General features: G+C 41.5%; 13 protein-coding genes across 18 annotated transcripts in view; 7 read left to right on the top strand and 6 right to left on the bottom strand.

Annotated features, from left to right (window-relative positions):
• alkbh5 (alkB homolog 5, RNA demethylase) overlaps window positions 1-1,374 on the top strand; it is a 3,043-nt gene extending 1,669 nt beyond the window's left edge. Inside the window, exons 2-4 of the mRNA XM_087802509.1 lie at window positions 431-511; window positions 622-741; window positions 829-1,374. Coding sequence (XP_087658635.1) covers window positions 431-511; window positions 622-741; window positions 829-982 — 355 coding nt within the window. The 3' untranslated portion in view covers window positions 983-1,374. The remainder of the gene's footprint in view (window positions 1-430; window positions 512-621; window positions 742-828) is intronic.
• Window positions 1,375-1,708: 334 nt separating this feature from the next.
• Window positions 1,709-4,315, top strand: mief2 (mitochondrial elongation factor 2). 2 transcript variants are annotated; one of them, XM_087783085.1, is made up of 8 exons: window positions 1,709-1,830; window positions 2,236-2,395; window positions 2,451-2,595; window positions 2,661-2,728; window positions 2,797-2,973; window positions 3,034-3,197; window positions 3,302-3,454; window positions 3,517-4,315. In XM_087783085.1, the coding sequence occupies exons 2-8, from the start codon at window positions 2,258-2,260 to the stop codon at window positions 4,010-4,012; spliced, it is 1,341 nt and encodes a 446-aa protein (XP_087639211.1). In that variant the 5' UTR covers window positions 1,709-1,830; window positions 2,236-2,257; the 3' UTR covers window positions 4,013-4,315. The 2 variants fall into 2 exon arrangements, with proteins under 2 accessions (XP_087639211.1, XP_087639220.1); XM_087783094.1 differs by having other exon boundaries at window positions 1,789-1,914.
• A 244-nt stretch (window positions 4,316-4,559) lies between these two features.
• On the top strand, window positions 4,560-9,543 carry smcr8b (Smith-Magenis syndrome chromosome region, candidate 8b). Its single transcript, XM_087802496.1, has 6 exons — window positions 4,560-5,081; window positions 6,094-6,506; window positions 6,594-7,243; window positions 7,405-8,046; window positions 8,111-8,516; window positions 8,638-9,543. The coding sequence occupies exons 1-6, from the start codon at window positions 4,899-4,901 to the stop codon at window positions 9,044-9,046; spliced, it is 2,703 nt and encodes a 900-aa protein (XP_087658622.1). The 5' UTR covers window positions 4,560-4,898; the 3' UTR covers window positions 9,047-9,543.
• A 15-nt stretch (window positions 9,544-9,558) lies between these two features.
• Window positions 9,559-14,582, bottom strand: LOC148089047 (uncharacterized). Of its 2 annotated transcripts, none has more exons than XM_087802485.1 (19): window positions 14,522-14,582; window positions 13,694-13,811; window positions 13,528-13,636; window positions 13,370-13,463; window positions 13,127-13,277; window positions 12,952-13,057; window positions 11,915-12,040; window positions 11,776-11,838; window positions 11,595-11,717; window positions 11,381-11,536; window positions 11,256-11,309; window positions 10,954-11,177; window positions 10,814-10,893; window positions 10,610-10,699; window positions 10,461-10,538; window positions 10,294-10,398; window positions 10,137-10,242; window positions 9,996-10,068; window positions 9,559-9,879 (listed from the first exon to the last, which is right to left on the bottom strand). In XM_087802485.1, the coding sequence occupies exons 2-19, from the start codon at window positions 13,800-13,802 to the stop codon at window positions 9,876-9,878; spliced, it is 1,851 nt and encodes a 616-aa protein (XP_087658611.1). In that variant the 5' UTR covers window positions 13,803-13,811; window positions 14,522-14,582; the 3' UTR covers window positions 9,559-9,875. The 2 variants fall into 2 exon arrangements, with proteins under 2 accessions (XP_087658611.1, XP_087658602.1); XM_087802476.1 differs by lacking the exon at window positions 14,522-14,582 and adding an exon at window positions 14,107-14,200.
• Window positions 14,583-15,136: 554 nt separating this feature from the next.
• ptcd1 (pentatricopeptide repeat domain 1) lies at window positions 15,137-19,943 on the bottom strand. The gene is made up of 8 exons (XM_087802464.1): window positions 19,510-19,943; window positions 18,238-18,378; window positions 17,957-18,175; window positions 16,622-16,723; window positions 15,971-16,549; window positions 15,793-15,909; window positions 15,548-15,730; window positions 15,137-15,474 (listed from the first exon to the last, which is right to left on the bottom strand). Exons 1-8 carry the CDS (start codon window positions 19,867-19,869, stop codon window positions 15,286-15,288), a joined length of 1,890 nt encoding a protein of 629 aa, XP_087658590.1. The 5' UTR covers window positions 19,870-19,943; the 3' UTR covers window positions 15,137-15,285.
• A 717-nt stretch (window positions 19,944-20,660) lies between these two features.
• fbxl18 (F-box and leucine-rich repeat protein 18) lies at window positions 20,661-25,960 on the bottom strand. Of its 2 annotated transcripts, none has more exons than XM_087802444.1 (7): window positions 25,826-25,960; window positions 25,222-25,422; window positions 24,134-24,483; window positions 23,924-24,059; window positions 21,982-23,030; window positions 20,977-21,195; window positions 20,661-20,911 (listed from the first exon to the last, which is right to left on the bottom strand). In XM_087802444.1, exons 1-7 carry the CDS (start codon window positions 25,901-25,903, stop codon window positions 20,755-20,757), a joined length of 2,190 nt encoding a protein of 729 aa, XP_087658570.1. In that variant the 5' UTR covers window positions 25,904-25,960; the 3' UTR covers window positions 20,661-20,754. The 2 variants fall into 2 exon arrangements, with proteins under 2 accessions (XP_087658570.1, XP_087658579.1); XM_087802453.1 differs by having other exon boundaries at window positions 25,222-25,543; window positions 25,826-25,901.
• A 3,346-nt stretch (window positions 25,961-29,306) lies between these two features.
• Window positions 29,307-31,619, top strand: LOC148089044 (uncharacterized). Its single transcript, XM_087783850.1, has 7 exons — window positions 29,307-29,562; window positions 29,794-29,979; window positions 30,095-30,448; window positions 30,509-30,721; window positions 30,794-31,066; window positions 31,181-31,438; window positions 31,537-31,619. Exons 1-7 carry the CDS (start codon window positions 29,307-29,309, stop codon window positions 31,617-31,619), a joined length of 1,623 nt encoding a protein of 540 aa, XP_087639976.1.
• Window positions 31,620-37,865: 6,246 nt separating this feature from the next.
• On the top strand, window positions 37,866-42,297 carry LOC148089043 (uncharacterized). The gene is made up of 9 exons (XM_087783073.1): window positions 37,866-37,979; window positions 39,746-40,078; window positions 40,311-40,508; window positions 40,624-40,977; window positions 41,038-41,250; window positions 41,322-41,360; window positions 41,425-41,503; window positions 41,583-41,643; window positions 41,898-42,297. The coding sequence occupies exons 1-9, from the start codon at window positions 37,934-37,936 to the stop codon at window positions 41,958-41,960; spliced, it is 1,386 nt and encodes a 461-aa protein (XP_087639199.1). The 5' UTR covers window positions 37,866-37,933; the 3' UTR covers window positions 41,961-42,297.
• Window positions 42,298-43,008: 711 nt separating this feature from the next.
• Window positions 43,009-53,630, bottom strand: LOC148089042 (metal transporter CNNM1-like). 2 transcript variants are annotated; one of them, XM_087802420.1, is made up of 10 exons: window positions 52,147-53,630; window positions 49,983-50,126; window positions 49,768-49,908; window positions 47,939-48,108; window positions 47,788-47,878; window positions 47,562-47,707; window positions 46,994-47,276; window positions 46,774-46,878; window positions 46,482-46,586; window positions 43,009-45,247 (listed from the first exon to the last, which is right to left on the bottom strand). In XM_087802420.1, the coding sequence occupies exons 1-10, from the start codon at window positions 53,555-53,557 to the stop codon at window positions 45,168-45,170; spliced, it is 2,676 nt and encodes an 891-aa protein (XP_087658546.1). In that variant the 5' UTR covers window positions 53,558-53,630; the 3' UTR covers window positions 43,009-45,167. The 2 variants fall into 2 exon arrangements, with proteins under 2 accessions (XP_087658546.1, XP_087658539.1); XM_087802413.1 differs by lacking the exon at window positions 43,009-45,247 and having other exon boundaries at window positions 46,112-46,586.
• Window positions 53,631-54,463: 833 nt separating this feature from the next.
• hoga1 (4-hydroxy-2-oxoglutarate aldolase 1) lies at window positions 54,464-59,121 on the top strand. The gene is made up of 7 exons (XM_087802432.1): window positions 54,464-54,751; window positions 55,867-55,995; window positions 56,069-56,196; window positions 56,257-56,391; window positions 56,851-56,947; window positions 57,647-57,780; window positions 57,920-59,121. The coding sequence occupies exons 1-7, from the start codon at window positions 54,553-54,555 to the stop codon at window positions 58,067-58,069; spliced, it is 972 nt and encodes a 323-aa protein (XP_087658558.1). The 5' UTR covers window positions 54,464-54,552; the 3' UTR covers window positions 58,070-59,121.
• Window positions 59,122-61,229: 2,108 nt separating this feature from the next.
• On the bottom strand, window positions 61,230-74,653 carry LOC148089040 (uncharacterized). Of its 2 annotated transcripts, none has more exons than XM_087802400.1 (5): window positions 74,613-74,653; window positions 72,239-72,310; window positions 66,776-66,890; window positions 65,972-66,081; window positions 61,230-64,676 (listed from the first exon to the last, which is right to left on the bottom strand). In XM_087802400.1, the coding sequence occupies exons 2-5, from the start codon at window positions 72,303-72,305 to the stop codon at window positions 64,540-64,542; spliced, it is 429 nt and encodes a 142-aa protein (XP_087658526.1). In that variant the 5' UTR covers window positions 72,306-72,310; window positions 74,613-74,653; the 3' UTR covers window positions 61,230-64,539. The 2 variants fall into 2 exon arrangements, with proteins under 2 accessions (XP_087658526.1, XP_087658516.1); XM_087802390.1 differs by having other exon boundaries at window positions 72,239-72,313; window positions 74,613-74,652.
• A 2,705-nt stretch (window positions 74,654-77,358) lies between these two features.
• On the top strand, window positions 77,359-118,786 carry lcor (ligand dependent nuclear receptor corepressor). The gene is made up of 7 exons (XM_087802376.1): window positions 77,359-77,578; window positions 105,312-105,377; window positions 107,911-107,990; window positions 109,283-109,412; window positions 110,389-110,805; window positions 113,345-113,423; window positions 116,891-118,786. The coding sequence occupies exons 1-7, from the start codon at window positions 77,482-77,484 to the stop codon at window positions 118,008-118,010; spliced, it is 1,989 nt and encodes a 662-aa protein (XP_087658502.1). The 5' UTR covers window positions 77,359-77,481; the 3' UTR covers window positions 118,011-118,786.
• A 19,478-nt stretch (window positions 118,787-138,264) lies between these two features.
• The window catches only part of LOC148089038 (slit homolog 1 protein-like), a 48,562-nt gene continuing 48,110 nt past the window's right edge, over window positions 138,265-138,716 (bottom strand). Inside the window, exon 38 of the mRNA XM_087783719.1 lies at window positions 138,265-138,716. This exon is cut by the window's right edge and continues 1,455 nt beyond it. The gene's annotated coding sequence lies outside the window, so the exon portion shown is untranslated.

Raw genomic sequence — 138,716 nt, 5'->3', positions numbered from 1 at the left:
CCCAAAGTAACACTATCATTGTACTACTACTATTGACTGACTCTAACAATACTTCTACTACGACCTACACCCACACTACTACTACTTCTACTGACTATTATATAATTTCCACAGTAATACTACTATTAGTGCTACAGACTCTAATAATACTAAAACTATCTGCACTTACAGTACTATAACTGTCCCTACTAGTACTACTCTAATACTACTTTTACTTCTACTATTAAGGGAACTAAAAATATGGAATAATACTAGTAGTACAACTACTGTCAATTATCAGATCGGTACTAATATTGCCACTTCTGACACGTCTGCCGGTGTTGCCATTTCTTATTTTGCTTCCTAAAATACACCTTTGATAGCAAAAACTGCAGTTGTACTACAGCTTTTTGTTTGCTGTCGGTGTTAACCGGATCTTTTCTCCTCTCAGTGGCTACGCTGCCGACGACATCACACACTGCATCCGCCCGCAGGACATCAAAGAGCGCCGGGCGGTCATCATCCTGAGGAAGTGAGTCACAGTGCAGTGATGGGTCAGAGGCCTGGTGTGGTCCAGATCTGATGGCTCTTCAGTTCAGTCGCTGGTGCAACTTGTTGACTGTGTCACTCTCCCCATGACAGAACCAGACCCGATGCACCTCGACTGGACTCGGACAGCCCCGTGAGCTCCCCGACAGAGAGACCCGCTCCCCTTAAAGCCAAACGCTCCCGTCGTAAGGCCGACCCAGATGCTGCACACAGGTACATGTACACACACTCACGCACACATGACCCGTTTGTAGGCCTGTTCCATGACATCGTGTCTTGTGTGCGTCGTTGCTCCTGCAGGCCGAGAGTTCTGGAGATGGACAAGGAGGAGAACCAGCGTCCCTCCTTCTCTCAGCAGCGTCGTGGCGAGAACTACTGGAGGAGAGAAAGAGGACAAGAGTACGACAAGCCCAGCGAGAGCTCAGGACGCAAAGTCAAAATGAGGCGCCACTGAGACGCACAAGACTGAGTTGTTCTGGACCCACAAGTGTGTCGATCTTCCCTCCACACTAGACTTTGCTCACACGCAGTTTAACCTTTGACCTATAAAGGAACTTTCTATCTTTAGAGCGAACAGCATGAAACTTTTGTAGCAGAGCTAACTTGTTATATTGTAAAAAGGTTTGTTAAACTTGAACACAAATTTTCTGCTGCCAGAACATTTTCATCTTTTGAGTTTGTCTTTCTGGAGCAGAGGAGCGACTGTTTTGTGTGGAGAAGTTAAGGGACAGTAGGCCATGTTGTCATTCAGCTATTTTGATTTCAGCTGAAGTTTGTTTTTTGAAAAAGAGTTTTGAGTTTGTATGTTTCTGGCTGAATGAAAGGCTCATTAAAAGATCCCTCTGCCGGCTTGAGTGTTTGATTACACCTGGCGTGACTCGGGAACATAGCAGACTGTAATATTTTGCAGGAAAATACACAATCCTACTTCTGACGCCTTGCCTGACATTGGATTTAGAGATGAAGTGTGGTGTTTAAAATCTACCTTTTTGATAGAATTGCAAGCTCTTGTCCCACTAGGAAAAACCTGGTCCACATCAGTCCACAAAGCTTCTCTTTGTCTCGGATGATCTTGTTATTACTTCACCAGCTTCACCAGCTCCGTTGTAAATGTCTTGAAGTACCAGCCGCCACCGCTTGGCATCTCTACTGAGCGGCGCTGCTGTATTTTTCCTTCTGACCGCACCTGGCGACGACGAAGAAGAATAAACAGCAGCTGTCACGAAGAAAGTTCCAGTGACGTCATGTATACAAACTTCGATTTTTGTCTCTCTACTCCGTCTTGCTGACTCGGATCTTCATGTGAGTCGCGTACTGAGTGTTGAGCACCAACTTTGACCGACACGTCATGGCTCAAAAGATCGTCTACAGAGAGGAAGTTAGCTGGTTAGTTAGCCCGAGGCTAAACATGCTAATAACAAAGTGTCAGTGCCTTGGATTTTTCTCTTCCGTGGTCAGTCACCTCAGAGAAGGCGACGTTTATTCACACGTCTTACTGTCAGCTATTCTTTCTGAGCGTTCTTTTATGACCTCTTCCTCCTAATAGATAGTTTAATGCTTCAGTGTAACACTTTTAATATCCATGTACCGTTTATTCCTGGTCATATTATCCAGCTTTGTTGAGAGTTGTATTAGCTTCTCTTGAGTCCTGAAGAAGAGTCTCGTTATAGATAAGTGACAAGTAACACAAAAGTTTCCCTCCAACAGGGGGCGCCAGTGAGCTGCAAAGATGAACTTCCACAGCAGTCGGCGGAGGGGAGAGGATGGCGTCGCCATGGTGATTGACATCCTGCTGTCCAATGCTCGGCTGGTCCTGGGCGTTGGGGGCGCCGCCCTGCTCGGCATCGCAACACTGGCAGTGAAACGGGTGAGGTCGCGAAAGTTCCTGCGTGATTCATTTATTAAAACGCGTGTGTTTGTAGCTGATTGAGCGAGCTGGCCGGGCTGCAGAAGAGGAGAAGGTGGACCAGAAGATGAGTTTGGTGTCTGCGTCTCCAACTCTGATCAGAAAAGGTCTGGAGGATGTGGTCTTGAAGCACGTCGCCACAGCAACCAAACAACACAAAGGTACTGTCCATGAGTTCAAACTAAAAACTCACGTTTGGTCCGTGACATGTCTGGTCTTCCACCAGCTGATCTTTGTCAACAGACTGAAGTTCAACATCGGCAAGAACCAAAGCTCAGTGTGCTCACCCTGCAGGTATGCTGACCTTTGACCTCTCACACTCCAGGGCAAGATATACAGTTTTGTCACCTCTTTGTTCGCAGACTCGTCTCCTGCACTTCTACCAAACGCGAGCCGCTCTGCCACTCTCCGAGGTCGGGCGGGCCCAGACTCTGGCTCTGGACATCTGCTCTGAGATCCAGGGGTTCCTGCGAAGCCGTCACCCTGATATGCCGCTGGCAGAGATGAGCCTAGGGGGGTCACTGCTGGATGACATGCAGGTCAGACGCTCTGCTCCACGCCGGAACACGAACACTCAGGTGTTTGATTTGTGTCCTCAGGTGGTGAGTGCTGACCACACGTGTCTTCTGGTTCCTCTCCGACTGGAGGAGTCGCTGTGGCGTCTGATCCCGGGGGAGGAGACTCTGGTGACTCACCCGCTGCACTGGATGGTCCGAAGACTCAACCTGGAATACTTCCCCCGAGGATGCAGCTACTGGGACAGGTGACACAAACATACACAAACAGCATCTCTGCTGGTCAGAGAGAAGAACAACCGCTTGTGTGTTGGCAAGCGTGATGATGATGAGGGTCTCCCTCCCCCTGCAGGTGCCTGGTCGGCGGGTACCTGTCGGCAGACTCGGTTGTCAGCATGTTCAGTAAGGTCGTCATAGAAACCATAAATTGGACATCTATCAGCAGCACTCTTGACTGTCGGGTCCGACCGGTGTTGGGGGGTCCTGACCTGCGTCTGGAGATCCGGTCAGTTCTGATGTTCAGAAGTGATTTTGTACCTGGACTAAAGTCCTCTCTTGCTCCTCCAGGCCAAATGGATTTACCGAAGTGCCGCCTCTGTTTGTCACCATTCTGCCTGTGCTCCAAGAGGCTGACGTGGTTCTGACCGCCCAGACAGAGCTGACCTCCCCATGGGTCAATGCCTGGCACCTGTCCCTGTACCCGTGGGAGACCCGGCATCTGGCCCAACTGGACTCATCTGATGGCGGCTGCCGCAGGCTCCTGCTCAAGATCCTGAAAGCTGTCTGCAGACTGACCCCGGCCCTCCGGCCACTGACCGCTGCCCCGCTTGCCAACCTGGTTCTGCACCTGAGCTCCCGGGAGACCGATTGGTCTCAGGACCATCTGGACCTTCGCTTCCAGCAAAGTCTGGCGGAGATGATCGGGTTCCTGGAGCAGCAGCAGCTGCAGAGCTTCTTCAGACCCGCCGTTAACCTTCTGGTCCACCTGCCCGAGGACCAGGTGGACCAGGCGGGCTTCATGCTCTACTGTGCCGTGAGCGAGCCCGAGATCCTGCTCATGTGACACACACACGCACTCAAAACTGTTTTAATGTAAAGCTGGATCAAAGAAAATAAACGACTGACGCAGAACCTCCTCGACAGTTGTGTTCGCTGAGATGTGATTGACAGCAGTTAAGGTTCAAAGGTGTCGTCATGTTTCTAAGGTTGTGTTATTGTGCCTGGTGGCGACAGGAGTCATTCTCGGAATCCTCTGTTCCTGCTTCATTAGCTTAGAGAATTTCCAAATATATTTAAAATGTATAACTGTGTTGTAAAAAAAATGTTCATGCTACAGAATATTTTAAAATAAATACAATTATAAATATTTACTCAATAAATGTACTTGCTATCTTAGCTAGTGGGTATGAAAGTGTCCAACCTTCACTTAGTAAAAAAAAAAAAAAAATGTTTATGTAAACTAGAGAGATTAATACAGTTTATCTATACCTATTAATAGACGATATTTCCAGTTCGAGTGAAGAAAGCTAGCGTTACGCAGAACATCCGGTTAATGTCAGAGGCTTTTAGTTTGAAGGCTCAGCGGAAGCGGCACTAATGTTTGCCCTTAGTTCATGCGAATATCTCTGGTTCCGTTAAATGGCCGTTTGGTTTTGACTTTCAGTGACGTTCCTGTGACGGACGACCGCTTCAGATTCTCCCGAGAGGACGTGTTGTTGACAAGGAGGAGGAACTGGAGTCGGGAGCGGCGGGTCGTGTGACCGCAGCCTTGAGCCAAAGTTTCACTTCTCGTTGAGCGGAACTTTGGAGAAGTTGATCCGGACTCTTCTCAAGAGACTTCGGGCCGTCCAAAGAGCCGTACTGGGCTCCCCTAGGACACACTTGGATATGCGGCTGTCTCATGTCCATGGGGTCAGGTCTTCAACAGGTCCCGCACTCACGGTCCCAACATGATCGGGTCCCCGGATGTGCTGGCCTTCACCGGGACCAAGGGGTTCGCGGGAGACGACGACGACGACTATGACCGGCTGCCTGAAGAACAGTCGGTCCCGCTCCTGAACCGGCATCACCCCTGGTTCTCCACAGCCCAGTTCCGGCGGGACTTCATCCTGGTGGCCGAGTTCTCCGAGCAGGTCTGAACCGTCTCGTGACTTTTATAGACTCGAAACATTTCATGAAGGATTTCTGTCCGAATGTCGTGGTTAGTTTGTGGACCGACTGTCACACCGGTAACTAGTACTACTGTACAAACAGTGCAGAAAACTGACCAGAAACGGTTTCCTTCAACTGAGAAAAATCTCTAAACTTAGGAAAATGTTGTCGGAACATGATCTGGAGCTTGTAATCCATGCGTTTGTTTCTTCTCGTCTGGACTAGTGTAACAGTTTGTTTTCATGTCTAAACAAGAAGGAGCTGTCTCGTCTGCAGTTGATTCAGAACTCTGCAGCGAGAAGTCTGACCTGCTCTAGTAGAAGAACTCACATTTCTCCGATCCTTAAAACTCTTCACTGGCTTCCAGTTTCTTTCAGGATCAACTTTAAAATTCTGGTTCTTACTTTCAGATCTATTCATGGTCAGGCTCCTCCTTACATCACTGATCTGATCCAGCCTTACACCCCAGCTCGGGCTCTGAGGTCTGTGGATCAGAATCTACTGATGGTTCCTCGCACACGGTTCAGGACCAGAGGAGAGAAATCCTTCCAGGCTGTTGCTCCTAAGCTTTGGAACGATCTTCCTCTCTCTTTGCGCTTGATGGATCTACTGACTCCTTTAAGAAACATCTTAAGACGTTTCTATTTGTTCAGGCTTTTTCTTGATTTTCTGGAACTCCTGTTGTGTTCTCAGTTTTATCTTGACCTTTAAAGTATATACTTTATTGAATATTGTTTTGATTGTTTAAGCGCTTTGTGACCGTGGTCTGGAAAAGCGCTATACAAATAAAAATGACTTACTTACAAACGTCTTGCTCCTCAGACTATTTGTATCATGGTGGTTTAAACTCTTCACCTTCACCTCTGATCCTGTTCCAGGTCCACCCGTTGACGAGTAGATGTTTGTGTTTCTTGTTGTTAATGTTTGCAACTAAAGCACAAAACAAACAAAGCTGCAGTTAAGTTGTACATCCGTTTGTGTCCATGTTTTCAGGTGGGTCCCACACCTGTGCTGACCATACCGGATGATCCCAAACTCATCGGGGCTTTCGATCTGAACCACTTCTCCGTGCGCATCATGTCCGTGGACTACCAGGCGTCTGGTCCCGGTCATAACACCTCAATGGCGCCTGGACCGCGCCTCAACTTCAGCGAGGACTCGGAGGTGATCCTGGGCGACTCGGGCCAGGACGCCTTCGCCTACGTGCACCATCTCACCCTTCACGACCTGGAGGCCCGCGGCATGGTGCGGCCCTTCTGCATGGCCTACGTGAGCTCGGATCAGAACAAGCTGATGGAGAACTTCTGCGAACTGTCGGCCGGACTCTCACGGGCCGCCGAGATCCTGAAGACCGGAAACAGACAGATGTTCTCAGTGGAACTACAGCGAAAGCTCCAGCAGCTCCAGTGAGTGATCTGAACACATACCACTCTAACAATTGACACACTTGCTAACGTAAGCATAGCATGCTAATGTTTTATCATGTAATCCAGGTTAGCGCAGATGTCGCTCCAGCAGGGGGCGAGCCCTCTGACCGAAGAAGACTCGAGTCAGCTGGAGGCGGTAGAGCGTTCCACCTCCACGCACCGTGAACTTCTGCGGCAGGTCACTTCCTACCCAAACAGGAAGCTCAAACAGCCAGACTTCCTGCCGTATGACCCAGCAGACTCTATGACGGACACCTTCTGGTTCCCGCCCCTGGAGGAGACCCCGCCACGTACGTCACGGTCCGAGCATCATCTGAAGTCGCTGGATGAACTCTGCAACAGCTACTTCCTGTCCCTGATGCGCAGTCAGCTTGTGGACATGGAGCTGTGTCTGCGCGGGGACCGGGTCGCCCTTCATTCAGCCAGAGTCACGAGTGGGCTGTCCAGGAAGCTGCCACTCACCAACTTCCTGTTCGAGCTGTGGACTCCAGAGGACCGCGAGGAAGAGGAGGAGATGGAGGAGCCCAGCGGCGTGGCAGTGATGGACGAAGACGCCCACTGCTCCTGCGTGCAGGAACTGGCCATCAAGTTGGAGCCTGCTGCGACTTCTGAACTTTGCCCTCAGATGACAGGAAGTCTGAGCAGCAGTGATAGCATTGAGGTTCTGGGCACCGAGCGGTCGTACCAAACCCAACAGGTGGACTCCAGCAGCAGAGGTATTTTCCCACACCTGAGGTTAGAAATTTGATCCCTGCCATTAAGTTTTTGTTAAACCAGTAATGGATCTTAAAGATAAATAAATAACTAGAATAGAACATTTAAAGCCATCAGAACTGGGCACCTCTTTAATCGATGAATGGTCTTTGTCTCGCATCAGAAACCCCCACACCAGTCACGTCTGCTCGCAGACGTCCAGCAGCGACGGAGAAAGTATTTTCCTGCACTAAACGACTCAACAGCGAGGACAGTATCGAGGTTTTGAGCACCACTGGATCCATATGTCCCGATGACATGACCGCCATCACTGAGGAGGACACGGAGAAGACCACTGTCGGAGCTCTAGAGGAGACCCGGGAGAAGACCAGGATCATCCAGGGGATCACTGAGGAGGACACGGAGAAGACCACTGTCGGAGCTCTAGAGGAGGATAGTGATGCAGAGGAGACCCGGGAGAAGACCAGGATCATCCAGGGGAACTGTAACAGGATTCAAATAGTTCAACCCAAAGACCAACAGAAGACTAAGGTTGTGCAGGAGGACATGGAAGAGACGGAGGATGTCCAGGAAGGGACCAAGATAGACCAAGAGGTCCTGACGGAGGTAGTGCATGAGCCAGAGAAGACCAAGTTAGACCAGGTGGATCTGGAAGTGGCCTCTTTGGCAAACAATCCTGAGTCTGAAGAGGATGTAGACCCAAACCGCACTGAGAACATTGAGGAGGAGAAAACATCCTTCAAGCGTAGCCACGCTTGGTCCGTTCGTGGTCGAGCTCTGGTCCCGCAGCCGTCATCCTTCCAGGGTACATCTGCTCTTAAAAAACATTGAAATGTTGGTCCACATCTAAAGTCCACGTCTCTCTACAGATGCAGTCCAGGAGACCAGCAATCCTAAATCACAGCATCCGTGGTCGCTCCCCCATCCCCCCGCCCGGCTGCTGAGCCTGGACGAGGCCTCCGACTGCACCGGTTCTGACCCGTCCACATCCAGCGGCAGTGGCCCCTCAGACAGGAGGAGACGGCGAAAGTCTGGACTCCGGGCACTGCGCTTCCTAAAGCAGCACACATTCGCCCAGCATGCCCTCTACTGTCTACTGAGCGGCCGCGCACTGGTGGTCCTGGGTGCTGACCAGGGTCGGGTCCGGAAGCTGCTGGACGGTCTGAGTCTCTTCCTGCCATCACCCGGCCCCGGCAGAGCTGCCATCATGGCCGACCTGAGCTCACCGCTGCAGCTGAGCGACTTGCTGACCTGCAGGCTGTTCGGGGTCCACAGGTGTGTCCAAGTACTGGTCACATGACTGTTTGGTCACGTGATCGTTCAGAACAGGAATCATTTTTTTTGGTCACAGAAGTTTTTTGATCTTAGAAATGTCTTTATTACCGTCTGTCTGCAGGTCGGCCTCCAACTGCTCGCCCGCGCTGCTCGCCTCCCTGACCCAGTTCAGTCGGTATCTGGCCCTGCTAGATCTGGACCAGAAGACACTGCACTGCCCGTCCTATAGTGGCTCTCTGGTCAACAGGCTGGCGAACCCCTGGATCAATGTCAGCCGCGGCGCCACCTACCTGCTGCACCTGGAGAGTGGCCTGACGGCGCTGTCCAACCTGGCGCTGCTCTACACCTCCGTCTGTCGCCACGGAGACCGGGAAGACTTTCTGCGCAGAAGAGGCTTGAGCGGTTCCGACGCAAACATTATGCGTTTCCTGTCCGAACTGATCACGCTGCGTCACACCAGGCGTGGCCCGCCTGTGCTGCGGTTGTCTTACACGCCAGTGCAGCTGCACAAGAACACTCACCCAACATGACGAGTGCAAGGTTCGCTTCCCACAAAGCAAATGGTAAAAAAGTCGTTCACGGAATCTAGAACTGAAGCCGTCCAGTCACATTGAACGTAGCTTCTCGGCTGTAACATTATGACCGCCTGTGCTGTTGCATGCAACATGTTCCCTGTCAAATTACTGTTGTGCTCACCCAAAACTCTGACCTGCTGAATGTGAGGTCGCACATTTTTGTTCCTGTCATTCAAGACGTTTGATGATGCGTGTGTATAAAATAAAGTTTAGCGCGATGATGAAAATACTGAACCAGCCGAGAACGTATATTTGAACCAATCAGGTGCCATTTATGTTGACACCTGATTAACTCACATGTGCTTGACTGTTTTTGTTACGAGTTTGACTAGCTAAACGAGCAAGTGTGGCATTCAGTTTATAACGTCCTGTTTAAATTAAAAATGTAACAGGGAGGTAACTTAAGTTAACCATCTAAATAAAAGAAAATAAAGGTCTGACTGGGAAAAAAATGATTCATGTCGATGTATCGTATCAAAATATTTATTAATATTTATCATATGTCGGAGGCAACATTTAACAGTTTAAAACAAGATAATTGAGAGTTTTAAAACAATTGTAACTGCAGTTTAATAGGAAGACTCAGTTGCATGATGACGAAAGTTAACGTAACAATGTTAACAGCTTTATTTTCACTCTGTCAAACTGAAATGGAGCGCAATCACGATCTCGCTCGGCTTTAAAGTGTCGGATGAACGTAAGGCAAAGGAAGTGTGTGACACCTGTGTCCGTCCTGACCCCGTCTCGTGCTGGACACCTCCACGGATGAGACGCAGCAGCATCTTCACCTGTGAAAGAGAAGATTGACGGATGTTTAATTTTTCAACTCGTGCGGCTGAGCTGGCTTCGGCAGCCACCGGCCTTCAGGGCGAGACAAAAGTTCATCGACAAAGACTGACGTCACCTTGACGGACAGACTTGTGAGCAGGTGGACGTGAGCGTAGACAATAGGGAGCTCAGGAAGAGGCAGGAAGCGTCTGCGGGTGACAACATTCACTTTGTGACGTCAACAATAGATGAAAGCCGAGGTAACGACAGAACCCACCTGTGCTGAGGTCCAGCTCTGCTCGGACCTCCTGCATGAAAGAAACCAGTCTCTCTGGCCTGGAGCTCAAACGATGCAGCAACCAAACGAAGGCCCACTCTGTCTCCTGCACAAACACACTTCAATACTCCTACTGGGTCCAGCAGCGGGACGCTACCTTGTAATTGGCCAGGACTGGCAGCAGTGGGGTCAGCGGTCGTTGCACGATCCTGATGACCAACACCCCGGTGACCAGGAGCAGCACGGTCTGGTCTGGAAACATCTGCAGACACACACAGTGTCAGCGTCTGGTTATTCCGAAAACACGTCTGCGGCCTAAAGTACCTCATGGAGGTGTTGTGGGACCGACAGGTGGAGGTCCGGGTTCTCCAGCAGGAGCTTGTTGATGGTGATGTTGGCTGCCTGCGACCGCAACATGACACGACTGTTACTGGATTGTACTTGCTGGTGGTCCATACTTGTCAAAAACACACCTGGAGGAAGTCCAGAGGGGGCGCCGGCAGCATTTTCACGGAAGCAGACGTCTTGTTAACATACATCAGCAGTGAAGTCCAGCACTGGGACTGTAAGACAGATGTGTCAGATGTCACCCATATGCACACACACTCCTACACACACACACACACACACACACACATTTACGCACAGACCGACACACACGCACCAATCCGACTTACACAAGCCATGACAGCAGGGCAGCATCCAAACACTCTGAGGGCAAACCTGAGCAGTGGAAGTCTCTGCAGTGGCACGGCACCTGCACAGAGATCCAGTCAGAATATTGACGGCTAGAATGCCACAGACTAACTCCTCTGACCGGTGACCGATTCCCACGGGTCCTGAGCGAAGCTGATATGCGTTGGTTGGATCAGCAGCTTCGGAGCGAGCCCCGTCTCGAAGATTCGGAAGTAAATGAGGAAGACGCTTGGGCTGAGCCGGGTCATCGGACCGTTTCCCGCCAGGAAGAGAGACTTCAGGGCGTTCCAGAAGTCTCCTTCCAAGCACATGAAGTACGGGATCAGATCCTGGAGCTGCTGGAGGCTGCCATACAAATCTGTGTCAGAGGAACTTTGACCTCAGTGCCCTCTGAAGAGAAGCATGCTTGGGTTGTTCACTCACAGCGTCTGGTTGTTGGCCTTCACCGTTCGCAGGTATCTCTGCAGCTCCCGGTACCTGAGAACCAAATCCACAGCAGCAAGTCAGTGGCAATAAGAGTTTGATGCCAACAAACCATCCGAGCTCACCGGCGCTCTCGGAGCAGGAACTCCAGCCGGAGCTGAACCACAGAGATGTCTTCTGCCAGGAAGTCCCTCCTCCCCTTGTTTTTACGGGTGCCTGACACATTCTGTCCCTTCAGCACGCTGACCAGCAGGATATCGTCCCACAGGCGCATGGACAGTCTATAGCAGATTAAGATGCGTTACCACTGGCAGAGGAATCTCTCGGGCCTCTACACACCTGTTCTTTAGCACCTTCGCCTCTTGGCTGAACGTCAGTTTGTTGTAGAAGTCCTGCAGTTTGAGGGAAAACTCTGAGGTCAGGTCTCCCATCATGATCTGTCTCTGCACAGCCACGACGACCCTGGACATGAGACGACATGAAGGTCCAGAGAGATGCTAGACCAGAATCCCACCTTTACCTCGTCAATAAAAGAAATTTGCCGTGAGAGACGTTCGCCACTGAACCTGGAGAAACAAACGAGCTGAGGGGAGAAAAGGATTCAATCTTATGTCTTTGTGTGTGTGTGTGTGTGTGTGTGTGTGTGCATGAGTCAGTACTTCTGATGCAGGGCATGTCTTAGGAAGTCTTGTGCAGCTCCTAGTCTCATGACAGCAGCAGCTCTGCTCTCCTGCAGGTCTGCCAGGTTCAGGAACCAGGACACACACTGGTACACTTGAGTGTAGCTGGAGACAAAACTGTGTGAACCGCGTGTTCCAACTAGGGGTGAGAGGAAATATCGATACACTTAAATATCGCCATTTATTTATTTCCTTAACAGTATTGTTATTCAATAGCCCTGTGTATTTTTTATTATTTCAAAACCTTTTCCAGATTCTAGTTCTATTCATTTTTATGTGATTTTGTTTTCTGAGCGATAGATATTATTGTATGTTTTATATTTTTACAGAACTATTATGGACCATAATGTTGTTGAGATATCATCGTTGCTGTAAATTCTGCTTTGAAAAGCTTCAAAGTAGAAATATTAAGGTAGTACATTCTTAGGAAAAAACTATTTGGCATCAATAATGTGAGAATATAAACTATGTCTTAACAAAAAAAAAGTTTAGTTAAAACAATATCTTTTATCGATACAGCAGTCAATGAATTAAAAGAGGGGGAAAAATTATTCCCCCCCCGTGTAATGTCTTGTACACCGTAGACTTAAAAAGCAAAGCATAGATTTTAATTTACTATGATTTGAAAAAATACTGTATTCTTACCCAAGTTATTTTATTTATCATAGTTCCTTACGTGTGTATAGAAAAATGTTTCAGTTTTTATTTACAATTATTTGCATTTGATCATGCTTTTGTTGCAATTCAACTTCCGGCCGCTAGATGGCAGCAGTCATTACGGTCTACGCAGCTAAAAGAATAAGGAAATCCTTTGGGATCCCTGCAACGACTTACTTACTTAGTACGAGAGGATACAGTGGATTCAAGCAGCTGTTAAAGCTGATGATCGGATATATTTTTAAATGAGAGCAGTTGTCATTTTGTCAAGAGTCATGTTCCTGCATTATCTTGTCAATACACAACCCTAGTTCTGAAACGACACAAAATTCAAGGTAGGACGAAGAATGTTGACTCACTCGTGTGCGACCACCTGCTGTTTCTGTGCGTCAATAATGGTGCTGCCGTTCAGGAAGGAGGAATATTCTGCGGCCAGTTTCACTCGGAAATTCTGCAGGTTAAACCCTGGCGGAGGAGAAGAAGAAGCTGGTTGTGAGGAGCCGCTGCAGCGGAGATGATGGAGTGTATCGCTACCTGCGTTCCTCAGGTGCTGGTCCACGTCCAAGAGTGTGAGGTTGAAGTCCTGCAGTCGTCCTAGTAGCAGAGAATTGCGGATGTTTTTCCAGAAGTCGCTCTTCTTGTGGCTGTTGCAGTGACACGCTCCACTGCTGGTCCACGCCTGGCACTGGACACACACACACACACACACACACACACACACACACAGGCCCTCTGTGACATCACAATCTCAAAAGGCGACTCACCGCCATCACATACCACAGAAGCTAGTTTGTCGCAGATGTAGCAGAAGCACTGATCACAGATCAGCTGGTTACTAGCAGCAGGAGCCGCGAGGTCCCGATCCGTCGCCCTGGAGGTCGCAGAAGAGTCGTTAGATCAAGGGTCGAGTCGAAGGTGTGACCTAAGCTACCCACGTGAAAGCGTGAATGGGACAATCGTAGCGGGCGTGAGGCAGAACTTCGGCGGCGCGGGAGAAGGTGACCACCAGGTCATCGTCCAGGCATATGATGGGACACGGCTTGTCTGAAACACCACGCAGTGACTGCTTAAAAACATCGTACCCAACTTAACCGTCTCTACCGTTCTTCTTCTCTTCATTCTCCACGATGACAACACTGCGTGAAAGGCTGCAATCTTCCTCATCCTCATCCTCAGTGATGACGATGATTTCTTCCGAGGTGGTTCCCATCTCTGTCCTCTGGAAGAAGAACAAGCATTATTCCCATCATATAGTAGTTCTATGACGTCATAGACGGTACACAACTTTAAATAGCAAGGGTCCGTGTTCTCGTCGAGCCACGTTGTCGACATGGAGACATTTTAAAAGGTCATTGAAACTCTATTCTGTCTGCGACTCCATTTCCGATTATAAAACTGAAACCTGCTTCAATTCTCGCCAACAAGACAAGTCCGCTTAACTGTTAAGATTTACCCCAGGAAAGGTGAAGACAGTCCTCGTGAATAACCATTAAAAAAATCATTTAAGTTCCCACCTTAGTAAAGTGCTTCTTCCCGCCAGCTGCTTTAAACGTCATCAGCTGAGAAGAACATCTGTCTTCTTCGTGGGATTTATTACGTGTTACTCTCAACAAAGGGTGTCGCCACCTGCTGGAGTGGAGTAAACGTGTGGACCAATGGACGTGGACTCTTGGCTTGACTCGGTTTCTGATTGTCCTTTAAAGGTTTCTGAATAACCACCACAGTATAAAGACAATACTATTATACACCGGATTGTATTTGGTCAGTCTATTTGTCACTGGTGAAGGTATGATAATAATTTGAATAATAATAATACTATTAAACACCTGAAGGTAAAAATAAACTCCTTGCACTTCATGAACAACCTTAAGAGAAAAACAAATGTAAACAATAATACATTGAGTTGTATCTTCTACATCTTCTACTCACATGATCATGGACGAAGCAGAATTTCAAATACAGTGAAGTCTCAGATGCTAAGGGTGCAATTGTAAAGGGCCCATCACCCAGGACACATTTGCGCCCTGCAGCTTATCACATGAATTACACAGCTCTTGTCCTTGAGCTGAGACTTGCAAACTCTCAACAGTCACACGCACTGATTGTAGAAATATCAACACCTTCTCCCACTGCCAGTGCACACACACACACACAGCACACGTAAAATCATTTACGTTTCTGCAAAAAGAAACATTTGTTTGATGCTATTTTGCTTGAGCATATCTTTGTGTATACATATATACAGTATACATCTTGTGTATATACATAACATTGTATATGTATAATTCTACATCATTACTAAGTTTACAAGATAATAAAAACTACGAGTATAAGTGATAGTTCAATCATATTAAATAAAGGTGTACATATTTACAATTGTAAGGATTGTAATACCAATCAATGGATGTTAGCATGCAGGAAATCAAGTAGTTTTCAATACAAATAAAGAAAGGGTCTAAGTTTAACAAAGGAGGGCCACAGCACTGTGCTACAGGCTTGTGATGTAAAGTTTAATGTCACTTGTGTGAATGACCCACTGATATCCTTTTTTACATTTTTTTTATTTAATAGGAAACATCAAAGCTTAAATACAGAAATAGACGGCAACTTGACAATCGATGACCTTTGACACAGGACTTGGGGTCATCAGCATGAAGATCTCTGCTGCCGCTTGGTGTCGCTGAAGTTGAACTTCAGTGGCGGTTTTCGCGCCTCCTGCTCTGTGATATAGACCCGTCACTGATCAAGCCTGCAGCTTTGGTCCTGGACTCCAGCGCCTTCTGCTGATCATCGCCGTCCACTGCTGGCATTTCTCGTAACCAATGGTGGTAGTAACCACGGAAACCCTCGATCTGGACTAGATAGTTGTTCCTGGTCATGAACTTAAAACACGAGTCAGTTAGTCATCTCAACAGCAGGTGGCGCCAAGTCGTCTCTCCACAAAGTGTGTCTTACCTGGTCGTAGTCAGGAGGATACTGGACGGCAAACTCCAGCTGACGGATGACCAACTCGTTGGGCCAAACTTGCAGGTCTCTCATGGTCTTCAGGATGAGTCTCAGGTAGACGTAGTCCAGGCGCCGAACTGCTTGTCCAATCATTGCAGAGAATATGTAGTTGTTGGGGAGGATTCCTGCCTCCTGCGCACACACAACATTGGAGTAATCCTGGTCTAGTCTGGATTCTTCTTGGCATCTCTGACCTTCATGTCCTGCAACAGTTGCGTGGCTTGGTCCTTCTGTTCGCAGCCCAGAGCCAGACACCCGAAGGTGCGAATATCCACACGGAGGTGAAGTTGCGTCATCAGCTGCAAAATCTCCTGCAAAACCGGAACATGTAAAAAAAAAAGGAACACCAGACACCTTGATCCGGGTCAGTACCTCAGTCGATTTCAGGCTGCCAGCCTTAGCTGCAGTGCGGATCGCAGAGTTGAAAAAGGTGGAGTCCAATTTGACGCCATGAGCTTTCGCCGCTGTCATCAGAGTCTGCATGGTCTCCGGGCCCGGTTCCATCATGTCGGCCAGCAGGCTCAGTGTTTTGACGTCCGGACTTAGACCTTTTGCAGTCATCTTGTCCAAAACCGATTTTGCCCCTCCAATCAGAGCCAGTCGATCCACTGCACTCTCCGCAGAACCTAGAGAGACCACGTGACACGGCTTTCCCTCAAAGAGGTCCAACAGATTCGGGGGAAGGTCCTGGTTCTGTCCCGCTGGGATCAGAGCGCTCAAGTCCTGCTGAACGTCCCGGCTCTGAATCGGTTCTGGTTGCTGAAAAAGCTGCTCCTCCAGAACCTTCATTTGATCCACACTTCTTTTTTTCGGAAGGTTCTGGCCCGGACTCAGCAGAACCTGAGCGGCCAGTGCAGGGTCTCCGAACCCACAGTCCCTCGCCGTCCGCAGCAGGAGTATGTAGTTCTGCTTGTCCGGCTCAAGCCCGTAGCACAACATATGTCGCCAAATCTGAGGCACAATTAAACATTAGAGAGTGTTGGGACCAAATCAGAGTGAGAGAGAGGGAGGGAGGATAAACACCGTCAGGGCCATCCTGAATCCAACTTCCTGCTCCTTCTGGCAGGCCATCAGCAGGTAGTGGAACGTCCCCGGGGTCATGAAGAGGCCTTTCTCCAGCATCTCCTGCGACCCGACAGACGAATAATCAGGTCAGACGAAACAAGAGCTCTGAACGAAGACATTTTGTCTCTTTTGCTCCTGAAATTCTTTAAACGTTACTGATTATAACGAGCATTTTAATGTAATGATTATTCAAACATGCATTTCTATGTATTGTATGTTGCATGTGGTGACGGCATTAGATGAATGGAGTTACTGAAGTCAAGATTCATTCTCATCCATGCGTCGATACAAATACGCAGCTGCAGCCATAGAATCGAGATGCATCGGTTTCATTTGCGGGTGAATTCAAGATGCGTCGGCTAAAGCCTTTTTTTGCATCGGCAAATGCGGTCGTAACGTTTAGTTAAGCATCCGTTTCCCTATTCCAACAAAAAAAAGATAAGAAAATGGTTGAATTGTAAACTTTGTCGCTTCTTTATAACCTGAAAAAAAAAAACCGTAGACGATTGGAAAGTCAAAACTTGTGAAATAAAATACCAACAGAGTAACAATGTGGAAACAACTTTGCAAGTGTCAAGCTCTTAGTTGAACACAAACGATCCACAACTAAATAATCATTTCCTAATAACCCTTAGTAGAATAAACAAGACATATAAAAGCACTTCTGGAGTCTCTTAGATCCGCTGCTGCCACGTCAGCGCAAATAAAGTTCTTAAACTGCTTGGATCGGAGCTTTTTCCACCGATAGCCGATCAGACTTCGAGAGGCCAGATCGGTGCATCTCTACTAAGTCACATTAAATATACCCTGCCATGAAGTATGTTTTGAAAGAAATGAGTATTGTTTAATTGCCAGTATTTTTAAGTTATTTGGTTTGTATTGTTAAAAGTGTTACAAGTTAAAAAAAAATTATATGCAAGTGTTGGATTCCCAATATTCTTATTTATCTAATATAATTCAATTGTTACCGCTGTAAACACATTTCCGTGCCGAGTAATTACTTGTTTTGCTCTTTGGAAAACAACTATTGAGGGAACAGTGGATACATTCCTCAAATCGACAGTAAAACAGAACTAACTTTTGAAGGCATGAAAGCTGACCATTACATGATCAAACCCCAACTAAATGTATCGAACACGTACATCTGTAGAAGCGACACTAGACGGCTGTTCAACAAACTTCCCGTGGCTGCTTTAAACTCAATGGAGAAAACACTAAAAAAAAATATGTTATTTAACATAAACTAAAAGTTAGTTAAAAGTCACGGCAAAACCAGGCAGTCGGGTCTCAGACCTGGATGGTAAAGATGCAGGACTTGAGGTGGTTGTTGAGGGCGTGGACCTTCAACAGGGCGTGGTACGTGGTTCTGTTGAGCTGGTAGTTCTTGCGTTTCAGTTCCTGCTCCAGCTTCAGGGCCTGCTCAAGTCCAGCCCTCTTGTCCGGGGTCTCCGCGCAGGCGTTGAAGAGGGCCGTGTAGGTCGCGTCCAACGGCTCCACGGCTCGTTTCTTCATCTGAGGAAACACGAGGACGTGAAAGAGAGAGACCGGGACTTGACCGGACTAGAGGCACCTACGTCGTTGTAGAGTTTGAAGGCTTTCTTTAGCTGCCCCGCTCGCGCGCAACCTCCGATCAATACGCTGTAGTTGAACTCCTCCGGCATCAGCTGCTCGCCCTCCAACATGTCGCGCTTGAACATGTCCAGAGCCTCCTGGAGCTGCAGAAGACCAGAAGATCGAGGGTGAGGAAAGTTGAAAACACACGTCGAGTTCACATGTAAAATTCTTTCACAGAAATCACTGCAAGTGACTGGTTTACATGTAAAGTCAATGTTGAGGCGCCGCGGAAAGATATGTTATCGAAATACTGTAGGATTGAAAATATATCCGTAGTACTGTCGAGTACTTGACTCTGCCGTTGCAGAATTCACAGACCTCATGACTCTTGACCAGGTCGCAACTGCCTTTACTTAAAATGAACCAAAATATGTCCAAATATCCGCTGCTTGAGTCGACTGTATCCTCTCGTCCTCAGTCTTCGCCGTGATCCGACAGGGTTTTATGTTCCTTTGGCTGCGTAGGACGTAATGATGCTGCCATCTACGGCCGCACGTTTAATTGAAACACAAACATGAAACCCGAATGCGAATATTTGCATTTTCATTTTAAACCAAAAAATATTATTAAATTATTTTATAAACACTTTGGATTTGAAATCATATTTTATTCATATTATTTTAGGGTTCATAGTTGTTCTTAGTTCAAATTAAATTAAAATCAATCCCATTCTGTTGAATATTGATACAGTATCATGAAAGTAATTAAATTATATAAATCGAAGGAACAAAACCGTGAGTCAATTTTACGTTTTTTATTTTAATTTTATAAATCAGTTCCATCTCAAACTAAAGTGTCGATTTAGGTGTCTCTTAAGATCTTTGAATCTATTGTGCTCCGCCCACTGAAAACACTTTGTCACCACAAGTCTCCACCTCCAAGGGACTCACAGTATAAACAAAGTGGGCGTGATCACAGCTGGCTGGAGGAGGCGTGACGCCATTATTACGTCATAATGGTATAGTTGCCCTTGAACTCTATACTGTTAAGTTTGTTACTACCATGTTACGTTTCCATAGTAGAATAGTTCATTATTATTGATATAATTTGCTTTTCTATATTATTACTTCGTTAATGTCTGCACTGTAGGTTGAATCATGAATGAAGGAACATCTTGTCAAAGCTATAACCTGACAACAAGTGATGTGTAACAAATAAATCTCCCTAAATCACGGATTTAGATTCTGCTTTGAATGGATACTTGTTATCGTTTCTTCTGGTTCTGGTCTCACCTTGTTTCGTTTGATCAGCTTCTTGCACTGGAGGAAGTACCAGTACTGCGTGTTTCTCCTCCCGGTCCAGACACCGGGCTTCTCCTGGTCCTCCTCGCGGTACTTTAGGTTCTGGAGGTACGGGTTGCTCTTCCGGTGGAACCTGCGGGAGGAAAGGTCCTGCGACAGCGAGCCGAACCTCTCCGGGTCACCGGGCGACGACGCCGGGGGAGGCGCGCCGGGGTCGGACGCGCATCTGAAGGGCAGGCCGGTGTGGAGCCGACGAGGCCCGCGAGCGAGCGGCGAGGCGGTGACGACCGGAAGTCGCTTGACGCAGAGAAGGGTGACTTTTCTCCCGGTTCGAGCCGCCGCGGAGAACATGTTCCTGGAGGTTACTCACTGCGCTCACCTGTCCAGCACGTTTGTGTTCGCCGCCATTTTGCAGTCCAGAGCAATCACACACAGAGCAGCCGATATCATCAGTCACGGCTCGTCTCCACGCAGTGGGATTAGAAATGATTTGCGATTAAAAATCTATGATATTATGACCACCTTTTGAGTTACAAATTATAGCCATATATGTGCTTTAGTTCAATCGACACAATCGGCGATCGATTAAAATGCTTTGGTTGACGATTATCTCCGATACCAAATTCGCCTCCAAATTGTTCTGTCAGTCATTTCCAAAACGGTGTACTTCTATGTAACCGTTATCTTTTAATCATCCTTTGTTTTATTGTAAATATAACTATTTTATTCATTTCTAAAAGTAAGTAAGTAAGTCATTTTTATTTGTATAGCGCTTTTCCAGACCAGGGTCACAAAGCGCTTAAACAATCAAAACAATATTCAATAAAGTATATATTTTAAAGATCAAGATAAAACTGATAACACAACAGGAGTTCCAGAAAATCAAGGAAAAGCCTGAACAAATAAAAACGTCGTAAAAGAACACAGGTCATCTCTCCATTAAATGATCAGGAAAAACTTTTTACTAACTTAATGTATGTTACTGAAAACACTTCAATAATAATAAAATAATAATAATAAAGATTTGATGAGGTCTTATATAATGTAAATATATATATATATATGTTTTTAATATCCAGAATTGAATCTTTAGGTTTCACATTGAATGGTCAGGTTATGAGTTATTCGTGGTGTACTTTGGCTCAATTTGCATTATTAAAGTATGCTTTAAAGAAGCCTCTCTTCTGGCAGTACGGCAACAGTTGATCGAATCCGTCGACTTATTTATTAACAACATCAACAAGGTGATAAACGCGGCGGCTGAGCCACGTGACTTTGGAATAACGTGATCCGGTCCAGTAAAGTGAGCGGGATCTCTCTGATGACTGAAGGCAGCTCCTCGTGGTTCAGCGGGTAGACGACCACGCTCAACGCCGGGCGCTCGGCGGAGAACCTGAGGGCAGAAGAGAGAGAGTTTGCCTCTGTGTCAACGTTGACGTGTTGGAACGTCGCCATCACCTGTCCCGGAGACGCTTCTGCAGACTCCGACACGCCACCAGGGTCCCGCCCATGAACATGTGACACATGATCATCAGGCCACAGCACTCCATGAAGGTCTCCACCGCGCCGGGGTCAAAGGTCCCGCTGCGGGACACGATGCAGAGGCGCTGCAGACGCGAGCAGCAGGCGAGCGCCTCGAAGAAGGACGCGTCGGCGTCCAGGTGCGGCTGCTCCAGTCTGCAGATGATCCGTCAACAAGCTGCGTTACGAACTGCTGAGAGCTGCTTTGAACCACTGCTGCCGATTTATGTGGTTCACTTAACAAAAGCTATGATAAAATGTCTTCTCGTCAACCATAAAGAGACTAGTAAGGGGTTTAAGAAAATACTTTTGTTTCATATAGATTTGTCTTTTTTTTTTTAAATGATCTTTTGCTTTGATATCATATTCAATGTCTACGATAAGTCCTTCTATAGCTAAAATCTCAATAGTTTATGACAGTTAACATTCAAATATTCACAGTATTTTTTTTTATGTTGGTGTCGCTATTTAAGACATTTTAAAGCCAATTAAGGCCTTAATTTTAAGATTCATGAAAGTATTTTTTAAGGCTATTTAAAGTATGACTAACGTGAAACTCCAACTCTCCTGACTCGCATGTTTCAAACTTTGAAGTCTTCCTCTCCAAGATGCAGTAAGTCCCTCATCATGACCATGTTTTAAAGATATTCCTTTATAAAGTTGCTCTGAAATCTGGGCGGACGAGAGGTTACGAGAGCCGTTGAGTCGTAATATTGGCTTCACTCCTCCTCCAGCCTGCTGTAATCATGCCCCGCTTTGTTTATACAACGAGTCCCTTGGAGGTGGAGACTTCCAGGATTGATGACGCGCGGTGACAAACCTTGATGTTTGACCACAGCAGAGTGGGTGTGATTATATTATTATTATTATTATTATTATTGTTATCATGCAGCTGTAACATCCAAAGTTTCAGAATAAAATGAAAGAATATCGTCCTCTCACCTGAGTTCCTGCAGCTGTCTGCACTGTCTCAGAGTGTCCAGCAGGGCGGCACTGTAGTTCATTATTTTCAGCGGGCCGATGTTGGCGAGCGACAACGTCTGCAGGTCCCGACACTTCCTGGACAGCCGGACCAGGCCCGTCCCCCTGAGCACGCCGGGGAGTCCCGCCAGCGTGAGGCGCCTCAGACCGGAGGAAGCGTCCAGAGCTGCGAGGTGGGCGTCGCTCACCCCTCGGGCCCACTCGCACAGTCTCCGCGGCTCGGCGCGAGCGCGCCCGCACGGCTCCAGCCGAGGCAGCGCCGACACGAAACCAGCTCCGATGACCTCGACCGTGTCCAGCGAGCGACAGCTGGCCAGCAGGTGAGCGCTCCCTGACGCGACGCTGCCGGACTCGGAGGACTCGGGGCTGTAGACCTGCATTCCTACACGAGGGGGCTTCTTCAGAAACATGGAGGAGGGAGTCTTCAGCGCAGAGGTGGGTTGCGAGTCCGGCCCGTCGGACAGGGCACAGGCCGGCAGCGTTAGAGACCGCAGTCCTCTGAGTTGGGCTAAGCTGGCGCACAAGTGCACGCCGTCTCCGGCGGTGTTGTCGTGGTGGAAGTGCGTGTGCATCAGGTTCAGGTGCTTGAGGTTCCTGCAGGTGACCACCAGGCGGCTCATCGTGGACCAGCTGAGCTGCTCGTCCGTGCTCCGGCACTCGGGGTGGTTGATCCCGCTGAGGTTGAGGCTGGTCAGCCGCCCCGGGTCCTTGACGCCGCCCTCCAGCAGCGTCCGGAAAACCTGAGGCAACAAGGCCGGGCAGCGACTGAAGCTGAGGTGTCGCGGGCTGCTGCCCTCTAGTGCCTGCTTCAGGGACGACGCGTCCGGCCAGCTTCTGGGCAGCTGCAGAGCCTCCAGGTCTCCGCACTGGCCAAGGCTCCTCGTCAGAGCGGGCGTGGCAGGCCAGGGCACCGGGTACGGACCCGGGATGGACACCAGGAAGACTCGGAGGTGCTTGGGAACGTGGACGCTGAAGACAGCGAGGTAGAGCAGCAGCAGCGTCTGGTTCACCTGGAAGACAAATCAGCCTTCAGACCCCAGTGAGCGGATGATGTCGCACATGTTTCTTTGAAGTGAGGATCCACGAGATCAGAATATCAAATGTTGGAACCCTTGCTGTGTCTCAAATCGCATACTTCTCTTAGTCTACTAGAAGTTAGTATGCATCAGGATAGTGTACATACTAACTAGTACGCAAATTCTCCACAGATAGTATGTCTCAAATCTCTTCTTCTTCTACTTCTATTTAACGATGTTGCAACCAGCTGTTTGAACGCTATCGCCACCTGCTGGCAGCACGTTTTGAAAGTTTGGAAAAAGAAATAAAGAAAAAATATGAGAATCTAAATATTTGCGAGATATTTAAGCTGGTATCAGCAGTGAAGACGTGTCATCCTCCTACTGCTGCACCTGTAAGTATATGAATATATATGCATTTATATATGACGTAACTTCCGTTTACAACGTCATTAAGATGGCGGGCGTTTAGGGTGGTTAGTGTCCATCGAACCATACTTTTTGGGGCATTTTAGTACGCCAATTTAGTGTGCATGGCGCACTAAATTTCGCATACTAAGAATTGAGACACACTTGCGCACTAACTTTGAGTACGCTAGTATGCGATTTGAGACAGAGCACCTTAGTTTTTGTTATTGAAATACTCTTTTTTTGGTATAATTGAATTAAAAAATGTCTGCATTAAAAGATTAAATTGGTTTTTATTTAATAAATTAAATTAAATAGTTTCTATATTAAAAGGTTACATTTCTTTTCATTGAATAATTGAATTCAATAGTTAATTGACCACATATAACATCATTGTTATTGTACTTTTGCTGCCGCCTGTGAGGGAAAGGAACGACAGACGTCTAAACTGATGGTCATTTCAAAAGGATCTTCTTCACCTCTCCTGGTGCCAGTCTGGCGGTGAACTCCTGCAGCTGCTGGTAATGCGGCACGCTGCTCTGACCCACCATCAGCTGACAGTTGACTCCCACGCCCTCCCGGGTCACGTCGCAGATGTCGAACTGCAGCATCAACCTGCAGACACCAGCGGACTGAAGTCACGTGACGGACGCCTCTCCGGCAGCGCCGCGGCGGCGAGGACCACGCACCTGCGCAGCTGCGCGCAGCACGGCACGACCCCGTAGCTGGGCGTCAGCAGCGTCTGCCGCAGCTCGCTCAGCCGACTCAGGCCGTCCACGGCGTCGGAGCTGAGCTGCGCGGCGTTGAAGCCCGGCGCCACGTCGAAGGCCAGCGAGCGCAGCAGCGCGAGGGAGGAGAGCAGGCGGGACAGGCGGACCGACGTGAGGCGGCAGCCGCTGACGTCCAGACGCGTCACCAACCTGCAGCGGGACAGGCGCTCCATGGTGGCGCCGGAGAGCCAGTAGGCGCCGTTGAGGCTCAGGGACGTCACGTGACCCGACAACTGCTTGAGAAGACACTGGACCGCCACGTCGTCCGCCTTGGAGGGGAAACAAAGTGAGTTCCTGTTTTACACAAAGGTCGGACCACAGGAACATCAGAACCATCAGGATATTATTATTATATTATTATCAGACTTTTACATTTTATTTTTTATTCCGCCCATTTGGAATCAGCCATGATGGATTGACACACCAACCCTTCTGTGTCGTCACGTGCGTGTGTGTCACATGATCAGCTGAATAGTTTATATATTGAATTCAAAACATTTATTTTTGAAAAATTGATCGCAACAAACTCAACCTTTCAATATATAGATAATGAATTGTTTAAAAAAAATAACCACCTAAAAAGAGGGACACTTCATTTGGAAAAAAATAAATACACAGATATATATGTATATTTATTATTTATTTATTATTTTCATGGGTGGGCTTTCTAAGCTGTTTTTTATTAAAAGTTATTTAAGGGTTTTTATTTCAATCAAGAGTGTGTAAAATAAACAAAAATTCAAATATTTCAAAGCAAATGAACGATGATATCCGGCGAGATCCTGGCGATGACTGAGGATGAGAGGATACATCCCACTGCCGGTGCTTTTAAAGAGGATGTTTGGACAAATGTTGTCCTTCAGCTCTAAGAAATCATGCCGGTGTATCCAAAATAAATCGCAAGAGATTATCGAGTGTCTACAGCACTGAAACTCTTCGCCGGGAACATGAAGACGGGAAAGACACCCAAGGACAAATGGAAGACAGAACGGAGTAGACTCCCTCACCGTGTACTCCTCTGCCAGGCTGACGTGGGACAGAAGGCTCTTGTCGCGACAGAGTGACTGGAACTTTCGACACACCTGGGCCACGTTTGTCAGCAGGTCCAGGACCGGGACGTGGCGCAGGATGCAGAGGAGGATCTCGTCCGAGAGATCCGACATCCCCGAGCAGGACTGGGGCTGCACAGAGTCCTCACCATGGTGGATCTGGGGAGCGTCAGGAAGTCAGTCCAGGGTTTCTCTTTGGGTCAGTAACACAAAACTCCCCTGAGTCATGACACTTGGACTTCGAATCAGAACCTTCAAGAGAATCACGTCGAGGCAGAAACTAAGAAGACATTTGTAAACATGATCATAGGAAACAGTGAAACTACAACCATACATGGATCACAGTTAAGAATGTAAAGATGATCGGTTTGTCCAAACTCTTACTGGCTACACGAATAAATAAATAAAATAAATCAATCTTTTTTATCTTTATCAGGCTATCAAGCCTAAACCATACAGTCTCACAGTTTCAAAGATCCTGTTGATGTTTCAAGTCAGTGTGCAACAACGGTTCTTCTTTAACCCAAAAAGGAAATGATGAAAAACGTCCATAATATTTTACCATGACTCGAGTTCCCAGCTGCTCCGGGCTCACCTGTCCTCTGACCCGAGAACCTCGCGCGTCACATGAACTCTCCATTACTTCGATTTAAAAATAAATAAATAAATACTTCTGATTCTCAACCGCAGAAACGACCTGCCGCGGGTGCAGCCCGGACAGGTTTTGCTGTGACACACAGGCGGAACACATTTGGCAGAGCACCGCTCCAACTAGTTTGTCGCTGAAGTATTTCTGGAAGAAACTCTTTTGCTCTCGAGTTTACTCAAAATGAATGCTTTTAGTAGGTGTTCGTCCTGAATCAGAAAACACAATAATAATGACTCTTGTATGCATTTTCTTCACTTTGGTACGGATTGTTTTGAGAAGCTGTAATTCACTCTAATAATTTATATTGTGGACACTTTTACTCATTTTCATATTGTGTCTAACATATTTATTTTATTTCCAGTGCGTTTCTCCATATAGTTATAAATTCTACCAGATTCCATGTTTCAGTAACTAAAATAAATGTTGACATAATATTGCAGACGTGGTGATGGTGCGTAACAATTGAAGATGAAACGAGAGCAAATGAAAATCTCCACGGCTTCTATGCATGTATTTAACTTTAACTTAAACCTGATACAACAATGACAGTTGTACACGTGCAGCTGTTTGTAATGCAAAGACAGGAAACCTGTGCTGTTTAAAAAAAAAAGTATCTACTTGTTTCACGCTCTCAAAGACTTCATAACGAAATGTAATAGTATATCAAAGTATGGAGCGATAAAAAGTATAACTTTTCTCCAGAGCACCACTGATGTCCCTCCATCTCATCTTGTCATTCGTTTCCTAGCGCTAGATCCTTGTCTATAATCCTTCACCATGTTATTTTGGGCTCTGTTTCTTCCTTTTGCATTCTTAGGATCTTCTTTAACTTCTCAAAATCTTCTTTAACTTCTCAACATCATTTCAACTTCTCAGGATCTTCTTCATCTTCTCAAGATCTTCTTTAACTTCTAAAGATCTTCTTTAACTTCTCAAGATCTTCTTTAACTTCTCCAGTTCTTTTTTAACTTCTCAAGATCTTTGTTAACTTCTCAAGATCTTTGTTAACTTCTTAAGATATTTTTGACTTCTCAATATCTTCTTTAACTTCTCAAGATCTTCTTTAACCTCTCAACAACATTTCAACTTCTCAGGATCTGCTTCAACTTCTCAAGATCTTCTTTAACTTCTAAAGATCTTCTTTAACTTCTAAAGATCTTCTTTAACTTCTCAAGATCTTTTTTAACTTCTCCAGATCTTTTTTAACTTCTCAAGATCTTCTTTAACTTCTCAAGATCTTCTTTAACTTGTCAAGATCTTTTTGGACTTTTCAAGATCTGTTTAACTTGTCAAGATCAGTGAAGTGAGGGAGGTGTTTGTGGGGTTTTTTCTGCAGCTAAGTTGATCCTCATCAAGTCTGGAGTCACAGTCTGTTGTACATGCTAGCAGTCGCACGCCATGACTTCTAAGACAGTACTTTGGCTCATCCTTCTCTTCCTTCAAGGTAACACTAGGCTGTGTGTTTGTAGAAGAGTGACACTGACGCGTCTTATTTTAGTGTCTGTAATGGCTTCACATTTCTGTGTCTACTTCAAATATTGTAGCAACACTTTCAACTCACCTCCTTATTTCCACGTTCATCACAACATTGTAGTATTGTTCATTATTAATTTCATTTTGTTGATTATTCATTTTCATTTTTTCATGTTCTTATTTAATGTTTTGCATCGTGGGTCGGAGAGGACTAAAATTTCATCAATGCTGTATGTCTTGTAAACATGTATATTTGACAATGAAATAACTCGAACAACACCGTCCTAAGAAGAGAATCAACTCACTCGTACTTACTGGGAATTTGATTCTTGTTTCTTCATGTTTCCAATACTTCTAGTACTTCTAAAGATCAGCAGCATGATTTGACACTTCTTTACTTCTGCTTTGTGTTGCTTTGTCATTGTCAATAACTACGGTTTGATTCTTGTTCGATCTGATAGAAACAAGTGAAGTGAAATTATGTTCAGACTTTTACACTGCTACGTATTATTGTCTGTTTTTCAAGCAAAAAGTAGAAATTAAGCAACAAATGGAATATTAAATGTAAATGTTCAGCTGAAGATAATAAATCTCAGATAATTTGATTGATATTTAAACGTTGACTACAAACCTATTGTGCAGTTTGTTTGTCCACTCCTTATATCAGAATGATAATATCTTTTAATTATTTATTTTGCAGTAATTGATAATATCTTTTAATTATTTATTTTGCAGTATTACATTTAGATTCCAGTCGACATGAACTTCAATTTGTGACAGACATTTATTATTTCTATCTGATACTTGGCAGAGAGAGGAAGAGTTTATTCATCTGAACGAACTCTGTCCAGTAGGGAGCGCTGTCCTATGGAAGCCTTGTCTTTCTGGTCGTGGGGGAGGTCTTGCTACTGTTTATAGAGATAGTTGTTCATGAAAAGTGATTCAGACTCAGGAATTCACTTCCTTTGAGTCTCAGATGATCTTGGTGGTTCTTCAAGACCTTTCTATTGTGTGTCAGTCTAGCGTCCGTCTGGTCCTGCTGCTGTGTTTTTGAACACGAGAATTCTGACCCGAATCCTTAAAACTCTTCACTCGCTGCCAGTTTCTTTCAGGATTTCATTTCTGGTTTCCTGCCACAGTCCAAACACATACAGAGGTTGATTGAGAACTTTGGGAAATAGGTATTAGTGTGTGTGTGAATGGTGGTCTGTCTTTGTGTGCCCTGCGACAGACTCGGTCTCTGTCCAGTGTGTCCCCTGCCTCTCACTGCCACAAGGGATAAAGTGGTAGAAAATGAATCAATGAACTTCAATTCAAACTTTGAATTCTGTTTTTTTTTTTCTGATACTCTTCGACGTCTTAAGACTAACTATTATGTTGCCAGTCCAGGTCACGTGACAAGCTTCTTGTGATGCACTCAGACCTAAAACAGGATGTCAAAAAGGAAGTTGTGGTTCATTCATTCATTCTGGTCACCATCTTGTTCAAGTCTGGTTCACATCCAAACCGAATTCTGAGTCTAAACCCACAATTTCTTACCTTTCTGGAGCAGTTTAGTTGAATGTCAGAGTTCAAGAGAATCTTCTACATTTGTAAAGACACTGAATGTGGAGGTGACTCAGCTTCTGAAAGAACAGGAAGGATTTAGGGTCAGCTGCTTTCAATCATATGAAACTTTGTTTTCTATTTAATCGAATGTTACTTTGACAACACAGGGAAAAAAATGAATATACTGTATATATATATATATATATATATATATATATATATTTATGAGACAAACTAGCTGAGATTGAACTCGTCTCTCCAAGGTCATCCACAGTCTGACTTTGTCTCTTCTGCAGATGTTCAAGGTCAGTATGACTGGAAAGGAAACTACAGTTCTGATACCAGCTGTGCTGTCAGAGGATCAACAGTGAAAATGAACTGCAGGTTCACGTACCCTCAGAATCACACTCTTCAGAGGACCTTGTGGATTATTCAAGGTCAGAGTTCCGAGGTTGGTCTAGAGTCTCTGCCACAGTTCAGAGGTCGAGTGCAGCATCAGTGCAGTGACAACGACTGTACGATGATCATCTCTGATGTGAGGAAAGAAGACACCGGAGTATACATGTTCAGGGTCATCACCTCTAAGAACAAGAACACTTTTCTACGTGGAGTCAGTCTGAAGGTCACAGGTCAGTCACACGCGCAGCTGATGTCTTCCTCACAAACCAGTCAGATGTTGTGAAACAAACCAGAGTTTTTGTTGATGTTGACAAACAGAATTCTTGAAAACAAGATCCTTGACGTTGCTTAGTGAGGATCAAGTATTCTTTAAATGTTGCTTTTATTGTCTATAATATTTTCTTCAGTTTGTCAAAATCTTGTAAATGTGCTGACTTGGGTTTTCTCTCATCCTCCAACAGAACTGGTGATTGAAAGAACTTACTACCTACAGTGTAAGAGTGATTGTTACACGTATCCATACGTTTGGTATGAAAATGGAGTAGAACTTAAAGAAACAAGTTCTTACTATGATGGTTCCTTGACCATCAAGAACAGTTATTCCTGTGCAGTGAAAGGACACGAAGATCTTCCGTCTGCACCTGTGTGTAAGTCAACAGTCGTCGTTCTTCTCTCATCCTGTTTGTCTCCAACTGAAGGGACGTCTATGTTTTATTGAAACCTCAACAAGCGTCCATCACTCTTCATCTCTTCATCTCACAGGTCCAGGTGACAACAGGTGCAACAAGCTGAGCTACACTGGCAGAAGAAGCGTCTGTGCTCCTGCAGGTTCCTCAGTGAGGTTCTCCTGCTCTTACAGTTACACTGGAAGTCTGTCATCACAGTTCTGGTTCAGTCCTCAACAAAGACAACACTGGACCGAACCATCGACACCTGAGGACGTTGGTAAAGACCCGCGCTACTCTAGCTCTGATGTCGCAAACATGGGAGAGTCTGTCTCCACTCTGACCATCTCTGACCTGAGAGGAGGAGATTCAGCTCAGTTTCTCTTCAAGTTCAAGACTTCAGACGTCGAATGGAGGAGCATGTTAGCTGGAGTGTCTCTGACTGTGACAGGTACTGATGAACACTCGCATGAATCTCCTGCTCACTGATGAAGTCAATGATGTTCCTCAGACCTGCAGGTCCAGGCGAGCAGATGGCTCAGCAGTACCAGAGTGGAGCTGAGGTGTCTCAGCAGCTGCAAATCATCTGACCATCATTCGTTCTTCTGGTCCAAGAACGGACATCAAGTCGATGTTAACAGAGATTCTTATGAAGTGGATTTACGATCTGGTGATTCTTTCATCTGTGGCCTTGAAGGTCATGAGGTCACGTCTGCTCCTCTGTGTGAGTTCTTGTTGTCAGCAACGGGAAATGATCTGAGGATCTTCACTGACGTGTTCAAACCTTCACTTGCAGACAATCCATTAGATCCGTCAGTGGTCCAGAGTCCTCCTGGTGAGGTCGTTGAAGGTCGTTCAGTCAATCTGACGTGCAGCTCCGATGCTAACCTTCATCCCGGAGGGAAGTTGAAGTTCACCTGGAAGAAGACGTCAAATGTCTCTCAGCAGTTTGTGGGCAAAGACCTGCTCTTCAGTCCTGTCCGGTCCTCAGACTCCGGAGAGTTTTCCTGCTCCGTTGAGAGTGAGTTTAGGAAGTGGACGTCACAGTCGCTCATCATGGATGTTCAATGTGAGTCCGTGACCTCTTCTCCACCTGTTGAAGTTTCTTTGAACAGGACGGTCATCAACTGGACTCTCAGCAGGTGTTCTGATCCACAGTCATGTCAAACTTCTTCCTCACCAGATGCTCCAAGGCCTCCATCTGTGTCTGTGTCCGCTGATGAAGTGAAGGCGGGAGCTTCAGTCAACCTGACCTGCAGCTCCGATGCTAACCCTCAAGCTAACTACACCTGGTACCTGGAAGGAGACCCGACTGCTGTAGCATCTGGACAGATGTTCACCATCACTGAAGTCAGACGTGAGCAGGCTGGGAGTTACGTGTGTCGAGCCCAGAACCTCCGAGGACAACATGAGGCTGCCGTGCTCCTCACTGTTGAGTCAGGTGTGTTCGAAAGTCCCTCATTCCATCTTCACCTCACATGTCAAGGTCACAGCTTTATTTGACCTTCCACGACAAATGAAAGTTGGTGTTGATTGCAGGTTCAATGAAAATTCCTTTTGTGTCCGTCACTCTTCTTCTTCTCCTGCTGATACTTCTCGCTGGCTGCTACATCTTCAGGTAGAACTTCACATTTCCACTTTGTTCTGGCTGGTGTTTGAGAAGCTGAATGTATCCATGATTTCATTTGATGATCCAGAAGAATCAAGTTCTCCAGCCCGGCTCCAGAAGCTGCAGGGAGAGCTGAGTACCACGTGCAGGTGAAGCACCATCGTGTTCTCTTTACTCCTCACCTTCAGAACCTTCTGAAGCAGCCGGTCCACACGTGTGCTGGAACCTCAGATGCTAAATGAACACAACATACCACACATCACAGGAACCAACACGTTTTTAAGAGTCGACTCGTGAGTCCAGTGAAAGTCTGCAGGTCTTAAGTGGAGCACAAGTTCTCAGACTCTGGTCGCAGTCGTCCACTCATCCTCACAGTTCAGACCTGATACTTGTTTCTTTCCAGTCCTGTGGAGGTGAAGAGGCAGCAGCTGAGGAGGAAGATCAAGACTACGCTTCCATCCATTCATCTCAGGATCCCATCAACTCTGGTTGTGTGACCTTGACTCTCGAGAGAGGAACCCACTAGTCTTGTGGTTCCCAAACGTGTTTGTCGTTCGCCTCTTGGCACATGTGTTTCAACAAGAATGCTTAAGATTTTCATTGAAAAATAGTTTTTAGTTTGTGGCTTGTTTTCAGGTAATTGTAGTCATTGTACTTTAGTAAGACTCACTGGCTACTTTGGGAACCACTGAACTAGTCATAGATGAGCTGAGCTCTGATACGATCTGGTGACATGTTTGACTGGAATTACAAGGATAGTGAAGCTTCATGAAACCTCATTTCTCAGCTGAATACTTGCACAAAATACTGCAAAACTGTCGAATAAATATGATCCACAGTTTCTTTTAATGGGCTCTGGAACTGTGGACAGTTATTCTTTAGAACCTTCTGAAGTAGCTGGTCTTTGAGAAGATGTGCGACCAAAGGACGTTAAAGTTGATCTAATGTGTTGATTTAAGTGTGTCTTAAATAGATCTTTGACTTCTATTTTATCATCAGTGTCTGTTTGTACAAAACTCTTTTTATTTAAATATTGACATTAGAAAATGATCTTAAGCCCCGGCCACCAAAAAACCCTATTTTATGGAGCTTAAATCTAGTTAACCATAACAACACCCACTCTGCTTTGATTGGTCAAGCATCAAGGTTTGTCACAGAGCATCATGAATCCAGGAAGTCTCCACCTTCAAGGGATGTGTTGTATAAACAAAGCAGGGTGTGATTACAGCTGGCTGGAGGAGGAGTGAAGCCATTATTAGGTCATAATAGACTCCGCTCTCGTAACCTCTCGTTCGCTCAGATTTCAAAGCAACTTTATAAAGTAATAAGTTCACAGCCTCCTCATGATGAGGGATCCTTAAACATCCCTGAACCTGAATCATGTCTCCTCAAATTTACTCTCTCTCTCTTTATCCTGCTGAGATGAATGTACCTAAACTTAGAGGTGCTGATGCTCATCCCAGAAACACCACAGACACGTCATCAAATACTGTTATTTTAGTCTTATACTTGTTACTTCAAAGTAGAAAAGTAGATTTACAGGAAATTAGTCTTATTTACATGTGTACATGATGGTATTTACAGTCCACGTCGTGTGTCTCCACAGACTTAACCTCAGACAGCAGGTGGAGACTCACTGCTTTAAAAAGTATTGAAAAAAAATAAGGTTTTGTAAATTGGCCAATTCTTGGGGTTTACAAAAATGACCTCCACTGGAACATGCTGTTTCAGGATCACGTGTGAAGATGTAAAAAGTTAAACACATTATTTTGCGGACTATAAAAGATGAGTGGTGTGTAGTAAAATAGACTAGACGGCTGATGGTGTCCTGCAACCGGTCGAGTGGCTGGATTACAATCCTTGTTCTGGTATGTATTTACATCATCATTTGACAATTGCGACCTCGAGCCAACAAGACTGTTAGAATTGACCAACGTTGAGAGTCAAATGTGTCTCCTGTGCCGAAATACTGACGGTGATTATCGAAGGCATCAGCTGCTCTGGTTTTATTAGTTGTCACCTTCACCATGATTGTACACACTTTCATGTTTACTTATTTCAGTCGGGTATTTGTTTTTAAAAATATTTTGTGATTCATATCAATAAACTGAAAATCAAACACCCTCTGTCTAGTTTTGGAAATCTACTGTCTTGACACGTTCGTCAGACAGATCCTTATACCTCCTTATTGCTCGTCTGTAATGTCCCTCTTGTTATGACACCTTGACGAGAGAAATTGTTTGGGAAAAAATAAATACTTTCTTTGTATCTTAAATGCCAAATAACGTGAAAACCCAACTCACATGTTTTAAATGTTGAAGTCTTCCTCTCCAAGATGCAGTAAGTTCCTAATCATGACTATGTTTTGAACTTATTCCTTTATAAAGTTGCTCTGAAATCTGGGCGAACGAGAGGTTATGAGAGCAGAGTCCATTATGACGTAATAATGGCTTCACTCCTACAGCCAGCTGAAATCACACCCGGCTTCATTGATACAATGTGTCCCTTGGATTGATGACGCACTGTGACATACCTTGACATTCGATTAGTCATAGCAGAGTAGGTGTGGTTATGGTAAACATGACTTCATCCCCAGAAAAACATGTTTTCAGTGGGCGGGGTTAAGATAATTTTCATTTAAATATATTTTTCAATAGAGTCTAAGATAAATTTAAGACACACTTAAATCTACACAATTATTTCAACTTTAAGCTTGTCTGTAGCAGGAGCTATAAGGGTAACATGCTACAAAGAGAGGAAGTACCCGGAGTAAACATGTGGACAGTGTCTACTGTCTAAACTGGGAGCTCGTGCAATATTTACCCAGAGTCCTTTCTGTCTGTTTAAACATTTTTGTTTCATTAAATAGTCCAAACTATCTCTCATGTCGAGGCTTCAACACAAGAGTTACAGACGAGCAGTATGGAGGTGTTTGGATGTTTTTAAGTGTCTTTTTGGACGAAGATGAAGAAAAAGACGAAGACAACTGAGCTCCAGTCGCTACATTAAAAAAAAATTAAAAAAATGAAAATAATCCCAACTCTTGGTCGACATGAGGGTGAGTAGAAAGTCTTAAGTTTTTAATTTAATTAAGTCTTTTTTATTCATTATTTATATTTATTTATTATGTATCATTTATTTATTTAAGTCTTAAGTTTTAAAACAAAGTCAGACGTACAAATTCTGGTTTTACGTTGACAATCTTCACGTATACATCCGATTGTTCCGTAGCCAGGCTCCAGGGGGCAGCACTAAGTCTCCCATCAGTAGATCTGAGCACAGAGACATGGTGAATGTGTGAAGGTTCAAGTACACACCAGCTGTGATCTACACCAGTTCCAGAAATTAAAAATGGAGTTCCATAGAAAGTCAAAGGAGGATGCCATGGGGCAGATCCAGGAGCAGTTAGAAGGTGGAGACCAGGTAAGCAACAGGTTGAGGACGAGGACTTTTGTAGAAGTTAGAGTTGAAGGTCTGGATTACAGACCAGGACCAGGAACCTGTCGCCCAGATCAGTGAAGCTCTGTGTCAGGTCCTCTATGAAAGGTCTTGTGTCATCTTGTTCTTCCTCTTATGTTCTTTTCTTATTTAATTTTTTCTGTATTATTTTTTATTGTTTATGAAAAATTGCTGGCTACTGGAAAAAAACAATTTCCCAAAGGAGACCTCCTGAGGGATCAATAAAGTTTTCCTTACCTTACCTTACCTTAAAGTACTGAGTCTCTGCTGGTCACCCTGGTCTTGACAAGTGGCTGCTCTGAAGTGTCCTCTGGTGTTTTGTCTCCTTCTCTGGACTTCTGCCTCTTCTTGTGACCTGCAAACCAAAAAACAACTCAAAGTATTGATTAATAAATAACATGATTTGAAAAAAATGCACGAAAAAACCATTTTAATCAAAACACAAACAGGTTTTGCCTAACAATACGAGGAGCCATTGAAGACTTTCAACAAAATTCTAAAACACATTTTTTAAAACTACAGAGCCCCTAACATGGAAGAAAGAAAAAATAGAGATCTTCAGAAGTTAAACAAAGTTTTAAGATCTGTAAGCAAGTTTTTTTTGCATTTAAGGTTCATTGGGACCATGGCCAAAAAAAGGAAATACAATTGATTCTTGAGAAAAGATATAAGACATGTTGTACTCAAAGGATCTTTTTAACTTCTCAAGATCTTTACTTCTTAAGATATTTTTTACCTTCTCAAGATCTTTTTAACTTCTCAAAACCTCTATTTTTTATTTATTTATTTCTCCTCAAGATAATTTCAACTTCTTCTTTAACTTATTAAGATTTTTTTTTTAACTTCTTAGGATCTTCTTTAACTTCTTAAAATATTTTTAACTTCTCAAGATCTTTTTTAACTTTCAAGGTCTTTGTTAACTTCTCAAGATCTTTTTAACTTCTTAGGATCTTGATTAACTCCTTAAGAATTTTTAACTTCTCAAGATCTTTTTAACTTCTCAAGATCTTTTTAGCTTCTTAGAATCGTTTTTAACTTGTCAAAATCTTTTTAACTTCAGGATCTTTTTAACTTCTCAAGAACTTATTTAACTTCATCTTCTTTAACTTCTTGAGATTTTTGTTAAATTCTCAAGATATTTTTAACTTCTCTAGATCTACCTTCATCAAATTTACTGAACATAAATAAGTTCATACATTACTTGAATGGACTGATAATCAGTCATGATGGAAGGATGTGTGGATTTAATTATTTTTATAGAAAAATGACTTGTATAAATAAGTAGAGTTGGATAGCAGCCAAAAAAAGTGTCATGTTTACTCATATTTGCACACTTTTCCTCCGTAAGTAACTTCCAAAGATGTCCATTCGACCTGGTCTCATCCTCGGTGTCAGCCACATCCTCCACTGCAGACCAGTTCAGGGGCCTCATGTACTAAGAATTTCATTAATTTTCTACTAAAAACTTTTTAGTTTTTTCAGGGGGGCAAACTTTTCAACCTAAAAACATATTGGCTTCAGGTTGAACAATGGCTCTGGGACGACTCGCACAGTATAGAGAAATAATTCTCGAATTACTAAAAAGTTACAGTTGATCCCAAAATCTAAAAAAAACTAACAACAAACAACAAAGTTTAGTGCTGTCTCCATTTATTAAACTAAAGCACCACAGCTTCACTTCTACTAAAAACATAAGCACTGAAGTGACAATCAAACAAGTTGTCATTTCATTGAACAAAATCATTTTAAGTGTGATATATTTTTTTAAAGGGCACCAAAAGACCATCATGACAATATAGGTTATTTAGTAATTCTACAGGAGCCTTGTTTTTAAAAGGTACAATAAAAACAATACTGAACTTTCACGATGCCCAAGTCCAAGGCAGGAGTCTTGGTGAGTTCAAGTAAAGGCTTTAGCTGCAGCGACTCTCTCAGTTTGAATGTTCACTCCAGGGTTCAGGTTGACTTCAGTGCTTGTGTTTTCAGTAGACATGGATGGCGCTGCTTCCTGCTCGCTCTCCCTGTTACTTTTTCTTGTCAGGGTATACAAGACAACAATGACTCTATAAGCAACTGTAACCATTAATGTCAAATGATAACAATAACTGTAGTGGAACCTAATGACCACTTGGGTGTGCTGTTCTCTTGACATTGATGGATGTGCGTTGAGAGATCGAACAAGATAATAAGATAATAATACAATATTTGTCCCCCCACTTCCTACGTGATGACATCACACGATGCATACGCGAACGTCTCTTTAAAATATTTTTATGGGTTAAAGAAACGTCAACAGAACGTTTACATGATACTTTTTACCACACATAAAACATTTATATTGACAAAAAGACATGTGACGAAGCCGCCGATTGGCTGAAGGTGTTTCACTAATAATAACGCACAACTGTACAATGCAATACAAACATTTGAGTTCCGAAATAATTCGCTTTTCAAATAGCAAAAATGTTAGAATATTCGCCTTTCTATAACTCATTCTACCCGTCTGTAGTTCGCATCATAAACACCTCAGTAATTATTTATTTTTATTTTTTCCCCCGTTTTAAATCAATTATTAAATGTACATAAGCGAATTATTTCTGAAGTCGACTGTTTGTATTGCATTGTACAGTTGTGCAACTACCTTCCTGCCAGGGCGGGCACGGCTGACTATTATCTGATTATCAGGATACAATGTATGCTAAACAAAACCTGTAAATAAAATTGTTTGATGAACAGATTCAGTTTCAGAAAAAAATGAAGTGAATTTAATGAAGTTCCAGTGAAGTGAGGGAGGTTTTTTCTGCAGCTAAGTTGATCCTCATCAAGTCTGGAGTCACAGTCTGTTGTACATGCTAGCAGTCGCACGCCATGACTTCTAAGACAGTACTTTGGCTCATCCTTCTCTTCCTTCAAGGTAACACTAGACTGTGTGTTTGTAGAAGAGTGACACTGATGCGTCTTATTTTAGTGTCTGTAATGGCTTCACATTTCTGTGTCTACTTCAAATATTGTAGCAACACTTTCAACTCACCTCTTCATGTTTCCGATACTTCTAGTACTTCTAAAGATCAGCAGCATGATTTGACACTTCTTTACTTCTGCTTCGTGTTGCTTTGTGATTGTCAATAACTTCGGTTTGATTCTTGTTCGATCTGATAGAAACACGTGAAGTGAAATTATGTTCAGACTTTTACACTGCTACGTATTATTGTCTGTTTTTCAAACAAAAAGTAGAAATTGAGCAACAAATATAATTTTAAATGTCAGTTTTCATCTGTTCAGCTGAAGATAATAAATCTCAGATAATTTGATTGATGTTTAAACTTTGACTACAAACCTATTGTGCAGTTTGTTTGTCCCGCTCCTTATATCAGAATTGATAAGATCTTTTAATTATTTATTTTGCGGTATTTGATAAGATCTTTTAATTATTTATTTTGCAGTATTACATTTAGATTCCAGTCGACATGAATTTTAATTCGTGACAGACATTTATTATGTCTATCTGATACTTCTTCATGTTGCTGACGTCACATCTTGCTCTGCTAAATAACTATTAACTTTGACTGATGCCTTTATTTTTAATTTAATTAATTAGTTTTTGAACCAACTCACCAAAATAGACACATTTTAGACTTCGTTTTTAGTCTTGGCCTGGACATTTCTAATGTATCTGTACATGATGTCCATCTGAGTGATGATTCTCTTGTCTTGTTTAACCTGGACTTCTTCCCTAAACCAAGCCCTTGAAAGTTAGGTCTCAGAGGCGTGTTATCTCAGCCGATATTGCAGACAGTTTTCCTGCTATGTTTGACCCTCTTTCCATAAAAAACTCTGCAGCGAGAATTCTGACCCGCTCTAGTAGAAGAACTCACATTTCCCCCGATCCTTAAAACTCTTCACTCGCTGCCAGTTTCTTTCAGGATTTCATTTCTGGTTTCCTCCCACAGTCCAAACACATACAGAGGTTGATTGAGAAGTTTGGATATAGGTATTAGTGTGTGTTTGAATGGTGGTCTGTCTTTGTGTGCCCTGCGACAGACTCGGTCTCTGTCCAGGGTGTCCCCTGCCTCTCACTGCCACAAGGGATAAAGCGGTAGAAAATAAATCAATGAACTTCAATTCAAACTTTGAATTCTGTTTTATTTTTTCTGATACTCTTCGACGTCTTAAGACTAACTATTATGTTGCCAGTCCAGGTCACGTGACAAGCTTCTTGTGATGCACTCAGACCTAAAACAGGATGTCAAAAAGGAAGTTGATAGAAGTGTCTTCAAAAAGTTAATGAACAATTCAACGTGTTCATGATGACAACATTCATTCTGGTCACCATCTCGTTCAAGTCTGGTTCACATCCAAACCGAATACTGGGTCTAAACCCACAATTTCTTACCTTTCTGGAGAAGTTTTGTTGAGTGTCAGAGTTCAAGAGAATCTTCTACATTTGTAAAGACACTGAATGTGGAGGTGACTCAGCTTCTGAAAGAACAGGAAGGATTTAGAGTCAGCTGCTTTCAATCATATGAAACTTTGTTTTCTATTTAATCGAATGTTACTTTGACAACACAGGTAATATATATATATATATATATATATATATATATATATATATATATATTTATGAGACAAGCTAGCTGAGACTCCAAGGTCGTCCACATTCTGACTTTGTCTCTTCTGCAGATGTTCAAGGTCAGAATGACTGGAGAGGAACCTACAGTTCTGATACCAGCTGTGCTGTCAGAGGATCAACAGTGAAAATGAACTGCAGGTTCACGTTCCCTCAGAATCACACTCTTCAGAGGACCTTGTGGTTTATTCAAGGTCAGAGTTCCAAGGTTGGTCTGGAGTCTCTGCCACAGTTCAGAGGTCGAGTGCAGCATCAGTGCAGTGACAACAACTGTACGATGATCATCTCTGATGTGAGGAAAGAAGACACCAGAGTATACATGTTCAGGGTCATCACCTCTAAGAACAAGAACACTTTTCGAAATGGAGTCAGTCTGGAGGTCACAGGTCAGTCACACGTGCAGCTGATGTCTTCCTCACAAACCAGTCAGATGTTGTGAAACAAACCAGAGTTTTTGTTGATGTTGACAAACAAGAATTCTTGAAAACAAGATCCTTGACGTTGCTTAGTGAGGATCAAGTATTCTTTAAATGTTGCTTTTATTGTCTATAATATTTTCTTCAGTTTGTCAAAATCTTGTAAATGTGCTGACTTGGGTTTTCTCTCTTCCTCCAACAGAACTGGTGATTGAAAGAACTTACTTATACCCACAATACCTACAGTGTAAGAGTGATTGTTACATGAATCCATACGTTTGGTATGAAAATGGAGTAGAACTTAAAGAAACAAGTTCTTACTATCATGGTTCCTTGACCATCAAGAACAGTTATTCCTGTGCAGTGAAAGGACACGAAGATCTTCCGTCTGCACCTGTGTGTAAGTCAACAGTCGTCGTTCTTCTCTCATCCTGTTTGTCTCCAACTGAAGGGACGTCTGTGTTTTATTGAAACCTCAACAAGCGTCCATCACTCTTCATCTCTTCATCTCACAGGTACACATGACAACAGGTGCAACAAGCTGAGCTACACTGGCAGAAGAAGCGTCTGTGCTCCTGCAGGTTCCTCAGTGAGGTTCTCCTGCTCCTACAGTTACACTGAAACTCTGTCATCACAGTTCTGGTTCAGTCCTCAACAAAGACAACACTGGACCGAACCATCGACACCTGAGGACGTTGGTAAAGACCCGCGCTACTCTAGCTCTGATGTCACAAACATGGGAGAGTCTGTCTCCACTCTGACCATCTCTGACCTGAGAGGAGGAGATTCAGCTCAGTTTCTCTTCAAGTTCACGACTTCAGACGTCGAATGGAGGAGCATGTTAGCTGGAGTGTCTCTGACTGTGACAGGTACTGATGAACACTTGCATGAATCTCCTGCTCACTGATGAAGTCAATGATGTTCCTCAGACCTGCAGGTCCAGGTGAGCAGATGGCTCAGCAGAACCACAGTGGAGCTGAGGTGTCTCAGCACCTGCAAATCATCTGACCATCATTCGTTCTTCTGGTCCAAGAACGGACATCAAGTCGATGTTAACAGAGAGTTTTATGAAGTGGATCCACGACCTGGTGATTCTTTCATCTGTGGCCTTGAAGGTCATGAGGTCACGTCTGCTCCTCTGTGTGAGTTCTTGTTGTCAGCAACGGGAAATGATCTGAGGATCTTCACTGACATGTCCACAATTCACCTGCAGACAATCTATCACATCCGTCAGTGGTCCAGAGTCTTCCTGGTGAGGTCGTTGAAGGTCGTTCAGTCAATCTGACAGTGCAGCTGAAAGTTGGTGTTGATTGCAGGTTCAATGAAAATTCCTTTTGTGTCCGTCACTCTTCTTCTTCTCCTGCTGATACTTCTCGCTGGCTGCTACATCTTCAGGTAGAACTTCACATTTCCACTTTGTTCTGGCTGGTGTTTGAGAAGCTGAATGTATCCATGATTTCATTTGATGATCCAGAAGAATCAAGTTCTCCAGCCCGTCTCCAGAAGCTGCAGGGAGAGCTGAGTACCACGTGCAGGTGAAGCACCATCGTGTTATCTTTACTCCTCACCTTCAGAACCTTCTGAAGCAGCCGGTCCACACGTGTGCTGGAACCTCAGATGCTAAATGAACACAACATACCACACATCACAGGAACCAACACGTTTTTAAGAGTCGACTCGTGAGTCCAGTAAAAGTCTGCAGGTCTTAAGTGGAGCACAAGTTCTCAGACTCTGGTCGCAGTCGTCAACTCATCCTCACAGTTCAGACCTGATACTTGTTTCTTTCCAGTCCTGTGGAGGTGAAGAGGCAGCAGCTGAGGAGGAAGATCAAGACTACGCTTCCATCCATTAATCTCAGGATCCCATCAACTCTGGTTGTGTGACCTTGACTCTCGAGAGAGGAACCCACTAGTCTTGTGGTTCCCAGACGTGTTTGTCGTTCGCCTCTTGGCACATGTGTTTCAACAAGAATGCTTAAGATTTTCATTGAAAAATAGTTTTTAGTTTGTGGCTTGTTTTCAGGTAATTGTAGTCATTGTACTTTAGTAAGACTCACTGGCTACTTTGGGAACCACTGAACTAGTCATAGATGAGCTGAGCTCTGATACGATCTGGTGACATGTTTGACTGGAATTACAAGGATAGTGAAGCTTCATGGAACCTCATTTCTCAGCTGAATACTTGCACAAAATACTGCAAAACTGTCGAATAAAGATGATCCACAGTTTCTCTTAATGGGCTCTGGAACTGTGGACAGTTATTCTTTAGAACCTTCTCAAGTAGCTGGTCTTTGACAAGATGTGCGACCAAAGGACGTTAAAGTTGATCTAATGTGTTGATTTAAGTGTGTCTTAAATAGATCTTTGACCTCTATTTTATCATCAGTGTCTGTTTGTACAAAACTCTTTTTATTTAAATATTGACATTAGAAAATGATCTTAAGCCCCGCCCACCAAAAAAAACTATTTTATGGAGCTTAAATCTAGTTAACCATAACCACACCCACTCTGCTGTGATTGGTCAAGCATCAAGGTTTGTCACAGAGCATCATGAATCCATGAAGTCTCCACCTTCAAGGGATGTGTGGTATGAACAAAGCAGGGTGTGATTTCAGCTGGCTGGAGGAGTGAAGCCATTATTAGGTCATAATAGACTCCGCTCTCGTAACCTCTCGTTCGCTCAGATTTCAAAGCAACTTTATAAAGTAATAAGTTCACAGCCTCCTCATGATGAGGGATCCTTAAACATCCCTGAACCTGAATCATGTCTCCTCAAATTTACTCTCTCTCTCTTTATCCTGCTGAGATGAATGTACCTAAACTTAGAGGTGCTGATGCTCATCCCAGAAACACCAAAGACACGTCATCAAATACTGTTATTTTAATCTTATACTTGTTACTTCAAAGTAGAAAAGTAGATTTACAGGAAATTAGTCTTATTTACATTTGTACATGATGGTATTTACAGTCCACGTCGTGTGTCTCCACAGACTTAACCTCAGACAGCAGGTGGAGACTCACTGCTTTAAAAAGTATTTGAAAAAATAAGGTTTTGTAAATTGGCCAATTCATGGGGTTTACAAAAATGACCTCCACTGGAACATGCTGTTTCAGGATCACGTGTGAAGATGTAAAAAGTTAAACACATTATTTTGTGGACTATAAAAGATGAGTGGTGTGTAGTAAAATAGACCAGACGGCTGATGGTGTCCTGCAACCGGTCGAGTGGCTGGATTACAATCCTTGTTCTGGTATGTATTTACATCATCATTTGACAATTGCGACCTCGAGCCAACAAGACTGTTAGAATTGACCAACGTTGAGAGTCAAATGTGTCTCCTGTGCCAAAATACTGACGTGATTATCGAAGGCATCAGCTGGTCTGGTTTTATTAGTTGTCACCTTCACCATGATTGTACACACTTTCATACGGTGTGTGCGCTCGATTGTCGCCTTTTACTTATTTCAGTCGGGTATTATATTTTGTGATTCATATCAACGAACTGAAAATCAAACACCTTGTGTCTAGTTTTGGAAATCTACTGTCTTGACACGTTCGTCAGACGGATCCTTATACCTCCTTATTGCTCGTCTGTAATGTCCCTCTTGTTATGACACCTTGACGAGAGAAATTGTTTGGGAAAAAATAAATACTTTTTTTTGTATCTTAAATGCCAAATAACGTGAAAACCCAACTCACATGTTTTAAATGTTGAAGTCTTCCTCTCCAAGATGCAGTAAGTTCCTAATCATGACCATGTTTTGAACTTATTACTTTATAAAGTTGCTCTGAAATCTGGGCGAACGAGAGGTTACGAGAGCGGAGTCCATTATGACGTAATAATGGCTTCACTCCTACAGCCAGCTGAAATCACACCCGGCTTTGTTTGTACAATGTGTCCCTTAGAGGTGGAGACTTCTGGGATTGATGACGCGCTGTGACATACCTTGACATTCAATTAGTCATAGCAGAGTGGGTGTGGTTATGGTAAACAAGATTTCATCCCCAGAAAAACAAAGTGTTTTCAGTGGGCGGGGCTTAAGATAATTTTCATTTAAATATATTTTTTAATCCTAAATGCCGAATGAAATATTTCAATGAAAAGAGAGTTTGAGACCCTGACAGACACTGATGATACAATAGAGTCCAAGATAAATTTAAGACACACTGAATACTACACAATTATTTCAACTTTAAGCTTGTCTGTAGCAGGAGCTATAAGGGTAACATGCTACAAAGAGAGGAAGTACCCGGAGTAAACATGTTGACAGTGTCTACTGTCTACACTGGGAGCTTGTGCAATATTTACCCAGAGTCCTTTCTGTCTGTTTAAACATTTTTGTTTCATTACATAGTCCAAACTATCTCTCATGTCGAGGCTTCAACACAAGAGTTACAGACGAGCAGTATGGAGGTGTTTGGATGTTTTTAAGTGTCTTTTTGGACGAAGATGAAGATAAAGACGAAGGCAACTGAGCTCCAGTCGCTACATTAAAAAAATTTAAAAAAAAATGAAAATAATCCCAACTCTTGGTCGAAATGAGGGTGAGTAGAAAGTCTTAAGTTTTAAATTTAATTAAGTCTTATTTATTTATTATTTATATTTATTTATTATGTATAATTTATTTATTTAAGTCTTAAGTTTTAAAACAAAGTCAGACGTACAAATTCTGGTTTTACGTTGACAATCTTCACGTATACATCCGATTGTTCCGTAGCCAGGCTCCAGGGGGCAGCACTAAGTCTCCCATCAGTAGATCTGAGCACAGAGACATGGTGAATGTGTGAAGGTTCAAGTACACACCAGCTGTGATCTACACCAGTTCCAGAAATTAAAAATGGAGTTCCATAGAAAGTCAAAGGAGGATGCCATGGGGCAGATCCAGGAGCAGTTAGAAGGTGGAGACCAGGTAAGCAACAGGTTGAGGACGAGGACTTTTGTAGAAGTTAGAGTTGAAGGTCTGGATTACAGACCAGGACCAGGAACCTGTCGCCCAGATCAGTGAAGCTCTTGTCAGGTCCTCTATGAAAGCACTGAGTCTCTGCTGGTCACCCTGGGTCAGGTCTTGACAAGTGGCTGCTCTGAAGTGTCCTCTGGTGTTTTGTCTCCTTCTCTGGACTTCTGCCTCTTCTTGTGACCTGCAAACCAAAAAACAACTCAAAGTATTGATTAATAAATAACATGATTTGAAAAAAATGCACGAAAAAAACATTTTAATCAAAACACAAACACAGGTTTTGCCTAACAATATGAGGAGCCATTGAAGACTTTCAACAAAATTCTAAAACACATTTTTTAAAACTACAGAGCCCCTAACATGGAAGAAAGAAAAAATAGAGATCTTCAGAAGTTAAACAAAGTTTTAAGATCTGTAAGCAAGTTTTTTTTTTGCATTTAAGGTTCATTGGGACCATGGCCAAAAAAAAGGAAATACAATTGATTCTTGAGAAAATATATAAGACATGTTGTACTCAAAGGATCTTTTTAACTTCTCAAGATCTTTTTAACTTCTCAAAACCTCTATTTTTTATTTATTTTTTCTCCTCAAGATAATTTCAACTTCTTAGGATCTTCTTTAAGTTCTTAAGATCTTTTTTTTACTTCTCAAGATCTTTTTAACTTCTTAAAATCTTCTTAACTTCTCAAGATCATTTTAACTTTCAAGGTCTTTGTTAACTTCTCAAGATCTTTGTTAACTTCTCGAGATCTTTTTAACTTCTCAAGATCTTTTTAACTTCTCAAGATCTTTTTAACTTCCCAATATCTTTTTTACTTCCCAAGATAATTTTAACTTCTTACGATATGCCTTAACTTCTAAAGATCTTTGTTAACTTCTTGAGAACTTTTTCAACTTCTCAAGATATTTTTTAACTTCTTAAGATCTTTTTAACTTCTCTAGTTCTTTTAACTTCTCAAGATTTTTTTTTAACTTCTCAAGATTTTTCTTTTAACTTCTCAAGATCTTTTAAACTTCTCAAGATCTTTTTAACTTCTCAAAATCCATTTCCCTTTAGGAGCTATGTAAAATAAACTACTATGAGCACATAGAGAACAAAAAACAAAAGAAGCAGACACAAAACCCACCAGAAAAAAAACAACATAAGATTAATGATTTTTGAAAGATAGAAGTTGAAGTTTGGAACCACCAGCTACTGGCAGAGTGAATTTAAATTAAGTGTGTGTGTGTGTGTGTGTGTGTGTGTGTGTGTGTGTGTGTGTGTGTGTGTGTGTGTGTGTGTGTGTGTGTGTGTGTGTGTGTGTGTGTGTGTGTATGTGTGTGTGTGTGTGTGTGTGTGTGTGTGTGTGTGTGTGTGTGTGTGTGTGTGTGTGTGTGTGCCTGTGTGTGTGCCTGTGTGTGTGTGAGAGACTGACTGATCTTCAGCAGGAGTTTCTTTCCCAGCGTGTCCTCCGAGCTGCTCAGCGACAGACTGGCGATGAAAGGGGACGTGTTGGTTTCCATGGTGACGGGGCCCGTTTCTGAAAGCGATGCACAACAAACACACAACTGTGAGTGTGAAGCTACACCCACTCCTCCGTTTAACTGGGACAAACTGCAGCAAAGTTCCTCTTATGTTCACATGCACTTCCCATTCAAGAGATGTTCACACACCAGCATGGTGTCATGTGACCAACAGGTCATGTGATATAGAGAGTAAACAGGTACCCGTGTGTGAGTCCGGCTCGACCCGTTCTTCTCTGATGTACGGAATCTCATCCATCCGGAGGAAGACAGAATCACTTGGACTTTTTTGACCGTCCGACTTGCTTCCTGAGTTGACAGACACACAGTTGACCAACCTTTGGGTCAATGGACACATGTAGCTGCTAGCGCTGTTAGCTTTGTGCTTATTTGTCTTCCTCCGAGTAAACATAAAATCACTTACGAACTATCCGGTTCTTCTCGTTCAACAGCGAGGTGCTGTGCGACACGCTGGACTGTTGCCCTCGCGATCGGGCTGATCCGGGCCTACAGGGTTCTCTGGGCGGAGGCATTAGCGTGGCTCCACTGTTGGGCTCGCGGGGCGCAAGTGTGGCCCCGTGCTCAGGGCACGAGGACCCCGGCGTGGGACTGGTACCCTCGGTGGGGCGTGGGTCGGGGTCGGGCGTCTGAGGGGAGCTGTCCATCCTCGTGGCAGTCATGGCGTTCTGGTAGTGGCTGCGAGTGATCTGACGAAGACGAGGATTGTGGGAATTACATGACTGACCATAACAAACAACAACCGAAAGAAAAACACTATTTAATTTCAGCGAAACAAGATATATTTTTACGAAAGAAGGAAGTGTCTGATTGTAGTACGGCCAAAAGCTAGGAGGGAAATATGAATAAAACATTTCCTTCTTAGATAAAAGTCAAAATTTGAAGAAGGAAATAAACTGCTGCAGTGCATTATGGTCCAAATTAGGTTTTGACCAGGTCCAGGGGGTGTCGTTGTGAAGGCCTTCTCGGGTTACCTTGAGGATCTGCACGTGAGTGAGCTGTCTGACCGAGTAGTCCGGCAGGTAGACGTTCCCTCCGCCGTTCAACTGACCACTGCTTCCCCCGTACAGCATGGACTCGGAGCGCTCCAGTCCACTGCTGCGAGAGGGCGACCTGTGGACTGAGACCCACGGAATGTTAGCACCCACTCAAGGAACTGGACTAAGCCACATGAGAAGAAGATTAATAACAAAGACGCACCTGTCTGCATGATGGACGGAACCCCGAAATAAGAGAAGGCTCCGTTTTCGAACTTGAGCGCTTCTTTTCCAAACTCCACCTCGACCCGACCCTGGTGAGACAGAACCCATCAGAACCTGAGGCACTGGTGGATGAGCCTTCACGTCCTCACCTGCAGCACCAGAACGAAGAAGTCTGCAGGTTTGTTGCGCTGGAACAAGAAGTGCTGCGCTGTCCTCTTGTTCTTCTCGTCAAACTTGAGGTCCTGGATCACACTGGGGTGTTTGATGAGACGCAGCAGGATCTTCTCTGAGATATGGGATGGCTTGAAGGGTTCTACTTCTGTGGGGAACAGAAGACCACTGGCTAGACAATGTGGAGATCTTGTCCAGTCACAGGTCAAGGGTTGCCCTAAAAAGTAGCTGATAGTTGCCTTTGTAGCCCATTTATCAGTGGAACTCCCTGGTGTTGGATGAACAGGAAGTAGCCGAGTGTGGCAGGAACATGAAGTAGCTAATTGTCGCTTGAACAAGAATAAATTAGCTTTTCCTGGAAACAGGAAGTAGCTAAGTGTTAACTCAACAGGAAGTAGCCAAGTAAGTGTTGCCGGAACATAAAGTAGCTAATTGTCGCTTGAACAAGAATAGCTTAGTTTTTCCTGTAAACAGGAAGTAGCTAAGTGTTGCCTGAACAGGAAGTAGCCAAGTGTTGCCGGAACATGAAGTAGCTAATTGTTGCTTGAACAAGAATACATTTGTTTTTCCTGGAAACAGGAAGTAGCTAAGTGTTGCCTCAACAGGAAGTAGCCAAGTGTTGCCTCAACAGGAAGTAGCCAAGTAAGTGTTGCCTGAACATAAAGTAGCTAATTGTCGCTTGAACAAGAATAGCTTAGTTTTTCCTGGAAACCGGAAGTAGCGAAGTGTTGCCTGAACAGGAAGTAGCCAAGTGTTGCCTCAACAGGAAGTAGACAAGTGTTGCCTGAACGGGAAGTAGCCGAGTGGTCCCGGAACATAAAGTAGCTAATTGCCACTTGAATAAGAATAGCTGAGTTTTTCCTGGAAACAGGAAGTAGCTAAGTGTTGCCTGAACAGGAGGTAGCCAAGTGTTGGCGTAACATGAAGAAACTAATTGCCGCTTGAATGAGAATAGCAGCTTGTGTCCTGACTAAGTCTAAGAGGTGAGAACACATTTCCCCTGTGCTGTCTTCTTTACATTGGCTTCCTGTAGAATTTAGAATACAATTTTAAATCCTTCTCTTAACCTATACAGCCTTACATGGCCTAGCACAACATACATTAAAGATCTAATCCAAATGTATGAACCCTCTAGGACCTTACGATCCTTAAACTCAGATCTATTAGTCATACCTCAAATCTCTAAATGTAGATTTGGAGTCAGGGCCTTCAGTTTTCAAGCCCCTCTGCTGTGGAACCAACTACCGGCTTCAGTCCGGAGGGAAGACACCCTCTCTATGTTTAAAAACAATCTAAAAAACCTTACTTTTCCATAAAGCCTATAATTAGCCTTTCTGTTTTTCTTAAGCCCTGTACATCCTTCTTTTCTGCATTACATTCATCACCTGTGCAGTTTAAACCCACACTTTTTATTTCTCTCCCGGAGCCCAAGAGCTCCACCTCCAGAGCTGCTGCTGATCCAGGATCTCCACCACGTTATCGGATCCTAGAGTTCTCCCCAGCACCTCCCTGGACTCTCTCTCTGTATCCTCCCTCAATCTTCTCTCCATCCATCTGTCTACACCCCCCGCCCCCATCCTTACCCCCAGCCGGTCACAGCAGGAGGACGTCAACAATGAGTCTGGTTCTGCTCGAGGTTTCTGCCTTCTAAAAGATAGTTCTGCTCATTGTTGAGTGGCTGGATCTGTTTTTGCTTTCTCCACTTTAGTCTTACTTCAACTGTAAAGTGTCTTGAGATACCTTTCTTACGATAAGACACTTTCAATAGAATTGAATTGATGGTGACATTGGAACATGGCCGACGTACCTGTGGACAGGAAGCGATGTGTGGCCAGCAGCAGCTGTGGAGAAATCTTCACCTTCGTCTCGCTCTCGGACAACTTGAAGATGGAAAAGTCCTGCTGCTTTCTCTCGTGGTGAGAGACTCGACGTTTGCTGCGGTTGTCGGCTGCAGACAGAACACGTGAGCATGTGTGTGTGTGTGTGTGTGTGTGTGTGTGTGTGTGTGTGCGCTTGTCGTACTGTAGAGGTCCGTCTCGTCCAGGATCTCCGACTTGATGATCTCCTCGATGACGTCCTCCAGCGTGACGATGCCCATCACCTCGTAGAACGGGTCGCCCTCGCCCTCGTTGTTGACGCGCTGCACGATGGCCAGGTGAGACTTCCCTGCAACGCAAGAGTCCAGATTGTGTTTTTGGTCGACACACAACGAGCGAACAAACACAAAAGAAAGAAATAATAAAAATTCAAAGAAATAAACACGTACATTATAAGCGCACATTTTTACAAATAGCACTGTCTTTCCTGCTTCTATTCATTTGTTTTCTCTCTCCAGTCACTGTCAGAGAAACCCTCGTCCTTTCATTCAAGCACGAGCAGACGGAGAGATTCAATTTTTCATGTTCGGGGACTCATAACAGCAGCTCATGAAAAATGTAATAAACAAACCGATCATGAGTCAGCAATTTCCACTTCAGCAACCCTGGTCATGTGACCTGGTTCTTGATTTGTTATGTTTTCATGGTAATCATTGATCAAATCCAACTGGCGTGTTATGTTCGCACTTACATGTCCAGTTGTTGGTTAGAATGTGTGTTTCATGGATAAGTTTCTTAATATTTGTAATATTCATTTCATAATATTTGTATGTTCAGGCTTTTCCTTGATTTTCTAGAACTCCTGTTGTGTTATCAGTTTTATCTTGATCTTTAAAATATATACTTTATTGAATATTCTTTTGATTGTTTAAGCGCTTTGTGACCCTGGTCTAGAAAAGCGCTATACAAATAAAAAATACTTACTTACTTACTTAATAGTTTTTTTTGTTTTTTTTTTAACTTATTTAGCAATTATACCACAATAGTCTTTTATCTAATTACATCCTTAGCTCTGTTGTTATTTTTCTTTCATGACGCTTGCGTTAGATTTGTTGGTGCTCTGTTAGCTCTTTTAATATTGGCCCCTTTTTTTAGTGTTTAAATTTCTAATCTAATGTGTTGATTTAAGTTTGTCTTAAATAGATGTTGGACCAATATTGTACTCATCAGTGTCTGTTTGTACAAAACTACCAGAACCACGCCCACTCTGCTGTGACTGTTCAAACAAGGAGGTTTGTCACCACGCATCATCAATAACAGAAATCTCCACCTCCGAGGGACTCGTTGTATAAACAAAGCGCTGGGGGCGTGATTACAGCTGGCTGGAGGAGGAGTGAAGACATTATGACGTTTTAATGGACTCCGCTCTCGTAACCTCTCGTTCGCCCAGATTTCAGACGAACTTTATAAATGAATCATTTCAAAACATGGTCATGATGACGGAGTTTTGAAATGTTAGCACTTCTGTTACGGTACCATTTATGTCCGTATATGTGTTTTTGTTACATTGGCACTTTTTATATGTGGTTTTGTTTCTTTTCTTTTTTATTCGTTACAATATGTGTTTTTTCTCATTTTGCAATTATGCAAACTAATTTTTATTAGTAATAGCTATTTCATTACATCCTTGGCTTATTGTTAGCTGTGAGGCCTTGTGTACGTTGACACGTCTCTTACCTCTTTGACTTTAGCATGTGTTCTGTTTACATTCTGAGCGATGCGTCGGCAGAGGAGGCGGGGCTTACCCTCCATCGCCAGTGAACACAATGATGTTTGTTTTCAATTCGCTTGTCTCTCATGCCAGAGCCCGCTCGCTGCAGACTCCGATCCTTCCATCACAAATCTGCTGACTCTGCAGATCTCAGGTCCCGCAGGGAGGTGGGGCCCTGCAGCGAGGCCTCTGATTGGCCGACCAGAACAGGCCCTCTTATCTGACTGCGGCTGCTGCAGCATCTCTGTGAACGAGCTGATGCCGCAGGTCCAGTTTCACAGCACCAGAACCAGCAGACTCTGGACACCATTCAGTAAAGCCCGGGATGTATTAGTAAAATATAGATTCGCCTCGTCTTTGACTTTATGTTATTTTCCTTAAAGTTTTAAAAATAAAAAGCGATTTTAAAATTAGATTTCAAATCAAAGTATATTTGTATTATCATTATTTAATTTTATTATAATTATGATGCTAAGATTATTCCTTCATCGTTGACATTAAATATATCACTGTTATTTTATCTAAATTCTTCCATTATTTCCATATTGTTGTGTTTAATTTAAGTTTCATACAAAGTAACATCCGATTTCTTTCTCACCTTTCTTGAACTCCTCCAACATGGCGTCCAGCTTGGTGTCGTTGAAGACGCAGTGCAGCGGGTGTTTGTAGAACTGAGTGATGGTTTTCAGCGGGGTGCAGTCATCCGGGTCCACGAAGGCCAGGTCCTTCACGAACAGGATGTCCACGATGTTGGAGCGCTCGTTCTCGTAGACCGGGATCCGTGTGTAGCCGCTCTGCATCACCTCCGTCATGGTGTTGAAGTCCAGGACGGCGTCCGAGGAAAGCATGAAGCAGTCGGTCAGCGGGGTCAGGACGTCCTCCACCGTCTTGCTTCGCAGCTCCAGCGCCCCCTGGATGATGTTGAGTTCCTCCTTCACTAGGTCGTGGTAGGGGTCGGTGACCCGGAGCATCTCCAGCAGCTTCTCTCGTGTGTAGAAGTTGGAGATCTCCTGGTTCAGGATCAGGTCCAGGAGTTTGCTGATGGGGTAGGAGATCGGGAAGGACAGGACCATCAGCAGCCGGGTCACCCAGATGGTCTTGGAAGCAATGGCCAAACCGTGCCGGGACGCCACCGAGTGAGGGAGGATCTCTCCGATGAAGAAGATCCCAAAAGCGCAGATGACGGTGGAGATCCAGGTCATTCCCAGGATCTGGCACATCCAGACCGCCAGAGCAGCATTGATGATGGCGTTGCCCAGAAGTAAAGTGCACAGGACATAGTTGCCATGACGACGGACCGACTCGATCTTCCGGGCGTAGTTCTGCTCTTTGTCGGTTCCACTGTTTTGCAGGACCTGCAGCTCCACAGGGTCCAGAGCCAAGAGACTCAAGTTGAGACCACTGAACAGAGCAGAGAGTCCGAGCAGAAGGACGGAGACTAGAACCTGCAGCCAAAGTTCTGGCTCTGCAGACCGCTCTGAGACTGCCACCCAGAAGTCCCGAGTCCGGTAGTGTTCCCACTTGGACCCATCAAAGGCACACATGGAGTAGTACTTGATCTTCTCACCCCGCCGCAGGTCTTTGGCCAGCAGCTCCACCAGGACCGAGTTCTGACTGAAAGCGGACTTGAAGGAGCCCAGAACTTCTATGTCGGAAGTTCTGGAGGTTTTGTCCACACACATGTTCCGCTTCGGGTGGACTTGTCCTTCTCGCCCTGGACTCGGTTCCTCAATGAAGGCGATCCACGGAGCTGCGTTGTTGGTTCGAGTCCCCGCAGTTCTGTTGAGCCTCTGAGAGGAAGTGGAGTAGTAGACTCGCAGCATGAAGCGAGTTCCCTCGGTGGCTTTCAGCACCCCGTCCTCCACGGACAGCTCCGACCCGGTCTCCTCTGGGCGGAACCCGAGCAGACCCGCGGCGGGACCGGGCAGCAGCAGCAGGAGAGAGAGCATCCGCAGTCGGGACCGGAGGGCGCTGCCTCGGTACCAAGCTGCCGCGTCCTCCGCAGCCATAATGCGGTTCGTCTGTCCAGGGATCCGGGTCACGTGTCGCTGCGTGGTTCCGGTCCATGAAGGAGGGAAGAGTGGAAACTGCGAGGTTCTGATGGAGAAACGGCTTCTACTGGGACGTGACGTCACCGGCTAAATATAGACGAGCTCTCAGCCAATCACAAGTCCGCTCAGCTCCGTCTCAACTTTTGTTAAGTTCAACTTGTTATTATTATTTTTCACCGATGTCTGCTTGTGCAGTGTATTCGACATATAGCAACATCTTTATGATAATACATTTATAGAGATGCTCATCTTTAAAACGAGTCGAACCTTCATTTATCGACACCCATAAATAAAATACGATATGCATCATTGTATTCGAATAAAATAAATGTTGAATTAAACTGAATGACTGACCAAATAAAAATAGTTATAACGCGATTACAAAATATTCCGAGGATTTAGTTTTATGTTCATTCATTTAAACCAAAATATTCGTGTAAATTTATTGTAAAAGTCTAGGTGTATTTATTCAATAAATGTGTGGTATAAGCTCATTTTGACAGAATAATACAAGGTGTTTTTTGATCGTAGTCGTTTTTTAAATAATAAAGTATAAAACACGAGTATTTTTTTCCGTTATCTAACAATGCAATAATAAAATAGAAATAATAAAAAATACTTAAAATTGTCTTAATTTAATAAGGAAAAATGACACGGATTAACTTTCACTGTTTCGCTAAATTTATCTCTTAAAATAAATTTTATTTTATTTCAGAAGGCGTTAAAATGCTTCAGTTTTTATCTTAATTAATGTCTGAAAATGTTAAAAGATCACGACTCTCCGTTTCCGGTCAGACCGGGTGTTTCTGGACGGACCCAGTTGGACTGGGGGCGGGGCTTGTGCGCTGCAGGAAGAGTCACATGTTTTGAAAAGTTGCACAATTGACAGCTGCTGCACCGAAGTCTCACTGAAGAAACACAACCTTCGTCAAGTTTCCGTCGCTCCTCTCGCCATGTTCTGTCTGCGGGCCTGGAGAACCGTGACTCCCCGGAGCCGGGTTTGGACCAGAACCCAGAGCCACCGGGCTGCAGCCGGTCTGGATCTGAGCGGGATCTTCCCACCGATCGCGACCCCCTTCACCCCGCAGGAGGACCTGGACTACCAGATGTTGGAGCAAAACGTGCAGAAATACTCGCAGATTCCGTTTAAAGGTGAGAAATCGAGACGGTGCCGAATCTTTTTGAGACCAACAAAAACTATATATATTTTGTCCTTGACTCTCGTGAGCTTTGTTTGAATTAAATGGTTGTGATTGTACATTTTAAATCGGCTTACGTTGGTAAAATAATGCAGGAAAACAGAGTCACCAGGTAGTGGCGCTGTTGGCCTGTCTTCAAGTGGGACCTGCTGTTTACGACCTGTCAATCATTGATCTAGCTCCAAGTTTTTGTATAAACAGATTAAACTTCCATTTCTATATATTTGAGTTTGTATTATATTTACAATTCATGATTAAATATATTCGCATTACGTTGTAGATCTGAAGCTCGGTTCTAAAACTGTCTCAACCTTCACACATGAATTTTTATTTCATTCATTAAATCTATCTAATCCAGGGTCTCCAACTTTTTCACCATCTCTATCCAGGACCATTAGTTCGTCACACACTTCTGAAATAACTTTAACAACAATGTTAATGATTATAAATGATATTCCTTCAATAATCTCATTATGGATTCTTTGATAATAACGAACACAGGGACGTGTTGTGGCGGAATTATAGAGTATAACAATTAAATAATATTAGTCAAATAAAAAGAGATGAATAAAATAAAAAAATACAATAAAATGAAATAAGAGACATTACTATAAAATGACACATAATTAAAATAAAATTTAATTTATTAATTATTAATTTATTATTTAATTTAATTGCATTTAATCAAACAATATTCATGATACGGTCGTGTAGATAAGAGTTCTCGGTCTGCTTCTATGACCTTTGATCTCTTTGGCTCCCCCTAGTGCTTATATTCTAAAACTACAATTTCAATGTTCGATTATTTCGACTTTTTAGTTCGGTTTGTGCCTCCCTCATGTGTTCAAATAGGTGAAATACAACCTTCAACCTTCGATCCAAAACCTTGCTCTGTGTGTGGATCTGGTTTCAGATATTCTGGATCTCACAAATAACTTATTTGACGATCTATAGATCCATCTAGTGTCCGGATCCTCGAACTGCATCTTTTTTCTTTTTTTTAAATGCTTGTGAAATTGAGAATTCATATGTGTGAGTACGTCAACTATGCACGACTGCACTTTACAGGTCTGGTGGTCCAGGGGTCCAACGGGGAATACCCGCTGCTGAGCGAGGAGGAGCGAGTGGAGGTGGTCCGGAGGGTCCGAGTGTCGCTGCCCAGGGACAAACTGGTCATGGCAGGCTCTGGCTGCGAGTGTGAGTGGACACCATCACTCTGGTTTAACTGGACTGCCTTGAGTTCTGCCATCACTTGCACTTCCACGTTCAGCCACCAGGGCGACGCTGCAGCTCACGCAGAAGATGGCGGAGGTCGGCGCCGACGTGGTTCTGGTCGTTACTCCGTGTTTCTTCAAGGGGAAGATGAACACCCCGGCGCTGGTCCAGCACTACACCAGGGTACGACACTTGAAACACACAAGCCTTCTTCAGGTTTATGTCATGTGTCGCCCCCTGCAGGTGGCTGACGGGAGTCCGGTTCCGGTGGTCCTGTACAGCGTCCCAGCTAACACGGGTCTGGAGCTGCCACTGGACGCCATCGTGCATCTGTCGCAACACCCCAACATCATCGGCTTTAAGGACAGTGGAGGAGACGTGAGTGGACGGGCCGTAACATTATGACTAGTCTTAAATATCGGTTCGCAGCTCAACCTGTTAAAAGAGTAATCGTCAACTTCGACTGTCAATCAATCCCCTGATCGATCAGTTCCGGTCCTCCAGTGTTCGTAAGCAGCGACTGGGAAAAGGGATTGACACTCGCAGGTTTAAAAATAGTGGTAAGGCCGTCGCATCCCTGTGGACTTCCTGCTGCTTTTTAGTGTCTTCACTTGAGAGGATTAGAGAAGCACCAAAGCAGCTCGTTATTATTCAAACCCACCTTTGAAGACGAGTCCACGTCGTCGCGTCACCTGGGATTTGTCACTTCTTCCAAAAACTCAGCGTTCATCCCAGAGATTTGTTTTCGCTGTGAGCTTTGTGACGGCGCCCCCTGGGATTAGAGTCCTCCTGACAGATAGAATTCTTCAGGATGTTCAGCGTATCTTCTCCCCTCAGATCACTCGCATCGGACAGATCGCTCACAAAACACACTCGCAGGGTTTCCAAGTACTGGCAGGATCAGCCGGTTTCCTCATGGCAGCTCACTGTGTTGGTGCGTTTTCTTCTCTCTTCTTGTTCCCTCTCCTTTCTCTTCATGTTCCCTCTTTCTCTTCATGTTCCCTCTCCTTTCTCTTCATGTTCCCTCACTTCTCTCTTAATGTTCCCTCACTTCCCTCTTCATGTTCACTCATTTCTCTCTTCGTGTTTCCTCATTCTCTCTTTATGTTCCCTCACCTTTCTCTTAATGTTCCCTCACCTTTCTTTTAATGTTCCCTAACCTTTCTCTTAATGTTCCCTAACTTTTATCTTCATAATACCTAACATCTCTCTTCATGTTCCATATCTTCCCTCTTCATGTTCCCTCACTTCTCTCTTCATGTTCCCTCACTTCTCTCTTAATGTTCCCTCACTTCCCTCTTTTGTTCCCTCATTTCTCTCTTGATGTTCCCTCACTTCTCTCTTCATGTTTCCTCATTCTCTCTTCATGTTCCCTCACCTTTCTCTTAATGTTCCCTCAGTTTTCTCTTAATGTTCCCTAATTATTATCTTCATTTTACCTTACATCTCTCTTCATGTTCCCTGTCTTCCCTCTCCATGTTCCCTCACTTCTCTCCTAATGTTCCCTCACTTCTCTCTTTGAACTTTCCCCCACTTATGTCCTTCATGTTCCATCATTTTCTCCTAATTTTCCCTCTCTTCACTCCTTCATGTTCCCTCACTTCTTACGTCAAGTTCCCCGACATGTATTCAGGTGCAGTGGGAGGTGTGTGTGCTCTGGCCAACGTTCTGGGTCAGCAGGTGTGTGAGCTTCAGCGTCTGTGTGTGTCGGGTCGCTGGGAGGAAGCCAGAGTTCTGCAGCACCGACTGATCCAGCCCAACACTGCCGTGAGTATGTCGCTCAAGTCCCAGTGTCGGAGTTTGGGTCCGAGTCAAAATGTTCCTGGTTTCGGGTTCAGAAGTCCTGCTTTTGATCCGCGCGTGATACACGTTTGGCGCGTCTGTGATTGGTTCTCCGTGCGATCAGGTGACCAGGAAGTTGGGAGTTCCTGCACTCAAGCAGGCGATGGACTGGTTTGGTTACCATGGCGGCGCCTGTCGATCCCCATTGATGCCTCTGACGGATGCTGAGGTCCAAGAACTGAGGAGGGACTTCAGTGCTGGAGGCTGGCTGTGACTGAGGGAGGGGGGGTATGAAGATGAATCTACAATTAATTATCAGAGCTTGACCTTTTCGGCGAACTTCTGATCACATGATGATGATGATGATGATGATGATGATGATGAAGGCAGGTCTGACCCTCCACCTCAGTTCTCAAATAAAGACTGACACTTTCTTAAAAGGTGTAATTACAGAAGTAATGAGCTGGTTGTCACAGCGACGGCTTCGCTCAAGGCCGAGCTCTTGTTTTAGCCTCGCTAGCGGCTTCTCCCGCCGCACAACAAAGACCTCCACTGTGGTGACCCTGAGGAGAAGAGTCCGAGAACATGGTGGAAGTTCATGAGGGTCGAAGCCTCCGCACCGATCATGTGACATTAGACGCAAATGTCAAAACTCCCGGGTTCAGCGTTGGATTTATTTCCAGTAGGGGGCGCTGACGTGGCTCCACGTTTCGTGATCGGGATGAAAGTAGAGGAGAGCGGTCATCATGTTTTGTATCACGGTTGGAAGTGGTCGTTCTTGGGTTCCGCCGGAAGGGGGCGCCGTGCACCACCGCTACAGTGCATAGGGGTGACGTCATCAAGAGGTCATCAAACTGCACCTTAAGGTTTGGCATGTGACGTCCACCCTTCCACTTATTCTGTCAGTCTTCCCTCCTCTCTTTAGACTGGCTCACACTCTTCTCTTCCATCTAAACTAAATATTCCACACAGAGGGAAACGCTTTCAAAATTTCACAATAAAAACTACAAAATAATGAGAGTTGCACAAGATAAAAGCAGCCACTACTATATCAGCAGAACAACCAAAACGGATCCGAACAAACTATTTTTCTCACATAGTTGGCTGTGAAAATAATGGATAATCGACGCAATACAGATTGAAAGTGGAAAAAAAAACATAGCCACCACTCATGTGGCAGGTGGTCATAATCTAACGGCTTCTAAACATGAAAACTACTCCAGCGTCGCAGAACGTTGGAAAGAAATCAAGGTCATGGAAGAAAAAAAAAATCTCAGCAAGTGAATAAATCAAAGTCTGTAAATAAAGATAGTTTAAAAAAAAAAAGAGACGGATGTTCGCCTATTCAATTTTGAATTCCTCAGGAGCCAAGAATTTCTTTTGAGTCCCACAATTGTAGGACTCATTAGAAGTAGTCGCAGCAGACGTTTAAACCGCTTTCACGAACGTGGGACTTACCAGGTTTTTTTTAACGTTTGGTTTTATGACCCAATATTCAGCACCCGCTTCTGATCTGCTACGAGTCTCAAATTTTGAGTCGGAAGAAGCCCCCCCACCCCCTCACCCTCTTATCAGCGCCCTCGCCAAACAAGCTTTTGGGAGCCGATTAGATAAGCGGCCTCTGAGGGAGGCGTGAAATGGAAAACGACCCCCTCACCCCCTCCTCTCCCTCGTGAGACCGGGGCGGAATCGGGGAAAATGAAATTTCAAGTGTGTCAGGTTCGGGCCCGGGGGTGAGGCAGGGGGGAGAGACGCCACTTGTGCGACGATCCTGCCCGCATATCTAAACGCCTCGCCATGGCAACAGGCGCCATGATGAGGTAGAAGATACAAATTAAGGGAACTCTGGTCGGTTGCCAGGGAAACCAAATAGAGGCATAGAGGGTTAAAGTCCAACCTAAACACACCTTACAGCTATTTTAGTGACAGCAGAGAGGAGGGGGGGGGGGGGGGGGGGTCCTCTGAAAGCAGAGAATTCACAAAGAATCCTCCGGACCTGACAAGTGTGTGTGTGTGCGCATTGTCATTGTTGCACACAGATATTATATATATACATATATATATATATATATATATATATATATATATATATATATATATATATTTAATGTACAAAACGGGAGTTTTTGGGGTTAGTTTGAAATTAACGTGAGTCCTTGAATGCAACTCGTGTTTTTGTGACCTATAGTAAGTAAGTAAGTAAGTCATTTGTATTTATATAGCACTTTTCCAGACCAGGGTCCAAAAGCGCTTAAACAATCAAAACAATACTCGGTAAAATATATACTTTAAAAGTGAATATAATACTGAGAACAACACAGGAGTTCCAGAAAATCAAGGAAAAGCCTGAACAAATAAAAATGTCTTAAGATGTTTCTTGAAGTAGTCCGTAGATCCATCAAACACAGAGGGAGAGGGAGATCGTTCCAAAAAGGATTTCTCTCCTCTGGTCCTGAACCGTGTTCAGGAACCATCAGTAGATTCTGATCCACAGACCTCAGAGCCCGAGGTGGGATGTACGGCTGGATTAGATCACTGATGGAAGGTCTGACCATGAATAGATTTGAAAGTAAGTAAACCAGAATTTTAAAATTGATCCTGAAAGAAACTGGAAGCCAGTGAAGAGTTTTAAGGATCGGAGAAATGTGAGTTCTTCTACTAGAGCAGCTCAGAATTCTCGCTGCAGAGTTTTGTATCAACTGCAGGCGAGACACTCCTTCTTGTTAAGACATGAAAACAAACTGTTACAATAGTCCAGACGAGAAGAAACAAAAGCATGGATTACAAGCTCCAGATCATGTTGTGACATCATTTTCCTAAATTTAGAGATTTTTCTCAGTTGAAGCAGTTTCTGGTCAGTTTTCTGCAGTGTTGAACTAGAGACACATCTTTGTCAAATACAACACCCAGGTTTCTCTGGCTCAGTTTGACAGACTGGCAGTAACATGAGTACTGACTCAACCCTGGAACCTTATCATCAGGAGCAATAACCAGAGTTTCAGTTTTGTCAACATTTATCTGCAAAGTGTTTTCACTCATTGTTTGATTTCTAGCAAACAATTGACTAAGCTGCTCAGCCTCTGGGGCTCAGTTGGATCAAAAGAGCAGTAGAGCTGGATGTCATCAGCAAAAATGTGATAAGAAACATCAGGAAATCTCTGAATGATTTTAACCAGGGGAATCAAGTACAGCAAAAAAAATCAATCAGAGCAGAGTGGGCGTGGTTGCTTGGATGAGATTTCTTCTCAGGCAAAACAGCACATTTTAAGTGGGCGGGGCTTAAGCGTATTTTCTAATGTAAATATCTTTATTAAATGAGAGTCTTGTGCAAAAAGAAACATAATGACGAGTGTAATAGAGGTCCTAGAACAATTTAAGAGACACTTGAATCAACACATTAGGTGCCCTTGAATGTAAAAATAACTTTTTCACTTTCATTTTGTGTGTTGACAGGTGACAAAAAAAAACAACCACAATAAAAGTTGGGACTTTCTTCTTGCACTTTATTGTTAAAAGGCCACTTCTCTCTCATCTTTAGAACAATTCTTTTTCGTTGTTGAAGCCAAGAGAAATACAGCAGGACTGCGTCAACATGGCTGTGATTCCACACCAAACTCTATCTGCACGTTTGTGATTTCTTTGACGTTTTCTGGGTTGATCTGGGTTTTGAATGTCGGAGCTTCTGGTCTTCGGGACGGAACTACGACGGCCCCGATGACAGTTCCCATGTTACCTGAATTCCTCAGTTAATGTTAAATAATACAAGTAAAAAAAAAAAAATCACATTTTCAGCTCCATGGAATTCTATAATCGTAACATTATGACCACAGGGCCAATATTTACAAGAATTCTTTCTTAAAGATTCATGAATTAACAATCTTTGTACAATCTTTTAGCTCCACTACAATATATTTTACCCACGACCTCAAGATACAAGGTTTCGTAACACATTTGCGTTGAACACTGTTTAACCCGTGAGTCACGAATGCGCTGACTCACATTCACAGACTACTTCAGATGGTTGAACGAGTTCGACTCCCTCACGAGACTCGACGTTGTAACTAAAGAAGTGAAAGAAGAGAGAAAGGCAGCGTGTGTCGTTTTAAGTCTCCGTGTGTTCGACGATCTTTTGTAAACGAGACAGAAGTTTAAAAAAAACACGGTGGATAAAAAACCAACAGGCAGTAGAGTCTTGAAAGCACAGTAGAAGAGGATTCTCGATCAGGCACACGTACTTCCTCCGATGTTCTGGTTGAGTCACAGCAGCCTCGAGTCGTCACAGTGAAACGATCACGTCGTCGACACATAGCTGCGCGAAGTTCTGCCAGAAATAATATCAAACGGCAACGTTTCAAGTTTAAGGTGCAACTTTAAAGGGACCAGTGAAGAGTTGAAACATGGAATCGACGTCCGGGTGAGCTGATGGTGAGAGTGAAGGTGGAGGCCGTGACGTGCAGCTACCATCATCGTGGTCCGGGTTACCATCGATCCGGGACTCGCACTAGACACCCACTATGTTGGCGTCAGTTGTTCTCAGATCTGACGTTTCCATAGCAACTCTCGCCAACATTTTGTTTCCAAAACCAAACTTATTTTTCTAGTCTCAGGACCAGCGGGGAACGCTGTGGTCTGCTGCTTAAAGTGATAGTACACCCAAAATCGACCAAGGGTTGAGATTGTTTTCAGAGTAATTTGTTCCTTTTTAGAGTTATAGACAAAAATCTTTGTTCATTTTAATGTAGCAGCTGTAGCTCGGTTTTCTTCATCTTTGTCTTCAATCCAAGAGGAACGTTTAAGACGAGCAGTGTGGAGGTATTTGGATGTTTTTAAGTATCTTTTTGGACAAAGATGAAGACGTAGACAACTCAGCTTCAGTCCCTACATTAAAATGAACAAACATTTTTGTCTATAACTCTAAAAATGAACGGATTACTAATTTCAATAATCATAACTCTTAGTTGACATGAGGACGAGTAGAAAATATTTAAAGTTTGAATTAAGTCACTTTAAGGGGTTCTAAAGAGGTGATGGGAAGGGTTTGTTTCTTTGTCTTCACACCAAACAAAATTTGTGTTACTTCAAAGTGACTTATTTACGTGCGAAGTCAACGATGGTCCACGGCCATCCAGCCAGTAAGATAAGATAATGCACTAGGCCCTCTCAGAGCAAAGTTAAGTTGTAAACACGGATTAAACAACACATTTACAGTCAAATATCTACACAAATGCCAGAGCCACTGCAATATGCCTTTTTGTGTCCAATATTCTATACCATCAAGAAGTATGTAGTATGTACATGAGTGCTAAATTACTTGTAATGTTGTGGGGTTTTTTTTCTGTTTGCCTAACATTCGACAGAAAATAGTAGTAGAGAGGTTAACACAGGGGTTGTAGCCGCCAGTAGTAAAGGAGTGGAGAACACAGGGCTGGACTTCAACAACTTGTTACGAAAGGTGAAGTAACTATCAATCATCTTAGCACACAAGCTTCTGATAATCTGTCGAGGTGGTCCCAAGTTAATGGTTGTAGCTGAGTGTTAGCAGGACCCATGCTTAGCTCCACAAACCCCGTTCTTTTCTGTCTTCACCTTTTGGTTTTGGAAACACTTTTTGGTCGAATACCGACGAGCACTTTAGCGGCGGCTGAGTGTGCGAGCGACGAGAAGGTAACAACTCGGCGCCTCATGGACGGAGTCAATTTTGAGACAGAAAACACGCTCGAGGGTTCAAGTGCTGCGTTCACAGTGACTCTTAACTCGGTTGGTGAAACAAGCTACAGCAACTTCGTGTTCCCACAAATGCAGTGACAGTGTCTGATTCCAGCTAAACACACAAACACAGACACACAACATCTAGTTATTCTAGTGAGATTACTAATTCTCGATATTAACAGTCAACTTGCCAGGATCCCCACAACCCAAACCCTGGCCCTCGGCGCTCCTTTAACGCATGTTATTTTGACCGAAGGACTTTCTTCTTGTGCCCAGAAAAAAATTGGACTCTTTTATCAAATTTCACCGCCGATACAAAATTGCACTCATCCCCGCTGTGCCGGCACTCGCCTCCATAATGACCCCGTCAGGCATCGGTCAGGAGCCACTCATTCTGGTTCAGCTCTTGGAGAGAATCACTGAGTGAATCACAGCTTTACTTTTATTCTTGTCTGACCTTTCGGTCAACATTAAAACAACTAACTGCTTTTGACTAAGAAGCCGATGAATGTCAAGTCTGGCACCTTAAAGTACAATGTAATTATTAGAGCAGTGTCATCTTTTAAAGACCCTAAATTCAACAAGTCATTAACACGTCTCACTTTAATACTTCGCTCGGATCGACTTGTTTTTCTAACACTTAACATACGTTTATTTCAGTTTTTATTTTAGCCCTGATGATTCAGAACGTGTTAAAATATGTGTGCGAGATGTAATTTGGTATGTGTTTCATAAAAGAATGATATTACAGCTCATCTCATTTTCAGATCTGCAGCCACGCACAGAATTTAATGAGACCGCCAGACGAAGTGTTGGTTCCACCTCGCCAAGCGAAGCACGCCCCAATTAACTCAGATTTCTTATGAAACCGTGACGTTGAGCCGAACCAGAGTCAGTGACTCTAGAACTTAAACCGGAAACGGAAAAGACGTTCCCGAAGAAGAAGGCGATGATGAAAGAAAGTCTGCTGGTGAGGAATAAAGGGCTCAAAAGTGGACACTGATTTTGGTAAGAGTACTGTGGCACTGGAGGTGATCACATGGCGATGGCGCGAGCCTTGGCCGCCGCCGCCTGAGCTCTCTGAACGGCTCCCGCGCCGCTCTCCCGCCTCAGCAGCTCATTGCTCTCGAACAGACCTTCATGGCTGGTACCGTCCGCGAACAACAGCACTCCTGCATTAGAAAACAACAGGAATAATGTGAGTTTTATATTTTCATTTTGAATACAGGAGCGTGCAGTGATTATCCAGGGGTTCAAACATGCAACCACGGGTCAACTGTCCCCTTCCTCCCATTATCCGTACCCGCTTTTCTAAGGCTAAGTCCACCAATACCATGTGGCTTTGTACCAAACACATGAATATGATACATAATGGGACACCATTGTGACCCCTTTGGCGCCCAAAACTGCCAAAATAAAAGTTGTTTTGGTCCCGGGAGGGCATTGGTATCTGCAACTGAGGTAGGGATTTCATGGGAGGTGGGCCAACGAAAGATGGGGCTTTGACTTGCCTAGCTGCTTTTTTGTTAAAAATCATGGAATCATGGCCCTTATTGGATCTGTTTGGCATATGAGCTGTCCTTGGTGTTCTCATCGCGGTTTCAAGAACCCCTTTTCAGAGTTCTCTTAAGTCTCTTCAAGCAGTCAATAGCAGGTTCAAGGTAGGACCTTTGACCCAGCACTGGTAAGGACTCCGCGCAGCTTGTCGTGTTTACCTCCAAACCTACAACCACTATTCACGCTCTCATAAAGGTTTACAAATCTTTTACTCTGGTCTCTGTCTTTGGGGCCCGGATGTTTTCTCAGACCTTAACTGCGAAATCTGCTGCTTTTTGGGCTCCTGCTTCATCCTATAGCCAGTTAACCTTTGACTGGAGTTAACGTTTAACCGCATTAAAGCCTTCAGGAATTAAGTCCTTCCTTAAAAAAAAAAAAAAAACTGGTTGAGGCAGCTGAGACCTGCAGATTGTCTGAGTGTATTCTCTATTTTTAAAAGCAGAAATGAGAGATGTGATTGCCACCGTTACATATCGAAGCCCAGCAGCCATCAGAAAGAAAAGTGTTGATTATCTGCAGGCGGCTGAAGACCTTACAATTAACACATCTCACTCTATATCGTATTTAAGAACTCGCTACTGAAGCACACACAGGGGTTTTTTGAACAATGAAGCTGGTAAAAGACAGACTATGATCACAAAAGAAACTAGAGCGAGGAGCTCAAACAACACGGATTAGACTGTTTTACATTCAGAGAGAGACCATTGTTCAGGGAACATACAGTAGTAGTTGAAGGTCCATAGATGAGAGGTCATAGTTTACAGTCGAGAGTAGTAGGTTGATTGTTGGAGTAACAACGTTGCAGGATTATGCCGTAGATTATGGACCAGAAGTTAAGAGACCATGTCTCACATCATTTCCAAGTCTACATTTCGGGTCACGTGTAGGTTCCGTCTGGATGCAATCTTACCGTATCCATCCACGCAGCCGCTCCTGAAGTCGCCTTCGTATCTCATCCCATCGTATCGCGTGAACACACCGGCACCTTGAAACTTCCCCTGAACAAAATCTCCCTCATACCTGCCGACGTATAGACACAAGTCGAAAAATAAAAACCTGTAAATTGGTTATGAATAGTGGGAGACAAGTTTCCAGGTAAAAGAGATTGCACCAGATGTGACACCAGATCAGAAGGTCAGGGCCCGGAAACAATAGTAAAGAAAAAAAACTGTAGTTCTTTTCAAATCCTAATCATTTGGTGAATAACTGAAGTTAATTCAGCGACAGCAGAGATATGAACAGATGTGTGGGGGGAACATCCTTTGAATATGAATAGTTTTGACACTCAAAAGAGGCGACTTTAGCAGAGCCAAAAACTTTGACGTTTTTCTTTTTAAACCACTCAGCCACCGAGGAGGATTCAATTAATTATACTTTTGTAAGTACATAAAGAGGCTCATTTGTACACATGCCTGGAGTGATAGACATTCCTGGTATTAGAAAATGATATGAATATAAAATAAACTGATTGTCTGTCAAGGTCTGGAAAAACTTAATCTCTCCAAACATATTCAGTCGCCAACTTTTGTCAGTGCGAGGATTGTGTGAAGCAATGGTACGAGATATGGAACGATGCTTCATTGGCCTTATATAGAAAATATACATATACTTTCCTTCAGCATACCAACTTAAATAGTGTGTCTGTTGTTGCATTGCAGTGTTGGTTGGGTTGTGTTCCTGGATTAGGTCGCGGTTTATGTTGAGAGTCACAGACCTGGAACCGTCGGCAAAGACGAGCGTCCCGCAGCCGTTGAAGAGGCCATTCTCAAACTGGCCGGTGTAGCACGTCCCGTCCCCGAAGGTCAGTTGACCAAGGCCGTGACGCAGACCTGTGGGACACACACACACACACACACACACACACACACACACACACACACACACACACACACACACACACACACACACACACACACACACACACACACACACACACACACACACACACAAAGAAGAATCTTTGAAAGTGAACACTGGATTGATGCGACTCCCATGAGAAGCATGAAACAGATGAGCATAAAACCACAGACATTCAAGATGTTAAAAAACTTTGATCAAAGTAAACGCGTTTCCTGTTCCTGGAGCGACAGACGGTGTGTTTATAAACTTCATCCCAAACATCCCGTCTTCATCTAAACACCGTAAACATGTTGTTTTTTAAGAATTAAAAGCTAAATTAACAAACAAATGTATCCCATACTCTGGAGGATTATTGTAGAAAAATAAATGTTTTTAAAACCTTGCTGCCACCCTGCAAACAACTGTCAGTCAAATGTGTTCTTTTACAAACAAACATTGTGTTTTCTTAAATCATCTCTTTAAATTGCACTTTAAAGTTCTGCTTCCAACAACAGAACACATCAATTGAAGATGAGAACTACAACTCTAACGTTGTTCTCATGCTTTTATTTTGGAAAATCATTATTCTGTTCTTCGTTTAATGTGGTGGATTTTAATAAAAGTAAATGATTAACAATGTTTCACTTTCTATACTTCAATCTGCTTAAAGGTTTGTCATGAGTCTGTTTCAGATTTCTGTCAATCTAGGATCAAGTTTTCCCATCAGAACTAACAATACCAGCGCCATAAATATGTGTGAAATGTAAAACACAGGAAGTAAATCCTGGGGGTACAGAAGCAGATGGAATCGTAAATGTGACAATCGACCTATCGGACTATTTGTTGTATCTGCGCTGCTGTTTGATGCTTTTAAAACGCGAGAAAAGATTCTTGCAGGCAGCAGTGAAGGTTGTCTCGTTCAGAGGTGTATCTTCAGGGACTTCCACTTCACATAAAAAAAAAAAATCAGGTGCCACATTACATTTACGGTTTTGAGACTCATTACTGCTGCGAACAGAGAAAAGTGTTCCCGGGAGAGAACTCTAATTTCCTCCTAATTTAGCGACTCCTTCAGAAACACTTTCAAGTGTTGGCGAAAAATCTATCAAGTACAGCCATTTAAAAGTATTTCCTCAAGACTAGGCTTAAGGTAGACGCTTCAAAAATAACTATATTAAAAGAAATTGATTATTTCTGAGTTAGTCTGTGAAACACCATCAATCGGATCATGACCAGATAAATCTTGAGTGAATGTTGGAGATATTTTTTCTGTTTAACGCTCAAAATCAAAACTACTGTTGGAAAATAAAAACATTTGTTGTTAAAAACAGAAGAGATGACATTATGGTGTGATTATTCAATTAATTGTAAAAGTTGATGTGGTGTTTTTTTTCTTTTAATTAAAGAATACAAATCTACCTACACAAAAAATGTCCAAACGATTAAAGAAATGTTATACCTTGAACAAAAACACAACCAGCACAAAGAAGAAATAAAAGAAACTGACTCGAAATATGACGTGGAAAAAAATGGAATTATGTCCAAAGATTCACTCGAATAAACTTCGATTGTCAAGTTTATTTCAGATGAAAAAATTAACCAGAAAACTTTCCACTGTATGTAAAACGTTACTTGACACGTTCATGTGAATGAAATAAAAAAGATATATACAAGCATCGAATTCAAAATCAAGAGAGAAACTGAACACACGTAGTGTAGCTGTGAGAAGAGTCAGATTAACACTGAGGACCCTGAGCGTCGTCACCGGACGAGGATTTACACGAGGTGAGACCGACCTCCTGACAGGACCTTGGTCTGGACTAGTGAAGCGTCCTCCCTCAGATAATGGCAAAGCAAATTAGGCTCCATCTGTCAGGGCTGCTTAAAGTGCTGCGCTGGCTCTAATCTCAGATTGGGAGCAGAGACTTAGCCTAAACTATATCTGCCTGCTTGAATATCTTCTTTTTTTTAAACGAAGCAACAAGTGAAGGTGTTATAATCGCAAGACTCTCTAAATCTTATTCTTCGACACAATTCCCCACTGGGTAACAAAACTAAAATCAGACCCGAGAAGATGGATTTAAACTGAATAACAAACTTTCACTCTTAGACATACATTTTTTGGTTGCTAGTTTTTTCTGCGCTGAAATGTAAATTGTTTCTTTCTAATTGCACCACACAAATGAATAAACGCTGTGAATATTTGAGTGTAAATTGCCAATTAAAACATAAAATGATTTTTTTTTTTACACACACTATTGAAATATAAACCAAAAAAATCACTTTTGAATTAGAATAAAATGTTCAATTTCAAAGGTTAAAAAAACCACTTTTTATTTTTAAATATCGATACAGTGCCATTGAATATCAACTCAGTCTTTATTTCTTTACACCCCTACTAGACAGTGTCCAACTAGTCTTTGTGATGTCATAGTAAAGCTCAGCTTCTATGGAGGATGATAAATGACATTATTGTAAATAAATGTATTATAAACACATAATTAAATGTATAAATAAATGTAAAATCATGCTATTTCTATGTTTTAAATATTAAGATTTATTTATATATTTACTAACTTCCTCTTTTATTTATTTTAACATTTCATTGGCAGTATGCAAATGAAGTAGGCGGGCCAAACATTCATCTGAAGCAGTGATTGGTTAGACGAGCGAAACAAACCAAAGCAATCAAAACTCGATATAACGATACATCACTATATTTTTATAACCGATACTGTATTGATATTTACAAAAAATTATATAATATGACTGTATTAATAGCATTTTATTTGATTTCCATAACCATATTTATTGTAGGGTTTATATTTCAATAGTTGTGTTTAAAAGACAATCATTTGATGTTTTATGTTCCAATTAACACTCAAATATACACAGCGTTTATTCATCTGTGTGGTGAAATTAAACCTCCGGCCACTAGTTGGCAACATTCTTCATTTCCTCTGTGCCAAAGTAACGACAAAATATATCAAAAGTATTTCCTCGTTTATTTGTTTGTAAGAGCCAGAAAAAGGTGTTGTTGAAACAATATATTGTTGTTCCTACAGTATCGTGATATAGTGTATCTCACACATGTATCGTGATACGTACCCTAATCTAAAGCATGAACATATGATGCTTGTCAAGGCAGAAGTAGTTTATATATACAGTATATATATATATATATATATATATATATAATGAAAAGATGTAACATACAAATACAGTACTGAATGAAATTGTTTTTATATAAATGCGTAGATATATTCAATATTCTGAAGCAACAAAACAAAGTCAAAATGATTAATAAATCATTGTATATATATATATATATATATATATATGTGTGTGTGTGTGTATATATACAGTAAAGCACCATTTTATGACATCAATAAAATCCTAAATCATTTATTTATTTTGATATAATAACACATTTATTTGTAATTAGTTCATTTATCGTCATAACATTTTTCCTTTCAGCCCATTTTTTTTTTGCTTTTTAGATTTTGTTACTTAAAACCGATGTGTATTTTCACCCAGGATCAACAGAAAACCACTTTTTTTCCTGCTCAATAAAATCCCAGGACATTTTAGTAAGACCAGGAAATGAAGATTTATATGTAAAGACGGTGATTCAGTTTTTATGTTGTATTTGTAAACAGGTCTAATAAATAAATACAAATGATCCAAAAGTAAAAAAGTGAGTTTAGATTTTGGTGATGTTTTAGGAAGTCTGCTGACACGTTGTGTGTGTGTGTGTTTCAGGTCAGTGGACAGGGGGCGCTATCGTGCAGTTAGGCCAGCTTGTGGCTAATGGAGGTTCACACCTTCATTGTCCTAACCTCCCACTAATGTGTCAGGCTGCCGGGGCGTCCAGCAGAGAGGGATCGTGGCTCCTCGCCTCAGACTTCATCCCTCCAGACTGTAATCTGGACTTCAGCTCCTTTGCCGCGCTGCCAATCTGAAGTCGGGTCACAGTCTCCGGCTAATTAGGGTTTAGCAGAATTTGTCCGGCTTTTATGTCAATCAATAGCGGTAATGCATAGATGTTAAACGACCGCATGCAGAAGTACAGTGGTAAATGGCGTCTGGCTGTTCCTGTTCTACCAAACCTACTTCCTGTAACCCGATAGCCTCCGGGCTCGTCTTCCACCAGCTCGCCGCTCAATTATTCATGCGACACCAAAGACCTCTGTCCGACACACACACCTGCGTGTTTGTGTGCAAACAGTGAGTGTGCCCGAGTGAGACATGAGTTCAGCTCTAACGTAACTGTTTGAGACAAGTTTTAATATACGATTATCGATCTGAAATCAAACATCAACAAATATTGATCCGTAAAAAGGAATAAGTGAACAAATAATGGAGGTTACTGGTCCAGGGAGAATTTCAGTAAAAGTTCTAAAGGCTCAGATGAACACGTTTGTTTTGTGTACGTATGTTAAACTACATATAATCCTGCTTACTTTATTAAGAGACTGCCTGTTTACGTGCTTGTCTGAAGCTCATTTAGGTTTCGTCTCAACCGTTGAGCGGTGAGATATAGTATAGATACGTATTGTATCGCCAGATTCTTGCCGAAGGATATATTCGTAGTATCATCCGAGTACTTGACTAAGACAAAGTCGTAACTGCTTTCATTTGTTTTTGGAACCAAAATATATCCAAACATCAGCTTTGAAAAGCGGCTGGAGTCGACTGTATCCTCTCATCCTCAGTCATCACCAAGATCGCGATCGAGGAAGTAACAACTGCTGCCGCCGCCTAGCAACCGGGATTTTAAGATGGACATAAAAATGAACTAAAGTTGTGAATATTTGCATGTTAGTGGTACATTTAAAAAATACATAATATTATTTAAAACACGCTTTATTGAACTGTAAATGTATGATAACAAGTAAAATATGATTTGTAAGCCAAAAAGAAAGAAATAAAAAAGGGATATAGTGCTGTCGTATATCACTAGAGTATATGCGTATAGAGTATATTTTTGGTAAAAAAAAAAAAAACCTTCTGTACTTTGTTAAATATCTGTTCAAGCCGTGATATCAGGATGGTTTCCTTAATTACCAATCAGAGTTTTTTATTTGGACATTTGGATCTTCTCACTCTCCGGGAGCCGATTAATGAGGTGATTAAATCAGGGTGTATTGAAACACAAAGAAAAACAGGACAAAGGTGTGAAAATAAATTCCGCCTCAGACTCCGACGAACCATCTGGAGCTCGGTTCCAGGTCTCGGGTTTTAAAGTTTAGCACTGAGGCGGGTGTGAGGCAGCAGGAGACACGTGTCGTTTTCCCACAGAATTGTTTTGAGAGGAATGATGGCGGAGGAAGCTTACCTTCCTTCCACTCTCCGTGGTACTCCTCCCCGCTGGAGTAGGTGAAGGAGCCTCGTGTCAGGGTCATCGGTCCTGCTGACAAAGACACCCCATTGTCACAAAGGCTTCTTTATGTGTAAATTAACATATATAAGTAGTAATATAAATAATTAGAATTGACACGTGATACGAAAATCCCACCTCAGATTAGCACATTTTAGTCATTTTTGCACAGATCTAGCCAATCACTGAAGCCGCCACGCAATATCAACCAATGAGAAGCGAGATAAGGCGGGTCCATCTAACAGTTCAGCATCTACTCGCACAGATAGTTAGTGGTCGAGTCGTCGTGACTAACAACAACATGCTGTCAAGCTACCAGTTGTCTGGTTATAAGCCGCACTTTAATTTGAAAGTTATCACTAAACGTAAATTCACCAAATGCTGTTAGGTAGGAGGAAATAAACTTCCCGGTTTCAAATTAAGAGCATCAGCTCAACTGTCTTCATTATCACTGTGAGTCTCTGAAGTGGAGGTAAATGAGTTCATTTCTTTTTTTTTGCCATAGCTAAAAATTGTTTAGAACTAATTAAGATTATCATCCAATTAATTAATGAGAATAAGGTAAGGTAAGGTAAGGTAAAACTTTATTGATCCCTCAGGAGGTCTCCTTCGGGAAATTGTTTTTTCCAAATAGCCACAGAAAATACAGCAATTTTTCATAAAAAATAAATACAAATAAAATAAGAACAAGAACATAAAGAGAAATAACTCTCTAAAGAGAAAGAATGCATTTTTTTTACTTTTAATATTTAAATAATGTCATTATAACCAAGTAATACAATTTCATATCATTTGAATGTTTGACATTTTGGAGAAATCGATCATTCAAACATAATATTTCACTCATACATTGTCAAAGATGACTGGGTTATGACGCCACAAATCAATAATTATTCACATTCCCTCCCCCACACACACACACACTAACCCCCTCAAATCTCACTTTAGTCATTCGCTGAAACTTGGCAGCCCCGCAAACATTTCAACAGTTTATCTGCGATGTGTTGTCGGGGGACATTTAAAAATCTAAATACCAAAAAGACAAATGAATAATATCAAATTGTTAAGCCTGTCTGTGGCCTCGGCTCCTACAAGGGTTTGATGGAGGTCAACTGCTGCCTGTCATGTCACTCAAATAACAAGTGTCTTTGTAATTGCCGGAACATGTTCGTGCTAAGAGGTGGTACATGAACCATTGTTTCTCATTGTAAATGAAGTATTTTTTAAGAAAACACAACATGTACACATGTAATTATTACCAGAATAACTGATTATTACTACAGTGTTCTTGATACTAAACCATATGTTTTTCAAAGTAAAAGTATGATTTATTAGATAAAAAATCCCCATTTATATCCATCTCACAGTTTCACACACCATTCTCAAAGTTTCATGTTCTGTTACCAACACACTTTTTATCTGAGTAACATCACAGGCATCGGATGACATCACTGAAACATTTGCTGGAGCCGAGGTCTAAAGCAGGATTTGATATTTAGGTAGGCTTGATAGCTTAAATCCTACCCTGATGGCAGGAAGTGCTCCAATAAAGAATGGTTTTCTCCCATAATGTAAAGTAAGAGGACATTTTAAACGTAATGTAACACAACCTCACAACTACACAAACCCTCAAATCTCACTCTAGTCCTTCGCTGAAACTTGGCAGCACCGCAAACATTGCAACAGTTTACATCTGCGATGTGTTGTCGGGGGACATTAAAAAATCTGAAAACGCCAACTTTTATAATGAAATGATGTAAATTTAAGATAAGTTTTAGATGGAAGTGATCATTCTTTGTTGGAATTTCTAGAGAAATCGTCCCTGTAAAGATGTTTGAATTGACAATGACATTTAAGTAAGTAAGTAATTAGTATTTATAGAGACAATGACATTTAGGCATAATGTCATTCACAGCACTTGTGTGAGCAAGTTTCAACCTTTTAAATGCTACTGGACACATTTTACAACTACTGTCTAATAATTAAAAATGAACATATACATAACACTGCATGTTGTTGCTGCCTGGAGGCCATTTTAACATCCTCTTCTTGTTGATATTGTTTTTTTAAAGACGGTTTAAACACATCACACACTCATGCACTAAAAACGACTGTCAGACATTTCTTTAGCTGGTGTGTTTGTTTCTGAAAAGGTTCATGTTCTACGGCTTGAACTTGAGGAGGAGTGTTTGCCTCCATCTAATGTTGCCACAGTAACGGCGCCCAAATCTCTTTCATCCTCTCGGCTTGACGCTGACAGCCTCCCGGACACATAACACCGCGGCTCACACACACCGAGAGTCGCTGAGCGGACGAGGAACGAACCGTTTACCTGTTCGGCCAAAAGCTCCTTTTGTTCGGCTTCTTCTACATCGCTGGTTCTGCTCCTCTCCTTCTCCAGTTTGGTCGTTTCCGTAGCTGCCAGCATCCCGAAGCGACGACCTCAGTGACATCTCAATGAGCTGCTCATTGATTGGCCGAGAAGGCAATGACTGCAATCAAGCCGGTCTCTTATTGGTTAACTCCTCGCTCCGCTAGGAGCTCCGCAGGAGACATCTTTGTTTAGGGCAGCAGGTTCAACGTCTTCATTAGCTGAAGTGCTCCCGTGTTAAAAGGCTCGCCCTTGTCTTTTTATGTCTCCGCGACGTCTTTGCAGGATTATAAACCTTCGCCGAGGTTGCCTTTTAATGATCTCTGTCATTTTAACCTTCAATTTGGTGATTAGAGCCGCGTTTTGGCGAGTTTTATAGAAGTTGATTTACCGTTTTTCACATCTGCAGACGCGTTGAAACGAGGTGATATAGATTCTGCACCAATATGACTTTAATTTACTAAAAAGATGAGAAGCGAGACTAAAAGCACTCAAGGTGACCCACATCATAGAATTCCTCCACTTCACAAGATGAATTAAACATTTGTTTTAACCTTTTTATGTCTTCATTCCTCGTCATTATGATCGTGCACCTCAATGTTTGTATGAGTCGCTCCTGGAATGACAGACCACAGAACTATGTTATGAACAAGCCTGGAATCATGTCAAATCCTCAGCTTCCTGGCATGTCGTCACAATAAAGACACGAAGCGTCAAACGTTGAAATGAAACGGACCATTATTAGAAAGTTCTCAAAGGCAATTGGAATTTGTTTTCTGACTTCAGTATCTACAACCTGGGCGGACAAATCCTGTAGCATAACAAGCTTAGATCAGAATCAGAAACCTTTATTGCCAGTGTTGTAAACACAACACATGGGTGTTTAATGGTAGCATTACAGAATAAAAATTAAATGAAATAGGATGACACACAAAATAATCAATAGGAAATTAAGACAATGCACCAAGGCGGCCATTCTGCCGTGCCTAATTCCCCTGTTTTTCAATATTATCATCAATTATCTTTTGCAAACTGATGATTATAATGTCAACTTTGTTGTGTTTTTTTTTTATTTTTTTTATTTGGTATAATTTCCATGAACCTTATCCAAAACGTAGAATAATCCTCTGGGGAGGTTTAAAGTTAGTAGAACATCAAAATAGCAGTTTGGAGAGACAGAATTGGAATTTATATAATGTGGAATTATGAAAAACCGTCTCTGTAACTGAATTTTGTCAATGCATACTATAAAATCTGGTTGGTTAATGTGACAAAAAGGAGTCTATAGATTTCTCATCCGAGCTACAGATGCTGCTGGCCCCAATGTTCCTTTGTATAATAGAACCTATACATTGCTAATATGAATAGAAAATGAGGCATCAGTGGTAGAACTTTCATCAAAACTATTTTTGGCAAGGAACTAGTTAGACTCTCTGAAGAGAAACATTCAAATCCAGACTTTGTCACAGCCAGAGGTCACATGTTACTAAATGGGCTTCTGTTAAGTTCCTTCAATACTCCACAAGTCTTGAGCAAATCCAGTTTAATTGCCTCTGACCGTATCAAGCGGTAAGATGTGTCAACATGATGGCAAACAGTAAAGGTGTTAATAATTAATCACATTATAAGACGAGTGTTGAACGGTAAATTATGAATATTTGTTTCCACAGCAATGTGACCTGGTTACACAGGGTTAACACATCCTTCTAGAATATTGTTGTTTTCCAATCAGCTCTCAAATGTATATATATACTGTATCTATATATGTTCCCAAAGAAACGACTGTGTTAACAGATGTGCTGTAAGAATGAAATGATCTTTTTTCTCATTGTAAATGAAGTATTTTTCAAGAAAACACAATTTAGAGTCCTCCGTGTAATTATTACCAGAATAACTGATTATTACAACAGTGTTCTTGAAACTAAACCATATATTTTTCCAAGTAAAAGTATGATTTATTAGATAGAAATCCCCATTTATATCCATCTCACAGTTTCACACACCATTCTAAAATTCTAAAAGTTTCATGTTCTGTTACCAACACACTTTTTATCCGAGTAACGTCACAGGCATCGGATGACATCACTGAAACCTTTGCTGGAGCCGAGGTCTAAAGCAGGATTTGATATTTAGGTAGGCTTGATAGCTTAAATCCTACCCTGATGACAGGAAGTGCTCCAATAAAGAATGGCTTTCTCCCTCTGGCTCTCTCTCTAATGTAAAGTAAGAGGACATTTTAAACGTAATGTAACCTCACAACTACACATCAGGCTGAAGTCATATTTTTTTGTCTTTCAATCTGGAAAATAAATGAATAAATACACCAATATTTTCTCCTCCGTTGAAACGGATACATTGCACAGGACATGTCAGTCATTGGGCGGGGCATCTCAGTGGAATGTACAGTTTTCCCGGAGCTTAAATGGAAAGATCATAATTTAGAATCATATAGAAACGCAATTATTCCGCCACAATGTGTCTTTGTACGTCTCCCTTGCGCCGCTGAATGTAAACAATGCGGAGTCTTTATTTTTAAATCCCACCCGCAACCTTTGACACACTTCTGCTCCATAAGCCGGAGCAAATTTGGAGCATTTGGCGCAACTAAAAACACCCACATGTCCCTTCACGGGCATCAGAGATGCTGCCTGGAGGGGGGAGGGAGGGAGGGTCCAGTGGGTGGGACGAAGCTGAGCGATAGAAAAAGGGGGATGCTGCAGCCGTCCCCTCATATCTCACTCCACCCAGCCCGAGAATAAAAGCACCGGTGACGTGCGCGCAGGGAAGCACCCAGCAGTATGTGCGCGCCCACGGGAGGGGCCGATAGAAAATGGCGAGCCTGTGCAAGAGGCAGCAATGCACGGTAGAGAGGCGCGGCTTTCGGCAGGAACTTGACTCTTGGAGGCACAAACTTATTCACTGTGTAGGTAAGCTCGCTTTGCCTTCAGCGCGGGAGTGTGCGTGTGCGCGTGTGTGTGTCCGGCGTGGTTTTGTCACTCCGAACCTGAGTGAGGCAAAAAAAAAAAAACACAAAAAAAAACTCGTCTTGAGACGCAACTTGTATTGAGAGTGATACACCTGCCGGGGATTGGGGGTTCGGTTCGGTTCTGCCGCGGTGCCGGTGTTTGGACACTTGCGTTGATTCTATACATTATTCTATAGCTGTTTATTTATTGTAGGAGGCAGGTCACGTGTGGAGATGGAGCCGCGCCTCGGCCAATCAGAGGCAGCGCTATAGGCGCGGGGGGGGGGAGGGGGCAGCGCGCTCCCAATCTCCAAACACGAGCCCCCCTCCCTCCCTCCCTCCCTCCCTCCTCCCCACACCCTGCCCTCGAAATCGGCTTTTGGGAGCGCGCATTGCTGCATTGGGGTAAATGTCAGGGATCATTGGGTGGTGTTTTTAGGGGTAAAGGGGGGGGTTGGGGGGCGAGGTCGACCCGGAAACTTGTTGAAAGTGGACTCAAGTCTGATGACAGTGTTTGTTGTGTGTCCAAGGCCCGGCAGTGACAGCTCTTTAAAAGGTTCATTAGTTCATGCTTCACCCCCCCACACACCCGCATCCCACATCCACCCTCCACCTTCCACTCCACCCTCCATTTCTGGAGTATTTCATTAGCTCGCTTTAATCCGGTTACACCGAGTGATCCCGATGTTATGTCAAGATTATCGTCCACTCTTCGCCTCTGATCTCTGAGCCCGCCCGGGCTCCCGAGTCCCTCCGCCGGGTTGATAATCTGGCTTTTATCGGCGGCGAAGCGCCGCAGCAGCGGCAGGAGCGGCAGCAGGAGCGTGTTTTGCGGCTGCACTTGTTTTTTGGATGACCGTTGCGCGCGTCCAGATGTTGCGCGTTGACCTGTCACCTACTTACGCAGCCGAGCCTCCATAATAACCCGCATGGCCTGGTTCTGAGCCAGGGGGGCTTTTTTTATTTTATTTAAGCGAGAGCATCTCTTAACGAGGCCGAATTAAAGACCTCCAGGAAACAAAAGCGGCTCGTTTGCTTTTTAGGTTTTTTTTTTAATTGAATTTCGAACTTCGCACTCGAGGATTAACATGTATTTAAAACGCAACACATGCATGTTGTGTTCAGTCTCACGCTTCCAGAAAGTCTCTAAATTGAATTCCTCGACATCAGGAGGACATCTGGCCTTTAAACAGCCACGACCCCTTCATCCCCCCTTTTTTTTCAAAGGATTGTCACCAATGAGTTCCATCATAAACAACTTATATTATCAGAATTATGGGAATATTTTTTGAGTTTTTATAGACGCATTTAATGATTCAGTTGAACTGTATCAGTGAAAGGCAACAACATGCATTCTTTAAATTTGATTTGCGGTCGGCTGTTCTTTATCAGTCCTTCCTTTATATCAGTGAGGGTTGATGATTAATACCTTGTTTTCGTTTATTTATTAACTTGAATTGTTTCTTTTCGAGACATTATAGGAAAGAGAGACGGGCAAAGAATGTGTCGAATTATAGCTAAAAGAGCTCAATTCACACTCTGAAAAAACATTTTAGCCAAACAGGATTTTTTTAATTTTAATTTTTTTGATGTAGAAATATAGAAATGAAAGGAATGATATAATAATAAAGGATGTTCTGGTCGGGCTTGATCGTTGTCTCCTGCCTGAGGGGAACAGTTCAAACATGGGGGGTCCCAGGGGGAGAGGGTTCTGCCTCCATGTCCTGGAGACGTTCGGATCTTTGGGTTGATGGGAGAGGGCAGCCGATCAAACCTTTTCAGCAGAACACATAATCCCCCCGCGGTCTGTTCCCGGGCCCGTAGCTGTTGCAGCGGAGAACCACGCGGGGATGGCCCTGTATAGAATTCAAGTCATTCTAAGAAAAAGACAAATTCTCCAGAAAAGTCTCACTTGGAGTTATTACATTGGAAATTCTCTTTTTAAAATCCATGATCATCATTTCATTCTTTAAACAATGCTCTTGTTTTTAAAAATATACATATATATATCAATCATCATTAACTTCCCTGCTGTCTGGTAACATATGTTACTGTTACAAAGACACTGTTTCTTGTAACTCAAACTCTTGCAGATTCATAGAACTTATTCATGTCTCTCAACCGTACCGCTCCGTGATGGACAGAAACTGCTACAATGTTGCAAAAGAGTCTATAAGTGGAATTCCTTCAACAGGAAACAGGAGTCTAAACGTCTGGGGGCTAATTTCATCATGAAACTCATCTGTGGTTGGATTCAAAGGACATCAATTATTAAATTATAATGCTTAGCGACGGACTCCTGTCTCGTGTAGCGAATTCCTCAAAGGGGGTCAATTTGGTGATGTATATAAAACTTTTGGATATATTTTTCTGCAATTAAACTTCTTTTATCTTTTCACCTGAGAGGACATGTTGGACGGGTCAGATTTTTGGACTCCCATCAACTTCAATTTGATAGAATTATGCAGCTTTATTTTCGCAGTTGATGAAAACTCACTGTGTTTCTATGACTTTGCTTGTGTTTTTTTTGTTGTGCGACTGTCGCAGGACCGTCACTTTTGTTGACACTTGCGTTCTGGTGGTAATGGGCGTTAGACTGAGGTGGATTCTATTGTGACTCTTTCTTTCTCCTCTCGACTCCACGCGTGGATTCATTATCAGGAGTGACTTTTGTCGCCCCCTTTTTATCGCGCAGTGCTGCTTTGAAAATCTACTGGTGATGCCCGGCTAAGATGACGACAACAGAACCACCAAAACCAAATTAATCTGAACAATTTCTCATGTCGAGGCGTCAATCCAAGATGTTACAGACGAGCGTCTCTTTCAAGTGTCTTTTAGGACGAAGAGAGCTGAGCTCCAGTCGCTACATTAAAATGAACAAAAAAAATTGTCTATAACTCTAAGAAAGAACAGATTCATCTGAAAATAATCCCAACATTAGTGGACATGAGGGCGAGTAGAAAATGAGGGTTTGGGTGAACTGTCACTTTTAACTTGTCCAAGTTTGTTCTTATGTCCCCGTGAAGAGGGACAGTATAAACGACACGACACTATCTTTTGTACGTTTGTGTCTCTGCTGGTTTTATTGTGTATTTATCGGCAGTCAAACCGACCTGAGCCTTACGTGACAGCAGCTTCATCATCTGGTTCGCCTGAATTAAGTGTCGAAAACGTTTGTTGTGAACACGGATCATGCAGCACCGTGTGTGTGTGGACCTGAGCTCATGCTGGTCAGCTTGTTATTAAACTGAATTAACGAGAAGGAAAATATTATTGTGTGTCAGATATTTCCATGTATAAAGCAAAAATTTGTCGACGGATAGTATAACAACATAACATCGTTACAGTATTAAAAACAACAATAATCATAATTATAATGAAAAGAAAGAAAGAAAACAGACTCAAAAATAAATTCAATATGAAATCGAGAAGAGTTGATCAATCCTTAATAAATATTCACCACAAGACTTATTGAAAATACATTAAAAAATGTTTCAATTAAATAAAAATGAGAAGAAAAAAAACGTTATTTAAACAATATTATTTAATTAATTATAAAATAATTGTTAAAATTCCAACCCTTAAAAACGGCAAGAATAAAATAAAAGTGTGGGGACAAAAATGTACTAAAAGAAATGTCACCATATAAGACAAAAGTTACCATATGAATTTGGTTGGTCTGGTAAAGCTCCGCTGGAGGAGGTTCTACGGCGGCATCGTAAACAAAAATGACAACAACAGCTTGAGACTTTCAGAATAAAAGCGCCCTGCTGTCCCTCCTCTGCCGGCGCTAACCAAGTGGCGTCAGAGTCATACGAAGGTTAACAATATTAGCGAGCAGCAATTAAAGCCCGACTGCTGGTTCTGTCGGCACCGGTTCGGAGGACAGGGCTTCAGATCGTAGCACTGTCTGGCACGCTCAGAAAATCACTGCCAACTTAAGTCTTTTATTTGAAACTCAGGCGACCATTTTTTATCACATTCCCAAAGAACAAAAGAAAAATAAAACTGTCAGAAAATTAAAACAAAGAAAAAACATGGATATATATATTCTTTGCATATTTTTCTTTTGAAAAAAGAATGTCTAAATATATAAACAAAAATGTATTCGAAATAAAACAAAACAATCTAAAAAAAATAGATCAAATGTGAAAGAAAATCTCTCCGAAATATAAACCGAAGATACTGAGTTTTGGTTTAAAGACAACACTTCCTCCCTCAGCTACCCAGGGACGCCCCCCCCCCCCCCCCCCCCCCATTAGCCTTTATTTCTCTAATGGACAGATGGACGCCTCCAGAGATCGCTGCTACTTTCTCATCCTTTCATGAGCTTTAGGAGGCCGAAAACAAAACCTGACACATATATATGTCCGCGTGTGTGTTTGTGTAGTGTATGTGTGAGTGTGTAAGTGTAAAGGGGGGGGGGGAGGAAGGGTGGGTAAAGTGGCACCCGTCTACTCTGACCAGACCGAGTGCCAACGCAGTAAATCTGCGTTCTCTTCATCACTTATGCAACCACACACACACCTACACACACACACCTCTCGATGGAAGTGTGTGTTTTATCTACGGAGCGATCTGTGCCAACTGGCGGCCCATTGGGGGGGGGGGGGGCTGCTCATTTTGAATTGTCGACGAGGTGTGCAACAATCTGAGGCAACACAAAACCACACACATCAACAAAACCGACGCCGTCAAGAGCTGTCTGTGTGCGTGCCGTGTGTACGTGCACGTGTGTGCGTCCCGGTGTTCCCAAGGAACGCCGTCAAACGTTTTGTGCGCGAGAAATCTGTTCGAGAGATTGTGTGTTTCCTCAGATTTCTTGGGCTTGTGTCGTTACCTAGTGTTTGTCGACAGGAGGGTTTTTATCAGATTTGGTTTTAAGATAAACTTTTGCTTCCTGCTGAAGTCGAGCAAAGTCCTTAAACGTTGTACATGCAAACCTGAGTCAACCCCGGGAGTGTGTGTGTGCTTCTGTGTGTGTGTGTGTGTGTGTGTGTGCGCGGCACCACCCACAGACATGGTGTTAGTATACAAAGAACTGAAATGAAGGGGTCATGGAGCGCATTTGACAAAGGACACACACACTCACACACACATACAGGTGTCAGGGTTGTTGACTTACTCTACTTTGACCCTCCTTTAGTAAATTCTTTCAGTTGTTTATGCTTTTGTGTGCAAGGTCAGTTTGAACATTTGTGATGTGTGTGTGTGTGTGTATCTATGTGTGCGCAAACATATTCTTGCCATGTAGATGATTTCATTCTGACTGGTGATGGGCATTTTGAAGTCTCTCTGGGTTGAAACCTGCTCAGGAGTCGCTCTTCGTGTCTCTGTGAGGTTTTCCGTCTGGTGGTAAGATGGAGGTGAGCGTCGGAGCAGAGCGGCAGACTGAGTGGGCGACTGCTCTCCTCACTTTGGACTCTGCGTTGCCTAAAGCGAGAGAGTGTTGGGAGTCCAGAGGAAGTCGAGACATTTGTTGGCAGAGTTAACCTTCATCATCGTGCAGGGATGAAACTTCAGGCAGTAACTTTGAGAAGATTTATAATCCTTCTTAAACATCCATGTTCCTGTGGTGCGTTCATGTTCTCGTGGTGCGTTCATGTTCTCGTGGTGCGTTCATGTTCTTGTGGTGCGTTCATGTTCTTGTGGTGCGTTCATGTTCTCGTGGTGCGTTCATGTTCTCGTGGTGCGTTCATGTTCTCGTGGTGCGTTCATGTTCTCGTGGTGCGTTCATGTTCTCGTGGTGCGTTCATGTTCTTGTGGTGCGTTCATGTTCTTGTGGTGCGTTCATGTTCTCGTGGTGCGTTCATGTTCTTGTGGTGCGTTCATGTTCCTGTGGTGCGTTCATGTTCTCGTGGTGCGTTCATGTTCTCGTGGTGCGTTCATGTTCTTGTGGTGCGTTCATGTTTTCGTGGTGCGTTCATGTTTTCGTGGTGCGTTCATGTTCTTGTGGTGCGTTCATGTTTTCGTGGTGCGTTCATGTTCTTGTGGTGCGTTCATGTTCCTGTGGTGCGTTCATGTTCTCGTGGTGCATTTATGTTCTTGTGGTGCGTTCATGTTCTTGTGGTGCGTTCATGTTTTCGTGGTGCATTCATGTTCTTGTGGTGCGTTCATGTTCTTGTGGTGCATTCATGTTCTTGTGGTGTGTTCATGTTCTTGTGGTGCGTTCATGTTTTCGTGGTGCATTCATGTTCTTGTGGTGCGTTCATGATTTCGTGGTGCATTCATGTTCTTGTGGTGCGTTCATGTTCTTGTTGTGCGTTCATGTTTTTGTGGTGCGTTCATGTTTTCGTGGTGCATTCATGTTCTTGTGGTGCGTTCATCTACTTGTTGTGTATTCATGTTCATGTTCTCGTGGTACATTTATGTTCTTGTGGTGCGTTCATGTTCTTGTGGTGCTTCAGGTTCTTGTGGTGCATTCATGTTCTTGTGGTGCGTTCATTTACTTGTTGTGTATTCATGTTCATGTTCTCGTGGTGCATTCATGTTCTTGTGGTGCTTTCATGTACGTGTTGTGTATTCATGTTCATGTTCTCGTGGTGCATTTATGTTCTTGTGGTGCGTTCATGTTCTTGTGGTGCGTTCAGGTTCTCGTGGTGCATTCATATTCTTGTGGTGCATTCAATTACTTGTTGTGTATTCATGTTTATGTTCTCGTGGTGCATTCATGTTCTCATTGTTCATTTATGTTCTTATAGTACGTTCATGGTCTCATGGTGCATTCATGTTCTTATAGTACGTTCATGTTCTCATGGTGCATTCATGTTCTCGTGGTGCATTCATGTTCTTATAGTACGTTCATGGTCTCATGGTGCATTCATGTTCTTATAGTATGTTCATGTTCTCATGGTGCATTCATGTTCTCGTGCTGCATTCATGTTCTTATAGTACGTTCATGTTCTCATGGTGCATTCAAGTTCTCGTGGTATGTTCATGTTATTATAGTACGTTCATGTTCTCATGGTGCATTCAAGTTCTCGTGGTATGTTCATGTTATTATAGTACGTTCATGTTCTCATGGTGCATTCAAGTTCTCGTGGTATGTTCATGTTATTATAGTACGTTCATGTTCTCATGGTGCATTCAAGTTCTCGTGGTATGTTCATGTTATTATAGTACGTTCATGTTCTCATGGTGCATTCAAGTTCTCGTGGTATGTTCATGTTATTATAGTACGTTCATGTTCTCATGGTGCATTTATGTTCTTATAGTACGTTCATGTTCTTGTGGTGCGTTCATGGTCTTGTGGTACGTTCTCAGGGTGCATTCATGATCTTGTGGTGCGTTCATGGTCTTGTGGTACGTTCTCAGGGTGCATTCATGATCTTGTGGTGCGTTCATGGTCTTGTGGTACGTTCTCAGGGTGCATTCATGATCTTGTGGTGCGTTCATGGCCGTCATATACAGTTTGTGGCTTGAGCTGTCGACAACATTTGAATATAACATAATCTAAAAAGTAAAGTGAAAAACGATATGTTCAGGCGCTCGCCGACTCAGCGTAGATTTGTGTGTTTACGTGTATTTAGGTGTTTACGGTTTCCTCAGATTCTTGGAGTCTTTCTTATTTCGTGTGTTTTTGGAATATATGTTATGTTATGTTATATGTGTGTGTGTGTGTGAATGAGCAAATTTTCTTCAATTTTCTTCTTCAAAGTGTATGTGCTTTTGTGTGTCTGTTGCGTATTTCTCTAAGTTTGTTTCTTTGAGTGTATGTTTGTTCGTGTTTCTTTGAGTGTGTGTGTGATTGTGTCTTTTTGAGTGTGTATGTGTGATTGTGTTTCTCTGAGTATATGTTTGTGTGTGTTTCTCTAAGTTTGTGTATGCGTATTTATTCGAGTGTGTGTCTTTATTTGTGTGTGTGTTTCTCTGAGTATGTCTGTGTGTGTTTCTCTGGGTGTGTGTATACATATTTATAGTGTGTCTTCGTGTTGGTTTCTCTGAGTATATGTGTGTTTGTATGACTTTATCTCTGACTGTGTGTGTGTCAGTGTGACTGTTTGTGTGTCAGTGTGACTGTTTCTCTGACTGTGTGTGTGTTTGTGTGACTGTTTCTCTGACTGTGTGTGTGTGTGTCTGTGTGACTGTTTCTCTGACTGTGTGTGTGTGTGTTTGTGTGACTGTTTCTCTGACTGTGTGTGTGTTTGTGTGACCGTTTCTCTGACAGTGTGTGTGTGTGTGTGTTTGTGTGACTGTTTATCTAACTGTGTGTGTGTTTCTGTGACTGTTTCTCTGACAGTGTGTGTGTTTGTGTGACTGTTTCTTTGACTGTGTGTGTGTTTGTGTGACCGTTTCTCTGACAGTGTGTGTGTGTGTGTGTGTGTGTGTGTGTGTGTGTGTGTGTGTTTGTGTGACTGTTTCTCTGACATTGTGTGTGTGTGTGTGTGTGTTTCTGTGACTGTTTCTCTGACAGTGTGTGTGTGTGTGTGTGTTTCTGTGACTGTTTATCTGACTGTGTGTGTGTTTCTGTGACTGTTTCTCTGACAGTGTGTGTGTTTGTGTGACTGTTTCTCTGGCTGTTTGTGTGTTTGTGTGACTAATTATCTGACTGTATGTGTGTTTGCGTGACTGTTTACCTTGAATACATCTGAATGTCTAATTTGCTAGCTAGCAAAGTAGTGAGTGTGTCAATGCATGTGTCAGTGTGTAGAGGTGTGAGTGTGTGTGAGTGTGTGTTTGAGCATCTCTTCGTCAATTTCAAACGTCAGAAAACTGTAATAACACATGTTATAAATGTGAACTACACAACTCTGGGAATATTCACGTCCATTTCTTAAACACACAAGACCTAACAAGTGTTGACGTGATCTCACACAGCGAACTGAGCGCCCCCTTCCCCTGCGGACCCTCGCACAGCTTGTCCTGTCAGTGTGTGTTATTGTGTTTGTTGGGGAAACATTGTCGTTGTTGAAAAAGCTCAGCAGCCATTTCCCTTAAATTGGTGGATTAGAAAAGTATCTGGAGTGACGCTTGGATTCCTAACGATATGCAATTAACAAGAAAAACAAACTCCTTTTGTTTGTCATCATTAGCGAGGAAGCGCTGCAGGTTCAACTCCCGCCCTCGCCGTGTCCTTGCTCAACTCTAATGGAAGCGTAGGACGTCTGCGCGGCGGAATTTTCATACGTTAAATGTTCTTTAGTTTTCCCTTTTTTGTTGTCGAGCAAAAGTGATGATGGCTCTTCAGGAGGAAACCTAATGTGTTTGAGAGCTTCAGCACTCCGGAGGAGGATCAGCTCCTCTAAATCTACTTCTCAGTCGGGAATGAGGTTCTTGCTCATGAGTGAGGGGAGAATGTTAGATAGGGCTCTATGTGGATCCAAGAGAGACTTATTGTGGATGAGTTTGTGTTTGTGTGTGTGTGTGTGTGTGTGTGTTTCTCTTAGTGTGTGTCTTTGTTTCTGTGTCTGTTTCTCTGAGTGTTTGTGTGTGTGTGTGTGTGTGTGTGTGTCTGTTTCTCTGAGTGTGTGTCTTTGTTTCTGTGTCTGTTTCTCTGAGTGTGTGTCTTTGTTTTTGTGTCTGTTTCTCTGAGTGTGTGTCTTTGTTTGTATGTGTGTTTCTCTGAGTGTGTGTCTTTGTTCGTTTGTCTGATTCTCTGTGTGTGTTTATTTGTTTGTTTATTTCTCTTAAGTGAGTGTGTTTGTGTTTCTCTGATTTTGTGTTGTCTGTGTGTTTCTCTGAGTGTGTGTCTTTGTTTATGTGTGTGTTTCTCTGAGTCTGTGTATTTGTTTATGTGTGTGTTTCTCTGAGTGTGTTTTTGTTTTTGTATTTATCTGAGTGTGTGTTTCTCTGAGTGTGTAGGGTTTCTCTAAGTATATGTGTGTTTGTGTTTCTCCCAGTGTGTGTGTGTTTATCAGAGCATGTCTGTGTTTTTCTGGGCGTGTGTGTTTCTGTTTCTTTGAGTGTCTTTTTATGTGCTGGTTTTTCTGATTGAGTGTGTATGTGTTTATATGGATCTATATCTGAGTGTGTGTTTCTCTGAGTGTGTAAATTGTATCTGTGGTGAAAGTTGTGTAACATCAACACGACAATGTTAACACAAATGCTAAGAGCTACTTGCTAACATGTGACTCAACACAGTGATGACTTGACACTGAAGACAGTTTTAATCCACACACTGTGTGAAATGGATTTTTTTTTCCCAGAATTCCTTTAACAAACCAAAACATTTTCAATCTCAAATCAACGAATGTTCAAAAACGTTGCGGTTTAAGTGTGAGAATCAGATTTGTAGAAAAATCTGCCTTGAAAAGTGGATTTGGTGCAGATTAACTTCGCTCATGCATTTTGGGCAGTTTTTTTAATGGTCGTGATGAATTTGGAAAGAGTTTTCATCGGGCGGGCGGAGGGAGACGCTTTAAATCCCACGGCTGCGAAGAAGCTGAAGGAATTTTAGGAGAGACGTTGATGTTGTCGGAGCTGAAGCACGAATCCCGGGAAGACAGCGAGTGGTGAGAATTCACGAAATGTTTTCCTCTTGCTAGTGCTAGCATGCTAACAACTAAGCTTCTACTTCTACTACTTTTTAACGCTGAACAACTGGCCGTTGGAACCATATCGCAAGTTATTAAGTTGTGTCTCTTCTTATTATTTTTATTGTTCAGGGTTTTTTTTTGTGGTGAAATGAGTTTCTTTTGCTGGTTAGAGACGTAGCTCTAGATGTAGTGTCAGCTAGGTCAAAGAGATGGCAGCCATCGCTCCTCACTTCATTTTCTGTTTGAGTGCAGGAATTTTCGCAAGTCCCAAAAATCACTGTAAAAAAACAAAAAAACAACTAAACTGACAATTAATTCTATCGTATTACTATCTTCAATGTGCTAGTGCTAACATGCTAACTGAAAAACACCAACAAGAACTGGATACAAGCTAACAAAGGTTGGTTAAACGTTAATTTCAAAAGTAAAAACAAAATATATATTCTAGATTTTAATTTAAATTTCCCCCAAAAGGTTCTCTAAAACATTAAACATGGAAGTGCAAGTTGAGCGGACAAAAGACACAAAAACTTGCTGGTACTACACTGTATATATCCATGGTGAAAGAAAACTTAACAAGAAACGTCCAAACATCCTCTTTTTAACATGTTTAATTTTTGTAAAAAAGGAAAATATCTGTAGTAGACCGAAGACTTTTGTCAGTGCACTCTTTGTAGATACAAAAAAATCTGAAAAAGTAATTTGTCAAATTCTCATAAACATCGATAACAGTTCGTAATTGTAAATATTTCGAAACAAACGTTATTCAAGTTCAACGACATGATTAGTTGCGAGTTCTACAAATTGGGATTCGTCCGAGTGTGACGGAACCGCAACGTTCTTTGTCATGGATGCGATTTTCTCCGCTATCTTTCGCGCCGGCTCTTTTTAGCGATTTTGGTAAAAATTTAACATGGCCGCCGTCGCTGTCGTTCCGAACAATGGCCGCTCTGTTAGCGTAAAAGATCGGAACCACAAGGTCGACCGCATGATGGGGGGGAAATGCAGATGGACGACTTCACGGGAGATTCAGACGAAGATCGAGAGATTAATGATGTTTTGACATTTGTGCAAACATTTCATTTACTTTGGTTTGTGATGTTGTTGATCAAATTAGTGAATTAATGTTAGTGTTTAATGGCAGATATTAAGATATAATCGATATTTACACCTAAAACATTTTCATAAGAATTAAAATAAATCTTTATTTGTTTAATTCTCATTATATATTGACATCATTTGTTATATTTTCTGAATTATGTCATAATACTGGTCAATATTTGACCAAACAACTATTGTTTTTAATATTTCTATATTGTATTTCTGGTGGTTTAAAAAAATATATAGTTTGTCTTTTTTAAGAAAAACATTATTTGGGTTGTTTAGTTTATATTTATTTTCAATTATCTGAATTATCTCTGCATCGTCTTTTTTATCGAGAACAAGTTTTCTCAAATGTAAAAGTCGGTGATAAAGTATTTTCTCTTATCATGGTTGAAATATTTTCACCATTAACTTCCAAAAAAACAAAAGTTGACGCCAAATTGTCGCAGGTTGTTTTGTGACGTTGGGTTAATGAGTGAGTGGATTTAGTGTCCCAGAAGATCTTTGGACTTCTTGACCTTTGAACCCTCGAGAGGATTTAAGGAGCAGTTCAAGGATGCTGTGTGTGACACACACACACACACGCGCACGCACAGAGAAAGACACACACACAAACACACACTTTATAGTATTTCGAATAAATCTATTTAATTATGTAAGAAAATAATCAAGACATTTGTATTATTTTATCTTATATTATTTGCGATGGTATTTATTTATTTTATATCCATTAAAAAATATGAATCTGACAATTATTGGCCCATATTTCTGAATTGTGTCTTTTTAATAATTAATTGATGCGTTATTTTATTTTTGCGGTCATGTTTTCTTTTGCCTGAGAAATACTTGATTCTCATCAAAATATTTAGGGGGGAAAAAATTAACATTTTATTATTTTTTTAATAATTCAAGTTAAAGATTTATGATTGTTTTTAAGGGAGAATGATTCTATTGTTCCATCTCTGAACAGCAGCATGACTTCATGTGAAAATCATATGATAACACACACGTGCGCACACACATACACTTTAAACATAAACACACACATGGTCCCAAATAAGTCTTTGTGTAGCAGCGCGGGGCCCCTGACCTCGTTAGCTCACCCACATTTGAACCAATCGCCACCGCTGGCTGATGTTGTTGCAAAGATGATCCGGAATGATGTGTGAGATTGTGTGTTTCTCTCGGTGATGTATGCGTCTGTGAGAGTTGTCTCCTTATCGCTATCTGGTTTTTTTCCATTGAAAGAAAAATGTCACTAGTGTGTGTTAGTATGTTTCTATGAGGATGTGTGTTTGTGTGTCTCTTTCTTTGAGTGTGTGTGTGTTTCTCTGATTGTTTGTGCGTTTGGGTTTTTCAGTGTGTGTGTGTGTGTGTGTCTCAGAATCAGAAATTTTTATTGCCAGTGTTGTGCACTGTAATGACACAAGTTAACACAAAAAATAAGTTATGGAAAATAGAAAAAACACAATCTAATTTGTGTTTGTTTTTGAGTGCGTTTTGTGTTTTTGAGCTTTATCTGGAGGTTTTTTCGGCTTCGTAATGGCTTCTGTGGGTTTGGCTTTTATCTTTAGTGAGGCCCGTGGAAACACACACGAGATTGTGCCGTTGGTCAATCAGTCGACCAGCATGTGGCCGCGGTAAAAGCCTCCGGCGTGTGTTCGGGGTGGACGGGGTCACCGTGACATCATACAATCAAACTCCGACGGACGCCGCCGACCTGTCGCTGGTTAGCAACGTTAGCTTTTTGAGGCATTTTCTTGCTGATCCACATCTGTTTTTTTTTTCATTTCCTTTTCATTATTGCGCTGTGTTTTGATTTGTAACTCTTTGTTAATTGCTAAAAATTATTTAATTACTAATTGACGATACGAAAAATAAAAGGTATTTTATCAAAGCTGTTCTAGATAATAAAATAAAAAAAACTTTAACAACTAAATAATTGACGATTGGTGTTGTTGCGTTGTTTTCGGTAGACCCAATAATTTAATATTTTTGTTTTGCGTTTAACAATATGCGTTAAAATAATATTCGTGAAACAAATCTTGATTTCTATATCTGTTAGCATTTAGCATCAAGTGGCTAAATCCAAATTCGACAGATATTATCACTATGAAGCTTTTCTTTAAACTGAAAAGGTAAAATTGAAATAACTGCATACATTTTTAATTCTTTATTTTATATCTAAATCCTTGCCAAAATATTTTAACGTCTACAAATATTTAAACATCCTAGAATTAGAAATGATCTATGAAGTCCAAAAAATATATAAACCTCGATTCATATTTGTTTAGTGATCTGAAAAATATGTAATTTATAGTATCTGAATAGTAGTATAGAATTTTTTACTGAATTTAATTTATCTGAAAAAATGTGCAAACAAAGAACCGACGGCGCCCCCGGAGCGTTCGCCGGCTCTTTGTTTGGACTCCACATGGTGTATTGGGGGCGGGGCCACGGGAAATATGTATCTTGGGTCGGGGGAGGTTGAACTAGTGAAAAAAGAATAATTTGACCATAAAAAGTAAAATGATTTAAGAGCACAAAAAGGAATAAAGCAAATTTACAAAAGCACAAAAAGTCAATGGAAGTTGAAATTGGGACTAATTTCTCATTCTCACCCTCATGTTTAAATCTGGTGAAGAATGTGCTGGAAGCCCGCGGGAGTCTCGCTGAACAGATTTATCAGGAGAAACGTTTAGGATCACGGCTCAGTGTCGCAGCGACACTCTCATGTGTGACTGGCGTTTGAAAGCCGGGTTGTCATGGCTACGGTCTCATCCCTCTAGCTCAGCTCTGTCTGGAAACCTTCTTCAGACTTCTGGAATTCCATGACATTTAGAGGAAATTTAAGGGATTTTTGGATGAAGCTGTGAAGTGATCTTTTCCGTGAGCACAGGTTTATGACATATGTCGTCATGTGATGTCATTGAGCCTCACAATTAAATATATTCAGTTCTTTTTATCTCATCATCAAATGTTTTTTTTTTTATTGTTTTTTTTTTTTTCCCTCGCAACCCATGATAGAAAATAAGGTTTGTTTAAAAAATGTTTGTATGTATTTTTGGTTATTTTTGTTTCGTATTTATTTTAAAGGGTTTAGTTAAAGCCATTTTTAAATTAAAAAGTTGTTGTTGTATATAGTATTCAACTTTTTATTGTTAGAATTGGTGGATTTATTCTAAAAATCTATGTCAACTTAATGAGTTTGTTTAAAGTTTGTATTTCTTTCTTTATTTCCCTTAATCTTTGCACTGAGACATTTTGTATTTTTCCAGTAATAGTTTCTTATTTATTGTTGGCGACTTTCACTCTACTGAGTGAGGTGAGTGATGTAGAGTGAGAGGTGAGTGATGTAGAGTGAGAGGTGAGTGATGTAGAGTGAGAGGTGAGTGATGTAGAGTGAGAGGTGAGTGATGTAGAGTGAGAGGTGAGTGATGTAGAGTGAGAGGTGAGTGATGTAGAGTGAGAGGTGAGTGATGTAGAGTGAGAGATGAGTGATGTAGAGTGAGAGGTGAGTGATGTAGAGTGAGAGGTGAGTGATGTAGAGTGAGAGATGAGTGATGTAGAGTGAGAGGTGAGTGATGTAGAGTGAGAGGTCAGCGATGTAGAGTGAGAGGTGAGTGATGTAGAGTGAGAGGTGAGTGATGTAGAGTGAGAGGTGAGTGATGTAGAGTGAGAGGTGAGTGATGTAGAGTGAGAGGTGAGTGATGTAGAGTGAGAGATGAGTGATGTAGAGTGAGAGATGAGTGATGTAGAGTGAGAGGTGAGTGATGTAGAGTGAGAGGTCAGCGATGTAGAGTGAGAGGTGAGTGATGTAGAGTGAGAGGTGAGTGATGTAGAGTGAGAGATGAGTGATGTAGAGTGAGAGATGAGTGATGTAGAGTGAGAGGTGAGTGATGTAGAGTGAGAGGTCAGCGATGTAGAGTGAGAGGTGAGTGATGTAGAGTGAGAGGTGAGTGATGTAGAGTGAGAGGTGAGTGATGTAGAGTGAGAGGTGAGTGATGTAGAGTGAAAGGTGAGTGATGTAGAGTGAGAGGTGAGTGATGTAGAGTGAGAGGTGAGTGATGTAGAGTGAGAGGTGAGTGATGTAGAGTGAGAGGTGAGTGATGTAGAGTGAGAGGTGAGTGATGTAGAGTGAAAGGTGAGTGATGTAGAGTGAGAGGTGAGTGATGTAGAGTGAGAGGTGAGTGATGTAGAGTGAGAGGTGAGTGATGTAGAGTGAGAGGTCAGCGATGTAGAGTGAGAGGTGAGTGATGTAGAGTGAGAGATGAGTGATGTAGAGTGAGAGGTGAGTGATGTAGAGTGAGAGGTGAGTGATGTAGAGTGAGAGATGAGTGATGTAGAGTGAGAGGTGAGTGATGTAGAGTGAGAGATGAGTGATGTAGAGTGAGAGGTGAGTGATGTAGAGTGAGAGGTGAGTGATGTAGAGTGAGAGGTGAGTGATGTAGAGTGAGAGGTGAGTGATGTAGAGTGAGAGGTGAGTGATGTAGAGTGAGAGGTCAGTGATGTAGAGTGAGAGGTGAGCGATGTAGAGTGAGAGGTGAGCGATGTAGAGTGAGAGGTGAGTGATGTAGAGTGAGAGGTGAGTGATGTAGAGTGAGAGGTGAGCGATGTAGAGTGAGAGGTCAGTGATGTAGAGTGAGAGGTGAGTGATGTAGAGTGAGAGGTGAGCGATGTAGAGTGAGAGGTGAGCGATGTAGAGTGAGAGGTCAGTGATGTAGAGTGAGAGGTGAGTGATGTAGAGTGAGAGGTGAGTGATGTAGAGTGAGAGATGAGTGATGTAGAGTGAGAGATGAGTGATGTAGAGTGAGAGGTCAGCGATGTAGAGTGAGAGGTGAGTGATGTAGAGTGAGAGGTGAGTGATGTAGAGTGAGAGGTGAGTGATGTAGAGTGAGAGATGAGTGATGTAGAGTGAGAGATGAGTGATGTAGAGTGAGAGGTGAGTGATGTAGAGTGAGAGGTGAGTGATGTAGAGTGAGAGGTGAGTGATGTAGAGTGAGAGGTGAGTGATGTAGAGTGAGAGGTGAGTGATGTAGAGTGAAAGGTGAGTGATGTAGAGTGAGAGGTGAGTGATGTAGAGTGAGAGGTGAGTGATGTAGAGTGAAAGGTGAGTGATGTAGAGTGAGAGGTGAGTGATGTAGAGTGAAAGGTGAGTGATGTAGAGTGACAGGTGAGTGATGTAGAGTGACAGGTGAGTGATGTAGAGTGAGAGGTGAGTGATGTAGAGTGAGAGGTGAGTGATGTAGAGTGAGAGGTGAGTGATGTAGAGTGAAAGGTGAGTGATGTAGAGTGAGAGGTGAGTGATGTAGAGTGAAAGGTGAGTGATGTAGAGTGAGAGGTGAGTGATGTAGAGTGAGAGGTGAGTGATGTAGAGTGAAAGGTGAGTGATGTAGAGTGAAAGGTGAGTGATGTAGAGTGAGAGGTGAGTGATGTAGAGTGAGAGGTGAGTGATGTAGAGTGAAAGGTGAGTGATGTAGAGTGAGAGGTGAGTGATGTAGAGTGAAAGGTGAGTGATGTAGAGTGAAAGGTGAGTGATGTAGAGTGACAGGTGAGTGATGTAGAGTGAGAGGTCAGTGATGTAGAGTGAGAGGTGAGTGATGTAGAGTGAGAGGTGAGTGATGTAGAGTGAGAGGTGGGTGATGTAGAGTGAGAGGTGAGTGATGTAGAGTGAGAGGTGAGTGATGTAGAGTGAGTGATGTAGAGTAAGAGGTGAGTGATGTAGAGTGAGAGGTGAGTGATGTAGAGTGAGAGGTGAGTGATGTAGAGTGAGAGGTGAGTGATGTAGAGTGAGAGGTGAGTGATGTAGAGTGAGAGGTGAGTGATGTAGAGTGAGAGGTGAGTGATGTAGAGTGAGAGGTGAGTGATGTAGAGTGAGAGGTGAGTGATGTAGAGTGAGAGGTCAGTGATGTAGAGTGAGAGGTGAGTGATGTAGAGTGAGAGGTGAGTGATGTAGAGTGAGAGGTGAGTGATGTAGAGTGAGAGGTGAGTGATGTAGAGTGAGAGGTGAGTGATGTAGAGTGAGAGGTGAGTGATGTAGAGTGAGAGGTCAGTGATGTAGAGTGAGAGGTGAGTGATGTAGAGTGAGAGGTCCACTAATTATTTTCTATACTTTGCAACAAGGCAAATGAAGCTGGTTGTCACGACGACGGCGACAGTATCAGGGGAGCTAGTTAGATACAGAACCTTCTCTTCTAAGTCCAACACTCTTGAATGAGAAGAAAATCCTCCAGAGAGTCTTTCGGACGCTCTCGAGACTTGGATGATTTTAGTTGGAAGACGTGAAGCGCTTTAGTTTCAGATGAGGCTCCCGAGGACCGACAAATCCCTCTTTTAAAAAGTGGACTGAGAAGTGAGACCCTTTCAAAAGGATCCTCTCACCACCAATCTCGTGGCTCTGAATCATTCCTCCTCTCACCTGAAAAAGATTTAGAGGTCAAAAGAAAATAAACCTCCATCCAGAACAAAAAAGCTACCTTTTTATTCCTGTCACAAGATTTCTTTATGGAATAATTACCACCTCCTTCCTCCACCTCCATCCTGATGAGCGTGTGACCATAGAAATGGAAGAAGAAAAGAAAACCCGTGATCATCGAGGGGCGTCTTTATTGTGCCAACAATGGATGAATAAAGTTTTATTAACATTTGATCCCGGTTTAGAACTTCCCGCGACATTGACCCGCTGTGAATGTGGCGACGAATCGTGTCGTTTCAACACCGGCTCCGACCCATTCAAGATAAATACCCAGTGAAAAGAAAAATATTCCTCATTTGCACGTGTTGTCGACGGTCGCTCTGTGAATGTGTCGTTTTAAATGTGTGTATCAGAAGTCGGAAGACGGAGCTTCGGAAGTATTTCGAGTGTTACAATGAGCAGTGGTAGAAGTAGCAGTTTATACTTCACCAAAATAGAAATGTTAGCAATCTAGTATTTATTACTTTATCCCATCAGTGTACAATTATTCTGTGTTTTGTAGTTTAATATTTGTACTACTACTCTTGCATGAATGAATTAAGCTTTTTTTTTCCGTAAATATTCAGTTTCAGTGCTCGTACTATATTCTCTGTATTTGTATACAACAAAGTAAATATTGTTATTATAGTATTATTATGGTAGTAATAATGAAGCTAATTTTTCAAGTACTGGTAGATATTGTTGTTTTAGTGTTTAAAACTAGCTTCTTGTCGTGTATTTGTCAGCTTTAGTATTTTTTAGTTTAGCATTTTTGATTAGTAATACATATTTATTTATTTTGTATTTTGATGTTGCAGTTATCCCACAGTATTCACATTTTCATTTATGGGAGTATTTGCAACTGAAAAAGCAGAGGATAATGATAGCGGCTAGCGTGGCGGCACATGAGGTAGACCTTGTTGTACTACTGTACTCTAGTACTGGTCGTAATGGGAGCGATGGAGCAGCGTTGATCTTCCAGAGGTTCACGATGTCGTTCTGAGTCGTGGATCTCAGCGGTGGCTCGCTCAGGTGCTGGCAGGTTGACCACAGAGATGAGGCGGCGCCAGATGGTCCAGATGGCGCCACTACGTTCTGAGTCGCTGGTTCTGAAGCAGTCAAGAGTTCTCTGGATGTTGGCCAGAGGGTTTGGACGGATCTTGTCAGTTTTTTTTTTTCTTTCATCTCTTGTGAGCAGCCGTAGAACTTCATAGTATTTTTGAGAAATAGTACTGTGGTACTATCCCGGTTGTTTAAGGGTAAATGTACTTATCTCTATAGCTTACCTATTGCACCAAAGTATTATATAGTAACAGTACTACCTTATGTTTTATTTCTGTAATTTTTTAGAGACGTATTAAAGTAGTATTTATAAATGTTTTGTTTTTTATGAGTGGTAGAAGATTTGAAGTATTAGTATTGGTATAATTTGAATGAGATGTTTTTGTGTACTTGGACTATCATTTCTATTCAATTCTTGAATTGAGTATTATATGGTCATAGTAGTACTTCTATACTTGTAGTGATTTTTAGATGTTACTACACAGAGTAGGTAGTATATTATGTAGCAGTTGTACTTGAACTGTTCGCAGTAATCAACCAGATGTAGTACTCGTACCAGAGTAACCGTCAGCGAGAAGGATGGCGAGCTCGGACGCCAGCGTGAGCTCGGGCCCCCCGTGGAGACGCAGCATGTTGTCTCTATCTTTGTTAATCGTTCCCAAAATGACGAATGAAAGAGAAGACCAATTAGCGTCCCCCCTCCCTCTCTTTAATTCCTCCCTAATCACTCACTCCCACTCTCCCCCGACCCCTCCCCCTCAAATACTGATTTAATATTTTCACTTTGTTTCTTTCCGGGCTGCTGTGTGTGTGTGCGTGCGTGTGTGTGTGTGTGCATATGCGTGTGTGTGTGTGTGTGTGTGTGTGTGTGTGTGTGTGTGTGTGTGTGTGTGTGTGTGTGTGTGTGTGTGTGTGTGTGTGTGTGTGTGTGTGTGTGTGTGTGTGTGTGTGTGTGTGTGTGTGTGTGTGTGTGTGTGTGTGTGTGTGTGTGTGTGTGTGTGTTTAAAATAACTGCTAATTTAATTATTTTTAGCTCTAGCATTTAAATGACATTATGAACATGGCGGATCACATGACTTTGATAATACTTAAGACTGTGTACATCTTGGAAGGAGCAAGTATGAGTTGTGGCATGAAGTTATGTACATGGTATTTTTGTTGTTATACTAACAATAAAAGATATTAAGTTGTAGTGTTTTTTTAAGGAATATAAGCCTGTGGTGTAGTAGTGGTACGTATTACGACGGTAGTACCACTGTTATTGATAATGTTGCAGTTATTTTATTAGTATTTTATTATTGTTTCTGTATTTGATTGATTTCTTGTTATAGTAGTTAATGTAGACGTGTTAGATTAACATCCATTTGTATTATTTGTTGAGGTATTTTCAAAGTAATTACAATTTGTATTTTAGTAGTTTAACTATTCATACTTTTAGGAGTTTTTTATAGTGTTTATCACATATTTGAAGTGGAACTGATGAGGGATAATTAAGTTGGATTTTATACTACTTTACTTTCATAGTATCAGTACTTGTTGCCAGTGCAGGAGTATAAGAAAAATACAATCTGATCACAATAATAGTACTAACTAACTATCAATATACAAAGTTCTACTGCAGTGATATTTTTTTTTGCGTTGGTATTTAGTATTGAAGCAACATCAGCACTACTTGATTAATGTATCAAGATGCAGTTTAAGTTACAGCTGTGTTCTAGTACTACTTGTAGAATATTGTGTTGTAAGTAAAAGCATAAGTAGTGGATATGGCTTGTGTCTCTGGATTCCATATGCTGCTGTTTGATGCCAGTGTTCGACCAATCAGAGCGCTCGACCTACTTTCCTCCATGATCATGTTGAAATCATGTGACTTTCATGTAACCACAAAAAAACAACTTAAATCCCTGTTTTGTTTGGTTAAGCTGATTCACATCGTCATGAAACTGATTTTAGATCACATTTGTGCGTGCATGTGTTTGTGTGTGTGTGTGTGTGTATGTGTGCGTGTGTGTGTGTGTGTGTGTGCACGCCTCCTTCAGAACTCATCATTGATACTTGAGAGAAAGAAATGAGATAAGATTAAGGATTTGGTTTGTTGAAAAACCGTCAGATTTCATCGACACAAAATGCGTTTAGGTTCTTTGATTCCTGCGTGTGTTTTATCACGCCTTTGGCCAATCATGCATATATTTGTTTTATCCACATATTCTCATTTCTCTGTCTTACACACACACAGACACACACACAATGCCACAAACACACACCCCCACACACACTCACACAAGCACAAACACAAAAATCCAAAAGCATACACAGAAAAAAAACACACACACATAGACACACATCCGCGGACACTCACACCTACACACAAACACACACATAGACAAACACACACACAGACAAACCAAGACACACAAACACACACACATACACACACACACAATCACACACACACTCACAAACACACACACATCTACAAAAGCATACACAGAAAAAAATAACACACACACACAAAGACACACCTACACACGCAAACACACACATAAACAAACACACACACATACATAGACACACATGCATGCACACACAGAGAAACTCAAAAACACAGACAAACCGGCACACACACAGAGTCACTTACACAAGCTTACAAACCCACACACCCTTACACACACACACACACAGACAAACACAAAAAGCCACAGGTAATTATGACATCCAGTAAAAAAGGTTGTTTCCCACATACACCCACACTTCCATATACACGCTCACACACACACACACACACACACACGCTGCCGTCTCCCTTCATATTTACTCAAATCCTTATCGAACAACTCAAATATTTACTGTCTTTAAATACGTTTAATCAGCTGACCTGTCAATCACTTTTTTGTTTGCTCGTCTCGATTTTCTTTACACACAAAAAGTTCAACACACCTGCTGCACAGTGTTTCATTGAGAGGAAGGTCATTTTGTTTTCACCGCAGTATGTTGTTTAGATCTATTGAAAACCAGAGACGCTAACACTAGCATGTTAGCTGCTTATCGACTATACGCCGTCTTTTCCCAAAGAACTTCACAAATACAATATTATTATCATAATTGTTCTCATCATGATTACCTTTGTTGTTTTGTCGACATTTGTCTGCATCCTTGTGTTACTTTTTTGAGGTGGGGATGTGTAAGTTGTGACCACCAAACAACAAAGATTGTGTATAGCTTGTAATTGACAAGCTGAAGATTTTTAAATGTACCAAACTTGGTCTTTAAAATCCCGTCTCACATTTTCACCAGAAATAAACACCGAGTAGATTCAATTGACAACCGTGGCGAGAACAAAGACATCCGGACGTCGCTCAGAAACAGTGTTGTGATCGCAGGGTCTTGTGACGTCGGTCTTCGTTTATCAATGTGATCGAGGACCGGTTATCAGACGGAACCGGAACCACGAAGAGAGTCGACCCACTTTGTGACGCTTTTTCTTTTCTGTGTTATTGACAAGAATCGTTGAAAATTGTTTCAGAACCAGAAAACCTGTGTTGCCAACACTTTAATTTGTTGTGGTGGCAACATGAAAGTATATAAAAATAATGAAATAAATAAAAATAAAACACAATACATTACCTTTAACTAAACAATATTCATGATGATGTTTTAAAAAGTTATTTCTGAATAACCTATGTATTTTTCTTGTGGATATTTGAGGCAACTTTATCTCAATTTTAATTAATTATTGTCATTTAAGTAAGTAAGTAAGTAATTTTTATTTGTATAGCGCTTTTCCAGACCAGGGTCACAAAGCGCTTAAACAATCAAAACAATATTCAATAAAGTATATACTTTAAAGGGCAAGATAAAACTGATAACAAAACAGGAGTTCCAGAAAATCAAGTATTCGTTTTTTTCTTCTCGACACCGTTCTCAACATTTAATGTTTGTCATTTAAAGAGCAACTAATATGTTGATTTAAGTGTGTCTTAAATTGATCTTGGACCTCTAGTGTACTCATCAGTATGTGTCTCTTTGGACAAAACTCTCTTTTAATAAATATATTTACATTAGAAAATGTGCTTAAGCCCCGCCCACTGAAATGCTTCATAGACGACAGCTGCCAGTAGTATATAATGTAATTTAATATAATATACAATAGAATAGACTATATATAGCCTCATATAATATACTTTAAATAAATATACTTACTTGTATATACTTTACAATTTAATTTATTCACGCAACACTTACAAAAGACGAATGAACGTTACAATATAGCTTGTAATAATTTTAACTTCATATTATCTTGACTGTTTTAATACCGCGTTTAAATAATTTTCTCAATATATATATTTTCTAATTAAGGTTCAGTGCCTCATATGCATGCACATTTAACATTTTATTAGTCAATTGACATTATATAGTAACGATTACAACAATGGTCCTTAGAATGAAGACACAACTGCTTAGTGATGACTTTATTGCCTTTGTGTTGGAATTGGAATCAATGATGTGTTCATTGCTGCTATGATCGCAGCTGACCACTAGATGTCAATGTCACTGCTACAGTGTTTTTATTTGAAGCTTCGAAATGTGGTCCGGTACAATCAGGAAAAGCCTCAAAAGCTTCACGAAGCTTCGTTTGCCCATCTGGACTTGAGACCAGCTTTGATACAGAACTAGCATGGATTTGGTTGTGTTAGCGCTGGGTGCTAACACAACCAAACGTGTGTGTGACACACACATATTTTTAATAAGCACCAGATCTGACCTCGAAGACCTTCAAGAATGTAGATGTTGCCATGGAGACACACCTGTAGGATTAGAATCGGCGGCGCCCCCCCCCCACTGCGTCCTCCCGCAGGTCCAGCCCATGTTCGGGTTAATTAGCTATTGATCCGATCTGGTCCGGCAAGAGCTGGAGGTCCCGGTTCCGGCGCGGGCCCGGGTCACGCTGAATCATGAATGCTCATGCAGAACTAAATTTAGCTCAGTGGTCACAAGGAAGACTCCATGTTTCCGACCCCCCCGCACCCCCCCCAGTTGATTATGTGGCTTCCTGTGTGTGTGTGAGTGTGTGTTCTTAATGTAACATGTCTTAACTCCCCGCATTGTCCGCCTGAACACACGTGTTTGTGTGTAGATGTGTGTGTGTTTACCTGTTTTTTTGAGGTGATTGTCTAGATATAGTGTGTGTCTCCGTGTGTTTTATGTGTGTACAATTTTTTTCTGCGCTAATAATTGTGTATGTTTTGACCTGCATTTGTGAGTTTTTACCTTTAACTTGTGTTGTTTGTACTAAACAAAGTGTTTGTATTCATCAACATTTTAATTGTGTATGTGTGTACCTTAGCCTTACATTGTGTGCAAGTTTACAGTTTTGCAAAATCTTGTGCTTGTGTGTGATGGTAAAATGTGTGTGTCATTTTTCTTAGGCTGTACACGCACACAGAGACACACACACACCTAAACACAGAAAAACACACACACAGACAAACAAACGCACACAAAGACTAACACACACAAGCACAAGATTAGGGTTAGCCTGTTAGCATAAAGCACTAACACAACAACAAAAGTGTTTCTTGTGTAATGTGAGGAAATACACATTCTTTAGTTTTCAAGAACAACTCTTTCACCCGAAGTTGTGTACTTTTTAGAAACTTATATCCAGTTTTTGTATACATACACATTTAAATTGTGTAAATGTGTGTGTTGTGTGATGTCTTGATCTTTGTGCATGAGTGTGATGGTGAAATGTGAGTGTCGTTTTCTAGGCTGTTCCTTGAGTGTGTGTGTGTGTACAGGTGTGCGTTCGGCTCACTATGTGTCGAGCTTGTTGCATCACAGAGTAAGTCGTGGCTGTCAGCGTCGCCGGTTCGATTCCCCCACTATTTCCTTGGGTGATCCTGGAATTTCCCAGACTTCCGTGCGGGAGGGAGAAGGTCGGAAGGTTTCCGGGCGGCGTTTCTAAAAGTGTGTCAGTTGTTCTCCTCGGACAAAAGAGCGGCGGCAGGATGAGGACGCAGGAAACTGCTGGATGAGCGACCGAGCAGATTTGTTACAGAGGAACTCGTTGTGCAGTTGTGCGATCGAGTCAACACCACCGTCTCACAACCCGTCGTGTCACAATCTTAAGTTGACAATCTTCAAAAGATTGTGTCTCTGAAGCAGTTGTGTGCGTTTTTTTTTACGTTCTCAACAATGTGTGTGTCCAAACACGGTTGTGTATTTTGTGTTTACATTTTCATGTGCACGGATGTCATTTGCTCTGGGCTGCTGCTGGGGTCTGTGAAGTGAAACGATGTGACACAATGAGATTTCCCTGTGTGTGTGTGTGTGTGTGTGACGAAAGCCCATATGTTCTATTGATTGCATGTGTGTTAGTCACATGTGCGTATAATCATGTCTGTGACAATTATGTGTGTTCCTAATTGTTTCATTCACAATGTATTGAATTAAACAGTTATTGTTTGTGTGTCGAACTAAAATTCTTGGTTGTAAGATTGTCTGAAGTGTGTGTTTATTTTGGGATATTTCAGTTGTTTTTTTGGTGGAGAAGGTATTTTTTGTTTGACCCTTTGGTGTGTGTTTGTGTGTGTGTTGCCGTTTGTTCATGCGTTTGGGCGCTCCTTGTGTTGCTCGCTGACCTACATTCTGTCGCCAGAGAGTTCCGTCTAACCATCTGATCGGCGACCAATCCCGTCGCTCCGTCTCCGCCGACCAATAGAAAGCGTCCCGGTCCTTCCATCCCGCCGCCTCTTTCTTCTTCTTCTCTCTCAAAGTTCAACTTCGTAACTTCCGCCATGACAGAGTCGCCGACGAAGGGTCGGACTGAGATCGTCGTCGAGCGTGATGCCATAACATTATGACCGGCTGGTTAAAACGGCTACGTCCTGGTGGTCAGTGGACCAAAAGAATGTTCGACATTTTACACGGAAGAAGGAGTACGTCTACGTTTGTCGGCGATGTCCATTTTTTTGGGTGAATTTGAATCTAAAGACAATTTCAAATTCACCTCTTAACTGTATACATTTTCCTAAACGTGTTAGCGGCTATACGCTAATGAGGCCTGAAGAAACAAAGTCATAAGACCCCTCGATATCTTCATGTTGGTGTCACATGATACAGTTTCATAAAGTTGTTTTTTTTCTTGCAAAGAGTGTGTGTCTGTGTGTGTGTGTGTGTGTGTGCGCTCATTGTTAACCCTCTGCGCTTTAAAACACACGTTCGTCTTTGTCTCCGTTTCCTATCGTCTTCGGCGTGGATGAGCCGGGGGAGGGGAGGACGGGTGGGGGTGAGAACGAGGGGTCAGGTTGGAAATTGCTGTATGTATTTATGTTTCGCTGTATGTGGTTGCCTAGCAACAGCAACGTGAAGGTATTTACACTTAATAAAAAGTGAGTGACATTAGGCGGCTTTATTAAAGGTAAAGCATTCATTTGCTTTAAGAGACAAGAAGAAAGACGAGGGGGGATGTGTGTGTGTGTGTGTGTGTGTGTGTGTGTGTGTGTGTGTGTGTGTAGGTGCGCATATCTTTTGAGACTAATAACTGTCTGTGTGTGTGTGTGAGTGTCTTTTGTAGGTTTTATGCACCACAATCCCCCACTCTCTTTGTACTTGTGTGTTTTGGAATGTGTGCTGGTGGTTTTTGTGCGTTTCAATCTAAGAAAGTGTGTGACTGCAACTTCCATGTTTTTGTATTTGTTGAAGCAAATGTGGAGAGTTTGTGTTGTTTTGTGCCTATGTGTGTGTGTGTGTGTGTGTGTCCTATCGTTATCTGAATCTGTATTCCCTGCACATTTTAATCTTTTCCCTTTGAGGCGGCGACTCACACATGTCTTTTAAAAACCCGGCGTTTGCTTTGGAAATAACACTCGGATATATTTAAGACATCCTTCAGGAATTGTGTTTGAATGGCTGCTGTGTCTTTTCGTAGAAAAAATTAAACCATTAAAAATACATAAATAAATCTACAAATTATTTAGATAAAACAAATACCTTCACAGAAACTGTAAGTGAATTTAAAAATAAAACACACTCCGCTTTGAAATAAAATTTGGGAAATATATATATGAATAGAAATCGAAATTATTACTAATAATTATGAATTATTGTATTTAATTTAGTTTCTATTCATTTTCTTTTTTACTTCATTCTAATTATCTTGTTTTTTATTATTTAATTTTCATATTCTATCTATCCTGTGTTATGTTTACAACACTGTCAATAATAAAAATGGAGATAATGGCTGATCTGGAAAAAGAGAAAATTTAGTTGGCAAAAACGAAAATAATACAAACCAAAAAACTGCCCGAAGTTTACGTAAAATGTATCAGTCAGAAAATGTAATGGAATTTAAAATATACGTTTAAACCAAAAATAAAAAGCAAACAGGAAACGATTTTAATTCAGATTATCGGAATAAAAACATAATCAATGGGGAAAAAAAGAAAACAAGGGAAACAAACACTAAAAATAAATTAAAATGAATTAATTAAAAAGTAATTTTACAGGTTTGAAGAGAAGGTCAAATCTAAAAAAAAGAAAAATATCTCAGTTGTGCGTCTGGTTGTCGTGACGCTCACGTCCCTCTCGTCTCTCCGCAGGGTTTGAGAGCATCTTGGAAGGCTTGTTGGGACCAGCAGTAGTCCGAGACGTGGTCCTGGTCCGAGGTGAGTCGCCAACAAGGTTCTACAAACTATTTTGTTTCTCAAGATGTTGAATAAATGGTCGAGTGGCTGCCAGACATTCAAGAGCGTTGACTTCAATCAAGCAAACTTCAGCTTCTCTCTCTTCTCTCTTCTCTCTCTTTTTCAACCATTGGTGGTCAGAGCGTGACGACCACAAACTAGAACTTCGGGTTCCTCCAGTTTCTGTCCGTTTTTCTTTTCGAGGTCTCAGTAGAGTGATTGGATTGTGTTACGTTCCAGAAATATCTCCAGTTCTGGGATAAGTTTAAGTGATGTTAAGTCACATGACCACTTGGAGAGTGAGCTCCTCTCAGAAAAAAAACAAGAATCAAATGTTACAAAAATTGCCAGTTAAATAATATTGTATTTAGTAAAGAATAAATATTACAACGTTTTCATTTATTTTTAATCGTCAGCTTCGACAATGATTGTTATTAACTATATTTGCTCTTTTTCATTTATAAAGAAGATCAAATGAGGTAAAATGTATTTTTCCATAAATGTTTATATTTAGAATATGTTCAACCCTTAAGTTCATTCACCTTGACCCACAGTCAACACAAGGGATTAAACAATTACATTTGTTTTGGGCCTTCAGGTCACCTTGACCCAGAGATAACACAAAGGATACCACAAACACATTTGTTTTCTAGGCCTTTGGGTCACATTGACCCAGAGACAACACAAAGGTTAAAAAGGTTTAAAAAAAAAGATTCTTGGGGGGGATTAAAAAAAATACGTGAAGGACAAAAAGAAAATTCCCGCAATAAAAAGCAATAAAAACTGACATGATTGTAAACAAATGTGATGACGTGGACGTGGGACTCTCTACGGTCAGAGGTGGATCCGGGCTCGGGAGACTCGGGACTCGGGCCGACACGTGACCCGCGGCCGCCTGTCAGATGAGATCTTCTGCTCTGAGTGACACAAATCAAACGTGAACGCCGAAGAAAACGCTAACGTCGAAGCGTCTCCGCGCATCAGCGTCTCCCTCTCCTCCGAGTCACAAGTAACCAGGTCAACATGGCGTCCCGCAGTCATGTGACCCTCCCCCACCAACTTGGGGCATATTTAGAATATTTCTGGCTCGTTTAAGTCGGTTCCACTCATGCAGGAAACTCGCCACAGTGTCGGCCGAACCGAACACAACCGTCGAAGGAAATCCCCAGAATCCTCTCTGTCAGCAAAGCAGACCTTTATTGTATCTGATATTTCCTCAGTGACTTCATTCAGAATATATTTCCAATTATATAAAAGGTTTTATTGACATGTGCGTCCTTGATTTTCTGGAACTCCTGTTTTGTTATCAGTTTTATCTTGACCTTTAAAGTATATACTTGATTTATACTTAAATATTGTTTTGATTGTTTAAGCGCTTTGTGACCCTGGTCTAGAAAAGCGCTTTGCAAATAAAAATGACTTACTTACTTACTTACATTCATTGATTACATTTAATTTATAATGTTAATTATTATTATTTATATAATTATATATAGTTATTTTAAAATAAATATGAGTTGAATAAAAGTACTGATTTAAACCATTTAGTGAAATATATCAAAACAAACACATGTTAAAAAAAAAAATTTAAAGGAAAAATTCTTCTTCTTTAAATTTGTAAGATCTTTCGATAAATTGAAAGTTATTAATGTAAAAAAGAGGACATTTGACTTCGAAGAAATCAGTCCCAAAAAAACAGTAAACAGGTTGTAACAGAATATGTAAATAAAAGCAGTAAAGCATTTTATTGTTATAATGACATTATTAATTGTTCCTTTTAAATTGAAAAATATTTTTGTTAAAACTAGCAGAAAAATACAGTTGAATAAAAAATAAAAATAGCAAATAATAGAAATAACGAAACATAACAAATAGATTCAAACTTGGGGGAGGTCGAATAATTACATTTAAAAAAATAAACGACACAGATTTTAAATGTTGTTGTTAAAAACAAAATTAAATTAAAGAAAATAAAACGTATGGAAGAAAAACAAGATAAATTAAGGTAAAAAATAAATAATCAAACAATACAAATTTGAAATACATTATTTTGTAATAATAACACTTATATTATTATACTTTTAATAATAATTAAATGAATGAATATTTGTATTTTATAAATTAGTTTGAAACATTTAAATATGTTAAAACCTGTTTGATGAGGTCACGTGACCGACAGGACACTTCCTCCCCCTCCATCAGGCGGTCAGAGGTCAGCGGACTTGACCCCTGCGGTGACGCCTCGACCTTGATCCTGAGCGGAGGAGGCTTCAGTCCCGCTGACCTCTCACCCACGTCGTTGCCGGTTGATGGTTGACATCCCGCTGATGTGCTCGCGAGCAAACATGCGTCTCGCACACGTCACCTGCACCTTAGATCAGGATCCCCGGAGACTGATCTGGACCTCGCGTCTCTTCCGTCGATCCTCCCGGCTAGCCAGGGCTTCACCTGCACCTGACAGTTGTTTGGTTCTCACACGTGTGTCTCACTAACTTGTGCTCTCTGTCGCCCCCAGACTGTGAGCCCGAGGAAGTGTCCGACTGGTCCTTCGACGAGAACTGTCTCTTCTGCTGCCAACGACACGAGAGAGTCAAGGTAAGATCATTTATTACAAACTTAATTGACTGTTTCCCGCTTTTTTTCACTTAGTTTGGTGCTTTTAGTGACATCAGAAATACTCTTTATTTACATACTTTTAATTTTGTTTAATTTCTTTCGTTTTAATTGTGTTTTTGCTGTAATTTGTTTGACCTTTATTTAACTCTTGAAATATTTTCCATCACAATATTTACATTGTTTTTTGCAAATACTTTCCTTGAATTTTCTTTATTTATGTGTGAATGTATTTTTACCTTTTCCGTATTTAAAAAAAACGACTTCACTTCTAAAAAGTAGGAATAAGTGAATGTAAAAAGAACAAAAAGATTAAAAAAAGAAAAAAAAAAGATAAAACTTTGCTTAATTTTTTTTCTTCCAAAAGACATGAATTCTATATGTTTTTTTATTTACTTTATCTTAAAATAATATTAACAAGGTAAAAATACATTTGTTAAAACAGAAAAAAAGGCTTTGTACATTTTTTTTCAATGTAAAATAATTGTACACACAATACCACAAATTCATTTGTTTTCAGGCCTTCGGGTCATCGTGACCCTGAGCTAACACAAGGGTTAGAATTATATTTAGTATAGAAATTATCTTTAGAAGGTAAAAACCTAAAATGAAAACAAAATAAAAATAAAATTAAACTTAATTAAATTTTTATTTAAATATATATATATATTTTTTAATATATATATACATTTTAATTGTTGATTGTAAAAAAAAAAAAAAAAGAAATCTAAACTAAAACTAACATTTTTTATTATTAATTTTAATTCTGATTGAAGTTGTAAATGTTTCTCTGCTCTGTCTCTTCCTCTTTAAACCTGTTTGTGTTCATTCATGTGAAACATATTTTAGCACCTTTTATGATAATTGATTCAAATCCGGCGACTCCGAAGCTTCCGTCTTTTATTTTGGGAGTGATTTAGGAGCGACAGGAAACGAGGAGGCTCTTTTGTTTCTGGACGTCGCAACCATCTGTGCGTCTGAGTGACTCTCCATCTGCTCAAGCTAACGATGCTAATCATCTTTTGTCTCGTGGTGCCTTCAAAGACGCTTCCTGCAACGATTGTTTGTTGTTTTTTTAAAAGCAAAACTCGACAAAAGATTCATAAGAAGTCCTCAGTAGAGTCGTGTTGATCGAAGATCTAACAGATATGGAACTCCTCCTCGTCTCCTGGAGCTTCAAACAGTGCACATTTTTATGATTCGCACAACCGTTAAAGGCTGTTGTGTGGTGTGTGTTCATGTGGGTGTTCATGTGTGTGTTTGTGTGTCTGCAGGACCACAGTGGGGACAAAGGATCGGGCAGCCTGGTGCTGTCCGACGACGGGAAACAGGAGCAGCAGTCTCGCATCAGCCGGCTGGAGAGACAAGCTCAAGACTTCCTCAATGCTGTGTTTCACAAGAAAGGTGGGAACCTCTCGGATACCCTCACTTGAGAGAGAGACCTCCCCTGTGAGAGACTTTGGATTTGAGTGATATCTCAGGTTTAAGTCGTGTGATCCATCAAGAAAAGTGCATCGATGGATTTTAATGTGTTTAGAGAGTAAATTTTGTAAGTGACAAGGGTTGATCTTTGAGGGACGCCGCTGTTGACGAGGCAGAACAAAAAGGCAGAAATATGCCCATGTAGTCCACAGAAAACATTTCAAAATGATTTAATTCATTATTAATTTAAAACTGTGTTTGAATCTCTTCAGTGCTTGAAGTTGTCGAAGAGCTTCAGGCACTTGTGGAGAGAAACAAAAGTTCAGGTGTTGATGGACTGAAGGTCATAAGCTCGAATCCTCACGTCTAGAACTTCATCAGCGATGTTCCGAGTTGACTCGTGGGCGTCTGGACAGAGTCAAGGAAACATCTGTAGTCAAGGGTGGGCCGTGCGTTTCAATCTCCGCGATTATGCTCAGCCTTGCTCATGGGCACGGAGCAGAAGTCGTCGAACGTCCGTCTCATTAGCGAACATCAGTAATGATGTCACCGCGGGATTGTTGTGAACGCATTAATCTGCTGCTGTCCCAGATAAGTCCACGCTTTGAGCTCGGTTTTAAACCCGCAGCTGTACGACAACACTCGAACTTGGTGATGACACACAACGCACAACTCTAATCTCACTGTGCACGTTTTCAAATAATCCCAAAATTCTTTATTTTGCTAATCCGGAGAAGGAAAACATCCAGAAACCTGTTGATCAGCGGACAATCTGACTGTACCTGAACGCATCATAGAGTGAAGAAGCGTGGAGTATTTTAGTGGTACTTTCTTATACACAGCAGGAAGAGACGTGGATCATCCCAGGATTGCTCAGATTAAATCGGGGATTGTCAGATGACTCCAGGGGTGTCATGGTGGTGCAGTCGTTGATGTGTGTGTGTTGTGTCCTCCACAGACCTCCCGAGCTTCTCAGACCCTCACATTCCTCTAGTGGCCCGTGAGATCATGCAGCGAATGATCTGCCAGTTTGCTGCTGAATATACCTCAAAATCTACTCAGGACGATTCGCCGCCGCACAACGGCGCCATGAAGGACCAAAGCCTGCCGAGAGCTGCGTCTCGGGACTCGCCGCCGGCTCCCCTCCCGGCGCCGAGCCCCCCGCCCTCATCCTCTTCCTCGCCTTCGCCGGGCCTCAGCCCCGCCTCCGCCGCCGCCTGCAGCCAGAGCAGCGACGGCAGCGGAGGCGGAGGAAGCACCGCCGCTGCCTCTGCACAGAACCCCGTCCTCAGCAAGCTCCTCCTGGCCGACCAGGACGGCCCGCTGGACCTCACCGTCAAGAAGGACGACCCGGACCCGGAACCCCCCCAGCTAGGTGAGTCTTCCACGGCCCAGGAGGCGTTCCCCGGCCAGAGTCGCAAACACACTCTTTAGATCGTCATTCAACTCAATCTGCCGTTAATCAAACTGGATCAGTGGGGGGTCTCGGGCACGCCGCCGACCCAGTGGGGGGGTCGCGGGTCCATCAGGAAGCTTCCGCAGAGATGACGGATAAATAAAAGCAGCAGGTGAACGGAGTGAGATTCATGCCACAATTAGGCAGCAAACGTTTCTTCTCTCAAGATAACTTATTGATTACAGCCGCCAACATCTTCTTCAAACACTATTTCTGTGAGAAAAGTTGTTTTCATTACAGTTTTGATGAAGGTTTTTCTTCATCTCGGTTTCCTTTTTAAACACGTCCTTTTGACCGACAGTTAAGCCTTTTAAGCATAAGTTTCTTAATCATTTAGTGTTTTTTTTATATATTTTATATATATATATTTAAATTATTTTTTTATTTAAAATATGGTTAATGTGTATATACCTTCTTATTTATTTAGTTTTCTATATTTAAAATATGTTTATATATATATATATATATATATTTATACATAGAATTTATTTATTTTACCATTTATTCAGTTGGTTTGTAGACGAGTATTTTATTTATTAAATTAGTTGGAGATTGATTGTTTTATTGTATGTAGTAAATAGCTATTCTATTTAATTTGTTTTAAAAATATTTTTCTAGTGCTATTATTCCAGCATTTGTTTTTTTTAATAAATTTTTAATATACCTTCTTTGTAATTTCAACATTTGTAGTGTTACGGCCTTTGCTTTAATTTAGATTTTTTTTTTTTTTGATGCTAGAATTAAAATTGAGAGAAGAAAAATGAAAAAGAAACATTATTGACATGAAAAATGTGCCTCCCGCGCTCTTGCTGTTCGATGCATCCATCGTTAATGTCTATAAAAACATGTTTTTCTTGCTCTCCGCCTCATCAGTGTTTTGCTATTTTAATCCATAAAGTGCATCTGACCTTTCCACCCTTCAAACCCTGGAAGCCTTCTGCGGACCCGGGGAACCCGCTCGCGTCGAGCTAAGCTTGTCGAGATTATGTATTTTAATCTGGCCAAAAAAAAAAAAAGACTGAGCGCAAACATGAGATGATGAAAACACCAGCGGTATTCATGAGCTAAAACAAATTTGATATGTTGACGGAGTAAAAGAACAACCGGGCGTAATGAGATCCTCGTCGGGTCTAATGAGCGTCACAATTATCACCTTCCTGGTGTGAACACGCCTGTTATTACGTCGACTTGAGAAGTCACCGATGAACCCGCTACAGAATCTTAACATCGTCATGTGAGTATTCAGTCGCATCTAAAATAAAGAGGACAAACTTCCTCCAGGCACCGTTTTATAAATAATAGAATGTCAGCATTTTTAAACTAAATTTCCTTTAATTTCTGCAGGATTTTTCAAATGCTTGTAAGAGTTTATTTTTTTGCCTTTTTAAAACAGATCTAAACCTTTCATGTTTCATATTGTGTTTGTTCGCTTTAATATTTGGGGAATTACTTTAATTTTTTTAGGGAATTTCTTTTTCATTCTGTGTCTTACATATTTAGATTTGTTTTTAACCATTTGAAAAACTAGATCTTGAGGTTTTGTTTCACATTTTTATGTTTTTTGCATTTATCGCTATTTGTATTTTTTCTGCATAACGTTTTCTGAAATTGTTTGGAAAAATAATTGATTGGCATTTCAAACATTTTTTTGTTAATATGGATTTATTTTGAAAGGTTTTTGTCAATTTGAAAACAACATTTTTTACTTAATATAATGTTTTTTGTACAATTTTTTTATTGCTTTGGTTTTTCGCAGATTCTTTTTTTGTTTTCCTGTAATGCATTCTATCTCTTTTTTTTCATCTTTTTCATTTCGATTTAATTTGCCGATGGATCTAAAATGATTTACACTTTTTAAACTGTATTTATTTCTGTAAACCCCGTTTTTTTCGTCGACGTCTTTAGAAAAAGTCCAGATGTAAATATTTTTTCCTCGCACAATCGATGGCTGACGGTTTCATGATTATTTTCTCGTCTCGGTCGTCCACTTGAATCGTGCAGCATCCGTGTTCCTCTTTAATGTCCTCCATACAACAATAATAATGTTGTGGAATGTAATCAATATTTGATCTACCTGAGTGGCGGCCGTGTCTCCACGGCAACGCTTCCGTTCTTGCGGCTTCTTTTGCATAAAGCTTCACAGGTTTTATTCCTTAAACTCGGACGGGAAAGGCTGGTCTTCAGGCAGTTCTGCTGATCAAGTGTGTCTCTCCATTACTGTGGAGTATTTCCTCCCGAACCCCATATCTCCCCGACATCTTCTCAAGAGCAATCCAAGGAATACGGTCTGATCGCTCCGACCGAGTTCTCACTTGAGCTCCAGCCACGTAATTATGACATCTCAACCTCAGAGGGTTCAGCACGTTAAGGGCCTCGAAGTTAGCATGCAGGGTAGGGACAGAGTGACCAGAGGGTCATGGGTACCCCTGAAACTCATCTTTCTTCTGTTCTCCCTTAGATGGCGTCCTAGACCTCTCCACCAAGAAGAGCGCCGACAGCGTCAAAACCTTCCCCGGCTTCACCACGGGGGTCAAAGGGTAAGTCACGGCCGTTGAGCCTCACGTCCGGCATCTGGGTTGGAAGAAACAAACGTTCCGTTCGAAGAGAATAATCCATCGCCCGGTTCCGATCGCAACTTTCATTAGCCTTCTTCTTTTTTCTTTCTTTTAGACATCTTTTCGCAAAAAGCTTTTTTCACCATTGTCACTTAAACTAGTTTTCTGTTTCTATAGTTTTATATACACAGATCAAGATGTTTTTTTCCCAATTTTTCTTCAATTATTTCACATTATAATTGGAAATGAACAAAAGAAAGTACTTTTGCTTTTGCCACATCAACGTGCTTGTCATACTTTTATCGTCACAATTTCGTTTTCATTGTAACATTTTATTTTACCCGCTGTAGAGAAGATGGGGGGAGGGGGGTTTATGCTTTCCTGCAAACTATTTATTTGTCTTTTGCTTCAAATCTCCTTTGTCATCTCTATATTTCCCCCGCAATGATCAGTTATTATTATCTTTATAAAGAATTCTAGCTCTAAGAGTGCTCCTAAGGTGAGAGAGGACCCTTAACCGGTTTGAGCCAGAGGCGAACGTTGTTCCTCTGTACAGTTGTTCTTTCCTTCTCCACCACTGTTCACTGGTTTGTGGTCCATTTGAAAGCCAATCCACATAATTCTAATATGAGCCATTTTTACCTTAAAGTAATAGTTCCCTTGAAATTAAAACTTTTCTACTCACCCTCATGTCGACTAATGTTAATTTTCAGAGTAATCTGTTATAGACAAAAATGTTTGTTCATTTTAATGTAGTGACTGGAGCTCAGTTGTCTTCGTCTTCATCCAAAAAGACATTTTAAAAAATCCAAATACTTCCATACTGTTCGTCTGTAACATTCCATCATTGCTTTTCTTCAAATAGTTGTGTTTTAGCAGTAGCTCCCACTGGACCAGTACCCTACAGCCGTGTACTGAGCCCTGAATGTACTACTGACAAGACGATAAACATCGACAATACCAGTACTGTTGTAACATTAATAAAAGAACGAAAAAATACATTTAATTTACACTGTAGACAAAAATAAATCTTTACTGAGTTTAATAACAATTTATACTTGAACATCCGAGATGTATTTATAATCGGATGTGCAGGACTTGATGCTGTGAAGCATCTCATGGTGAAAAAATAACAAGTTGAATCGATGATTCATTTAGTTTCCGACACTTTTATTAACTGATCTTCCCCCCACCAAAGGAAAACAAACATTACGCTCGAGCAGGTTCAACTAAAACTTGAACACAGCCGGCGCTGGGGATTTCAGACCTGTTCATACAGACCTGAAGAATAAAAATGAGTAGAATTGACTCCTAACTATCGACTTAAATAAATATTGAGGTTGTGAAGTCAATCGTGATTCAGTCTTAAACAACCCTGAAGCTCAACTCCCACCGTGCATCTCGTACTCCCGATCAATAATCAATACTTGTTCTTGAAACTCTTGCTTCGTTGAGAAACTCTCTTCGATCCATCACCCCGACTCAGAGTTCACCAGGTGATGGTGCTCTGAGGTATCGACGAGGCCTGAAGTCAAAAGGAAGTGGAGAGGGGGAACGATTATTGGCAGCTGCCATTTCCAGGAATATCTGTAGATAAGTGGCTCAATAGTTGAGTTGTCAAAACCTTAAAAACATTCTTCATCCTTCTTAGTGCGACCTTTAGTTCCCCGCTGACCTCGAGAGTTATCAGGTCTGGATGGAGACTCGCGTCACCGTCTGAAGTTTCGCTGACGCCCGACCCCCTGCTTTAATGTGCTGTGATTGTAGGAAGCCGTCACGAGTTGTTTTTGTGTTCGTCCAAGACGGCTGGATATTAAATCAAACCCCCTTAGGGTGAGACTTGGCACCCTTCTCGTTGGGGCTGGGGGCCCCCCGTTTGCCCGAGGCCTTTCCCGGGTCTCTAATGAACAGGTCATGAAATATTAACGGCGGGGGTTCCGAAATTCCTCCCCCATTGACGCTGTAGCTCTAATCCCGGCTACTTCATCTCAGCCCGGTTTGATCTCCTTCTAATGTGTGACAACAATAAAGGCGGCGAACAGAGATGAACTGCACCCTTAAGAGCATGGAGTGTCTGGATATCTCCTGGACTAGTTTACAGCTGGGCGGAGGCCCTGGGTCAGATCCTGGACACGCTGGAGAGACAATACCGCGTGTTCATATTTTGTCAAGCCAATTATTTTCGGTGAGCTCTCTCGAAGGAGAACAGTAGGTCCTAGAGATCCGTCTGAGAGTCATTTCTTTTTTCCACTTCCACACAGTTCATCATTTCAATGTTGTCTTTGTTATAAACATTTGTTTTAATACTCTTAAAATAATAGAAAGGCACATGCACAGCACTTTTTCTGTGTCCGTGTGCACTGAATTGTGGGATGGGGGGGTGGGTGGAATTCATGAAATCTTGCCTGGGGCGTCAAGTCAGCCACAGACAGCAGTGCAAGGCTAATCTGTGGATTATGACCTGTCGTTATCATGATCATTGTATTTATTTTCTCATCTCAACACTTACAGAAATGACAGTCTACCGCAGGTTTACATGTGTTCAAGCACTGTACTCAAGAAGATATAACTTGCACCATCCATGCTTTGTCACAAATCTTAGCTCAAAAGCCGTGGTCATAATGTGAGGAGTACTTGGAAACCGAAATGCTCAGAAGCATATATTGAAAAACTATTTTTCAAAGCACAATTGATTCAACATGGGTGGGTCATAAGGTGTCAGGGTCGTCCCAATCTAGTGCTTGGTTCAGCCAATTAAGGCTGACTCAGCAAGACAAGCCCCTTTTCTCGCCTAAAGGACGTAAAGCCTGGAGATGTTTGCCTCTTTCATTATAAGCTCTCTTTGACACTTATATCCACCGTAACTGTCTGGAGTTTTCTCCCTGATGACTTCACGTTAACTGTAACAGAACGCTCCATTAGCTAGCAGACAGTAAGTCCCTCGTATTGTTTTCAACATGCTAACGACCGCCCTCTGTGATAATCTGTTTAAAAGCTCCCGCTGGGCACTCCCCACGTCTCACAGTTGGTCGTCCAGAAGCTCACGAAAGCTTTTTTTTCACCACCAACTTCATCGTGCCGTCCACTGACACAACAAGCTATTCTCCTTTATTATGGCCTGAGAGAATATGTATTAAAAGAACCTACTGTTGCCACGGCGACAGGCTGTAGGTGTACGGGCTGAAGGCTCTTTGCATTTTCAGCAGCCGACAGTCTTTAGATAATTTGAACTGAAATGCTGGTTCAGAAATGTTGTTTGAGAGTTATGTAATCATACCACTCGAGGCCAATCAACTCAATTTAAACTGTGACCGATTACAGGGGTCTCTGAGTGAAGGGAAACAATAGGGAGATAAAAAAAAAGTTTTCCAAAACATATTTTTTTATTCTGTAAATCATCTGGACTTAAGTATTCCGTTCTCAAAGCAATTTTTTTTTTCTTCACTCAGACATTCCGTGAAAGTAGAGCACCCACTGCCGCATGTGGACGTGGAGGACGCACCCCTGCGGAGGAGCCAGCAGCACGGACTAAGGGAGAAATACATCAACTCCAACTCTTTCAAGCCACCATTGGCTCGCTCCCTCCGTATTAAGGAAGAGCTGCTGAGCCAGAAGCACCGCCTCCTTAGCCAGCCTGCTGCTCTTTCCCTGGCCAACCTGGAATCCGCAGGCTTATTCAATCATGGGCAGCCCCACTCTCTGCTCGGCCAGAAGGGGTCCCCTTCCTTCTGGGGGAGCAAAGCCCACTTGGAAAGCCTGATGAAGCTAAAGCAAGCAAGTGGGGCTCTCAGTGACCTCAAAGATCTGCCTACATTCCTGGAAAATCACCACCACGGAGCCTTCTCCTACAAGAATTCCTTCCATCACCACCACAATCAGGTCTCCAAGGCCCACCACAGTGAGTGTAAACGAGACCAGGGTCACTCACCACCTGTCGACCTGAAGATCCCACAGGTGCGTGGGATGGATCTCTCCTGGGATTCTCATGCCTCCGAGCTGTATGGCTATGGAGCTATGGGGCTTGGAGGCGGTCATGGGGAGAACACCTTGAGTCGAAAACTTAGAGCCATCTTGCCTAAGCAGAATCGGAGAGGCGGTAGCCTCGGGAGCCTGCTGGACGGGGCAGGGGACTATTGGAATGCCGACTTGGACCATTCCAGCTCCGGCCCTGCGTATTCCACTTCTGATGTCGAGGGAGATCCAAATTCCAAGCAGCCAAGAAAGAAGAGAGGCCGTTATCGTCAATACAACAGTGAGATCTTGGAGGAGGCCATTGGAGTGGTAATGAGCGGGAAGATGAGCGTGTCTAAAGCTCAAAATATGTACGGGATTCCGCACAGCACCCTGGAGTATAAGGTCAAAGAACGCCTGGGAACCCTGAAGAACCCCCCAAAGAAGAAGCTGAAATTGATGACGAAGATGGAAGCTGGCGCGCAGGATTTTCCCGTGGAATCAGAGAACATACCCACGGTGCCCGGGGAAGACGATGGTCTGCCGCTGGCAGCCGCAGAACTCAAAGACAATGTGAACGAGGAAGACATCGATGACAATTACAAACCACTCGATTAATTTGATAACACACGTGACCTCAGTCAAACGACAAGATCATGGAGAACTGACGGGGGCTCTGTTTGTGCCAATTTACTCTGCAGTATCTGGGTGAGCACAAATGCTGGGATAACTCAAATATTCCTTAAAAGCTAATTCATTAAGTAGTTCCAATCAGATGGTTTTAAACAAGCATCTCTTTGCGACAACAAAAAAGCGAGTCAGGAGTTTGTACCTAACAAGTGAAATTGACGAAAGCATGCTGATAATCCCCAGCCCAACAAAAAAAACAACCTTACTTCTGAACCTTGAACAATTCCCATTTGTGTGGAAAGTCAAAAGGAAGGTGAAAGCGTACCTCCTTAAAAGTGAAAGACAATGTCTGCTCCGTTCTCATGATGCCACCGACTGGTAAGTGAGCTGATACCGACACTGACTGAAGAGTCTAGTCATGCATCAGTTCTTCACTCAAGGGTTCTCAATCAACACCCATTTGCCAGGTAGTCATAATTCTTCGACCTCAAACCTCTTTTTCCTCCCGACGATATCCTGCTCGCATCTGTGCGGACGAAAGCAACAGTGACCCGTCCGTTTTTTGAAAGACTCAAGTCATTCAGGGATGCATGTTTGTGGGTTTTTGTGGAAACTACTGACTTTGATGATTCTTCTCCTCAATCTTTTATCTTTTGATTTGTTTTGCTTTCTTTTGCACTACACTTTGGGTCTGGCGCTGACAGACCAGGTTACCTCGGCATTGTTGCCCTCGCATCATGCACTTATTATGGTCTGTCTCTAAAGCCCAGTCACAAGCCTCGCAATCGGTCGGAGGTTCACGACGTCTGGCACGGCGATCCATAATTAGATCCTGGACCGATCTGATCATGGATCGGCTGTTGCCGTGACGGTGAAGTGCTACCTCATGGACCTTTATCAGTGTCTCACTGCTGATCCTGAAACACCTGAGCTGCCGTATGGTCAAGTGTGCCCATCCACCTGTGTAAATCTTGGGCGAGAGATTTCAGGAATCAGAATGTGAAACTCTGCTGCTATCCTTTTTTCCTTCTATGAACTGCTTTAGCTAGCCTTAGCTATTGACGCAAGCTAGGTTTAACTAACAACAACACATCTCTTTATTACTTTCCTAATCAAACGAAGCAGTGAAGATGCTTATTTCCTCCAAACGTCAAAGACAGTTTCTCTAGCAGTGTACTACGACAATGAGCATTTATAGGTTAGGGTCTATTCCGGGGTGGCGGGTGGGCCATATGCAGTGGGGAGGGTTAGTTGGTAGAGGTTTGGGAAAGGCAGATTTAATATATTATAAATTATTATGACTTATAAAAGCCAATCTGTTATTCCAGAAGATTTTCTTTTTTTTCCAACTCAGGGTAACTGAGACAGATAATGTGTGTTTGAAATATTGTCCTTTCCTGTAGGACCTACAGTTGACATACAGGAGGACAAGACAAACCTAGATATTGCCATTGCTGGTAACAAAACCCACGAGGTAGAACAGACAAAGTACCGGCGTTATTCTCACTTCAAAACAAAGCACTTTTAGGACAAACACCAGAAGCGTGGACGTGGAGGTACACTCCTCCACCACGTCACTTCGATAATCAAAATGTTGTTGAACATAGTTTGCTCGTCTCCTGAAAAAAAACCCATTGTATCTGTTTCCCATCATGCAAATTCTCTCGAGTCGAGATTTGTTTTTTGTTTTTCTTTTGTCGTAAATGTTGCCCTTCGCTCCGACACTGCCTGGTGCTCACGCAGTCTGTGAGATTTAAAGGAACTGTACCTCGGTATCTATTGACCTACTGGTTATGATTCACTCAATTTAAAATGTATTGTACAATTGTTTTTCGCACTTCCTTGTTAAAAATGGCATGCACCGCTTTAGTTTGTGGCTGATGAGAAATCCTGCTAATCATTTTTAAGTGAAAAAACTAACTTTTGTATACAATCCTACTTTGACGCGATTGAAAGGTACAGCCGGGGACGTTGTGCATGTAATGCGTCCAACACTTTGACGATGCCGAGCACTCAAAGTGTCTAAAAGGTGCGCGTGAAGTTGGACCGAGCGAAGGACAATGATCTGATAGTGAAAACAGGATCGAAGCCCCGTGTTGTCAGAAAAAAAGCACTTGATTAAATAAATCAATTTGAGGCTAATGAACACCTAATTTATCGTTTTATTATACAATTTATAATCACGTGATTTTAATTCAAATGTGGAAGATAAAGACACATTTGGCACTACAAGGTTCGTCAGCACCGAGACTAAACCCCCCTGAAAGGGGCCACTTTGCTTTTACTTTGCTTTAAATGTTTTCCTCCATCATCAGCCTGAGCAGGGGTGCATGCCATTTAGCATGTATTTATTTGTCTTTGAAATGAGTGTCTAAAGCCACGTGTTCGACAGCTCCCCCTGCCAAGTTTGGCTACGTCCACACCACCATGCTTTTATTCTGAAACACACCCTTTCAGTTATAAGACCCCTTTAGGATCGCGATAAACTTTGAAACTGCCATGACTTTCAGAACTTCCATGTTTTGCCGCATGTGATGTGGACGTAGCCTTCGCCTCACTTCTGAAACCTCAACTTGTTCATCTATGAACTCACACAATGAATGTCTCAACACAAATGCAGTTGATTTACTCTTTCTTTTCAGGACTGTTGCTTCTCCTCTCCACTCCATCATACTGCGTTGCAGGCGTATGGCGGTAGCCTTCAGTACTTTTAATGTCTCAGGATCGAGCCAACGGGATGGGCAGCAATATTTGTCAGTCGGAAAGTGGCGCACTTAACTACCTGTACTAGATGTTATTTATGGATATTTGTAGATTCTATAGACAAACATAAAAACTATATATTGACTCGGCCGACAATGGCCGAGTGTTATACCTCATTCTCAGAATAATGACTCCTTTCCGTGCCTCATACTTCTACGTATCCCTTACCTGGGAGCCAAGCGAAGGGATAGACGATACTCTGGGAAATACAGTATCCTCCGCTGTTTCTTTTCTTTTATTCTCTTTCTGTTTGAGCTTTGTATCACCTCCCTCTTGCAAAGAGTGGGTGGGACGCTTCAAGTGTCTGACTGACCAATATTTGCCACCCTACCTCTTCTCAGATTTATTTTCTTAGTACAGTGACAGAGACACCTGTTGGGATTAAAGAGAGATCTCTTGTGACGAAGCTCAAGGGCTGCAAACACCCAAATTCTTTCAAACCGAGTCTCACGTGATTTTGGACGGGTTCATCTTGTAGGAGAGAGAACATGGCAGCACACGCTGTCTTGTGTGTCACTCTTTGTCTTTTTGAGAACTCCAGAATGGAAGATTTTGTTGTTGTAGAAAAGGCTTTGTGAACATTTACTGTGGAATATGTTGTAGCTCCTTTCACAATGCAGTTTCTAGGATGTGCTAAATTCAGACAAGATACCCAAATTAATTGACTTCTGGAGTACTTCCTGTCTGTGTAGGATGTTGGCATAGCAGCGTCCACTAAAAACAAGCTTAAAATACAGTCTTTTTAAAGTTTGTTTGGAACATTAAAATGAACAAACAATTTTGTCTATAACTCTTAAATGGAACAGATTATTTTAAGAATGAGTGAAATTTGAATTTTGCGGGAACTAACCCTCTAATTTATACACGACAACATTTCCGTCCAGTATTGAATTAGTGACCCACAAAGATTTAAAAAAAAACTGTTCCGTGAAGAATGTCTAAACAAAACAAAAAAGGTTTTTAGGTAAGGAATTATTCTTTCTTTAAATAAAAAAAATGAATAGTTAAAAATGAATATTATCTGTTTGGGTATTTTGTTATTCATTGTCAATTTGGTTTAGAATATAACTAAATAGATGTATACTTCTACAAACATTCTGCAATTCAAAAAACATAAAATATCTCATGAATTGATCCCACACTAAAGGCGCACGTTTCATATCATCGTCATGCTTGTGAAGCAGGTACAACTGTACATTCATCGCAACAGTTCCATCACCTGAACTGATCGTCACCTTGAGTCAGAAAAACCGAAAACATTCGGTTGAATCAATGACAAAAAAGAAGATTTTATTCACACGAACAACGAAATTGACAACACAATAGAAACGCAGCGTGAAAGGAGCTCACATTCCAAACAAGGGTTGTATCACAGAAGAATAACCTCGCTTAGCAGACGCGACATGGTGCGCCATCTTGTTACCAGGCTCTACGATACTTGTGCCCTCCGTTCTAGTCCAGGCTTGGAGCTCCACTGTCTCTTTCTCTGGTTGTCAGTTTATACCTCAGGTCTAACCACTTCATAGCAGCTGATTGTAAACAGGATGTTGAGCGCCACTTCAGATATTTTTACTTTCTTAAAATCACTTTGTTTTTTCGAAGCCAGAAGCCAGGTCAGTCCTTCCTCTCCAGCACTCTTCATCAGGTAGCCATTCTTTGTGTGGGTGGATTATACGTATAATTATAAAGCTGGGAGTCTGCCGTGTCTCTTTTAGAAGCAGGTGGGTGTGTTGAGTCCAGTCGCTGCAGAACATCAGGCTCTGCCTCTGTGAAAATATCTGTTTTGTTTCATTTTCATCTCTTAAAAAAAGAAGCCTTCGTCTTCATCCATCTTCCCTGCGGTTCTGTTGACATTATGGTTCCCTTATTTTGACATTTCCTTCATCTTCTAACGACCCCCGCTAAGTTTGTTTGCAGTGCCACGATGGTCAAGCTGGCAGTCCCTAAAATGTATAAACTGCTGCTTTGTAGTTGCACATGCCTCAACTTTTATGTATTCTTTTTATTGGGACCATCTCCTCCAATTCAGAGACCATAGTAGGGATGGTGTTTACTAGCGAGGGAAGGGTAGGGACTCAACATTATGCGGTAAAGAAAGAGCTGAGCCAGGAGACTGCTCTCTATTGAAGGTGGAATGCTTCTCTTAACCCTGGCCACCTTACTGCAACATCACATGATTTTCTCTGCAGGGTTTGGAAAACCTTTATTCAGAGCTGAAGGAGACTTCTGCTGAGACTGTTGCCGGGAAGTTATATTTATTTTTCCATCTGAACCGGCGTAGACTTCTGCTACAAGAGTGATTTCACAGCTCCTTTAAATGTCAGAGCCATTTGTCGATAAATTATTTTCATTATATAACATTTTAGCGTTTAACTATGTTACTTAGAGGCAAGGCCAACCTTAATGCTCCATCATTTTCCGACATCAAACTAAAACTATAGTCATTACGACTCTAGGTAATGATGATCGCTGCAGTTACATTGTAGAATTGCCTTGAGTTAACAAGTAGCATTAAGGGCGCAAACTGGAATTTGGAATCGCAACTCTCTAAACCAGAGTCCATTTTACCTAGGACTTCAGCCTTTTATCTGCTTCTTCATTTCAGTCGGAAACATAAATGTGCCACTGTTTAAAATGAAAAGCACGTTTTGCTCCTGTATTAACCAGACAAAAATGGCATCATTCGACAAGACCTCCGTCTTCCTGCATCAGGATTGGTTAATGGCTGTTTCCACAGAGCAGCAACCAAAGTCTTGTAAGAAACAGATGTTCATGCAAAACCTTTCTCGCATCAGAAATGTGACATAAAAGCTTCTCTCGATGTGCCTCCCGAAAAGAACCCACCAGATGGCATTCAGACAGCCTGACGCAGGCCCAATGAAGTCTGAGCGAAGTATAGAAGACGGTGGGCCGCTGAAGGTCGCGGCTCCCTCCCCCTCACTTTAAACAACAGCCTTTTAACAGAGCTGGCTGTGATTTACTCGGCAGAAGTCCACTCAGACAAAGATCTTGATGAGGAACTAGAAGCAGGGAACCAGGGCGCAGGTCTGTTTTGACTGCAAGGGATGCTCAAAAGGAATTATACTCGGAATCGAAAGCTAATGGGTGAATTTCAGGAGGGTTTCCATGACGACACGGAAGCTTTGTCTCAGAGCGGAGGAGTGTTTGGGACTGAAAGGCCACCTACATGGACCAGCTACTTTGTGTTGTCTGGAGCTCTTTGTTGTGTCCCTTTGTTGTACCTGAAGAAGAAGAGTTGTTCGTAGCTAGCTGTAGGACGGTCAGCAGAAGCGTCAGAAGGCCCCCAAAGCTGAATTCTGGTCACCTCAAGAGGCCCGGGGGCCAACACCAGGTCGCACCAGTTATTTTATTGGGCCCGAGGGGTTTGGTTGACTTCAAATCAAAGTAGATACACTTAAATGTTGATATAATATGATGACGTCAGTCTTTAAGATAAGATAAGGAACAGAGATTACGTATTTCAGAATAAAACTGACATTGAAGGAAAGAGCTAAATAAAATGAATTAACCCTTAAAGAATCAGCAGATTCCTTCACTTTTTTACTGCATCAATGAACCCTTATTCCTAATAGTAATTGCTGTTAAAGCACCCTTCAGTTTGTGTCAAAGTTTAATTCCATCCGACGATCATTCATCTACTTTCCTCAACATCCCATCCCACCCACGTTCACTGTATTCTGTCTCGCCCATTTCCTGGTTTTCACAGAGGCTGTGCCATCCTTGTTTTTAGCAGACCCGGCAGGACTTTCAGCTTCAAGGGTTTATTTCTGCTCTCTTTCGTAGCTTTTACCATGTCGCTGTTTGCTGTCGCCGTGAACTTTCAGTTGGGACACTACGTGCAGAGCTGGGTGACATTTGCTCAGGCGAGTCGAGCTCTTGGTGAGCATGATATCAAAGTGCAGTTCATTTGCCAGACGATGTCTTTTGTGAGAAGAGACAAAATCACCTCCTCTGGGTTGAAGCCAGAACTCTCCTGACAAGCCTTTCATATTCTCTTTTCACTGGTTATCTTTTCAGCCAAATACTTTTCAGTGCTTTACGTACAGCAAGGATTGTACATATGAATAACTCTGGGCAGGGGGCGCTCTCGTAGTTCATCGAATAGTCCACCGCGTTGGTCTTCTAAATCCGAGTCTCTTTGGACAGTTGTCCCCTCGAAACATTCTGAAAGAGATTCGATGTACTCTGGAAGGCGACTTCTCTCTTTCCATCTTTGAAGTTTTCCATTTTGGTGTAAAGAAAATGTAAGTTAACATGAAAAAAAGACAACACAATACCTCAGAAGAAAAATCCATTGAACCACTTACATTCAACGTCATCGCCATCCTCGTCCCTGCTTCTTGCATGCGGTGTAGTCGTTCCTGGCCGAGGGTCCTAGCCCTCCGTTAACATTCCCTCATGTTCAGTCTTAGTGAAAAGTCGTTGGCGGCCCACCAAGGACAGAACTATCATCCATTTCTAAATTTTCGAGACACCTGAGAGACGCAAAAGTGGGCCTGCTGCAGGAATAAGACCACTCCTCGGAACACGTGGAACCACAAAATCCCCTCGTTGTTCCTCCTAGATACCTCCTCTTATTCCTCATAGTTAAAAACTGAATGTAAAAAAACAAAACAAAAAAAAAAACACAACTAACCTCTAATCTATGTAAACTATGTAAAATATATGTGCACATAGATGTAACTATACAAGCCCGCGCAGACACAAACTCATATGTAAATACAGATATATCTTGTGCAGGAAGAGGGCGAGCCTTTTCCGTCGATGATTCAGGGAAACAATTCAGACGTCGGTAAAATCAACCCCACTCTGTTGCTTTTGGTGTTTCTAAATATGTTCCTGCTTGTTATCTCCCACCATGTAGCATATGGCAACGTGGCAGAGCGACTCCAGTTTTTCGTTGACAGACGGCGTAGTCATATTGAATTTAGGAGTTTAGTGTAGTCGTAGTCTTTTTAAGCCTGATCTGTGAAAAAGGGGAAGTGTGTGTGTGGGGGGGGGGGTCTTTTTTTTAAGTAGACAGTTTATTTATGGGTAGGTAACTGGACCGACTCGGAGGGAGGGTTGTATATAACTGCGTTACCCCTTTGACCGTTTGCCGTCTTTTTCTCAGGCGAGGCAGAATTGTACATTCACAGAGCAGATTGGACGGTTGGTGTTTTTGGACTGTTTTTCAATGGTGGGGGGGTGGCGTCGCGGGAGGGGAAAAGAGCGTCCTTGTTGCAGGACGGTTTTCGTGACCCCTTGATACTTTTGCATGCTGGTGTACAAACCCCCAAAAATCAGTCCTTTTGCTTACGAGGCTGGTGAATCTAAAAGCGCTTTTCTAAAAAAAAAAACTTTTTGTTGTATGTTGTCCGGAGGGTTTTGAATATTAAATATTTCCCTAAAGAAGGAGCACCCAAGGTGTGTGTACGTCACTGCAACGGCTTTCGTAGTGGCTCTTTTTGCAATCATTTTCTTACTCGTTTAAAGTTGTGTGTGAATGATTTGTGCATCATGTAAAAAAAAAAGGTTTTCTCTTCGGTTGACCATGTTTTGTAACCTTACACCCGAAACTGCAGACTACCTAGGTGGAGGCACTTCGGTAAGAATAGACTCAGCAGAAATCCAACAAGCCCTCAGGGACCCTCGTAACACTCCTTTCTCACTTATTCAGGTACTGAACCTTCATCGCAGGCCTAGCAGTGATCCACTGTCACAGCCTGATCTTAAATCGAAAAAATTCCTGATTGTCCATGACCTGCTCAGAGGAGTCTTCTCGGCTGTTTCAGGCGACGCCAGATGTAATGCTAACAGAGAAACCCACACTTTGTACAGACAAGTGCACACGCTGGTGAATTCAAACTCCCTCAGATGTTTAGGGACGCAGGTCCAGTAAGCCATGGTCGGGGGAAACCCTCTCTCTTCTGACAGAGGAATGTGACAGATCCTTTATGAAGCTTCAGGGAAAACCTAGTCAGCCTCTTTTCACCAGGTTTGAAACTCAGTCAGGTCTGCCCTGGAAACTGATGTTTCACACAGAGAGTTGTCGCTGATGTAAAGCAAACGTTGAACAGAATGTCGACTAGTTTGGTCTGGGCAGCGAGAGGTCGGTGTTACACAGGAAGACTTTTAGGAGGACGCTGTCGTCCCCAAACTTTTGTCCTGACAAATTTAAATTCTAAGGAAAAGGCAATACTTTTTCATGAGTGTGAAGTTAAAGTAGCTGGACCCGAAAGTTCGCCTGTGTAATGCCGTCAAAACTCCTGACAAAACTAGCCGTGACTCCGCCTGGATTGTGTCCTGCTGAGATTTCCTTGTGACCTCACCGCGGCTTTTGTCGCCGCCGGGCCTTCTGGGCTTTTTTTTCTGCAGTCATTTTTGGGTTTGACGATATATACCTCACTCCTTCAGTCCAGCGGGCCCTCGGGGGCGCTGTGCCGATGCTCAGGACACCCAAGCCCCCCCTTCATGGTGCGCCTCCCAAATCCCCCCACGGGCTGCGCCGCTCACAAACACGCGAAGGTTCTGGAGCTCATTTTTTTTCAATATCTCCTGTTTACAGTTTGACTAAAAATTGTATAATTTAAAATGTTTTTCTCATGCTGTAGTTTTATTGATGTACATTTGTTTTTCTTATTTTGTACCTTGTGAATTTTAGGCTTATAAATGTGTGTAAATGAGCACTTAACGAGATCACGATTATCGTAGTTTTGATCGACTGCACTATTTTTTTTTTCCCCGAATGATTTGATTTAAGATGATTTGTTCTTTGGTTGCATTGACCGTCAGGTGACGCTGATTCCGTCGTTGTGCATGTGTAAGATACTTTTTGTTCCCTTGAATTTGGTTTGAAAAAAAAAAGAAAAAAGTTGCCATTATTGCCAAACATCAGCTGTAACGTCGTGTCAGGTAGTCTTCACTGGATGCTAGAACCTTCTTTTCAAAACCACTATTCTTCGAATAAATTTTGTTGTGAAAATAAACTGGTTTCGTGTGTGAACTCTGACCCCGGGTCGACGGCCAAAAACAACTTCTTAGTCATTAAAGTTGATCTTGTTATCAGCTCTATTTTCTGCTGCTCTCCGGGTCCTTTAATTCGATGAAGCTGATCATTTGTATTGATTATCGTGTCGTGCGAGGAAGCGCTGGAAGTGGTGGAGATATTTTTACACCGACCCGGAGATGAAGACTTCGACTCGCCTTCTTTGTTGAGCAACGCAGCAGACAATGTTGACTCAACAGTGACACCAGTGGACACCTTGAGAACTGTTCCAACACAAACTACTAAAGTACTTAAATCAGTAAAACAACTACAAAGGTACAGCTGCAAAAGTACTTTTTCTAGTACTACAAATGAAAATGTAGTTAAATGACTAATACAATAAGTGGAACAAAGACAAAAGTACTTAAATCTGTAAAACACCTTAAAAGGTACTGCAATCAACACTAAATCTGAAAAGGACTTTATCCAGTACTACAACTTAAAACATAATTAAAAGGCTAATATAACTGTTAAAGTACTGCAGTAAGTGCAACAACTACAAAAGTACTGATATCAATAAAACAACAAAAAATGAACCACACTCGGCACTTTAGCTGCAAAAGTTCTAATACATCTGTAAAGGTAGTGCGATTAGTGTGACAACTTCAAAAGTACTAACATTAGTACTAAAACTACCAAATTACTGCAATCAGTACTACAAATTAAATCCTCCTTAATTAATGAGATGACTACAAAAGTACTTTAATTAGTACTAAAGCTGCAAAAGAACTAAAACAACACTAAATATGAAAATCATTACTTCAACTTCAAACATACTGCAATAGTACCACAACTAAAAGAGTACTTAAATCAGTACTACTACTTACTGCTAGTTCTTCTGGTTGTATTTAAACCATGAATTTAAATTATGAACTATTGCTTCTTTTTCTACTATGACTTGTCATTACTAGTGTTACTTTTGTACTTACAATTCGTATAAAAACTACTGTTATGACTATGACCACTGAAATACTACTATGTACTTCTTTACGTAGTACCTAAGCTATACTTTGGCTGTATTGTTGTTGATCAACAAGCTGACATATGTGTCAGTCCTCTAATAGAAGAAGACAAATTTGCTGCTGAAGTAGGTCGTCCTGCCATCAAATATTCATCCATCGCCGCGAGCCTGAGGCAGCAAACATGTGGCTGCACTTACTCTGACTCCCACCTTCTTCACAGCACGTCTGTGCAGCCGCTACTGCTACAACAACCTCAGAAGTACTTGTACAAACAGAAACATACTTTTACATTACAGCAACCTCAGAAGTACTTATACAAACAGAAACATACTTTTACATTACAACAACCTCAGAAGTACTTATACAAACAGAAACATACGTTTACATTACAACAACCTCAGAAGTACTTATACAAACAGAAACATACTTTTACATTACAGCAACCTCAGAAGTACTTATACAAACAGAAACATACTTTTACATTACAAAAACCTTAGAAGTACTTATACAAACAGAAACATACGTTTACATTACAACAACCTAAGAAGTACTTATACAAACAGAAACATACTTTTACATTACAACAACCTCAGAAGTACTTATACAAACAGAAACATACTTTTACATTACAACAACATCAGAAGTACTTATACAAACAGAAACATACTTTTACATTACAAAAACCTTAGAAGTACTTATACAAACAGAAACATACTTTTACATTACAACAACCTCAGAAGTACTTATACAAACAGAAACATACTTTTACATTACAACAACATCAGAAGTACTTATACAAACAGAAACATTCTTTAGCATTACAACAACCTCAGAAGTACTTATACAAACAGAAACATAATTTAGCATTACAACAACATCAGAAGTACTTATACAAACAGAAACATACTTTAGCATTACAACAACCTCAGAAGTACTTATACAAACAGAAACATAATTTAGCATTACAACAACATCAAAAGTACTTATACAAACAGAAACATACTTTAGCATTACAACAACCTCAGAAGTACTTATACAAACAGAAACATACTTTAGCATTACAACAACCTCAGAAGTACTTATACAAACAGAAACATACTTTAGCATTACAACAACCTCAGAAGTACTTATACAAACAGAAACAATTTTTAGCATTACAACAACATCAGAAGTACTTATACAAACAGAAACATTATTTAGCATTACAACAACCTCAGAAGTACTTATACAAACAGAAACATAATTTAGCATTACAACAACATCAAAAGTACTTATACAAACAGAAACATACTTTTACATTACAACAACCTCAGAAGTACTTATACAAACAGAAACATTCTTTAGCATTACAACAACCTGAGAAGTGCTTATACAAACAGAAACACAATTTAGCATTACAACAACATCAGAAGTACTTATACAAACAGAAACATTCTTTAGCATTACAACAACCTCAGAAGTACTTATACAAACAGAAACATTCTTTAGCATTACAACAACATCAGAAGTACTTATACAAACAGAAACATACTTTAGCATTACAACAACCTCAGAAGTACTTATACAAACAGAAACATACTTTAGCATTACAACAACCTCAGAAGTACTTATACAAACAGAAACATAATTTAGCATTACAACAACATCAAAAGTACTTATACAAACAGAAACATACTTTAGCATTACAACAACCTCAGAAGTACTTATACAAACAGAAACATACTTTAGCATTACAACAACATCAGAAGTACTTATACAAACAGAAACATACTTTAGCATTACAACAACCTCAGAAGTACTTATACAAACAGAAACATAATTTAGCATTACAACAACACCAGAAGTACTTATACAAACAGAAACATTCTATAGCATTACAACAACCTCAGAAGTACTTATACAAACAGAAACATACTTTAGCATTACAACAACCTCAGAAGTACTTATACAAACAGAAACATTCTTTAGCATTACAACAACATCAGAAGTACTTATACAAACAGAAACATTCTTTAGCATTACAACAACCTCAGAAGTACTTATACAAACAGAAACATAATTTAGCATTACAACAACATCAGAAGTACTTATACAAACAGAAACATACTTTAGCATTACAACAACCTCAGAAGTACTTATACAAACAGAAACATTCTTTAGCATTACAAAAACCTCAGAAGTACTTATACAAACAGAAACATAATTTAGCATTACAACAACATCAGAAGTAATTATACAAACAGAAACATAATTTAGCTTTACAACAACATCAGAAGTACTTATACAAACAGAAACATTCTTTAGCATTACAACAACATCAGAAGTACTTATACAAACAGAAACATACTTTAGCATTACAACAACCTCAGAAGTACTTGTACAAACAGAAACATACTTTAGCATTACAACAACCTCAGAAGTACTTATACAAACATAAACATACTTTTGCATTAGCACAACCTCAGAAATACTTTTACCTACAGAAACATACTTTACCTGTTGTCAGGTTGTTGTTAATGTTGTGACAACTTCAAAAGTACTTTAATTCCACACAAGTGCCTCTTAACTACAGCATATTTAACATCCTCATATTTACTATTTACTAACATAAACATACTCAAACAATACCACAAAAGTACTTCTCACACTACAGATATCTTCAAAAGTACTTTATACGAACATAAATTACATCTAACACCCCTAAAAACTGAAAAGTACTTCAAACAATACCACAATATCGAAAACACTTATATGAAAAGCGTGCCTGATAAAGCATCTTTAAATAATATTCTTCGGATTATTTATTTTTCAAAATAGTAGGAATGGGCGCAGGAAGTGACATCACAAGTTCCTCAAGCTTCCACGACTCAAAATCACTGTGACGAAGTAAATTTAAATTAGATTAATTAAATTAAATTAAATTAATTGCTCTTTTAATTCGAAACCTGATTCCAAACTCTGTGTATTCAGGATCCACACCCCCTGCTGTGTGAATGTCAGAGGCCCCATTAAGACCCCCGTCCCCCGCCCCTCCTCCTGCAGGGCCCCCCGGTGAGCAGCCCTCGTGGAAGCGAAACGCTCCGTTCAATTAAGGCTCAGCTCTGCCCCCTGTGGTCACTTCTCTGCGGGACTGTCTGAGTCGATCGCTAACAGGATGATGAAATATCAATACAAAGATGATATTATCCTATCTATGTATGTAGATAGTGTGAAAAAAAATATGAAATATATGTATATATATATATATATATATATAATTTGATTTTAATTTAAAAAGAGTACATTTTTAATTTTATATATATATATATAAAATTCATATATATAGATATATATCATATACTGTATATATAAAATGCATTTGTATATATCTAATATATACATGCATTTTATATATACATATATATAAATGATATAAATGATGTATATGCACTTTATATTTATAACTGTAATTATGTATTATTTGATGTATACATGCATTTTATATATATATAATATAAAATGCATGTATATATCAAATAAATATCAAATGCATATCAGTACATTTATCATATATATATATGTATATATAAAATGCATGTATACATCAAATATATATCAAATGCATATACATGCGTATATTAAATATATATATATATATATATATATATATATATATATATATATATATATATATATATATATATATATATATATATATATGTAATGTAGAAATGTACATTTGTTAAATGTTTAAAGAATGACATAACAAGCCAATAATCCAAAGTAGGCAGTGAATCATTCGGAAAATAAAAGTAAATGTGAAAACAGTTTTTTTTTTTTTTTTTTTTTAAAGATTCACTTTTGTCCGTAAAGTAAAAAAGGCTGAACATGAGATGAAAACACAATTATCTAAACTAAATTGAAGTTGTGGACTCTTCAATTTGACGTAAAGAATCCGGTGGAGCGGATCATGTGACCTGACAGAGCTCCGCATACGTTGTTAAACACATATTTGGGGGGGGGGGGCTCCCCTGTAATGAGGCGAGCTAAGAGGCCGCGGGCTGAGAAACACTGAAGCTACGAGAATAAATAAGGAGTTGACGGAGCTTCTGCCGCAGAGCGTGACCTCATCATATGAGCTCAGTTCAGAACCTTCGCTTCTAAACACAAAAAAAAGAAGTCGAAAACGTTCAAGTTTAACAGCGAAGCCGGGATGAGGATCAGCAACGCTCAAGTCTCTGCACAACAAAATCCTGCTGATTTGTCATTTTACTATTGACTTTTTCTTTAACTTTGTTCTTTTAAGATCCATTACATTTTTAAAAAACATTATCAAGTCTTTTTTTTTTTTTAAATCTATCGTTCATTTTCCAAATCTTTTTTTTTCTCTCCTTGAAATTGTTTACATGTTTTACTTTTCGAGTCGCGCCAGCGCTCCAGGATGCTAACGCTAACATTAGCTCCTCCTCTTTGAAAAGGTTTTAAACGTCGAACTTTAACATTTCAATAAAGATTCAAACTCCAGTGATCATGGCGGCTAACTGTTAGCATCACGTCTTGAACTCTCGTCCTCCTGTTTTCCTCCATCATCTGTTTCTTTATTCAGTAGACGTTGCTGCCTCAGGGTGTGTGTGTGTGCGTGTGCGTGTGTGTGTGTGTGTGTGTGTGTGTGTGTGTGTGTGTGTGTGTGTGTGTGTGTGTGTGTGTGTGTGTGTGTGTGTGTGTGTGTGTGTGTGTGTGTGTGTGTGTGTGTGTGTGTGTGTGGTTTCACTGGAGATGGAACGAGCACCTGGAGACCACTAACCATGATCATATCAATAAAAGGACATCTGGAAAGGAAGAGAAGAAGGAGGAAGAGGACAAAGAGGAGGGGATGACAGGAGGAAGAGAAGCGAAAGTGCGAACAAAGAAGATGTGGAGAAGGTGATGTGGAGGACGGATGGGAGCAGGTGGTGAAGAGAGGGATGAACAAAGAGGAGGAAGGTGGACGGAGGAGTTTGTTTTAAGGCAAACGGGATGAAACTGAAGAGGCTGAAGTTTACTCTGAGTCTGTCCTTGATGACAGAGTTGACAAGTTTTGTCTTTATGGAATGATTGTTGTTCTTTTCTATTTCTTCAATGTGTTGTTTTGTGTTTATTTTTCATCGCAGTTCTTTATTATTTCTTAAATATGTTGTTTTGTGTTTATTATTCATTGTTGTTCTTTACTCTTTCTTCAATGTGTTGTTTTGTGTTTATTATTCATCTTTGTTATTTACTATTTCTTAAATATGTTGTTTTGTGTTTATTATTCATCGTTGTTCTTTATTATTTCTTAAATGTGTTTTTTGTGTTAATTATTCATCGTTGTTATTTACTATTATTCAATGTGTTGTTTTGTGTTTATTATTCATCGCAGTTCTTTATTATTTCTTGAATTTGTTGTTTTGTGTTTATTATTCATCGTTGTTCTTTACTATTTCTTCATTGTGTTGTTTTGTGTTTATTATTCATCATTGTTCTTTAATATTTTTGCAATGTGTTGTTTTGTGTTTATTATTCATCTTTATTCTTTACTCTTTCTTCAATGTGTTTTTTTGTGTTTATTATTAATCGTCACTCTGTAATATTTCTTCAATGTGTTGTTTTGTGTTTATTATTAATCGTCACTCTGTACTACTTCTTCAATGTGTTGTTTTGTGTTTATTATTAATCGTCACTCTGTACTATTTCTTCAATGTGTTGTTTTGTGTTTATTATTCATCTTTATTCTTTCTTTAATTTGTTGTTTTGTGTTTATTATTCATCATTGTTCTTGACTATTTCTTCAATGTGTTGTTTTGTGTTTATTATTCATCTTTATTATTTCTTCAATGTGATGTTTTGTGTTTATTATTAATCGTCACTCTGTACTATTTCTTCAATGTGTTTTGTGTTTATTATTAATCGTCTCTCTGTACTATTTCTTCAATGTGTTGTTTTGTGTTTATTATTCATCTTTATTCTTTCTTCAATGTGTTGTTTTGTGTTTATTATTCATCTTTATTCTTTCTTCAATGTGTTGTTTTGTGTTCATTATTCATCATTGTTCTTGACTATTTATTCAATGTGTTGTTTTGTGTTTATTATTCATCATTGTTCTTGACTATTTCTTCAATGTGTTGTTTTGTGTTTATTATTAATCGTCAGTCTGTATTATTTCTTCAATGTGTTGTTTTGTGTTTATTATTCATCATTGTTCTTGACTATTTATTCAATGTGTTGTTTTGTGTTTATTATTCATCATTGTTCTTGACTATTTCTTCAATGTGTTGTTTTGTGTTTATTATTCATCATTGTTCTTGACTATTTCTTCAATGTGTTGTTTTGTGTTTATTATTCATCTTTATTATTTCTTCAATGTGATGTTTTGTGTTTATTATTAATCGTCACTCTGTACTATTTCTTCAATGTGTTGTTTTGTGTTTATTATTAATCGACACTCTGTACTATTTCTTCAATGTGTTGTTTTGTGTTTATTATTCATCTTCATTCTTTCTTCAATGTGTTGTTTTGTGTTTATTATTCATCTTTATTCTTTCTTCAATGTGATGTTTTGTGTTTATTATTAATCGTCACTCTGTACTATTTCTTCAATGTGTTTTGTTTTTATTATTAATCGACACTCCGTACTATTTCTTCAATGTGTTGTTTTGTGTTTATTATTAATCGTCTCTCTGTACTATTTCTTCAATGTGTTGTTTTGTGTTTATTATTAATCGTCACTCTGTACTATTTCTTCAATGTGTTGTTTTGTGTTTATTATTCATCTTTATTCTTTCTTCAATGTGTTGTTTTGTGTTTATTATTCATCTTTATTCTTTCTTCAATGTGTTGTTTTGTGTTTATTATTCATCATTGTTCTTGACTATTTCTTCTATGTTTTGTTTTGTGTTTATTATTAATCGTCACTCTGTACTATTTCTTCAATGTGTTGTTTTGTGTTTATTATTCATCTTTATTCTTTCTTCAATGTGTTGTTTTCTGTTTATTATTAATCGTCAGTCTGTATTATTTCTTCAATGTGTTGTTTTGTGTTTATTATTCATCATTGTTCTTGACTATTTCTTCAATGTTTTGTTTTGTGTTTATTATTCTTCGTTATTCTTTACTCTTTCTTTGACGTGTTGTTTTGTGTTTATTATTAATCGTCACTCTGTACTATTTCTTCAATGTGTTATTTTGTGTTTATTATTCATCATTGTTCTTGACTATTTCTTCAATGTGTTGTTTTGTGTTTATTATTAATCGTCAGTCTGTATTATTTCTTCAATGTGTTGTTTTGTGTTTATTATTCATCATTGTTCTTGACTATTTCTTCTATGTTTTGTTTTGTGTTTATTATTAATCGTCACTCTGTACTATTTCTTCAATGTGTTGTTTTGTGTTTATTATTCATCTTTATTCTTTCTTCAATGTGTTGTTTTGTGTTTATTATTAATCGTCACTCTGTACTATTTATTCAATGTGTTGTTTTGTGTTTATTATTCATCATTGTTCTTGACTATTTCTTCAATGTGTTGTTTTGTGTTTATTATTAATCGTCAGTCTTTATTATTTCTTCAATGTGTTGTTTTGTGTTTATTATTCATCATTGTTCTGGACTATTTCTTCTATGTGTTGTTTTGTGTTTATTATTCATCTTTATTCTTTCTTCAATGTGTTGTTTTGTGTTTATTATTCATCTTTATTCTTTCTTCAATGTGTTGTTTTGTGTTTATTATTAATCGTCAGTCTGTATTATTTCTTCAATGTGTTGTTTTGTATTTATTATTCATCATTGTTCTTGACTATTTCTTTAATGTGTTGTTTTGTGTGTATTATTTATCATTGTTCTTGACTATTTCTTCAATGTTTTGTTTTGTGTTTATTATTCTTCGTTATTCTTTCTTCAATGTGTTGTTTTGTGTTTATTATTAATCGTCACTCTGTACTATTTCTTCAATGTGTTGTTTTGTGTTTATTATTCATCTTTATTCTTTCTTCAATGTGTTGTTTTGTGTTTATTATTCATCTTTATTCTTTCTTCAATGTGTTGTTTTGTGTTTATTATTAATCGTCAGTCTGTATTATTTCTTCAATGTGTTGTTTTGTGTTTATTATTCATCATTGTTCTTGACTATTTCTTTAATGTGTTGTTTTGTGTGTATTATTTATCATTGTTCTTGACTATTTCTTAAATGTTTTGTTTTGTGTTTATTATTCTTCGTTATTCTTTACTCTTTCTTCGACGTGTTGTTTTGTGTTTATTATTAATCGTCACTCTGTACTATTTCTTCAATGTGTTATTTTGTGTTTATTATTCATCATTGTTCTTTACTTTTTCTTCAATGTGTTGTTTTGTTTTTATTATTCATCTTTATTCTTTACTCTTTCTTCAATGTGTTTTTTGTGTTTATTATTCATCATTGTTCTTTACTATTTTTTCAATGTGTTGTTTTGTGTTTATTATTCATCGTTATTCTTTACTCTTTCTTCCATGTGTTGTTTTGTGTTTATTATTCTTGGTTGTCGGTCTGAGGATCGTTGATTTTCGCCAGAAACAGAAGAGTTTTTCGTTTCATTTTCATATCCCTGGTTCCCATTAAAACCACCAACAAGTTCTTTCTTCCTGCTGTTCTGCTCAGTTGTGCGTCTATTATTCATGTCGCTCCTCTGTGGTGTGTTTTCTTGAATAATTTGTTGTTTTTGTCATTTATTGATGCGTGTCGAGACATTTTGTTCAAGTACATTTATTTAGAATCGTTATGTGCATAATTTGTCTTGTTTACATATTCAGCCTCACACGTGTTGTGTGTTTCTTTTTGTGTGCGCAATAGTTTGTTTCATTATTGTTGTCTTGAGCACCTGTTTAGACGTGTTGTCGATTGTTCAAACATTTATAATATAATTGTATTTTGTATTTATACATTATTATTTACTGCGAGTTATTTATGTCGGATAATTAGATTTTTTTTTTTCTTCTTCTGTCGACGAGTTAAGAGGCAAAGGAGAGGAAGAGTTGCTGGTTGAATTCCTGGCGTAGAAGACTTGATTTTTTGATGTTTGTTTGCTTCTTTGTGTTGTCGGTGCAGAGATGCGAGTCGTGGGGGAGGAAGGTGCCTCGTTTTTTATGCTTCTTTAAAGACGCGCGGGGGGGGAGGGGCCATAGATAGAAGGTTTGGGGGAGGTGTGTGTGTGTGTGTGTGTGTGTGTGTGTGTGTGTGTGTGTGTGTGTGTGTGTGTGTGTGTGTGTGTGGTATATATTATGTTTTATGGTTACGAGGGGACGAATAAATCAGCGTTTCATTAAACGGCCTCCGTCTCAAGAGCGCTGCCCACCCCTGACCGCCCCCCCGACATCACTCTTGCATCTCCACGAGCCGCCATTGACCCTGGACCTCCACCCACAGACAGCCCTGACACAAGGGGGTCAAAGGTCAGCAGTTTTTTTTTTATTGAAATAAATAAAAACAAAAAAACAGCCGTTCGTTTTCCGCACAAACATCCGGGGCGACTCGTCAACATACAAAAATACAGGAGATGTTAGCGTTAGTTAAATATATTACAATCTGTTAGTCGTGTCGACGACGACAACACAACGGTTACTTTTGTTTAGTCAGGATTACGTTCGTTCGTGAGACTCACACACAAACACGCGAGATGATGGAGGTTCATTCACAAACAAGAAACATAAAGAAAGATATAAATATCAACATTTCACATCGAATAATGAACGTCTACCTAAAAACTTAAATCTGTCTTGAGCGTCTACTCTGAGACCTACGGTAACGACACCTCACTGTATATAAAAACAAACGTTTAAGATGTTTTGTTTTTTCCGTTGATATCAGTCAATGTTGAATATTGATTCGCTGTGAGAACAAAATATCTTGAAAAAACGTTTCTGGAAGATCATAAATGATCAAAAATACAGTTCGATGC

The sequence above is a fragment of the Callionymus lyra genome, chromosome 1, assembly GCF_982586985.1.
Source record: "Callionymus lyra chromosome 1, fCalLyr1.hap1.1, whole genome shotgun sequence".
In the NCBI taxonomy this organism is placed as follows: domain Eukaryota; kingdom Metazoa; phylum Chordata; class Actinopteri; order Syngnathiformes; family Callionymidae; genus Callionymus; species Callionymus lyra.
This window is presented reverse-complemented; position numbering and strand designations above follow the sequence as displayed.

What these genes read in the sequence shown, in the direction of transcription:
- mief2 (XM_087783085.1), top strand. Translation starts at nt 2,258, where the DNA reads ATGAACTTCCACAGCAGTCGGCGGAGGGGAGAGGATGGCGTCGCCATG. An exon ending in AGCAACCAAACAACACAAAG is followed by an intron (nt 2,596 to 2,660) that starts GTACTGTCCATG and finishes GTCTTCCACCAG; the next exon opens with CTGATCTTTGTCAACAGACT. An exon ending in GGATGCAGCTACTGGGACAG is followed by an intron (nt 3,198 to 3,301) that starts GTGACACAAACA and finishes CTCCCCCTGCAG; the next exon opens with GTGCCTGGTCGGCGGGTACC.
- smcr8b (XM_087802496.1), top strand. Translation starts at nt 4,899, where the DNA reads ATGATCGGGTCCCCGGATGTGCTGGCCTTCACCGGGACCAAGGGGTTC. An exon ending in TGGCCGAGTTCTCCGAGCAG is followed by an intron (nt 5,082 to 6,093) that starts GTCTGAACCGTC and finishes CCATGTTTTCAG; the next exon opens with GTGGGTCCCACACCTGTGCT. An exon ending in CGAAAGCTCCAGCAGCTCCA is followed by an intron (nt 6,507 to 6,593) that starts GTGAGTGATCTG and finishes CATGTAATCCAG; the next exon opens with GTTAGCGCAGATGTCGCTCC.
- LOC148089047 (XM_087802476.1), bottom strand. Translation starts at nt 14,148, where the DNA reads ATGACGTTTAAAGCAGCTGGCGGGAAGAAGCACTTTACTAAG. An exon ending in GGAAGAAGCACTTTACTAAG is followed by an intron (nt 13,812 to 14,106) that starts GTGGGAACTTAA and finishes TTCTTCTTCCAG; the next exon opens with AGGACAGAGATGGGAACCAC. An exon ending in CAGCAGGTGGTCGCACACGA is followed by an intron (nt 12,041 to 12,951) that starts GTGAGTCAACAT and finishes TTTTGTCTCCAG; the next exon opens with CTACACTCAAGTGTACCAGT.
- ptcd1 (XM_087802464.1), bottom strand. Translation starts at nt 19,869, where the DNA reads ATGTTCTCCGCGGCGGCTCGAACCGGGAGAAAAGTCACCCTTCTCTGC. An exon ending in CCTGCATCTTTACCATCCAG is followed by an intron (nt 16,724 to 17,956) that starts GTCTGAGACCCG and finishes GTCGGGTCGCAG; the next exon opens with GAGATGCTGGAGAAAGGCCT. An exon ending in GCAGCCTGAAATCGACTGAG is followed by an intron (nt 15,910 to 15,970) that starts GTACTGACCCGG and finishes CCGGTTTTGCAG; the next exon opens with GAGATTTTGCAGCTGATGAC.
- fbxl18 (XM_087802444.1), bottom strand. Translation starts at nt 25,903, where the DNA reads ATGGAGAGTTCATGTGACGCGCGAGGTTCTCGGGTCAGAGGACAGGTG. An exon ending in AGCTGGGAACTCGAGTCATG is followed by an intron (nt 25,423 to 25,825) that starts GTAAAATATTAT and finishes GACGCTCCCCAG; the next exon opens with ATCCACCATGGTGAGGACTC. An exon ending in CAGAAGCGTCTCCGGGACAG is followed by an intron (nt 20,912 to 20,976) that starts GTGATGGCGACG and finishes TTCTGCCCTCAG; the next exon opens with GTTCTCCGCCGAGCGCCCGG.
- LOC148089044 (XM_087783850.1), top strand. Translation starts at nt 29,307, where the DNA reads ATGAACTGCAGGTTCACGTACCCTCAGAATCACACTCTTCAGAGGACC. An exon ending in AGTCAGTCTGAAGGTCACAG is followed by an intron (nt 29,563 to 29,793) that starts GTCAGTCACACG and finishes ATCCTCCAACAG; the next exon opens with AACTGGTGATTGAAAGAACT. An exon ending in GCTCATCATGGATGTTCAAT is followed by an intron (nt 31,067 to 31,180) that starts GTGAGTCCGTGA and finishes CTTCCTCACCAG; the next exon opens with ATGCTCCAAGGCCTCCATCT.
- LOC148089043 (XM_087783073.1), top strand. Translation starts at nt 37,934, where the DNA reads ATGACTTCTAAGACAGTACTTTGGCTCATCCTTCTCTTCCTTCAAG. An exon ending in AGTGGTCCAGAGTCTTCCTG is followed by an intron (nt 41,361 to 41,424) that starts GTGAGGTCGTTG and finishes TGTTGATTGCAG; the next exon opens with GTTCAATGAAAATTCCTTTT. An exon ending in GCTGGCTGCTACATCTTCAG is followed by an intron (nt 41,504 to 41,582) that starts GTAGAACTTCAC and finishes TTGATGATCCAG; the next exon opens with AAGAATCAAGTTCTCCAGCC.
- LOC148089042 (XM_087802413.1), bottom strand. Translation starts at nt 53,557, where the DNA reads ATGGCTGCGGAGGACGCGGCAGCTTGGTACCGAGGCAGCGCCCTCCGG. An exon ending in ACATCGCTTCCTGTCCACAG is followed by an intron (nt 48,109 to 49,767) that starts GTACGTCGGCCA and finishes TGTTCCCCACAG; the next exon opens with AAGTAGAACCCTTCAAGCCA. An exon ending in TCCGTCCATCATGCAGACAG is followed by an intron (nt 47,708 to 47,787) that starts GTGCGTCTTTGT and finishes CGTGGGTCTCAG; the next exon opens with TCCACAGGTCGCCCTCTCGC.
- hoga1 (XM_087802432.1), top strand. Translation starts at nt 54,553, where the DNA reads ATGTTCTGTCTGCGGGCCTGGAGAACCGTGACTCCCCGGAGCCGGGTT. An exon ending in GGCAGGCTCTGGCTGCGAGT is followed by an intron (nt 55,996 to 56,068) that starts GTGAGTGGACAC and finishes TTCCACGTTCAG; the next exon opens with CCACCAGGGCGACGCTGCAG. An exon ending in TTAAGGACAGTGGAGGAGAC is followed by an intron (nt 56,392 to 56,850) that starts GTGAGTGGACGG and finishes TTCTCCCCTCAG; the next exon opens with ATCACTCGCATCGGACAGAT.
- LOC148089040 (XM_087802400.1), bottom strand. Translation starts at nt 72,305, where the DNA reads ATGACCCTGACACGAGGCTCCTTCACCTACTCCAGCGGGGAGGAGTAC. An exon ending in CCACGGAGAGTGGAAGGAAG is followed by an intron (nt 66,891 to 72,238) that starts GTAAGCTTCCTC and finishes TGTGTCCCACAG; the next exon opens with GTCTGCGTCACGGCCTTGGT. An exon ending in GTCTTTGCCGACGGTTCCAG is followed by an intron (nt 66,082 to 66,775) that starts GTCTGTGACTCT and finishes ATACGTCGGCAG; the next exon opens with GTATGAGGGAGATTTTGTTC.
- lcor (XM_087802376.1), top strand. Translation starts at nt 77,482, where the DNA reads ATGGCGAGCCTGTGCAAGAGGCAGCAATGCACGGTAGAGAGGCGCGGC. An exon ending in AACGACACGAGAGAGTCAAG is followed by an intron (nt 107,991 to 109,282) that starts GTAAGATCATTT and finishes GTGTGTCTGCAG; the next exon opens with GACCACAGTGGGGACAAAGG. An exon ending in TGCTGTGTTTCACAAGAAAG is followed by an intron (nt 109,413 to 110,388) that starts GTGGGAACCTCT and finishes TGTCCTCCACAG; the next exon opens with ACCTCCCGAGCTTCTCAGAC.